This window comes from Condylostylus longicornis, unplaced genomic scaffold (genome assembly GCF_029603195.1).
Source record: "Condylostylus longicornis isolate FDR11 unplaced genomic scaffold, ASM2960319v2 ptg000135l, whole genome shotgun sequence".
Lineage (NCBI taxonomy): Eukaryota > Metazoa > Arthropoda > Insecta > Diptera > Dolichopodidae > Condylostylus > Condylostylus longicornis.
The window spans coordinates 710326-854504 of NW_026578103.1; the positions used below are offsets into that span (position 1 = coordinate 710326).

The 144179-nt window shown below is 29.3% G+C and overlaps 1 protein-coding gene across 2 annotated transcripts; it reads left to right on the forward strand.

Moving 5' to 3' along the window:
- The first annotated feature begins 6529 nt into the window (after nucleotides 1-6529).
- On the forward strand, nucleotides 6530-99336 carry LOC129615016 (inactive dipeptidyl peptidase 10). Of its 2 annotated transcripts, XM_055530056.1 has the most exons (13): nucleotides 6530-6894; nucleotides 7343-7616; nucleotides 80261-80528; nucleotides 80592-80886; nucleotides 80949-81078; nucleotides 81773-81961; nucleotides 82742-82774; nucleotides 97502-97629; nucleotides 97735-98121; nucleotides 98207-98392; nucleotides 98558-98715; nucleotides 98782-98987; nucleotides 99089-99336. In XM_055530056.1, the coding sequence occupies exons 1-13, from the start codon at nucleotides 6683-6685 to the stop codon at nucleotides 99221-99223; spliced, it is 2601 nt and encodes an 866-aa protein (XP_055386031.1). In that variant the 5' UTR covers nucleotides 6530-6682; the 3' UTR covers nucleotides 99224-99336. The 2 variants fall into 2 exon arrangements, with proteins under 2 accessions (XP_055386031.1, XP_055386032.1); XM_055530057.1 differs by lacking the exon at nucleotides 82742-82774.
- The last annotated feature ends 44843 nt before the right edge of the window (nucleotides 99337-144179 follow it).

Sequence of the window (144179 nt, forward strand, 5' to 3'; positions counted from 1 at the left end):
AAGAGCCAAATTTACATTTTCTTAGGATTGTTAACTATAAGCTTACAAATGCCCTAAAAATTAGAAAGAAGTATTTAACAGACATTTTTTTGATATTCTGTAACACTTTCACTCAACTAGACAATACACAATGCGGTCGGTTATGTGCTGACCACTTCAGATTTTTTTTTGTTGCAAAATTACTGAATGGAACGCATTTGTTTTAGAATGTGCGCTTTGAAATAGTTATCAATTATAATTTATAGTAAGTGGTCATTGTTCCCAGTTTTTTACTTGGTTAAAATTTTGTTAAAAAACGTTTTGAGCTATTTCCAAAATAATAACGCAAAAATAATTTACACGCTCGCTTAGTTTCACATAATGCGAATTTATCCCAGCATGGCTTGATTTTACAACTCGCTAAAAATCACAAGTTCTTAGACATTTTTCTGTGTGATATTAAGTGTGTTCCACTATATGTACATAAATAATATACAGTATTGTATTTTTTGTCAATATATAATTGATGTGTATTTTGATATCCTGTACTTCGTGAAGAGTATATTCACTTTGGTATGGAGTTTGTAGAAGGAGAACTTGATCACTTGAAGGAGTCGTTTCCGGTATGGACATATATATATATATCCTTGCTCAACGTAAGATTCTGCGTCGATTTAGACCCGTCCGTCTGTCCGGCCGATCGTACGATAATTCAAAAAAAAAATAATGCAATCGACACCAAACTTCCACAAGTTTTTTCTTTTGCACCAACGACGGCTGCTAATTGAACCAATTCGGACAACGGGTTCGGGTAGCTGGGATGCAACTCAAAGAAGTTTTTTTTAAATATTTCAAAAAGTAATAGAGATATTAATTTAACATTTTGCAAAGATGTGTTCAATTACATTTCACATATGTTCTGAAAGTTTTAATGGAATGGCTGCACTGGTTCGGGTAGCTGCCATACAACTTCGAAAGTTAATTTTAAATATTTGGAAAAATATTAAAGCTTGAAAAATATTAAAAGAAACTCGTCAGTCGTGTGTCCAATTTCAGGTCAGATGTATTTCTGAAGTTTTGGTAGAATTTCTTGACAGGTTCGTGCAACTGTCATACAACTCCGAAAGTTAATTTTAAATATTTGGAAAAATATTAAAGCTAGATTAATGAAACTCGGCAGTCATATGTCCAATTTCAGCAGATGTATTTCTGAAGTTTTGGCAGAATTGCTTGACAGGTTCAGGTAGCTGCCACACAACTCCAAAAGTTAATTTCAAATATTTGAAAAAATACTAAGACTAGATTCATGAAATTCGGCAGCAGTGTGCCGACTTACACGTCAGACATAATATCCGTGAAGTTTCCATTAAGCGGTTTGACAGGTTCAAGTAATTGCCATTCAGCAATCAAATTTATTTCTAAATATTTCAAAAATAAAGTTTAAATTCAGATTGTCAAAATGCAGGGTATTATTCAGTCGGTTTATACCGACTGAAACACTTTTACTTGTTAATTCATAAATTGTGTATTTTTTTGATACAACAATTAATTATTTAAATTTACAAAACAGCAAAAAATTTAAGCCTCATTTACAACAACTTTTTGACGATTTCTTTAAGAGGAGAACTGTAAATGCCTTTTTCTTTCAAGTTCGATTGCCCCTAAAAAATAATATTTTTATAAAATCGTAGCATCTATTACGGGCTTTTGTGCTTTCTTTACTTTAAGTCTTTTTATACCCGTACGAACGTGTGTTCGAAGGGTGTACTAAATTTGCCTTACCGTTTGTAACACTAAGAAATAATGGTCAGAGATATAGACTCAAGTGTATGTTTTTGATCAGCGTCGAATTCTGAGTCGATTTAACCTTGTATATCCTTCCGTCCAAGCGATAACTCAAAAACTAATTGATCTAAGTTCACCAAAATTTCACAAATGATTTATTGTAGTAAGTGCCAGAACCCTCTTTAAATTGGACATGATCGGGGTACTGGTTCGGGTAGCTGCCATACAACTTCAAAATTTATTCGGCTATATCTCAGAAACTGTAAAAATTATGTTAGTAATGTTACAAGTTAAAAGTTATATTAGTAGGACCAATGTGTTTGATAAAAATCGTTGAAATTGCTTGGCTCCTTCCGGTAGCTGCCATACTATAACTTCAAAAGTTATTAAGCTACATCTCAGAAACTATGAAAGCTGTGATGTGGAAATTTCACACAAACGAATTTTCGTTGAAATTGTTTGGCTCCTACTGGTAGCTTACAAACAACTTGAAAAGTTATTTGGCTTTATCTTAAAAACTGTATAAAAAAATTTTGAAAAATAAAACACGGTAAAATGGCAGGTATATTTATTAAAAGCTTTTGAGATCTAATGAGCACTTGTGATAGCTGCCATACAATTCTAAGAGTTATTTGGCTATATCTCAGAAACTATAAAAGTTATGGTATTGAAATTTCACACAAACGAATATATTAGTAGGGCCAATATGCCACAAAAAAGTCGTTGAAATTACTTGGCTCCTTCTGGTACCTGCCATACACCTTCAAAAATTATTTGGCTATATTTCAGAAACTATTAAAGGTATAGTATTGAAATTTCACACAAATTAATATATTAGTAGGGCCAATGTGTCACATAAAAATCGTTGAAATCTCTTGGCTCTTTCTGGTACCTGCAATACAACTTCAAAAGTTATTTGGCTATATCTCAGAAACTATTAAAGCTATGGTATTGAAATTTCACATAAGCGAATATATTAGCAGGACCAATGTGTTTGATTAATGTTGCTGAAATTGCTTGGCTCTTTCGGGTAGCAGCCATACAACTCCAAAAGTTATTTGGCATTATCTCAAGTTATTGAAACTATAATATAGAAATCTCGTGAAACAAGGGTATTATTAGGGCTGTCATGTGTGATAAAAATCATTGAAATTTCTTGGCTCGTTTGATATAGAAAATATTGAAAAAACAGTACTGAACTTTTGCATAACTTAATATGGTAATATGACAGCTTAAAGTCATAGTCTGTCCCATAGTCAGCTGTGGCATATTTCTTCGCACATATAAATTCGTACGGGTATCACAGAGCTGATACAGTTAACTTTATTTTTTCTCGTTTTTGTTATAAATGTATTTAGTCATTTTGAACAAAAAAAATTTCAACATCAGCATGAGATTAACAAATGAATAACACGATAGTATGAAATAATACTTTGCTTTGAAAACCATTCTTATATACCTACTTTCAATGAGTGATGATTTTCTTTGTTTATACTTAATTATTTTAGTTCAACGTAACTTCATAACGGAGTTTCCATGGCAAAAAATGAATTTGAACTTGAAAATTTGTAGGCGAACTAATAAATTTATAATTTATAAAGTTAAATATTTTAATATTATCATCTGTTAATTTTATCTGCCATGTAATTTTCGAGATGTAATATGGATTCATATTAGCTTTCATGATACACTAAATGTGCTACAATTTTTTTAGAACACAATTACAATTCAATATTCTTATATCTCTGTACTGTACTGCTTCTTTTAGTAAATAAATTTCTTTTCTCGTCCTATTATTGGTTTGCATCCTTGCTTTCTTTTAATATTATCGTTTCCTCAAGGCATAAATTTTACATTTTTCATTTAATTTTTTTTGTTCTAGGTTTTTACTTAATCATTTACAATTATATAAGTTTTAATATAAATGTGTATATCTGTATAGAATATTGATGTATATATTCATATATTTATAAATGTATATAATATTTAAGCGTACATAAAAACAAACTATCTTGGCATCTATGAGGGTTTCATAGAGAGATAATTTGTTTTTTTTTAAAGTACATTCATTTTTTTCAAGTTTAATTTCCGCGTTCAAAGTTATACCTAAACTATAGAATAGAAACTAAACTTGTAAATATATGCGTACTTTCCCTTTTATTTATGGAAACAGAAGCAAAATTAAGATAAAATTTCGATTCATATCACGTCCTTTGTTCTTTCTTTTGCTGTATAACAAATTGGTATTTAGAAGTACTGATCGAGATTCCAACCATCTGAAGAGATATTTTATTACCAAAGATTAAAATTTTATTTTTCCTCTTCCCGGCTTCCTCAATTTTTTTTAATATCTCTTCTTTTTTATGTTGGTTGACCCCCTTTCAACATTTTCCTCACACTCGTTGTTTCATCTAGGTTTTAATTTATTCTCTCCTTTATCCGGACTTGTATTTATTGTTTTACAAAAAAAAAAAATTCGTTATTGAGTAGATATTAGACATAAGCCTAATATATATGCAATAATTTAATTTTATCGGATAACAGAATGAATTTTATATTTTCTATTTTTAGAAAAATAGACAAAATAAAAAAACGAACTACATAAAATGGAATTCAATTTTACAAATTGTTTTCCTATTTTATGGCTATTGGAATTTTTTGTGTATACAAATTTTTTCCGACCGCATTGTGTATACAAAAGGTATGTTATGTGATGACAAAAAATTTTAAATTTCGAATTTTCGGTGGAACGCACTTCTCCCTAGTAGGAAGTGTAAATTAACTATTTTTAGCGCCCTGCCGGTCTGTCGGTCTATTTGTCTGTGTTTGCAAACACGAACTGATTTTCATGGAATTTTATATGTTAGTTTATTTTGGCTATGTCACGGATTGATCAAGTTTTTGGACTATCAGGCTTTGGGAACTGGATTTTTTGGGGTCAATTTTAGATTTTTGCCATATAAACAGAAATAATCAACGAATTTCCTTGAAATTTAATATTCAAATTTGGAGTGTAAAAACAATGAACATATAAATTTGTTGGAACATATAAAACATATAAATTGTTGTTTGGCCGAATTTAAATATTTTATCATATCTATGGAAATAATTGATGGAATTTCTTGAAATTTGATATTTGAATTCTGGTTCTTATCGAAACTAACTGGCGAGCATTTCTGGGAAATCGGGCATGAGCATTTTCACTTAACTAGACAATACATATTGCGGTCGGTTACGTGCTTTGGTTCTTCTTTTTGGTTTAAAGATCTTTTTTTGGTTTAAATTTGCTTTTACTTCTTGAAATATTCTGCTAATATATGACAGTATTAGATATAAATATTTATATAAGTACGTATATGTACACATACATATTAAAAGAATTGGCAAAATTTTTATACCCTGCACCTTCGCGAAGTGTATATTTGCTTTGGTATAGAGTTTGTAACCACTTGAACGATTCGTCTCCGGTAAAGACATATACATATTTTTCCTCAGCGTGAAATTCTGCATTGATTAAACCATGCCCGTTCGTCCTCAGACCGCATGATAACTCAAAAACAAATAATGTAATCGACACCAGACTTTTACAAGTTGTTTCTTTTCTGCCAAGGACGGATGCTATTGTAAATGGGTCCGTTTCGGCCCAATTAAATATTTTAAAATTAATAGGGATATTAATATTAAATTTGGCAAAGTTGTGTCAATTTACATATATTCTAAAAATTTTAATGGAATTGCTGTACTAGTTCGGTTAGTTGTCATATAAATCCAAAAGCTAATTTTAAAGATTTGGAAAAATAATAAAGGTAGATTAATGAAACTTGGCAGTGGTGTGCCCAATTTCAGGACAGATATATCCCTGAAGTTTTGTTGGGATAGTTTGACAGATTCGGACAGCTGCCATGGAACTCCAAAAGTTGATTTAAAATATTCAAAAAAATAAAAAAGGTAGATTCATGAAACTTGGCAGCCGTGTGTCCAATTTCAGATTAAATAAATTTTTAAGCTCAGATTGCCAAGGTGCAAGGTATAATTTGGTCGGTTTATACCGACTGTCGTTTTTACTTCTTATAATTGATTCTGACTGTAATTTAACAAACATTAAATTTATATGAGCTTTGAATTATATATAATGTTAAAAATAATGTTTTTCTTTTTTTCTACAGATTGTTTTCATCACTAAATGTTAGTCGCTATAATTATATTCAGCAAGCGTGGCGGGTTACAAACAGTTTAGTGGTGGTGGTGGCCTTTTACCATTAAGGGTTGGAGGTCACCAAATAAGGCCACCTCCTCAAATAAATTTGCAATATTACGTAGTAATTAAATATAAATCCACACATTTAACATATTCAGTTACAAATACAGTAATAATAAAACTAATTTCATCAATAGTAGAAAACATTGAATCGAAATTAACATCGAGATTTTTTAGAACTGCAACCAAAACGACACCTAAGAAATTAGGTATAATTCTAACGATTGAATTTATTAGTAATAAAAATCAAAATTTAATCCTTTCGCAACAACAAATAAGTCATTATAAATTTAATTCTAAACATAACTGTAATATTCAATTTATTTTACATAAATTGATAACAATTGAAAAAATATTGCGCGAATTTTTAAAAAAGCATTTCTATCATAAAAATTTATTAAAGAAAAGTGAAAATAAAAGAGAAGAAAAATTTAATATTTATAAATTAAATTATAATATATTTTACAAATATTTAATAACGGTACTTATTACAGTAATAATCAAAATTATATTAAATAATTATAGTATTTGTATAATTTGTCAGTTAAATAATTATATACGTTCTTGTTATTATATTAATAAAAGTAATAATATTCATAATTTAAAAAATTATAATAAGAGTGGTAAAAACTGTAGTAATTTAAGCGAAAATAAATTGAAATGCATGCAAATGTGACTTCGGATCGTGGTGGTGGTGGTGGCGGTGGTTCATGGCGTCTGCCACCTGATGAAACATTACAAGTGCAAGATCCAAAACAAAAGAAAGAAGATGATTTTCCAGATGAAGGGCATAATTGGAGTAGTATTGTATTATCGTTATTAGTTATTGGTGTCGTTATAGCTGGTATTGTTACTGCAATTTATATATTAGGGTAAGTTTTTTATGAATTACTGAAAATTTTCTTTTAATTATTTTCTTTTCTCTGCTTATAATATATATATGTAGTAGTAACATACTAATGTAGTTCTAGTAAAACAATTATTTGCAATAATTCTATTTGTTAACAGAAATCTTGTTTCCAGCTATTTTATGTAAAAATATAACACTGAAAAGGACATTTCCTTCGAATTATCTGAATTACTTGTTTCAGAAGGCAGCTTTAGACTTTCATATAGAGATTAAATATAAAGTTACCTTAGACTTATATGCATATTTCGTACAAAACCGCCTTTCATTCACAAATTTTTTCAATTTATTATGCCATTGATTTAGAGTTTTAAATATAGAAACTCCTTAAAAGTACTTTTATATTAAATATGTGTAGCGTAATGTGTAAAAATTAATTATTAATTCGATTAAAATTATTTTCAACATTTTAGTTACGTCGATGAACTATTATATTGGTCTGGCAGACGTATGATATTAGATGAATATTTACAAGGTGAAATAACACCAAAACGCTTAGAGCCAGCATGGGTTACAACAACAAAATATATATTTCAATCAGATGATGGTGGTTTAGCCGTATTGGACACTGCCAATATATCTGTTTCAAATCTAGTTACAAATCATACATTAAGGCAATTAAATGTTATGGGTTATCAAGTATCATATGATCTGAAATACGTTTTATTTAAACATAATGTTAAAAAGGTAAGGAAAAATTATACATCTATTGATATTATATAATACCATTTAATATATTATAATATATTTATAATATAATGACGTAATTTATTTCTTGTCAACAAAATGTTTGTATTAAAAATGACAATATTCTTACGTAGCATATAATATATACATTATATATACATATATATATATATATATATACAACCATCATCATCACAATAAATAACTTATTATTCGAATTATAAAGAAATAAAAAAACTGTTTAAGTAAATCAATGTTAAATTATTAAAATATATTTAAACATAAAAGCATATAAAATAGTTACTTAACCCAGTTAGTTCAAGGTTGTTTTATGGAGCACGTGTTACTGAAGCCGAAGTAAAAATTATTTTATTTTAGATGAAAATTTTCCGCAATTTTTATAATGAAAATTCATTCAAAATTTTTTCTCCATTTCATATTATCAGTTCTACCTAAATTCGTTGCGTGATTTCAAAGTCTGCAAAATAAAATAAAAAGCAAATCTTCAATCACGCACATCGCAGAAGGAAAAAAAAAAAACAAAATAAAAAGTTTTAACGCGACTTTTCCTTTGTTTCTCATTTTGTACATATTTATTGCTAGTTACAAAACTATGTAGAACGGAAACAAATACTATTCTGACGCTCGAAAAATTTTTCCTTTTTTTATAAGTTTTAATCATAATACTTATTATTTTTGCGCGCTCTATTGTATATTTTATTTCCGTTCATATACTTGTATGGCTAGTAATTTTTTATGTCTTTTTGCTAATATCTTCTAGCCACGAAACTTATTTAAATTTCTTTAAAAATATTTTGACGCCCTTTAATAATAAAGTTGGGTCAAACCAATGGTTTGAAATGTAGCCCTTTTCCGTTTAACAAGTGAAAATACAGCCTCTAAAAACAATCTAGCTATTTACTCCATTAATAAAATTACTTTCATTTATATACGAATATATTTCAAAAATTGCATAGCTTTGAGAAGAGCATTGTATGCATTCGTTGAACTAAAACAAAAAAAAATAAAGAGTCGTTAACATAACGCTCGAAAAATAATTATATTTTTTTAATAGCACGGAAATCACTGTAGCATGGTACAAACAACATTTCTTCTAACGAAATAAACTATTTATTAGAAATAAACTATTTATCTAAACCTGAGGTCTGGAAGAAAAACTATAAATTTTAGTGGATATTTTGTTTTTGTAAAATTCAAACATGATATGCGACTGTAGAAGAAGTCGGGCAATACTATTCTGTTTAAGCTAGCATCATTACTGAAAAATTGAATTTTTAGGGTTTTGGGAAACTATAACTAGCTGAGAGCAAAATATAGGTAAAAATTTTCTTTTATTGAAATAAAAGAAAACCACGTATAAGGATCTATTGTGCTCCACCACCCGAGTGCGGGGCATGCTCTAAAACACACGCTCGAGACCCACTCTCCTGATGAACTCAAGCAACTTGTGAGGACCAGAAGACCGTAACTCCGCCACCGTTAGAGCAAAGCCTCCCAGAACCTCCCCCCTCCTACGAGCAAGAGCATCACACTCCCCCAGGAGGTGCACTGAGGTCTCTCCATACTCCCCACAGAATCTGCAAGCATCCTCATTTTCCAGGCCCAGCCGGCTGAGGTGTCCCCTAAGCCTGCACTGACCCGTCAAAATGCCGGTGAGGACTCTCGCCTCGTTCTTGCCCATCCCTATAATTTTCTTAAATCGCTTCTGGTCATAATCTCCCAGGAGCTCTTTGGCTTGCCGCAGCTCCGCAAGACTTCTCCAGCGCTCCGACCGCCTTCTTTAATTCCCAACGAATAGTATTCTGATTCCTTCCTTAATTCCCAACGAATAGTATGTGGTCCGATCCCGCAGAAGTGCTCCGGCCCTAGAAGAGGTGCGCTTGCCCCCTTCTTCGCAAGCGCATCAGCGGCCCCATTTCCTTCCACGCCAACATGGCCTGGCACCCAACACAGTGTGCCCCGGTTGCATCTGCCTAGCTCATTGAACTTCTCAAGACAGCCCCATACTGCCGCGGATTCAGTATGGGGCCTTCAGATACTGAAAACGAGTTCAGCGTTCCGATCGCAGCCCGGCTATCCGACATAATCATTATTTCCTTTCCCCGGTACCCCCTTTCTAGGCTGAACCGCACGCACATTTCAATGGCGTGCAACTCAGCCCAAAACACACTCGGAAATGTTCCCATAGGCTCGGAGAATTTGGTCCTTGGCCCCCGCACCCGTCACAATACTGGTCTTTGACACATCTGCGTACCATCTAATAACGTGTGTTCCAACTGGGAGGTCCGAAAAGTCACGCTCCCAGTCCCTTCTGTTACTCAGCAACGAGGCAAAATTTTTCTCGAAGTTGTACCTCCTTACCATGTCGTCCCTAGGCATCGATAGGAGCGGAACCTCCCCGAGAAGACGACCCCGATCTTCAAGGATATAGAAGTTTTGTAAAGGAGTCCACGGACGGAGTGAGTGAAACTAATAAGCAATTTTTTCAAAATATTTTGGAAAAAAGTGCTAAAATGAGAACATATGTAAAAAAGGTTTATAATGAATTCTAATTAAGTATTAACAAAAACGAATTTAAAATTAGAAAAAAAATTGCCACTATTCCTTATATGAGTATATATGTACAAGCTATCTATTGCTTATTTTACTTTTAGATTTTAAAATCTACTTATGTGGGAACTCACCCCCAAAAACCAAAAGAATTAAATGTAAATTCAGTTCTGAGTGTATTTTGGACCATTCATTTTTAATCAACCATTTTAAACATATCTTCAATATAGCGTTTATCAAAATTAAAAATCTCAATTTATTTTTGACTTCAAGTAAGAAATTTTTTTTTAACAACATAAATTATCAAATGTTTTCTTCATTATAAAGGTCTATTTTAAACTTTAAAATCTACAAAATGATTCGTATGCTTTATATATAATTTTTTTATTTGTGTCGGTCGCTTGAATAAACTACGTTTCAGTCAAATTCTTTCCAGAACTCACGTTAGGTCCTAAAATCATTTTTGTTATTGATTTCATCTGTACACGAAAAACATATCGTTGTTACAATTATATTGATCACAACTACCCTCACAGTATGGAAATGGAATTTGAAGGAAGTTGTGACCAAAAGTTGCATTAATTCCAACAAATATCTCTGAATAAAAATTGAAGAACTTTTCAATCGCACTTGCTCCTCGGGAAATCGTACCTACTTTCCTCTTGAGCGCCTCAATTTAGTTTGAAAATGAAATGATCATAACTTTCAAGTGCATTATTTTTTTCCCTTATAAGACCATACATTTTTCCCTTATAAGAACACCCCATACAATTTTAAATTTAAATGAAAACCATTTACAAAAATATTACATACTTATATACATTACGTGCTTTATAGAAATAAAAGCAATTTCATGGTTTTATGATGAGTTTTTTTTTAAAGGGCTGCAAAATGGTGATAAGTAATTGTTAATTTGTATTAAGTTTAACATAATTTTCATTAAAACATATGCATTAATTCTTTTCTTTACTTCTTGTATTTAGTTAAAAATAAACTCCGCTTAGGCCACAAAAAAACTTCATTTATACTCGTATGTTACAACAATTTTGTGATTAAAAAATATGAATTTTGCAGTAGTAGAAATTGAAATTACAGATAAAGATTTTAATTAGCGAATATTATTAATAGTTGGTACTAAATTAAGTTGGTAATAGTAAGTTCTCTTTATATATATGAATTACAGCAAAGTAATGTAACGCCTTTACAGTAATTATGCTTTTTAGAATGTGCCACAATTTTAGCAATAAAATTTTACAGAAAAATTTAGTAAAATTAAATTAAAGGTTTGCAATATTTTGCATATACAAATTGATACTGATATGCTGCCTATAGCATTGCCAATATACCGCATAAAAGTACATTATTTTTATTTTAGTTATGTAAATAGCATTAAATGGTTGAACGCCACTTATGTTATCAGTGGAAAATACGATGAAATTTTGAATTCACATACGTACGAGAGATATTTATTACAATTTCACCAAATTATTACAAAAAGAAAAGAATAGTTATGGTTTAGTCATTACAAGAATTTAATTGATTTATACTATAAACCCTAGGTGGTAAGATATGATGAACATTCGTGCCAATTTTTTAAAAAAACAAGCAAAAACGTTTCAGTCGGTGTAAACCGACCGAATTATATCCTGCACGTTAACAATTTGAGTTTAAAATTTGTTTTTGAAATATCTAGAATTAGCTCACTTTGTTATAAACCAAGTATTTGAACCTCACAAACCACTCTGTAGAAACTGCATGGATATGTCTGATCTATAATTGGACACACAACTGCCAAGTTTCATGAATCTAACTCTATTACTTTCCCAAAACATTAAAATTTGCTTTTGGAGTTGTATGGCAGCTACCGGAATCTGTCAAGTCATTGCAACAAAACTTCAAGAATATATGTGAACAACAATTGGGCACATGACTGCAAAGTTTCATGAATCTAACTTTATTATTTTTCAGAATACTTAAAATTAGCTGTCGGAGTTGTAGGGCAGCCACCCGAACCTGTCAAGCCATTCCACCAAAATTTTGGGGATATATGTAACTTGTAATTGGATACAGGACTACCAAATTTAGTGAATGTGACTTTATTATTTTTCCAAACATTTAAAATTGTTTTCTGTAGTTGTATGGCAGCTACCTGAACCTGTCAAGTCATATCACCAAAACTTCGGAGATATGTGTGATCTATATTCATGAATCTGATTTTATTGTTTTTCAAAATATTTAGCATCAGCTTTTGGAGTTGCATGGTAGCTACCCGAACCCGTTGTCCAAATTGGCCCAATTACAATAGCAGCCGTCGTTCGCGCAAAAGGAGCAACTTGTAAAAGTTTGGTGCCGTTTGCTGTATTCGTTTTTGAGTTATAGTGCGATCGGGCGAACGGACGGACGGACGGACGGACATGTCTAAATCAACGCAGAATTTTACGCTGAGCAAGAATATATATATATATATATATATATATGTCCATACCGGAGACGATTGTTTCAAGTCCATACAAAAGTGAATATACTCTTCACGAAGTGAAGGGTATAAAAATTAAATTGACTAACATAAGTAGATAATAAAATATAAAAGTGAAATAGCCAATAGATATATGTAGGCAAACCTTTCTTCTAATTTTAAGTCAGTTTTATAAACGCTTAGCGTTTTAGCGAAAAATTCAATAAATATTCCCTTAAAGTGATTAAACGAAAACATTAAATTTTTCAGTAATCAAAAAATTGATCAAAAATCAATTTATCAACAACAAAATCGAGTTGAAAATTCGACTCATTTCGACAGTTTTCTAAAAAATTAGTATGAATTTATTTCTGGTATGTATTCATAAATATGTATTAAATTGTGTATTTCTAAATTTTGAAGGAATTTTAAAATATTGAGCTCTCTATTTAGGAACTATATTGTGTAATGTATGAATTAGTGTTTCCTAATTAAAAATCTTTTACAGGTAGAGAAAAAACTTGATTTGTGAATTATGTTAAGTACATTTTTTATGAATTTTTTGTGTATTTTAAATTTAATAAAGTTGGGTCAAACCAATGGTTTGTATTGTAGCACTTTTCCCTTCAACAAGTGAAAATACTGCTTAAAATACAGTCTTTGTATACTTACCACACTATTAAAATTATTTTCATTCATATACAAAATTATTTCTAGGATTGCATATATTTAGGATGATGCATATATGCAGTCTTTGAAATAAGGCAAAAATTAATATAAAGTGGGGTTAACATAATGCTCGATTTTAATGTTTTATTCTAAGAGATAAGAAAAATAATTATATTTTTTAATGTCATGGAATTTACCGTTAGCTTTTTGCGCTTATAGAAATTTGAAAAAGCTTGCGGTTTCGGAAATATAAGGTGTCAAAAATTCAAATTTTACAAATTTCAAGAGGCGATAACTTGAGAGGGGGTGGAGATGGAAAAAATTTTCTTCTAACGAAATTAACTATTTGTTAATGTCTAAAAGCCCCTTAAATTTCAAGCTTCTACGGCTGGAGTTTAGAAGGAAAACGAAATCGAAAATTTGAAAAAAAGGACTTTAGATAATTGTAAATTTGAACGGCCATTTTGTTTTTCTAAAGTTTAGCTATAGTATACCGCGCTAGGGGAAGCCATCCACTGCCTTTCTGCGTTTGAAAAATTTCAAAAATGCTTATGGTTTCATTGTAACAAATAGTTAAAAAAAGCCATTTTTAGGGTTTTGGGGGGGTATAACTTCTAGAGGGGTGGATAGGTAAAAATTCTGTTCTACGAATATAAGTTTCTAGTAAAGATCTATATACATGTAAAATTTCAGCTTTCTATCTTCAAAGGTGTAGAAGTTTTGCAAACATACACACGGACAGACTGACGGACGGACGGACGGAATGAAACTAAAAGCACTTTTTTCAAAATTTTTTTGGAAAAGTGCTAAAAATGAAGTAACAAACATATATTTGAAACGTGCTAATCTTGGCACGCGCGCCGTTGATTTACCGCCCAGGTAAAATTTATTAATATCTGATATATTAAATACTATTGCATAATTTAAATTTTTCTAAATTTGACGATAATAGTAATTTTTAAAAATTTGGAAAGGAATAGTAAATAAAGTAAGTATGCAGGTGATTAAACATCTTGTTACTTGTAAAGAACAAACGACAGATTTATAATAAACAAAAACATATTTATTAAAAATTTTAGAAGTATCGGAACAACCAAAAACTTCATTATTTTATAGCCATACAAAAATTGTCGATTTTTTTTATGACGCAAAAAATACGATTTACTTTAAAAAGGTGATGAAATCAAAAACAACTCTACAACCTAAAAATTCAAAAACCCATAGAAAGAACATAAGAAACAAAAACTCAAAAAATCGCAAAAGAATAGAAATAAAAATTCAAAAAAAAAAAAAAAAACAGAACACAAAATTAGGGCAAAGGCCAAGGACATGTTTTGTTGCCTAAACTCAATATTCTTATAAAATTTTCAATTTCCTTTTTGATCTCGAATATGTGAAAAACATACAGCAAAATATGATGTTGTATTTTATAATTTTCTGTACTTTCATTATACATTAACATAGCACTGATATTGCAAAAAGAAGGTGTTCTACCCATAAACATGGTAGGTTTTGTTGCTGATATTTTTTCTCTTTTTTTTTTTTTGTTTTACTGTTATATCAATTAAGTAATTTTTATATGAAACTTGTTATGTTTATTCTTAGTTAGTCTTCTTTTCCCTGTTGGATATTTTCCACAATTTTGTGGTTTTCCTTTTTTATTTTTTTCATACTTTATTGTATATCTCCTTGGGCAAACTTTATTTTTAGATATTTATACATTATATTTAAACCTGAGAGTATTTCTAAAAGAAAAAACAACTAAAATTAAATTTATTTGAGTTTTATTAATTTGAAATATTCCAAAATTTAAATAAACGAAAATATCATGAATCGAATTAAAATATCAAATTTTTTAATTATAAATATATGTATGAATAATAACTTTAAATTCCATATAATGTTTTTACTGACACTGTTCACAGAGCTACATCATAAAATAAAAATTAGAATTATTGTTCTAATTATGATTTTATGTCTTGCAGTTTATGTCTTATTTTTAAATTAATCGAAAAGTTATAATTTTTTATGGTATTACAAAAGGTATTAAACCTAAAAAAAAATCTTCTAAATTTTAATATCTGATAATTAAAATTTTCAAGTTGGAGATATTAATTGAAATTATATGAATAACAATTAAAAACAATAATATTGTGAGTTATCATTGACTGGCCTAAAAGGACTTGCCTACAATATATCGATTTATTTTGTACACTCTGAGCAGTTACACTCATACACATACGTATCAGCGCTATCTACACTGATGGTAATTTAATTAACCGAGTCATATATAATTGAACATGTTTATAAATATTAAATAAAATATAAAAGAAATTTATTTGAAAAGCTTAGCAAAATAAATTAAAATAATAAAAATTTATTAAACGAGACAAAATAGAGTTGACCAAGTCAACTCTGTGATACCTGTACGAAATTCTTATCTTATGCGCGAGTATATATGCCATAGCTGACTCTGGAACAGACTATGACTTTAAATTGTCGTATTACCATATTAAGTTATGCAAAATTTCAGTACTGTGTTTTCAATATTTTCTAGGGTATGGCCAAACGACTATTGAAGTTGTATGGTTGCTATCATAACGAGTAAAGAAGTTTCAACGACATTTATCAAACACATTGACTCTACTAATATATTCGTTTGTGTGATATTTCAGTACCACAGCTTTTATAGTTTCTGAGATATAGCCAAATAACTTTTGAAGTTGTATGGCAGGTACCCGAACTAGAACCACGATCATAACCAATTAAATAGGGTTCCGACATTTACGAAAATAAAATCATTTGTGAAAATTTGGAGAATTTAGCTCAATTAGGTTTTGAGATGTCGTTGGGACGGACAAACAAAGTTAAATCGGCCTAGAATTCGACGCTGATCAAAAACATATGCTTGAGTCTATATCTCAGACCATTATTTCTTAGAGTTACAAACGGTAAGGTAAATTTAGTATACCCTTCGAGCATACGTTCGTACTGGTATAAACAGAAGCTGCAAATATAATAAATTAGCCAATTTAATACTTCAAGCATATCTTCAAATTTAGTCACAATGTTTCGAAATATGTCCAGGGTTTATTTGAAACATAAATTTTGCTTCCTGTACTTTTAGGATTGAGTACTATTAGAATGTGAGAGCAAAGTGTGAGAGTTTAAAAATTTTTTACGATAAGAGATATTAACAAAATTCAAATGCAGTTCACACAGGGCTTTTAAAAAAACGACTTTACGCATATAAAAAATAACACATCGATGGAGTATTCTAAATCGATTTGCAAAGTTTGCTTCAATTTCTTATCGTCAACAAAAGCTTCATTGTTTTTTTAAGAAAACATTTTTATACAACAGCTTCCATATTTAAACCATTCCACATTATTGTACATTCAAATACATTAACTAATAATATACTTACATTTAAGTATCATTGTACAAATATTGGAAAATGGATACATGCTTTTGGTGATCTTGAAGACATTATTTAAAGTGTATATTATTATCTAACATCTTCATTATAAGAAAATTGCAACATTGGTATCTAGAATTGGTAAATTTGTCAATTCTAGAATAACTTTAATTTTAATTAAAGTTAAGTTTACTAAAATGGTATATCTGGCATATTAGCAGGTGTTAGTGTTTTATATACAGTAATGTAAAAAGAAAAATTTAATTAGCAATTGAATCCAATTAATTATTATAAATGTATGAAAACATGATGATGTGATGATAAAAAAATTTTTATTATAGCATACAATAGATACATTATACATATTATATAAAAACTCTATAAGCATGCATACATATTTCTTTAAAAAATTATTTTTAATATTATGCACCTATTATACACTTATCCATATGTAAATTACTTAGATTATTTGAAATTATTTATAAGCTTGTTAGAGGCGTATTACTTCTAGCTTGTTATAATATGTGTTCTAACATTTTTTTTTTCTTTATAAAATAAATTTGTATCTACAAAAGCATATCATCTAGAATAAATAATCACACTGTTCTTGAAAATTAAATTGTTGTCACAGCGCTAATAGATTATTTACAATTTCATCGGAATTTTGTAAGTTTCGTCGGCTATGTACCACAGTATAGACCCTCATTAGAGGGTAAAATTTTTGTATGGAGGGAAAATGCGCAGCTGAACAGGTAACTACAGACAGGTACAGGTACATCTGTATTATATTATACAAACCAAATCCGATGGTGCAACCATCGTGTATTTTCACTTATGTATATTCTTCATCTTCGAGAGAATAACATACAAATAGAAAACGAAAAAAACGTTATTCTGAATTCCCTCAACATTTTAGGTATGGTTAACGCATTATAAATTGTACACAAATTTGTTGCAGAACTTTTTATTTTTCATGTTAATTGTGTTTATTTTCTAAAAGTTTAATAAGTCTGTTACGCAACTGAAGCGATAATATACATTTTTGTATAATATTATTGTTTTGTTATAAATTTTCTGCAAATGAATAAAATCAACATTTAGCAAAGAAATATTCGTGCATGAATAATAATAGCGCATATGAAATAAGGTAATACTCAAACAAGTAAAAACGTTTCAGTCGATATAAGTTGGTTGAATTATATCTTGCACCTTTCATTACTATATAGCAATTACTCGAACCTGTGAAACCATTTTATTGAAACTTCACGGATATGCCTGACCTATAATTGGACATACGACTGCAAAGTTTCATGAATCTGACTTTATTATTTTTGCAAATATAAAAACTTTGCTTTTGGAGTTTTATGGCAGCCATCCGAACCGATGTCGCTATCCCATTGAAATTTTTAAAGCATATGTAGAATGTAATTGGCCACACCTTTACAAAATTTAATCTTAATACCTTGATTAGTTTCCAAAGTATTTAAAATAAACTCTTTGAGTTGTATGTCAGCTACCCGAACACGTTGTCCGAATAATTCCAATTACAATAGAGTTCGTCCTTGGTACAAAATAAACAACTTGTGAAAGTTTGGTGTCGATTGCATTATTCGTTTTTGAGTTATCGTGCGATCGGACGGATGGACGGACGGAAGAACGGACGGAGGAGCGGACGGACATGTCTAGATCAACGAAAAATTTTTCGCTGTGCAAGAATATATATATATATATCCATACCGCAGATGACTGCTTAAAGTAGATGCAAACTGAAAATAAAAAGAGTTTTTCATGTTAGCTTTACTCTTAAACTTAAGTAGCCACAAAAATTTTGCGTTAATTACATGCATTTTTATTATTTTATAATCATTAAATTTATATATATGTAAATGTGTACATATGTATATAATAATTAGGGCTCAATTTGTCTACAGCCGCGGATAGACACATCCGTCATAATGTAAATATAAAGTAAATAAAACAAAAAATACGCATATAAAGTGAAAAAATTACCCAATTTCCGTGAAATTTAATATTTACATTCGGAGTGTAAGGGTGAGTAATAGTTACATTCGGAGCGGAAATGCCAACGCTCGGAAACCGGACAAGGGGTAAATGATGGAATTTCTTAAAATTAAAAGTTTGAGTTCTGTTTGCTAGCGAAACTAACGAATTTTTCAGGGACCAAATGGTTAGCATAAAATGAGCCTCTGATATGAGCTAAATTTATATTTTTCTAGGTATGTTAACTAAAAGCGTACTAACCTCCTTAAAATTTGTGAAGAGTATTTAAAAGGCATTTTCGTAATCTCATGCAACATTTTAGCTAAACTAGACAATATCTTGCGGTCATGTTCATATTAGATTATTTTTTGATGTAAATCATCATAATGCTTGCAAAAATATTGTAGTTTATTAAGTTAGTTAATATGTTAAGTCTTTGTAGAACCTAATATGTATATTACATCTGTATGTTTAGCTTCATTTCAATAAAAATTTATTCTTGCAGAGCATTACTAAATTATTCATACTAAACAGGTGATTCATGCACATTACACTGATACCAGAGCCAACCGACAATGCATGGAGAGGTTAACTTTGTATTTTTGTTGTGAAATTTAAGTTCATGTTCATTTCAAATCATTACTTATTGATTCACTATAATGAGCACTGCGGGTATATGGATGTAATTTTTGTATTTTGCGAGCCAACGACAAGCCTCATATAAGTTTTAATTTTCTTTCCTTTATTAAATGAATTTCGTAATGTACACACATTCATATTTTAACACGTTGAGTTTCAATATATTATCAGTGAGTAAATCTAAAATGCCAAAAATAGTGAACATAAGAAAACCTATATATGCGTTGAATCGTTGCTAAACATACGAATAACTAACGCTAAATAAACATACTAGAATAACTAACTAAAAATACGAATAACCATAAGTAAACCAGAGATAAATTTGTTTTCTACGGAAAAAAAGGCTAAAATTTTATATATGTAACTCTTTTACTTACACATACCTTAGTTCCTTTAAATTGTAGGATTACCCCTGTGATAAAGGGACTTAAAATGAGTCACCACGGGATACTACGAACAGACACTACGAAGTCTTTTAGAATTGTTTTTAAAAATTTACTTTAAAAATATTTGAAATTTGTGCGATTCGTATTAGGGGCTTCTAGTAATAATATACTCTACTTTAAAATTTTTACAAGTTAAGATATAAACTCAACTAAAAATAATACATAGTAATGTTCTATATAAGCGTCAACTGCTTTCGGAAATCGAATTTTCTTGTTATCAGCGTCAGAAATCAGGTAAACTTGTTAGCGGAGTGCTTGTTTGAAAATTCTTCGATTTAATTAAACCATTTTTGTATTGAAATAAGGTTATTTCAGTTGGAATTAAATTTTTTCTTCATTTTAAAGCTTTTTTTGTTTCAAATAAAACTTTTTGTTTTTAAAATTAATCTAATCATAGGAAGTGCAAAGCCATATTTGAATATAATTAAAATTTGTGCTAATCGTAATTAACAATCATATAATAATATTAATGATAAATAATCAAATTATACCAATAAAGTTATTCAAATTATTCAAATATTAGTGTTGGAATACTTCTCGGGCAGTTATAAGAAATGAGTTCGAAGACCCGGCAGAAATTATTGTCGACAGGTACTTGTATTTATTATACCCTCACTTCTTGTGAACTCACTCCATACTAACTTTGGTATGGAGTTTGTAACTACTTGAAGGAGCTACCTGCGGTACGGACATATATATATATTCTTGCTCAGCGTAAAATTCTGCGTTGATTTAGACATGTCCGTCCGATCGCGCGATAACTCAAAAACGAATAATGCAATCGACGCTAAACTTTCACAAGTTGTTTCTTTTGTGCCAAGTACGAACCTTATTATAATTGGATCAATTCGGACAACGGGTTCGGGCAGCTGCCATAACTCAAAGAGTTTATTTTAAATATTTCAAAAACTAATAAAAGTATAAATATAAAATTTTGTATACATGTGACCAATGGATTCGACCAAAATTTTGTATACATGTGACCAACTTGACAGGTTCGGGTACCTGTCATACAACTCCAGAAGCTAATTTTAAATATTTGGAAAAATAATAAAGTCAGATTCATGAAACTTGGCAGTTGCGTATCCAGTTATGGATCAAATATATTTGTGAAGTTTTAGTGGAATAACTTGACAGGTTCGGGTACCTGCTATACAACTCCAAAAGCTTATTTTAAATATTTGAAATAAAGTTGGGTCAAACCAATGGTTTGTATTGTAGCACTTTTCCCTTCAACAAGTAAAAATTCTGCTTTTAAATACAGTCTATGTGTACCTACCACACTATTAAAACTATTTTCATTCATATTTAACTATTTCTAGGATTGCCTATATTTAGGATGACGCATACGAGTATATGCAGTCTTTGAAATAAATCAAAAATTAATATAAAAAGGGGTTAACATAATGCTCGATTTTAAGGGTTAATTGCGTGAGTTAAGAAAAATAATTATATTTTTTAATTTCATGGAATTTACCGTTAGCTTTTTGCGTTTATAGAAAAAGCTTGCGGTTTCGGAAATATAAGGTGTCAAAAATTCAAATTTTATAAAATTTCAAGAGGCGATAACTTGAGAGGGGGTGGAGATGGAAAAAAAATTTTCTTCTAACGAAATGAACTATTTGTTAATGTATAAAAGTCTCTAAAATTTCAAGCTTCTACAGGCTGGGGTCTAGAAGAAAAACGACATCAAAAATTTGGAAAAAAAGGACTTTAGATAACGGTAAATTTGAATGGCCATTTTGTTCTTTTTAAGTTTATCTACAGTATACCGCCCAAGGGGAAGCAAGCAACTGCCTTTCTGCGTTTGCAAAATTTCAAAAATACTTATGGTTTGATTGCAACAAATATTTAAAAAAGGCCATTTTTAGGGTTTTGGGGGGGTATAACTTCTAAACGGGGGGAGATAGGTAAAAATTTTGTTCTACGGAAATAAGTTTCTAGTGAAGGTCTATGTACGTATGAAATTTCAGCTTTCTATCTTCAAGGGTGTAGAAGTTTTGTAAACAAAAAAAGTGTCCACGGACGGACGGACGGACGGACGGACGGACGGACGGACGGACGGACGGACGGACAGAGTGAAACTAATAAGCACTTTTTTCAAAAATTTTTTTGGAAAAGTGCTAAAAACAATAAAGCAGATTCATGAAACTTGGCAGTTGTGTGTCCAGTTATAAGTCAGACATATCCGTGAAGTTTTTATAGATCCTATTTCACAGGTTCGAGCTATACAACAACGAAAGGTGCAGGGTATAATTCAATCGGTTTATACCGACTGAAACGTTTTTACTTCTTTTGTAACATTTTAGTTTCCCTTATAGTAATTTTAGAGGTTTTTTCCTGTCTTCTTTTAGGTATACAAAAACTTATCAAACATGATAATTATTACTTGAAGTATTTTTAGATGTTCAGCATCTTTTCGATAATAATATCCTTAAAATATTTATAAAATACTCTAATCTTGTGCATATTGAACAGTTAGTATATACGTATATAACACATATAATATCTTAAAACATCGTCTATTTTACGTATATTAAAAACATTACAAGTTATAATTGCATATTAATTAACTTACTGGTTGAGAGATATTTTAACTTACATTTTCAAGATGATGAAAATTTAGCTCCTCTACTAATTTGTAAGCACAAAAGCATGTTTGTTGCAATATTTATGTTAATATAATATTAAATTTCTTATAAACTGTAGACAATAAAAACTCCAATTATAACGGAAGCAGTTTTTTTTTGTTTTGAGTCACTTATACACACAATTCTTGTACATTTTGCAAGTTGATTCTTGTGTAGTGTCACATTTAAATAACCAAAACTAAGAGAACATAAAAACTTTTTTGGTATATAGTGTACATAAAAGTGCTCAAAAGGACTTTTCTGTTTCCCCGTAAATTTTCAAACCAATCAAAAAACTATAACAAATATACATAATAAATGCTTAAAAATAATTAAGTTGTGAATATCCGTTTGTTTGCATGTGATATGTAGCAGCATTGTTATTGTTCAGATATAAATTTGATACATAACAACATTTTATTATACGTGTTACTTTATATAATAATAAAAGCTTGTAATTTAACCGGAGTAAGCACAATGGTATAAAATCAAATGAAGACTTAAAATTATTTCGTGTACGAGATATAGTGCGAGAGTTTTATAAAATTCAGGTTCAGTAAAGAATAAACTGTGTTACCCATTTCTATTCACTAAAATATAAAAACTGATTAATATAAAAAATTAAAAGAAAATTTTGTGTACATTTAAAAAATTGCTTTGGACCTTTTTTCAAATCGATCCTGCGCATTATTCTCAAAATGATATTTAACCACTACGATAGTCACACGTCATATCGTTGATGTAAAAATCTTATCTTTGAGATAAGATTTTTCTTAATAGTGATGGTTTTACACTTGAGAACTTGAATTTTCTGTGGTGCATCAAAATATAAGAAGCTAAGAAGCTTGAGAGAAAACTTTTTTCCCTTTAATCGTACATATTTAAAATCTTTTGATTGTCGAGTTTTTTTATCTATTGAAGCCCGATTTATCGTTTTTGAGTGAAATTCGGATTTTTGATTAACAGGTGAAAAATTTACTATTCTTGGCTACTCTCTGTACGTTAGCTGTAATTCTTCCTCTTCAACAGGTGTATTCAGAATTTTTCTGGTCTGTGGCTATCTTTCCTTTAACTTCGTTAGATGCGACATCATCAAACTATATTGTAAATTAATGCTTTCCGGTTTTATTTATTTGTGCATATTGGTTAAAAAAATGTGACGTCAGAATATTCCTGGATGATATTTCGACTTTTCTAGCAGATACTCATAATTCAACTTTTTTAGTCACGAGATTGATATTTCATTTTAAAATAGCGTACATGATGACAACTACTATTTGTTGCTTCTTCCTGTTTCGGGATAAAGTCTCTCATTTTTGAACCAAACTCACGTAGGTTAAAAACTCGATCCGCCTTTTCTTAAGACTTTAAAGAAGAAGGCGCTATTAATTTAGGTTTGTCAAATCACTGTGTTGTTGTTTTAACTTTTACTGATCGTATTAGAACTGATTTTCACTATGATTACTTGAATTCTATATAGATAACCATTAAATTAATTTAGTTGAATTGAATGATTTTTATGTTGTTATTGAACCCAGTGCTATCTATTCTCCTTTTTGTAAGATTGTGAATAAAAAAAGGAGGTACATACTGTGTAACAACAATAATTTTCAAATTTCGACTTTTAAATTTAAACTTCAATGCGTATTATTATTAATGCTGATAAATATGTATATTCATTCTTTCTCAGTGTAAAATTCTGCCGTCATTTAGACATGTCCGATAAATCAAAAACGAAAAAGGCAAACGCCACTTAAATTTCCAAAATAGTTTTTACCGACCAGATACTTTTAAATTTTTAAAAAATTACTTGAGGCAACTCCGCGAAATGTGAAATCCCCACAAAGTCTTAGGTTTTAGTTTTAAATCTTAAAAATTTTAGTTTTGATGGTCGCCATACAACTCTAAAGTTATTTTAGAATATTACAAATATTAATAAATATGATTTCCTAAAATATGTCTAACTTTCGTTAAATTATATTCCTTGTAAACATTAAAATTTTTGATTATATACTCCAGCACATCTAAAACTTCTTAATTTGTTGTACATATTCATACCGACAAGTTCGGATAGCTCTAATACAGCTTCAAAAGCAGATTGTCATAATGTAGGGTATATTTCAAATCACTGAAAATGCTCCTTATTGTATTAAATACTATACAACAATACATTTCTATGTTTGAAGTATTTTTTTAAATCGAAAGTTTTCAGGGAATGAAAGAATCCAATAACATTAAATAATTTATTCCTTTAACTTTTTACTAAATTTCCATCATATTTTGATGTGTTCTGAAAAATTTATGAAATTTGTGACAATAAAAATTTTTATTTTTCTAATATTTTCAGTAGAAATTTCGCTTAAAATTAAGTGAAAAGGTTTTTGTTTTAGTTTCTGACTGTAGATTTTTTGTCAGTTGTTCTATTTTTTTTAATTATTCATTGATACATATAAAAAACCTACTCTTAATCATGTGATATTGGTTTTAATAAGTACTTTCGCAAAAGAATAACATCAATTAAATACTTAAAATTTTTTTTTTATTATTGAAATTTTGAAGATGGTATAGCGTATTTATTTATATCGTCTAGAAGAAAAGGAGAAAAAATAAAATAAAGAGTGAATGATTTCTTTAGTAAAATTATGTGGGATTCCAAGAACTTAAGCATTCTGTATAATGAAGTGAGATAACAACGATATATTATAAAATAGTTGAATCATTTGATATATACTCGTTCTATTTAGAAGAATGAGCTTCGAACTTGAAAATATTATTTCGTCGTAAAAGCAAATAAAAAAGAAAAAAATTTTGAGTCATTCCAAAAAACTAATATTGGAAAATTAAAAAGATAAAATCCTTAAAGTGAAAACAGGAACTAAAGCATAAAAAGAAAAAAAAACTAAAGTACTTTTTACTTGTCCTTCATCTAAGCACAATTCATATTTTTACAGACCATTTTGCTATATGGGCATTTTCCATAATTAAATTCTTTCTAGTTCCTAATATGAAGATCGTTCGATAATTTTCATAATTTTCAAATGTACATTCTGCAAAAATGACATGTTCAAAAATGAGAGTAGTGCTTAAAGTTATAAAGAAACTTTTAAGTTTTTTTATAACTACTGCAAAAATTTATAAATTAGAAGAAGAGCATCATAAAACAATGTTTGATATTATTTACCGATTATTTTACAAATCAAAAAGTAAAATACTCAGTTTCTCCAGATTCGTAAGAACAGATGCGTTTAAAACTTTTAAGATTTAAGTTGGAACTATTTGAGTTATCAAAAATCCCCTATATTATTTAAAAACTTAATTCTTAAATTTTAGAATTGATAATTTTACTAAAAATATGTTGTGAAAAATTATAATTATATTTTATTTTGTATTTAGTCTAACAAATTTTTATCTATTCATTGTATCAAAAACTTCCAAAGAAAAGTGTGTAATTTTAGTACTCATATAAAAATTTCAACACAAATTTAATATTATATGGTGGTTGTTATTAGTTATTTGGTTTGATGATTCGTTTTCATATTAAAATAAGAAACTTTTTATACTCTGCACTTCGTGAAGGGTATAAAAAGGTAATTAGCTTTGGTATGGAGTTTGTAACTACTTGAAGGAGCCGTCTCCGGTATGGACATATATATATATTCTTGCTCAGCGTCAAATTCTGCGTCGATTTAGACATGTCCGTTCGTCCGTCCGTCTGATCGCACCATAACTCGAAACCCTATTGCAATTGGACTAATTCGGACAACGGGTTCGGGTAGCTGCAATACAACTCAAAGAGTTGTATTGCAGAAAGCTAATTTCAAATATTTGGAAAAATAATAAAGTCAGATTCATGAAACTTGGCAGTCGTGTGTCCAATTATAGGTCAGACATATTTCTGAAGTTTTGGAGGAATTGCTTGACAGATTCGGGTACCTACCATACAACTCCAGAAGCTAATTTTAAATATTTGGAAAAATAATAAGGTCAGATTTATGAAACTTCTCAGTTATGTGTCGAGCTATTGGTCAGATATGTTTCTGAAGTTTTGGTGAAATCGCTTGACAGGTTCGAGTAGCTCCCATACATGTCTAAAAGCTTATTTTAAATATTTGGAAAAATAATAAGGTCAGATTTATGAAACTTGGCAGTCGTGTGTCCAATTATAGGGCAGACATATTTCTGAAGTTTTGGAGGAATTGCTTGACAGGTTCGGGTACCTGCCATACAACTCCAGAAGCTAATTTTAAATATTTGGAAAAATAATAAAGTCAGATTTATGAAACTTGTCAGTTATGTGTCGAGTTATTGGTCAGATATATTTCTGAAGTTTTGGTGGAATCGCTTGACAGGTTCGAGTAGCTCCCAGACAAGTCCAAAAGCTTATTTTAAATATTTGGAAAAATAATAAAGTCAGATTCATGAAACTTAGCAGTTGTGTGTCCAGTTATATGTCAGACATATCCATGCTATACAACAACGAAAGGTGCAGGGTATAATTCAATCTGTTTATACTGACTGAAAGGTTTTTACTTGTTTCTAATTTATTTCTACATGTTTACCCATAGTTTTTAATATTATGTTGTGTTAGAAAGCTTTAAAAAAATGAACATGCATGCTTATTTATGTACATATGTACTTAAAATTTTTGCGAATTTTTCCCAATTATTTTAGCAATATTTTTTGGAAATTTTTACATTGTGCACGCGTGTATCTCAGGTTCGTTTGAATTCGGCTTTGATGAAAGTTTATGTGCAAGTTTATTTCGACCATGGCATGGATTGATCAACTTTTGGGATATATCAAACCTCGGGAACTGCACTTTTTAGCGTACCTGTTTTACATTTTTGACCATTTTGGATAAAATATTCAACAGATTTATTTTAAATTTCGTTCATAAGCTTAGCTCGGCCGTCCGCGAAACCACCTAACTTTTGGAAGAAATCGGGGGTCAGCAATTGGGCGTTTACTATGGACCAAATAAACATTTTTGCATATATAAAGAGAAATAATCAACCCATTTCATTGAAACTCAATACTTAATTTCTCCGTATTAAACCAATGAACATATAAATTTTTTGGAAAGATGAGGGGTTGGAAACTAATCTGAGGGCCGATTTTACATTTTTTACCATGTCTATGGAACGGATTGAAGGAATTTCTTGAAATTTGATATTTGAGTTCTGGTTGTTACCGAAACTAACTGAGGAGCATTTCAGGGAATTCGGGTAGCACAAATCGAAGCTCTACTAAGAGGCAAATTTACGATTTTATAGGTGTGTTCACTATAAGCTTGCTAATGCTCAAAAAATTGGAAAGAATTATTTAACAGAAATTTTTATAATAACTACACTATTTAGACAATACACATTGCGGCCGGTTATGTGCTGATCACATCAGATTTTTTGTTTTTTGTTATGAAAATACAAAATAGATAATATTTTTGGGTTAATTTCTTTTAATTTGTTTTACTAAGTTTGTCACGTAATTTTTATACCCGTACTAAATTTCTCTTATCGTTTGTAACGCTAAGAAATAAGGGTCTTAGATATAGACTCAAGTGTATGTTTTTGATCAGCGTCGAATTCTGAGTTGATTTAGCTTTGTCTGTCCGTCTGTCCGTCCGTCCGTCCGTAATAGCGATAACTCAAAAACTAATTGAGCTAAGTTCACTAAATTTTTGCAAACGATTTATTGTAGTAAGTACCAGAACCCTATTTAAATTGGACATGATCGGGTTACCGGTTCGGGTAGCTCAAATAAAACAACAAAATTTATTTGGCTATATCTCAGAAACTATAAAAGCTGTGGTATTGAAATTTAACAAGGAACGAATATATTAGTAGGGCCAATGTGTCTCATAAAAGTCTTTGAAATTACTTGGCTGCTTCTGGTACCTGCCATACAACTTCAAAAGTTATTTGACTATATTTTAGAAAGAATTATCAAAGTTATGGTATTGAAATTTCACACAAGCGAATATATTAGTAAGGCTAGTGTGCTTGATAAAATTCGTTAAAATTTCTTGGTTCTTTCTGGTAGCTGTCATACAACTTCAATAGTAGTTTGGCACACACAGTATTTTGAAAAACGCATTACTGCAATTTTGCATAAATTAATATGATAATACGGTAACTTAAAGTCATAGTCTGTCCCATAGTCAGTTATGGCATATTTATTCGCACATAGCATAACAAATTCGTACGAGTATCTCAGAGTTGACAAGGTCAACTCTATTTTTTCTCGTTTTTAAATAAAAATTAAGTCGTGATATTAAATTTTTTCTTATAATTTACCTTATTTTTTTCAAATACATTTTTTCCAAATGAAATGTTAACCCAACTTATGAATATGTCTTTATTGGAACTTTACGAAAGTTTTTTTGAGTTCAATGTCTCAAATTGTGAATAATATATTATGTAATAATTCATAATAAAAATAATAATTTAAAAATAAAAATACGCAATCAAATAAAAAAATCCTTGAAATATTTTATATCTTTAATATAGAATTACAATTTTTATTTGATAATTGTGGGTGCCTTAAATATTATAAAACCTACATGATAATGTTTAATTCAACAGAAAAAAAAAACTCTCATTATAGTGGACTATATTATTTTTTAACTGAATGAACTTTTGCATGTATATTCGAATAAATTTTAATATATTGATAATAATAATCTTGTGCTTGATGGACATAATACTTAATGAAACAGTTAATAATCTACAGTATTTTGCTTGAAATTTTGGACTGTTAAATATAATTTCAGCTATAGGAGTTTAACTTGTTATTAAATTGATAATCATTAAATAAATACATAAATTCTTTAATTTTTTTTTGTTAATTTTGATGATTATTTTGTGAACGTTAATGTAGACATTCAATTTGTAGCCAGTTCAATCTTTGCGGTAGAATTTTTTTTGTTTGTTCTATTTATTTGTTATATTAATTTTTTCTGAATATTCACACTAAATATTCTTAATTCATTTATTTGCTTATTTATTTTTATTATTATTTTTCTCTTTCAAAACTATTATTGCAGCTGTAAAATATTGATTCACATTGACTAAATTCTTAGAAAAATGTGACAGTACAAATAAAATATCAAAATATCGAAAGAACATCATCCGATGTACTTAACAACAATAAAAATAAAATAGAGTTATCATGTGAGAATCCAGTACGTTTGGCTCAACTCAAAATCTATTTGAGCTATTGAAAAATATAGTCGAAGACTATCTAGTTAACATGCACGAAAAAATTCGAAAGCAATATTATTGAATATTGTCCACCGAATTATTAAAGGTTCATATTTTAAAAATATTTCAGAGACATTTAAAGAAAAAGCAACCTATCTAATACCACACATCGCGAAAACTGGGCCTTATTGAAGAGCTCTTTAGTCCTTAGTCTAACCTTTGAAATTTAAAGTGAAATTTTTTGTTTGAACACAGTTGTTAGTTGGGTCCGTATTATGGAAAAAGAATTTTTTTAAGTACTTAGTTTCATTTTGAATATTTCTTTTTTGAGTGATTTTTTAATGACGACATCATAAGAATCAGGAATTTTAAATGATATTGCTGCAGTTACTTTTTTGAAAATCATTGTTAAGAATCACTCAGAAAGACACTTCAAAAATTCCCTTAAAAAAAGTACTTCAAAAACTCACTCTAAAAATCACTCAAAAAAGTCACTCAAATCTTCCATACGAAGAGCTGTGTCTAAAGGTCCAGACTCCCGCTTTATGGGTTAAGCTGGTTTCATGTTAGAGCCATTCAAAAATGTTTTCAAAAGTGCGACCGACTACAAACTAATATACAGCAAATGGCTATTATTGTAATAGATAGCTCTCTTGTTAGATATTTACGCTGATTCTTCACTATCTAGGGCTCTTGGATGTTACATCTTTCGGGTCTTGTATATTGGTTTTGAGCCTTTAGACGAAGGCTTTACATGGGGCCCTTTGCCCCTTTTGGTCTTCCTACCCTACCAGCCGGTAAGTTTTTCCTCTGCCAGCTTGTCCTTCTTTTTTGCCGCAACAAGCTCAGTACTCCCTTTGGAGCTGTTTCAGCTTGCCCGACAGGCTTAGGTCCTTTCGGTTCCCTTAAAGAGATCGTCACCGTTTCACTAGGCGTTGGTCGTGTCACCTCATTCGACCCTGCCCTGATGCCAGCACACTGATACGGTTTTCTCCGTTTCACCTTAACGGTTATTCGGGAGAAATAAAAAAAAAAGGGAAATCCGCTTTCGGTAGATTAAGAGAATTTCCGAGAAAGCCTATGACATTTTTGAAAAAGTAGCGGAAGTTATTACTGTAGGAAAACCTGGGATACCATTGAATGAGGCAAAGTCATATAGATCGATTTTTCTACTACCAATGATATCAAAACTTTTTTGGGAAATTGCTGTTAACAAGGCTGAGGAAACCTATAACAGAAAATAAAAAATTGATTCCAAAAAATCAGTTTGTTTTTAAAACAAAGCATGCAACAATTGACCAAGTATACAATCTAACAAATATTACGGAAAAAACGTTAAAGGAATGGTAAATACATTCGACAATATTTCTGGACATGGTCCAGGTGTTCGATAAAGTTTAGCACGACGGTTTATTATTTAAACTTAAAAATTAATACCTTCGATATTCGCGGAGTTACTTGAATCATATTTATCTGACAGGCTTTTCCGAATCAAACCGGAATTCAAATACTCTGCGCTTAGGGAAATTACGGCTGGTGTATCTCAAGGCAGTATCCTGGCTTCTATACTATACATGCTTTATACAAGCGATTTACCAGATTTAGAGAGTACAACTGTGGCTATATTTGTCGACGATACAGCAATATTGGCAGTGGGATCAAGTCTTGAATGAAGTCAAGTAAATCTGCACAATGTGAATTTTAGAAACAAAAATTTAGTGAACCCACCACAATTTAATTTAAATGTTGCTAAAGTATCAATCCAAAACACAGGGAATAATCTAGGTATGACTGTGGATGTCAAACACAGATGGAAAAAATATGTAAACAAGAAAAGAATAGAATTAGAAAGCAAATATAGAGAAAACTATTGGCCTCTAGGTCGTGGGTTTGAATTGGCAATATACAATAAGGTGTTGATATATAACCTAATGATGAGGCCTACATGGACGTATAGTTTGCAATTATGGGGTCGTGCCAAGCAAACATATATGAAACCAATACAAACTTTCCAGAACAATCTCCTCCATAATATGATGGGTGCTCCTTGGTATGTGCGCATAGTAGTGATATTTATAGAGATCTGCATGTCTCCCAAGTAAGTGAGGAAATAAGAAACATATGCGGCGTTTGGAACATCATGTAAATGTCGAAACCCCTCGACTTAAAGGGGAGATTATTTTGGCCACTTTTAAAAAAAATATTCGAGACTTAGTCAGTTTTGATAGTTCTATCATCACATGTGTAGATTTAAATTGCAAACATTCCTTCTGTGCGAAACTATTTCTCGCAAATCTCAAATTTTTGCCTTTTCGTTTGCTAGAACTTATGTTCCTGTTAAGCAATTCCAGTCTTCAACGTTTGATATTATCATCATAAATAAATATTCTAGTCCTTCACAGCTAAAAGGGGTTAACCATTTCAGCTGAGATAACTTGCCGGTTTTATTCCAAATTTACTCTAAATTTGATAAATATTTATTAAATTTAGAGTAAATTTGGAATTTGTTTAAAAAATCCTTTTTAGATTTTGGAAAAGGAAATTGGGTAATCTTTATTGGGTAAAATTTATAAATAACGTAATCGCTTGAATCTGTCATTTATTAAGTCAAAGCTTAAAAATGGCACCCGTAACCATCTAAGCAACATCAACAATTTGGTGAATCACATACCTAATTTATTAATAATGTCAAGAAAAAAAGTATTCCCAGCAAACCTGTTACAAATACCATTCTGAGCAAATAGAATTTCCAGACGATACATTAAAATTGAAAACTTTCAGAAATCGACTTAGGGGAAGATATTTCCTGTATTTGGATGATAGAGACAAAACCAATATAAGAGCTTTAGGTAAAGAAATTAAAATCAGAATCCAGCAATTAATAAACAACAAATAGTCAGTTAACTTTAAATACTAATTCAAGAGACAAACATGAAATTAAATAGCACGGATGAAAATGGAAATTTAATCAGGCTTCTTACGAATCTGAATAAAGCCGATGATCTTTTATGCTTATGAATTAACTTTACACTTACATGATCAGGAAACTGAAAATCTAGTAAAAAAAGAAATATTTGCCTTAAATAATAAAATAAAGTTATTTACAAATGTTAAAGAATACACTAGGTATTACACAAAACGACAAAAAATTTACGAGTACAGTCAAGCTGTTCGTTTAAAAATTAAAAGGCTAGAATGCGACAAGGAAACTTTCGCAAGTTTCCAGAGTTTAGCGCCTTCTAGTTCATTTTCAAGCGTAACTCATGTTGTATATTGGGGTCAAGTTGTGCAAAATACAAGTGGCGTATCAGTCAATAATATCAATACCTTGTGTGACAAACACTTGTACGCTATACCTCAATTTTGCCTCCGACAAAAAATGTTTTATGTTTCTAGATTAAATTCTCAGAATAAAAGTAGTGCAATACCAAAATATATCATCGATTTTGCAAAAGTTCACACGTGTAACATAATTTGTAATAAGAAAAATAGTAGAGTTTCTTCATTTTAGATAACGGTGCTAAAAATTTTTATTTGAGGACGAAATCACTTCCTCATAATATTTATACCGTTATCAAAATATTTTTGCATCCTGGATTCAATAACAATGAATTTTTTGCGGAAAATTTTACTATTTTTTGGAAGGGTGGATTTAATTTCAGTAGCCCGGTTCCCTCTATTGGGGGTGTTATTACGTTGGATGTTAAGACCTACTTTGATGCACCTGAATTTCAATTTTTTAACTCTACTTTAAATGTTGTTTGCGTTAAGATTAGTTAGTTTACCAGGACTCTTCTCGTTCCCGCTTGATATTTATAGAAAATTTTGTGATTGTTTATATTTGGTTGTTGCAACTATGGGAGATAAAGATTAATTGATTGTTATTGTCGATTTTAACTTGCCTTATCTGAAATGGGTTCTTTCATATGATAAGTGTGTTTTTGTGTCTAATGTTGTGTGTGAATTTGTTGATGGGATGTCTTCTAACCCATTATGTCAAATAAGTGTGTTTTTGTGTCTAATGTTGTGTGTGAATTTGTTGATCGGATGTCTTCTAACCCATTATGTCAAATTTCGGGTGTTAAAAATTTTAATAATAGGCAATTAGATCTTATTTTTCCAACGAATCCTAGTAATATGCTGGTGAGTTTATCGGATATGGGTATTGTTAGCGTCGGTCAACATTATCCACCAGTCTTTCTTTCAAACGTTTATTATCCACCAGTCTCTTTACTGCTTTGAACAATTTTACAGACATGTGCATCATTTTCGTTAATTTAGTTAGAGTAAAAGATGCATCTAGTGCTCCGCCACGGTTCAATAGAAAGTATTACAGGTCAGAACATTACATTTAGTTTAACTCGGAACTTTACATTTTACATTCTCGGAACTTTATATTACATTCAAATTATCAGCGTGATCAAAGTAAGATATCCGTAACGCATTTGAATATTGCAAATTTCATATTAAGTTATAAGGCGTATGGCTACTAACATAGCCAAGTTTTTTCTTTCAGCGCCTGGATTTTCTTCGGATTTTAGTGCACTCGTACCACAAGCAAGCCTGCTTTGGGTATTTTTATAACCCAACTACTGAAAAATGCAAATGAATATGCCACCAAATCGTTTTAGGTTATATTATCTGAAACCGCCCTAAGAATGATGTGAGTACAGTACAAATTGCATCTGTGTTAAATTTTTCAACTTCTCGACGAACGGACGGACATAGCTCAATCGGTTTTAGATTTCCGATTCGTATACCTGTAACACATGATTGTTACAATTAATATTGTTACAAGAATTCATATATTATACAGGTATAAGATTTTCCATGAAATTAAATTCAAATTTATATGTAAATCAAATTATTTAAAAATAGAAAATTCTTTAAAAACGTTTATATACACACATGCGTAGTACGTATATATGTATATATTATTACTACTAAATTTATAAAGCATTACTGGCGTAATAGGATGTTATCCTTTTTTCTTTATATTTGGTTTAACCTTTACTATTATTAATTCCCCGTCAACATGTAATAAATATTGCCGTTATTGTATTTCGTCACTCAAGCGCACTTTTATGCCAGAGTAATATAACTTTTTTTATTTAAGCTTCATTTTATTACTACCGACCGTGATGTGTATACAATAGGTAGGTTATGTGATGGCAACAAATTTTGCATATTGAGTTATTATGACATTATCGGTCTGTTGGTCTGTCGGTCTGTGTGTGTACGCGTGTATCTCAAGTTCGGCTGAACCGATTTTGATGAAAGTTTATATGTAAGTTTATTTCGGCCGTGGCACATCAGGCCTCAGGAACTGCACTTTTCAGTGGGCCTGTTTTACATATTTGACCATTTTCAAGAAAATATTCAACCGATTTACTTGAAATCTTATGTATGAGCATTGCTCGACCGTCCGCGAAAATTCCTAACTTTTGAAAGAAATCAGGCATCAGCAACTGGACGTTTACTATGGGCCAAATATACATTTTTGCGTATATAAAGAGAAATAATCACTGATTTGCGGGCCTATTATACATTTTTCACCATATCTACGGAACGAATTGATGGAATTTCTTGAAATTTGATATTAGAGTTCTGGTTATTACCGAAACTAACTGGTGGGTATTTCAGGGAATTCAGGTAGCACAAAGCGAAACTCTACTAAGAGCCAAATTTACATTTTTCTAGGTATGTTAACTATAAGCGTACTAATGCCCTAAAAATTGGAAACAAGTATTGAAATTGGAAGAACAGACACTTTTATAATATTCTGTAACACTTTCATTTAACTAGACAATACACAATGCGGTCGGTTATGTGCTGAGCACATCAGATTTTTTTTATTTGTGAATCCCTTTAGTTTCTTACTAATTTCTTGCGATGGCGAAGCGTAATAAAACTACTATTGTCCGCTTGTCAGTTTTCAGATTACTTTGGTCCTATAATAGACTGCTAAACTTTTGGGCTAGGTCAGGCACTAGAAACTTCACATACTTGACCTGTACTGTGAGTTGATTTTAAGTTTTTAACTTTTTATAATCATTAGAAAATAATTATCAGATTTTCTTGAAATGTTCTATTAAATTTTTTTTCATATTTTTTGTTTGTTCTAAGAACCAAATTTGCATTATTTTATCGTGTTATATTAAATAAAAAGTACATTTTCACAATCTTTAAAGCTAATAAAAATACATTAATAAAGATTTCTTAATATTAATCAAAAAACACACATTCATTCGATTTTATTCAATTGGTATAAAAAATTAAGTTTTTATCACGTTTTACTATTTCGTAAGTACATTTTGTACATAAGTACATACCCAAAATATTATGAAAATGGAAAGCATAATGAAATTTTTATTCGTCTGAGACATAGACATAAGTGCATGTTTTTGATCAACGTCGAATTCAAGGTCAATTTAATCATCACTCAAATTAACTATAACTTAAAAACCAATTTAGCTAAGTCCACTAAATTTTCACAAAAGATTTATAACAATAAACGCAGAAAACTTATTTAAATTTGATGTGATCAAGGCAGTGGTCAGGGTTGCTGCCCTATAACTTCAAAAGTTTTTTGGTCATATCTTACAAACTACTTAAGGTACATTCGGCGCCAGATCTAAGTTTTTCTAGCGAAATTTAATTAACGTTACCAACTTGTACAAACATTGAGAACCGAAAAGCTGAAAGTTTAATTTTAGGCTTAAATGCTATGAATATTATTGCATTCAGCATGATAAAGTTACAAGAGAGTGCGCATTATTCCAAGTTTATTGTAAATCGCTCAATTCTTTGATATCGTCCGGATGATTTTGGAAAAAGCATAGGGCGCAAAATTAACAAGAATTGGGTCTGGGTACAATACTGAAATATTGTATTGTATACGACCACTATTTTCGGCAAAATCTGTTGAGATATCAAATTCGAAAGTGCTGAATTCTGTATTATTATATAAGATATGTAGGTATAGAAAGTATAAAGCGGTAAATATATTTCAACTACCAAAGACATGTTTTTTTTTTCAAAATTTAAGCTTTAACGTTTTTAATTAATATTTTTAATTTAATTTAAAATATTTAGGTAATATTACAAAATTGAAGGAACTGGTGCCAACCTACTTCCTACATGTATTTTACGTTTCTTCACGAGACCTTCATAATTATTATTTTTGACAAGTCGTATTAATTTTAACATTATATTTTGACGGTTTAAAAAATTCACTTAGTTTTTTTTTAATCAAGTTAGTTTAAAAGTAGCCTCGAAGCTTATTTTTATTTATTTAAATTTAACTGAGCTATCTTTTAGTTTTTTCTACGTGAAGGGACTTATGAATTTTTTTTTCTTACGTATTTGCTTTTGGTAATTTTTATTTTAAAGAAATGAAAAAGAAAAAAATTAGTTTTGTAGAAAATAAAACCTTTAATCGCGTGACAAACAATTTCCTCTTTAAAAGCAGAATTCCCCTTTTTCAATCTATAAAATTTACTTTTATACCATACTTAATTTTTCTTTTTTTTTCATTAACTTTTTAATATGTATGTAGTATCTACTTTTTAACACAACCGAAAACTGGAACGATTTAAAAGGTCTAGTTCAAAAAGCCTGTGGATAAAATTTGCACTAAAAGAGGATATTTTAAGGAATTTACATGAAATACAGTGACATAATAATAATATGAATTACATTTAAAAATTTTTCTTTTTTTTTCCACATTTGATCACATTATTCGGATATCTTGGTTTTAACAAAAAACAAAATCCTAAATAATCCTTTAAGTGTGGTAGTAAATACAAAAGTTATACTCCTTAAATATGTCTTTATAATCTTACACAAACTATAAGTTTATATAGACATATTTAATGTTAATTATTGTACTTAAATTATTATAATTAAATTGTTAATTTTTATGCAAATAGTAAGTTCAATCCAGAATAAAAGTACAATAATTATTATCTACACAGTATAATAGTATAAGTTGATTAATAAAGGGTGTCCAAAAATTCACGCAAAAAGTAATTTTGGTAGAAAACACAGGTTTATAATTAAAAATCGTATATTTTTTTATTTATATATGTAGTATACGGTATAGGGTTATGTATTGTACAGCATTTAGGGTAAATGGCCTTCACCACTTTGCTGACACATACGCACTCTTATGTTGAAATGTTCCATGATTGTTTTACATAAAAGTGGCTGAATTCCGTTGATAAAGCGCTCAATTTCTTCAAGTTCTGATTACCGTCTTGTTAAAACCACATGACATCTACATCCATTTTCTGAACTCAAATGCGACAATTTTGTGGATTAACAAAGCCATCGAGATGAAAATGACAATCGACCGCTGGAGAGGTTTTGTTCGAAAAACCTGCATAGACTTTCTGTTGTTCCATAATCCATTCAGTGGACTCTCTTTGTTGTGCGTGGGCAGTAGGCTTCAGTTCTAGAATCAATTCAACTTTGTAAGCATGAAGATGCAAATCTTTCGTGAGAATACGCTATAGAAATTTTCTCAAAATGTTCAATTCTTGACTACAGCATCGAATTGACGACTTGTTGAAGGTTGGCCAGACTGTTTTAGATCATTAGTTGATCCAGTCTCTCCAAATTACTTAATTTGTCTCTTTGCTGCAGTTGATGAAGTCAAATCGATATTCTGACCATATTTTGTTCAAAACTTGCGAACTTTTGCTGCCAAACCTTTACTATTTACAAAATATTGCTCGACAATAACAATCCGTTGTTCTTTTGTGTAGCGCTCCATTTTTAATAACCCTAAACTGTCAGCTGTTACGCTGCATTTTTTTTATTGGCAGCACTTTACCGCAAAATTCAAATCTTGCGTGAATTTTGGAACGCCCTTTACTAATTTACCGTGTAGATAAGTGTATACATAATAAGTAAAGCAAAGTAATTTACCGATTAGTAAAATACAGAAAATATCAAAAAATTCTATTATTATAAAGGGTTTAACATCATTTAATACAAAATTATATTTTTGTTTTTAACTTGAATAAAGTTGAGTCAAACCAATGGTTTGTATTGTAGCACTTTTCCCTTCAACAAGTGAAAATTCTGCTTTTAAATACAGTATTTTCAAGTAAAATACAATACATACCACACTAATAAAATTATTTTCATTCATATACGGAACTATTTCTAGGGCTGCAAATTATTAGGATGAACGATTTATGCAGTCTTTGAAATAAATCAAAAATTAATATAAAGTGGGGTTAACATAATGCTCGATTTCAAGGGTTAATTGTGTGAATTATGGAATTTACCGTTAGCTTTTTTTGTGTTTATAGAAATTTGAAAAAGCTTGCGACTTCGGAAATATAAGGTGTCAAAAATTTAAATTTTTGGGGTGGAGGTGGAAAAAAATTTACTTCTAACGAAATGAACTATTTGTTAATGTCTAAAAGCCCCGAAAATTTCAAGCTTCTGGGGTCTAGAAGAAAAATGAAATCAAAAATTTGAAAAAAAAAGACTTTAAATAACGGTAAATTTGAACGGCCATTTTGTTTTTCTAAAGTTTAACTATAGTATACCGCGCTAGGGAAAGCAAGCCACTGCCTTTCTACGTTTGCAAAATTTCAAAAATGCTTATGGTTTCATTGCAACAAGTAGTTAAAAAAGGCCATTTTTAGGGTTTTACGGTAGTATAACTTCTAGAGGGGGGGAGATAGGTAAAAATTTTGTTCTACGGAAATAAGTTTTTAGTAAAGATCTATGTACGTATAAAATTTCAGCTTTCTATCTTCAAGGGTGTAGAAGTTTTGTAAACAGACACAAGGACAGACGAACGGACGGACGGACGGATGGACGGACAAAGTGAAACTAATAAGCACTTTTTTTCAAAAATTTTTTGGAAAAGTGGTGAAAATGAGTAAATCGATTTTTTAAATGCAATTTCTTATTTTTACTACCCTCAACCTAGTCCAAAAATATAAATAAAATTATTTTCTTTATCATATACTAAAATCTTAATATCCAATTTCAAGCCATAAATATGTCCTTAGTATCGTATTAAAAATGCTAACAAAACACTAAAATATTACGTTTGAATTTCAATATATTAAACTTAGTATGTAGGCATGTTTTACAATATTTTGAGGAAGTACTTTTCCACAATTGGATATAAAGAAAACGAAAAATACACCAAAAATCGAAGTGTTCTTTAAAGGAATTGTTGTTATAAATAATATAAATAAAATAAAAACAATAAACTCAAGACTTTTAAATTTTCAACTTTTTCATGTGAATAATAATATGACATTTTATTTTTTTCCGTTTACAATATTATTCTTGCAATAGAATAATTAGTATTTCATTTCATTGGATTTCGCAATAAATACCATTTGTTTTCATATTGATATAATTTAACCATATAAACTGATAACCAAAATAATTTTAAGCCTGAATAATATTTCGTATTTTCTTTATATAATCTGTAGTATACTGAATACCAGGGAGCCTGCAAAAAAAATATGTAGCACTCCGAAATGAAATGCCAATGCTAATACCAATATTAAAAGTGCTGTAGCGGTTTCTTTACTTGAATAAGCTAATGTAGCTTTATTCAAAATCTTGCAAAAATATAGTACTGGCATTGGCATACATACATTGGCAATTTAGTCTTGGAGTTATTGGTTAAGAGTATTTACACCACCTTAAGTAGATTTGTAAACAATAATAATTTGTGGAAAACTGTACAAAAAATAAAGTTGGGTCAAACCAATGGTTTGTATTGTAGCACTTTTCCCTTCAACAAGTGAAAATTCTGCTTTTAAATACAGTCTATGTATACCTAGTGTGGTAGATATACATAGACTGTATTTAAAAGTAGAATTTTCACTTGTTGAAGGGAAAAGTGCTACAATACAAACCATTGGTTTGACCCAACTTTATTTAAAATTATTTTTAAATTAAAAATAACTTTTATCAAAAAATACATTTAAATTTCCATTTTTATATTTATAACTTGCATATTAAATTAAAACAAAACTAGTTTTCCTCACTTCAAACAATTTTTTATTATTTCTCAGAGTATCTTTCAATTGGTTCAAATAAAAAAAATCCCCGGGAGGAGCAAAACCTGTTTGACATGTTCAAATATTACTATTTAGTTTACTCTTTGAATAAAAAGTTTTATTTAATTTTATTATAAAATTATCTATTCTACATTTGTTTTTTTTTCGAAATTTACAATTGCCCAATTCGAAAGTACTTTATAAAATTACTAGTAAATAATATTATACATTTTCTATTAACTACTCTTTATATTTTGTGTTTCTATTTTAGAGATAATTTCCATGTTAAAGCAGTGCAATTGTAGCATATTTGGCATTAAATTTATAGGCAGTTTACTTTACGTCTTCTCTTACATATTTGCAGTAGAATAATCTTTTAAATATAAAGAATGCCCGTTTTGCTTTTCTTGCCAACTCATTTAATTGTAAAAATTATTCAGTTTATTATTGAAATAAATACCTTAGGTATTTATTATTCACATATATTTTACACAGGGATATATATAGTCTGCTTATATATACACATATTATCCGTTTGAGGGTCAATAATATCTGGATATATGGTTTTCGTCTTAAGTATCCAAATTTTATTTAATGCATGTTTACCAAAGTTTTAAGACATACATGGATGTGTGCCTTAAAACTCATCCTCAAAGTTTTGAGTTTTCTTAAAGTGAATAAAACTATCTATCAATTCGTTAATGGAAAATTTTGTATTTTTTCAAATTTTAAAATTTAATAAAAAAAAGCCTCTATACGAGTACTAAAGAGCGGTTTTATTTTCTTTGCAAAATTGAAACATTATGAAAATGAAAATTTTGAATAACGCAAAAACAAATTCGAAAGTTAAATTATTATTTTGTGTACACAACTCTACGCAAATGTACATAGAAGCATTACAAGATGATCTCATTATAATTTCACTACGATGATATTAAATGCAATTTTCTTAAGCAATTGATTTATATTTTAAAATCTTGTGAATTCATAATTTATTCTTCTTTACAAGAATTTCCAAAGCAAAAAAAATTTTTTAGCTTCCTGAAAAAAAAAGATTTAAAAATTTTATCTATTTTTCCTTTTTTTTACTTAAAAGGAGAAAAAAATAAGAACCCTTACAAAGCGAAAAAGAAAAATTTAAAGCTTTTACATTTTTCTTTTTTGTTATTTATAAAAAGATTGTCTTACTACGTAGGTTAAAAATTTTGATTTAAAAAAACAATTTTCCCTTTTTTTTTCATGCATATTTTTTTTTTTTCATTTTTAATTCGAATCTTTATAACTCGATGAAACTGTTAGAATAAAGTTTATAAAAACATATAACAAACATACAATTTACGCCCTTCCACCTTGGGATACATTTATTCCAAACTAAGAAACATACCTTTTACCAGACTAGATTTTTTTCTTTAACTTTCTAGCAAAATAATGGAAAACTTGGTGCGTGTGTGTGCTCATATGTGTCTGTATGTCTTGTCACATCTAAATTTATGCGTTCACGGCTTATAAACAATTAAGCTCTAGCAATTAACTCGTAGAAACAGATTTTTACTTATTTTCAAACTTTAATATAAAGAGAAACGCTTTGAAGAAAGTAAAGGGACAATTTAAGTATTTATAAGCCGTATGTCAATGTATAATAAATATTTTTGAAAAATATATAATGTTTTCTTAAAGATTTTCTTCAAATAATGTTTTCTTAAAGATTTTCTTTTGTTTAGGTCTTCATAATTTTAGAGTAAATCTATATTTCTCATCACTTAAAATAAATAATTTGTAAAATCTTGTACATATAAAAATTTCATATTTCTTCCTATTGCTACCAATACAAAAATCGATTTTCATTGATTTGAACAAAAAGTGTTAGGTGTGATACATTTTTTAACAAAAAATATGAAAAAGGTTTTAGAAAACTTGAAATTTAAATTTTTTAGGGGGTCTCACTTTGCAGATGTGGATCTCAAATAAACTGTCTTAAAAATATGTTATGTATTTCCTGTAATTATTTTGAATGTCAACAAAAATATTTTTGAAAGTTAACGCCACACCCTTAAAAAAAATCTTTTAGTGCTATTATTGTTAAAAGGTTTTGTTATTAAGCTTTTAGTGCTTGTAGTTAGCAAATACAACTTAATAAAACTTACAAAAAATGAACTTGGGTCAACGTAATGTAATGTAGCACTTTTCCTTTCAGCAAGAGTGTAAATACTACTTTTAGAAACAATATAATTTCTATGTTTTATTAAAAATACTTTCATTCATATACGAAACTATTTAAAGGGCTAAGTGCGTGATTTAAGAAAAATAATTATATATTTAATGAGATGGCATTTACCATTAGCTTCCTGAATTTGTAAAATTCTATATTTAGAGAATTTTTCTAATTTCAAGAGGTGCTAACTTGAGGGAAAAACCAGAGCTGAAATGAAATTAAACTTACCGTGCTAAGACAAATATTAAAGAATATTATAGATTAGGATTTACAACTGCGAATTGAAAAATCAAATTTAAAAAAACTCATCAACGAAAATAAAATAAAAATTTAGAAAATGAAGCAGCATAAAACGAGAAATTTATGTATATTTTAATGTAGAGAGATTTTTGGAGTAGAACATCTCCCTGAAAGAAATTCAATAGGAAGCGTGAAGGGGGCTAATATTTTCTTCTAATGAACTAATTTATTCATTAGTGCCTATACGCAGCTTAAATTTCAGACTTCTACAACCAGCGGTCTACAAGAAAAACGATATCAAAAATTAAAAAAACCCTAGATAACGGTAAATTTTAACCGCCATTTTGTTTTTTTCAAGCTCAAATATGGTATGCTGCGGTAGAAAAAGTTTTTTTTAGGGTTATTTTTAGGGTTTGAGAAGTTAAACCTTTTGGGGGGGGGGGGGGAGATAGGTAAAAATTTTCTGTTACGGAAATAAGTTTCTAAAAAAGACCTATGTATATATTAAATTTAAATTTCATCCCTGTATCTTCAAAAGTGTAGAAGCTTTGTAAACAGGTCCACGGTCGGATGGACAGAGTTTCACTATAATAAGCACAATTTTTAAAAATTTTTTGGGGAAGTGCTAAAAACATATTATATTTCTATAAAATAAAAATATGTAAAACCAATTTAATTGCTTTTAATTTAAAGAGAGTAAAATTTAGAGCGAAAAAAGCATTTTCTAATTTTTTGGTACAATGTATTTTCTAATATTTTGATATTATATTTTTTACAAAAATATTATACTTATTTGTGAAAAGTTCAATTATTACTGGTACAACCTCAATGTAGAGTGTTAATCAAATTTTTAATTCGTTTATAGGCCAGGTAATAACGCTTGTATATCAAATAAATGCCGATACATTCGGGGACGGATCAATTTTTATATGTTTTGTTTTTGGCCGATGCTCAATGAAATTTGAAACTTTCCGCAAACACAAAAAGCGGACTGCATACATTCAGCATGAACGATTTATGCAGTCTTTGAAATAAAGCAAAAATTAATTTAAAGAGGGGTTAATATAATGCTTGATTTGTGTGAGTTAAGAAAAATAATTATATATTTTTTAATGTCATGGAATTTACCGTTAGCTTTCTGTGTTTATAAAAATTTGAAAAAGCTTGCGGTTTCGGATATATAAGGCGTCAAAAATTCAAATTTTACAAATTTCAAGAGGTGAAAGCTTGAGAGGGGGAGGAGATGGAAAGGTATAGTATACCGCGCTAGGGAAAGCAAGCTGCTGCCTTTATGCGTTTGCAAAATTTCAAAAATGCTTATGATTTCACTGCAACAAATATTTAAAAAAGGCCATTTTTAGGGTTTTGGGGGGGGGGGGGGTATAACTTCTAGAGGGGGGGGAGGTAGGTAAAAATTTTGTTCTACGGAAATAAGTTTCTAGTAAAGATCTATGCACGTATAAAATTTCAGCTTTCTATCTTCTAAGGGTGTAGAAGTTTTGTAAACGCAAAAAATGCCCACGAACGGACGGACGGACAGAGTGAAACTAATAAGCACTTTTTTTCAAAAAATTTTTGGAAAAGTGCTAAAAACCAGAGCTGAAATGATATTAACTTTACCGAGCTAAGACAAAAATATTGGACAATATTAGATTAGAATCTGCAACTGCGATTTGAAAAATAAAATTTTAAAAAAACTCATCAACGGAAATGAAATAGAAATTGAGAAAATGAAGCAGCATAAAATGAGAAATTTATGTATATTTTAGTATATGGAGATTTCTGGGGTAGAAGATCTCCCTGAAAGTAATCCAGCAGCAAGTGTTTACAAAATTATGACAGAAATAGGTATGAAAAACGAAAAATTTGATTCAGATTACAGCTGAAAAACGAAGATATTAAAAGTTCACATCTGGTAAATAGTGCAAAAAATTTCAGAGGAGCCGCATAAAAAAATTGTTAAGTTTAGGCAAACTGGTACAATAAATACTATAGTTAAAGAAAACAAAAAAAAAACATTAAAAACTAGTAAAATTTTCTCGCAAAATACTAGAAACATAGATAGGATTTTCATTAAAAACCGACCAACTTTCTACTTTAATTTTCTGTAGAAAAAGGCTTGAGGCTTAAAAGGACAAAAAACGATAAGATTTTCTTGGGTGAAGGAAGGAAAGATTTTTATTAGAATAAGTGAAAACTGCAAAATAATTAGGCTTTTGTCTGAGGCGGATTTAAAAATCATAAATGATACACTGTAATGTAATACAATTTTACGTCCTACCTACACAAACACATGTAAATAATATAAATAATATAAAACTCAAGATACAAAATTTAAAGATACACAAGCACTAAAAATTATATATTTATAAATATACGCAGCTTAAAGAATAAATTACATGAAATAGCTTATCTGTTGGACTACTATTATACGATACATTAAATACTTACAGAAACGTGGGTTTTGGAAGAAAAATTAATCTTAAAGAATTGTACAGTCAAATTTTCGTGTCGTGAAAGCAGAAATGGCGGTGGTGTGTGTATACTACTACATAACTACATAACTTCGAAATCATAAAAATATTTTCCGACAATAACAATAGTGTAAGTCACATTAATATTAATACTAAGCACAAGAACTTGCATATCTCTGCTATGTATAGAGCGCCAGAGTAATTATACTAAAAAGTACAAATCCTCAAACCAGTGGCTTCCTTTTCTGCCATGATTCGTTAGCTAGTCCTGTCTTGATAAATACATACATATATTACAACTATTTGGCAAACTAATGTTGCAGATCATGGCGTACTTATCTTTGAACTAATTAGTGATAAAAATCTACACTTAAATATCTCTGTAAATAAATCTGAATGTCAATATATTTTTAATAAGGTGAATATCAGTAAATTAAAAAATCAGCGGATTAATTGTATATTTATTCTTCACTTCTTGCTTTACACGTCAGCAAGTAAAAAAAAATCTGATGTGGTCAGCACATAACCGACCGCATTGTGTATTGTCTAGTTAAATGAAAGTGTTACAGAATATTATAAAAATGTCTGTTAAATACTTCTTTCCAATTTTTAGGACATTAGTAAGCTTATAGTTAACATACTTAGAAAAATGTAAATTTGGCTCTTAGTAGAGTTTCGCTTTGTGCTACCCGAATTCCCTGAAATGCTCGCCAGTTAGTTTCGGTAACAACCAGAACTCAAATATCAAATTTCAAGAAATTCCATCAATTTGTTCTGTGGATATGGTGAAAAATGTAAAATCGGCCCGCAAATCAATTCTCGAGTCCTGATCTTTCCAAAAAAGTTATATGTTCATTGCTTCAATATGAGGAATTCATATATTAAATTTCAATGAAATGATTATTTCTTTTTATATACACAAAAGTGTATGTTTGGCCCGTAGTAAACGGCTAGTTGCCGATGCCTGATCTTTCCAAAAAATTTACATGTTCATTGTTTTAATACGGGGAATTCATATATTAAATTTCAATGAAATCGGTTGATTATTTCTCTTTATATACACAAAAATGTATATTTGGCCCGTAGTAAATGCCCAGTTGCTGATGCCTGATTTCTTCCAAAAGTTAGGAATATTTGCGTATGATCGAGCAAAGCTTATATATGAAATTTCAAGTAAATTGGTTGAATACTTTCTTCAAAATGAAGAAAAATGTAAAATCGGCCCCCAAATCCGTTTTCGAGCCCTGATCTTTCCAAAAAATTTATATGTTCATTGTTTTAATACGAGGAGTTCATATATTAAATTTCAATGAAATCGGTTGATTATTTCTCTTTATATACACAAAAATGTATATTTGGCCCGTAGTAAAGGTCTAGTTGCCAATGCCTGATTTCTTCCAAAACATACGAATTTTTGCGGACGGTCGAGCTGAGCTTATATATAAAATTTCAAGTAAATCGGTTGAATATTTTCTTCAAAATGTTCAAAAATGTAAAACAGGCCCGCTAAAAAGTGCAGTTCCCGAGGCCTGATATATACGAAAAGTTGATCGATCCGTGCCATGGTGGAAACAAACTTACATATAAAATTTCATCAAAATCGGTTCAGCCGAACTTGAGATACACGCGTGCACGCACAGGCCGACAGACGGACAGACCGACAGGTTGCTAAAAATAGTTTATTTACACTTCCCTACTATGGAGAAGTACGTTCCCACCGAAAACTCGATATGCAAAATTTGTTGCCATCACATAACCTATCTATTGTTTACACAATACGGTCGGTAATAATAAACAATAAATTGATCCTGAATGTACGGAATTATTTTAAAAGAAGAACCACTGGTACAAGTATTTAAGTAAAAATATATTATAAAAAAAATTGTAACTTTTGAATATATGTAAAAAATTGTAAATTTTTCTATTGTTGTAAGAAATTATAAATTTATTCTGAACTTGTTTGGTAAGAAAGAAAGTTAAGTACAAATTTTATTTTAAATGCCGTTATAGCTTTATTTGGTTAAGTATAGCAGAATTATAATGAGTAAGTTTTCTGTTGTAAAATGAGCTTAATTTTTAGTTCCGTTTACAACATAATCTACCAATTTTGAAAGTACTACACCGTTACATGAAAAATATTATAATTTTGTAAATGTTCTTGAGTCTACAGTACTTTGTCAATAGGTTCATTGCGTAAGGAGTAATATTAGAGAATTAAATAGAAAGCTGATCAAGAGATTCAAGGAAAATGTTTAATAAAATTTGAAACTTACATAGCACTGTAGAAACTAACATTTCGTATTTTAGTACTTTTATAAAAATTTTAGATATTTTTCATAAACAAATCAAAATACTTCGAAAACTAAACCAGGGATCGATTTAACATTTCTAATCACATCTAAGAAACTAATTGAACGTAAATAGAATGTAAATAGAACAACGTTCATTTCGATTCCGTTTTAATTCCACATTTATTTCTACGGTTAGTACAAAGACTTCAAAATATTGGACGCATTCTTATACCAATCGTTTTTTTTTGTGTTGTAGAGAAGAATCATTTGCAAATTCCTTGCTAAAGCATCGTTATTTAAATTGCTAAATAAAATTTAAAGTTTTTTTTCTGAGTTTATCTTAGCTGTCTTTCTATATCTTTTTTATCAGATAAGCCCTTTAAAATTAAGCATTGATTCACCATTTATTTAGTTTTCAATTTCATAATTATTATGAGTTAATTCTAATGTTGCACAATTGATACAATTATTCCCATTCACTTTTCTATAAACATAAAACTATCGAAGTTTTCTTAATTATCAAAAATTTTACGTTCAATCACAATCAATCACAAATTCGAAGGCATTTCAAAATATTAATTTATCCTGCATACCTTGCAAATAATTGCTAAATTTTCTGACTGCTAATAATTGCTTAATTGTTTTAGCTGTTTAAAAACTAGAAATAGCATAAACATTTGAAAGTTATGAACAAGTTATTTTATTAATTTGCTAAAGCCATGAAGTGACTTGGGAATTAATTAGATACTCTCAAAAGTGTTACCGATATTTGAAATCTGTCAATTAATACTACGTTGCATGATAACAATATATTATGTCAAATTTTAAATTTACAAGTAATGTATTTTGAAACAACATTTTACGACTACAATTACTACAATCCAAGCAAACATGGGATTTTGTTACAAAAAATTTTTTGTTTTGCAAATAAAAGGTTTTGGTACATTTAAAAACACTCAAATGTAAGGTTTTGATTCTACTACGACTTTTTAATCGATTTTTTTAGTGAAATAGCAACATGTTTATGATAGCAAAATGTGTATTTTCACAAGAAGAATAAAACCTTATCATTAGTTTAATTTTTCAAATTTTGCAAATATATGGGTTTTGATTCTACTATCATTATATCAGGCCTCAGGAACAGCACTTTTAGCGGGCCTATTTCACATTTTTGATCATTATGAACAAAATATTCAACAGATTATCTTGAAGTTTCATATATAAGCTTCGCTGGACCGTCCGCGAAACCTCCTAACTTTTGGAAGAAATTAGGCTTCAACAACTGGACGTTTATTACGGCCCATATACATTTTTGCGTATATAAAGAGCAATAATCGATTAATAACCGACTTCATTGAAATTTAATATTTAAGTTCTTCGTGTTAAAATAGTGAATATATAATGATATGGTAAAACATGTAAAATCGGCCCTCAAATCAGTTTCCGAGCCCTGATCTTTTCAAAAGGTTTAAATTAATTGTTTTAACACCTCGAATTTAAATATTAAATTTCAATAAAATCGGTTGATTATTTCTCTTTATATGCGCAAAAATGCATATTTGGCACATAGTAAACGTTCAGTTGCTGACGCCTGATTTCTTCCAAAAGTTAGGAGGTTTCGCGGACCGTCGAATGGAACATATAATGAATTAAATTTCAAGTTAATCTGTTGAAAATTTTCTTTAAAATGATCCAAAATGTAAAACAGGCCCACTAAAAGGTTAAGTTCCCGATGTCTGATATATCCCAAAAGTTGATCAATCCGTGTTATAGTTGAAGTAAACTTACATATAAAATTTCATCAAAATCGGTTCAGCCGAACTTGCGATATATGCGTGCACACGTAGGCAGAAAGATCGAAAGACCGACAGGTTGCTAAAAATAATTTATTCACACTTCCCTACTATGGAGAAGTACGTTTCCACGTAAGTTTGAAATTGAAATTCATTTGAAATTGTCTGTAGTTTTGAAATTGTGTTTCATTCCGAGATATTTTAAGTTTTCTTTTTTTCTTCAAAAACCATTTGTTTTTTTCCTAATAAATAATAAGATAAAACTTAAAATAAGAAAAGTTCTTAAAAGTAATTACCAAAAGATACATAATTAAACAAATAATTAGTTCCTTTCAGATCTAATATCTTTTGAATTGAGAATTTATTTTCGAACCTCGTTTTGAGTTATGTCGCATAAAATCGTAAATTACTTTTGGCAATAAGCACTTTAAGCAATCAATTACTGTATACGCATAAAATAAATCGCTACTAAAAGCCCATGCATGTATGTGTAATAAGTTAATATTAATACTAGTATTAACTTATAATGCGTACAGCATACGATTTTTATACAAAAACTCTCAGGTTCGAACCCTGAAAAATGAGGTTTGTCGCATTAATTTGTTTTGATTGATAATTTTAGTTTTTTCTTGTTCTTATTTAAAATGAAATTAAAAGAGCTTTACCCTTACCAATCAGTATCAGCGAGTTTCCCCCCTAAATATGTGTTTGAAAATACCCTATTTGTAAAAAGTTTAATGCAATAGAATAATATTTTCTTATTAAATTTTGTCCTAAAAATATATTGTCAAGAAATTTAATGTACACATATGTTTTCCTTACTAATACATTGTGCAGCAGATCGGGAAAAGAATACATAACTAAATGCGTACGTACACATTTATTATAAAACAATGTAGATTGTATTAACTTTAACTATTCTTGAGTATTTACTTCTTGTTATAACTCACACTTCCAAAACAAAATTTATATAGAATACTTAAGCTATCAAAAGTAAATAAAAATTACCCTTACATGATGTAGTACCATTTTGTAAAAGCGGCTACAAAGAATTTTGGGAGAGGTTGAAAGCGGGGGGTGGGTGGAATTAATGTTTTTTCTGGGACCCTAGAGGCAAAACCCTATCTAATGCCTTTTGTCCCATATCTCTAGCTCTTCTAAAAGTACCCGTGCTTTTGAAACCTCAGAAGTAGCTATATATATAATATAAAATAGGATAGTTTTTGAAGAGTTATACGAAATATGAATAAAATATAGAATTATAATTATTATAATGAATAAAATAAGAATTATAATTATAAATATATTGTCATATTTTTCTTTTTTTGGATAATTTTAAAAATAATTTAGCCCTCTTATTATACGATGATTCAAGCCCATTTGCCGATCTGATGGAGTAATAGTGTATATTACTACTAGTAACAATTTGTAGATTCATTTTTATTTGTTTCTCGCGTATGTTTCTTACTTATGCTACACAGCAAAGGTTTCGAAAATCGACAAGCTTATTACGTATCATATTCGTCGATGTTCTTTTATTAAGTTTAAATAGCTTAATAGCTTGTAGAAGACTGATGTCTTTTTAGAAAAATATTATCTCATATATCAATACCGTATATGACTGTACTGTGAAATAAAGAGTAGTATGTTAATATTATGGTATTCTTTCTAAATCTTTTTCCGATTCTTTTGAACACATTAATTATCGAGTTTTTCTTTTTAATTATCATGCATTTAGTTTTTTTTTATTGGCAGAACGTTTATGTATCACATAAACTTTTTTGTGATCTTTAACATAAATAATGACATCTTTAACATGTCATTATTTCTTATATTTTCCAATGTTGTGGCAATGTTTTGCAAAGTTATTGCAATGTCCTCAGCATATAAATAAGGTCTGCCATGTAAAGCCATATGTGCAAAACAGCTCACGTGAAGAGAACAGACTAACACCACCTTCCTGCATTACACCGAAAACCCATATTGAATGGTCCTAATCAGATTATTTTTCCTCATAAATTCAGTAAGCTGATTGCTCACAATCGTTTCTAATATTTTGCTTTTAATCGATGAAATAGATATGGGTTTGTAATTAGTAATGTCATTCTACCATCATTCGCCTTATATATCGCAATCACTTTATTTAGTTCTGTAATTTGTGGCTCAATGCTGTACTCTAGCGAAGAATTGATTAAAATTATTATTGGTTCGACTAGTTCCATTTTACATGCTTTTAAAAAATATGTGCTAATTACATGTGCATCCTCATTGTGTGTGGTTTTTAAATTCTCAGTTAATTTCAGAGTTTGGATTTTATTGATTTTTTCGAAGTAAAATTTCTTATCTGTTCCAATTTTCGGTATGTATATAGAATTAAACTGTTTGGCCATACTTTTACTGATGTTACTATAGAAATCATTTAACTTATTTATTTTTTGATTTTTTTCATTAACGGTTGTCAATTTTTTAAAAAAAGTCACTGCTGCTCTCTCTTTTTTTTCCGTCAGAAACTATTTCTTTGACAAGTTTTGCGAGAGTCAGCAGAACACTTGGCGAAGTTTCTTTAGTTATAATCTGATCTTTTCTTTTGTTTTACATTGGTTGGTTTATTCAACCAAAAATTATATTTAATTGTGTATATTTTTTTTGGATCAGTAGTTCTTTATTTTTATTAATTCAATACACTTCCGATCAATCTAAAATTTCATTACTTTGTTACAAGTTTTTTCATTTGTATTATTTGCGACATGCTTTTTAAGGGTATGTACTACATTCATAACGAGAACACAATTGAGGATGTGTTAATGCCATTTGTCATAAGTTATGCTTTTGTTTTTGACATTTGTTTTTTTCATTTTTGCATCTACAAATCCATTTATTTCATCATTTGCATTATCTGGTTGGCTGTATACTCCAGTTACATTAAAAATTTGTTTCTCTGTTTCAACTTTTAATTTTACAATACTAATGTGATTGTCGGAAAGTAGGTAGGTTATGTGACGGCAACAAATTTTGCATATCGAGCTTTCGGTGGGAAAGCACTTCTCCATGGTAGGGAAGTGTAAGTAAACTATTTTTAGCAACCTGTCGGTCTGTCTGTCTGTGTGTGCACGTGAGTATCTCAAGTTCGGCTGAACCGATTTTGATGAAATTTTATTGTAAGTTTATTTCGAATATGGCACGGATTGATTAACTTCTGGGATATGTCAGACCTCGGAAACTGTACTTTTTAGCGGACCTGTTTTACATTTTTGATGAAGAAGAAAATATTCAACAGATTTACTTGAAATTTCATATATAAGCTTCACTCGACCGTCTGAACAATGTGCGGAGCAAAAAATTCAGGTGAGCTTAAATTATTTATAAAATTTAGAAATAATGACAGCTTTGTATGCATAAAAATATACTTAAAGAAAAATTCCTACGATACTCGTATATTTGCAATTTATATATCACTTGAAAAAAACAAAGATTCAATTAATAAATTACTGGATGACCTATTAGTTAAATTAGATAACACAAACTCTACTTTCGTGGTTGATTTTAATTTTGATGTAATAAATGCTACATGCATTTATATTGAAGACTACCTCAGGAAACAGGTCCAATATGCAGCACTTGTACAGACAATGTCTTGATAAATACTGAATTTAATATTACTCATTTTATTACTGCTTCCACTGATCAACATGTATTATTTATTAAGGCAAATTATTTAATAGAACTAATCATAAAAATTGAAGTGCCAACTGTCAAAAAGTACGATTGATAGATACTTCTTCAGATATTGCCAATTTGAGAAAGTATAAAATATATATAAAAGGGGAATATTGCTTTTAAAAACAATCTATGTGTACCTACCGCACTATTAAAATTATTTTCATTCATACATGAAACCTATTAATAGTATATTTAGGACAAATGATTTATGCAGTCTTTGAAATAAACTAAAAATTAATATGAAGAGGGGTTATCACAATGCTCGATTTTAAGGGTTAATTTCGTGAGTAAAGAAAAATAATTATATTTTTAATGTCAAAGAATTTACCGTTAGTTTTCTGCGTTTAAAGAAATTTGGAAAAGCTCTCGGTTTCGTAAATATAAGGTGCCAAATGTTCAAATTTTACAAATTTCGAGAGGTGATTACTTGAGACGGGAAAAAAATTTTTTCTAAGGTAATGAACTATTTATTAGTGTCCAAAAGTTGTTAAAATTTCAGACTTTAGAACCTGGGAAAAACGACATAAAAAATTGGTAAAAAACAGATTTTAGATAACAGTAAATTTGAACGGCCATTTTGTTTTTTTAAACTTCAAATATATTATGCCGCGATAGAAGAAACAACCCACTGCTTTTCTGCGTTTACAAAATTTTAAAAATGCATATGGTTCTACTACTAATAGTTGAAAAATGGTATTTTTAGGGTTTGTGGGGGTATAAGTTTTAAAGGGGGGGAGATAGGTAAAAATTCTACGGAAAAATATTTTTGAATTTTTTTGTACTACGGCCTACGCAAATAAGTTTCTATTCATGAAAACTTGTTACCTTTCTGCTGAATACTCGATACCTTTTAACGTTTAACTCATATAGGAGAGATTCATTTTGGGCCGTCTGAATTATACAAAATTCAGTAATTCGCCAGTAACTTCTGGTAATAACCAGAGCCCAAATATTAAGTTTCAAGAAAATCCATCAATTCGTTCCGCAGATATAATAAAAAATGTAAAACTGTTTCCCAGATCAGTATCCGAGCCCTGATCTTTCCAAAAAACTTACAGATTCATTGTTTTAACAGCTCGAATTTAAATATTAAATTTCAATGAAAATGATTATTTCTCTTTATATGCTCAAAACTGTATATTTGGCCCGTAGTAAAAGTCCAGTTGCTGACACCTGATTTTTTCCAAAAGTTAGGAAGTTTCGCGGCCGGTCGAATGGAACTTATAATGAATTAAATTTCAAGTTAATCTGTTGAATACTTTCATCAAAATGATGAAAAATGTAAGCCCGATCCGCAAAAGTCCAGTTCCAGAGGCTTGATATATCCCAAAAGTTGATCAAACCTTGCCATAATCGAAATAAACTTACTTTATAAAATTTTATCGAAATCGGTTCAACCCAACTTGAGATATACGCGTGCACACACAGACAGACCTACAGACCGACACCTCTCTTAAAGTAGTTTATTTCCCTTCCATGGAAAAGTACGTTCCCACAAAAAACTCAATATGCAAAATTTGTTGCCATCACATAACATGCCTTATTGTATGCAATACGGTCGGTAAAAAATTTATACATAGAAATAATCAACAATGCGTCTGTAAATTTTGAATAAGTTGCATTTCTAATCTTCAATATTCTGATTTCAACTTTGCTAAAAGTTTTACTTTTTTAAGAGCATGAAAAAAATTATGTTAATTCTTCAATCGTTTGGTTTATAATGTTATTTTAGTGCTACATAATGGTAGTGCATATATATAAGAAGAAACTTTCCAAAAGAAAATATTAGGATTTCTCTATGCCAGGTTAATAAAGAATCTCAAGAAAACTCTGTTAAAGAATTTTAAGCTTTGATTTTTAAACGAAAAATTAATTTAGGATAATATAATATTATTCTTTCTAAAAATTAAATAATTTAAAAAATTTAGTAAAAATATATGACATATTTCTAAGTTTTTGTTTTTGTGGTGAATTGTGTATTCACAATAAAATTGTGAAATATAATATTGAGAAAACGTTTTTTTGTTAATTAAAGATTAGTACTTGGTGCCTTAGAAGGATGGATTGAAAGCCAAATTCATCAAAAATTATAATTTTTAACATTATTGTTTTATTGCTCCTCGAGTTGACCTTGTCAACTCTGTGATACGCATACGACTTTTTCATCCTATGGGCGAGTAAATATGCCATAGCTGATATGCCATATTACAATATTATTACATACGGTGTGATTCAGAAAGGTATACAACAATATATACCATTGGTTAGAGGGTTGAAAGTGGATATAACTTTTGCTCCGGACTAGGGGTGAAATCTCAAGAGTTTTCGAGATACAGGGATTCTAACGAATTTCACGAAATTTCTACTTATTCAAGCTTTTTTGATTATAACTTCCGTTCCGAAAAAGATAGGGACTTTAAATAAACAGAAGACAAAGTTTTTGAAAGGGCTAATACAGGGCTTGAAAGCAACATATTACTTGATTTTGTATTTTATGTACTTTCGGAATACCAAGCATTTGAATTTTGGAAAAAATTAGAAAAAATCTAATTTTTTCCTTCTCTTATTTTTTTATTTTTTTTCAAGCCAATAACTTTGTGCGAAATTTTTTGAAACTTCGAAATTTGGTTGTTTAGGCCACTTTCCCCGGCTTTAATTTAAGCCACTAAGTGTTGAAAAATTTTTTATGGTACATAAGACATAGTACAAAAACCTTTTCTATGTTAAGATTTTAAAGGCCCTAATAAAATTAAAAAACCGAAAAATGTCATTATGTTTGATTTTAGTTGATTTTAGAACACACCTTCGCATGGCGGCTTCCTTTCGTGCCACGCCAATGAAGCATTCCGTCACGAGCAGGCAGGCAAGTCTGGCCCCCACGGCGGAAGAAGGCAGACCACAGAAAGGCAGCGGCGGCACAAAGTCAGCCACAGATACCTTCCGCGCCAGCCCATCGGCAACCTCGTTTTCCGTATGGCGACTGTGGCCCGTCACCCAAATGAGCGTGACTCTGTTCTCCAATGCCAATTCCACAAGTGCAGCATGGCAGCCCTAGATCAGCTTGGTATAACCTAAGCCGAGTGAAGTGCCAACAAAGCTGTCCGAGAACACATAGATGGTACGGCTTTTATACCCTCTTTCTAAATTGACTCTCGGACAGATCTCTATTGCATGTATTTCGGCTTGGACCACCGTGCAATACGGGTCAAGGGTCACAATTATACGCGTGTCCGAGCGGACACCGTATACACCCGAACCCGACTCCGTTTTGGACCCGTCTGCCGTCAAACCCGACTCAAGTACCGGATCACTCCTTTCCCACGTCCATTGATCGAGAAACAGAACCCTGTACTTGCGGTCGAAGTTGTACCGAGGAAGCTCCTACACGTCCACAAGGGTGCCATAGCCCTCCGGATAACTGTATCTATATTTGTGTATTCCATCCAATGTTATCCTCAGATACCTCACCTCCCTAGAGTAACTAATACGTTCACCAAACACAATTGGGCTCGTTAATTTATCCCTGTTTCTGCGTCTGGTGTACAATCTACAATCTAGGTTCTACATAAACTTAACATGTTAACTAACATAATAAGTTAGAATATATTTTGAAAGCATCATGTTGATTTACATCACAAAATAATCAGATACGAACACATGACCGGAGTTTAGCTAAAATATTGCATGAGACTACGAAAATGCCTTTTAAATACTCCTCACAAATTTTAGGAAGGGTAGTACGCTTTTAGTTAACATACCTACCTAGAAAAATAAAAAATTTACCTCTTATCAGAGGCTCATTTTACACTAACCATTTGGTCGTTGAAAAATTCATCAGTTAGTTTCGGTAGCAAACAGATCTCAAAATTTTAATTTTAAGAAATCCATCAATTTCCTTCATAGATATGATAACAAACCCCCTTGTTCGGTTTTTGAACACTGACATTTCCAAAAAAATTATGAGTTCACGGTGTAAATACCCCGAACATAATCAGCGAGTATGAGTAAAACCAAAAATAAAAAAACTTTTTTGAGGGTTGCTTTATTTTATATGAGTTAATATGATTCAGGCACGAATTGTATATCTTTGCTGATTTTATTCATTTGCAGAAAATAATTAACAAAACAACAATGTTAAGAATAAATTATAATGTAACGAATGTTATTGCCTCTGCGTTGCGTAACAGACTTTTTAAACTTCTGAGAAAATAAACATAACACAAAAACAAAAAAGTTCTGCAACAAATCTGTATACAATTTATAATAATCCTAAAATGTTGGCTGAATTCAGAACTATTTCTTTTGTTTTTTTTTTCGGTTTCTTTTTCTATGTTGTTTCTCTGAATATAAAGAATATAAGCGAAAATACTTAATGGTTGCGCAGTCGGATTTGGCTTGTCAAATATAATTTAGATAAATAATAATATCATATATACGAATTTGTCGGAGTAGTTGTATAAGGAACATAACATAACAGTATGATAGATTCTGTACGAGGATTGAGTAATGAAAATTCTTGATCTACGAGTTACTTCGAATCTTCTAAACGGTGGGAAGTGAAGTAACGAGTAGTTAGTATTCGCACATCTCAATAAAGAATACTTGGTATAAAAAATATGTAAACAATCCTGATGAGCAATATTTTAAAGAAAAATATCACTTGTGGTTAATTAAATTCACTAACATACAAAGAAAAAACCTAGAGAGTATGAAACTAACAAATTTGAAGAATATTTAGAAAATCAAAGAAAAATTTGTAATGTTTTTAAAAAAATTATGATAATTCTTCAGTGTTTCCAATGAATGTGATACAATAAATAGATTTAATGACTTCTGTAGTAAAATAGTTTACAATATTTCAATGAAATTCCACAACTTAAATTAAACGTTGGATGGGCATACACGAATTTACTGTAAATCTCTCAAAAACGTGCTACATGTTCTTAAAATTTCGAGAAATAGGTCTAAAAGTACCTTATAAAAGCACTGGGTTAAAAAATTTTTAAAAAAATTGGTATCAGAATTCCTGCTGAAACCAATATTACAATATACTATAGTCTATTTCACAGCAAAATAACGTATAGTATTGTATTATGGCCTAATACGTGCGACAACAATATAAAAGAAATTCTAAAACATACAAAACAAAACCCTAAAAACTTATTTAGATACCATCACGTGAATCTCGGGGAACTAAATCCGTGAAGAATAAAAAATTCCAATGTTTGAGAATGTAGCAACATTGTGCCAGCTATTTGACATCCATAATATATCAAAATCGGGCATAAAACCAAAAACTTTTATTTAAACTGACATGGTTATACACTCATATTAAACCTGAGGAAGTAATAATAAGTTGTGATTTTCACGAGGTATTCATTTAAACTAACCTGCATAGCCAGTTATGAATTCTTCCATGCTACAGTATAGTAAATCAAATAAAAAAAATCAAATAGAAATATATGAAAGATTCGCAATTGCAACAACATGCAAGAAATTCTACTACCTGAAAATTACTAAAAGAACGGAGCAATAAATTAAACCAAAAAAAGAATAAACAAGTAAAAACGTTTCAGTCGGTATAAACCGATTGAATTATACCCTGCACCTTTCGTTATTGTGTAGCAATTACTCGAACCTGTGAAGTCATTCTATAGAAACTTCACAGATATGTCTGACCTATAATTGGACATCCGACTGCCAAGTTTCATGAATCTGACTTTAAAATTTTTCCAAATATTTAAAATTAGCTTTTGGAGGTGTATGGCAAGTACCTGAACCTGTCAAACAATTCCATCAAAACTTCACAAATATATCTGAACTATAATCGGACACACAACTGCCAAGTTTCATGGATCTGACTTTATTATTTTTCCAAATATTAAGAATAAGCTTTAAGACTTGCATGGGAGCTACTCGAACCTGTCAAGCAATCCCATTAAAACTTTAGAAATATGTCTGACCTATAATTGGACACACGACTGCCAAGTCTCATGAATCTGACTTTATTATTTTTCCAAATTTTTAAAATAAGCTTTTAGACTTGTATGGGAGCTACTCGAACCCGTCAAGCAATTCCACTAAAACTTCAGAAATATATCTGACCTATAACTCGACACAAAACTGCCAAGTTTCATGAATCTGACTTTATTATTTTTCCAAATATTTAAAATTAGCTTCTGGAGTTGTATGGCAGGTACCCGAACCTGTCAAGCAATTCCTCTAAAACTTCACAAATATATCTGATCTATAATCGGACATCCAACTGCCAAGTTTCATGAATCTGACTTTATTATTTTCCCAAATATTTAAAATTAGCTTCTGGAGTTGTATGGCAGGTACCCGAACCTGTAAAGCAATTCCTCTAAAACTTCAGAAGTATATTTGACCTATAATTGGACACATGACTGCCAAGTTTCATGAATCTGACTTTATTATTTTGCCGAATATAAAAAATTTGCTGTTGGAGTTGTATGGCAGCCACCCGAACCGGTGCAGCTATCCCATTATAATTTCTAGAGCATGTGTAGAATATAATTGGACACATGTATACAAAATTTTATATTTATAGCTTTTTTAATTTTTGAAATATTTAAAATAAACTCTTTGAGTTGTATGGCAGCTACCCGAACCCGTTGTCCGAATTAGTCCAATAACAATAGGGCTCGTCCTTGGCACAAAAGAAAAAACTTGTGAAAGTTTGGTGTCGATTGCATTATTCGTTTTTGAGTTATCGTGCGAGGACGGACGGACAGACGGACATGTCTAAATCGACGCAGAATTTTACGCTGAGCAAGAATATATATATATGTCCATACCGCAGATGACTCCTTCAAGTAGTTACAAACTCCATACCAAAGTTAATATACCCTTCACGAAGTGCGGGTATAAAAAACATTTAGTCTTAATTTAAGAATTTTTTTGCTATACGAGTATTAATATACATACATATGTCGTATTAATTCTTGTTATTTACGAAAAAAATGATATTGTTACGAATCTTTTAACATTTTGAATAACTCTTTCAAAAGTCTAAAATTTCTTTCAAAAAGTCTTACTCTTTCAAAATTATTTCTTTATAGTCTTTTAGAAATTAATTTAAATTGCGGTATTTTTAATTTTATTATTATATAACATTATGATACTATTTTGTTGCACTATACAGGGTGTTCGGGACTCAACGGTATTCCCAAAGCAGGGTGATAGTATGCATGCAGACGAGCAAAAAACACCTAGTGACATTTTTCTTTCTTGTGGCCCTTGTTCTTAAGTTATGGGGCCTCAAAGTTGGAACATGCAAAAACCGGCTTATTTTCCTATTTTTATTTATAACTTGAGAAATATGGCAGGTAAATTCAACTCTGTGTACTCATTTTAAAGCTAATGAAATTCTCATTCTAACGGTATACCAGCGGTTGGAAAGATTTCTTTGGTTTCAGAAATATTCAAGTGCAAAATCAAAGTTTGTTAAAATTTTTTTTTTAAATTTTCGTTTAACCGTCATTTACTCATAATTCCATGTTATCAACCTATCATTTTTTTTACAGGAAGAGGAGCCCTATATTCTGACCTTCATTTTGATTTAACATAATGGGGGAAAATTTTTGGCAACAAATTTTGGATGTCGAGTTTCCTGTGGAAACGCTCTTTTTCATAGTAGGGAAGCATAAATAAACTATTTTTAGAGAGGTGTTGGTCTGTCGGTTTGTCTATCTGTGTGTGCACGCGCGTATTTCAAGTTCGGGTGAACCGATTTTGATAAAATTTTAAATGTAAGTTTGTTTCGACTATGGTACGGATTGATCAACTTTGGCAATGTATCAAGCTTTGGAAACTGGACATTTTGACGAGCCTGTTTTACATTCAACAGATTTGTTTTAAATTTCATATATAAGCTTCATTCGGCCGTACGCGGAACCTCCTAACTTTTAGAAGAAATCAGGTTTCAGCAACAGAACGTTTACTACGGGCTAAATACACATTTTTGCGCATATAAAGAGAAATATAGTCAACCGATTTCACTGAAATTTAATATTTAAATTCAAGGTGCAAAAACAATGAATCTGTAAATTTTTTGTAAAGATCAGGGCTCGGAAACTGATCTGGGGCCGATTTTACATTTTTTATCATATCTACGAAACGGATTGAATTTTGCCAGTAACAGTTGGAGCTCAAATTTGATATTTGAACTTACGGAAAATCTACCAGATCAGAGTTAGGTAGAAAGCTACCAAAATGGCAACTCTGGTGATCTTAAGAAAAAGGAAGTGTGTACATTACTTGTTCTTAATAATATGGTTGCGGTTTTTTATGTTTAGTTTTTCCTTTTCTCCTGTGTATCGTTTTTTCTCTTATTTTGCTTTATAACCGAAATTAAATTATAGTGCAGATTTCAACAAAACCCAATAGCAACGTCTGACAAAAATGAAATGAAAAATGGAAAATCGTATAAATTTTTTATGTACCTAAATATATTTTACACTAGATTGGAAGTCTGATTATAATACATACGATATATGCAAACTAAATAAAATTAAAAAAAATCTGATGTGGTCAGCACATAACTGACCGCAATTTATATTGTTTAGATCAGTAAAAGTATTCCAGAGTATTATGAAAACGTGTTTTAAACACTTCTTTACAATTTTAAGGACACTAATAAGCTTTTAGTCAACATGTCTAGAAAAATGTGAATTTGGCACTTAATAGAGTTTTATTTTGTGCCGTCTGAATTATACGAAAAGTTCGTCAGTAATTTCTGGTAACAACCAGAGTTCAAATACTAAATTTCAAGAAATTTCATCAATTCCTTCTGTAAATATGATAAAAAATGTAAACTCGGCCCATAATTCGGTTACCGAGCCGTGAACATTCCAAAATATTTATAAGTTCATTGCTTTGACATCCCAAATTTAAATATTAAATTTCAAGAGCATTGGTTGATTATTTCTCTTTGTATGGGTAAAAATCTGAAATTAGCCCGGAAATAGGTCCAGTTCAGAAGGCCTGATATATTAAAAAACTTGACCAATCCGTGTTATAGCCAAAGGAAACTCACGTATAAAATTTCATGCATGTCAGTTCAACCGAACTAGAGATTTACGCGTCCACGCACAGCCAGACAGAACGGCAGACCGACAGGTTGCTAAAAATAGTTCATTTACATTTCCCTACCATGGAGAAGTGCGTTCCCACCGAAAATTCAATATGTAAAATTTGTTGCCATCACATAGCCTACCTTATTGTATACGAATGCGGTCGCGAATAAATTTGAAAAATAATTTGTTTATTTTTGAAGCTTTTAGCATAGCAAAGAAATTTCTTAATAACAATGAGAAAACATTCTTACTGTCGAAATAAAAGAATTTTTTTAGCTAACTTAATTAAGTATTATACAAAAAAAATGTATGAAAATACAAGATTACACTTTTCAAAAAATTAAAACACAATAATGCGACAATGTTATTGCAACGCTAAAGGCTTTTTCTCTAACTTTTCTCCTTTGCTTAGATCTTAAGGTAAAATTTTTAACGACTGCATTGCATACAATAAGGGAAGCCGTGTGATGGCAACAAATTTTGCATATCGAGTTTTCGGTGGGAAGGCATATCTCCATAGCAGGGAAGCGTAAGTAAACCATTTTTAGAGAGGTGTCAGTCTGTGTGTGTGTGCACACGTTCCTCTCAAGTTCGGCTGAACCGATTTGTGTGAATATAAAATATATATGAGTTTATTTTTACTATGTCACGGATTGATCAACTTTTGAGATATATCAGGCCTCTGGAACCGGACTTTTCGCGGGTCAATTTTAGATTATCGCCCATATAAAGAGAAATAATCAACAAATATATTTGAAATTTAATATTTAAATTTAGAGTATTAAAACAATGAACACATAAATTTTTTGGAACGATCAGAGCTTGGAAGCCAAACTGACGGTCGATTTTACATTTTTATCATATCTACATTTTATATATTACTAAATAGTAATGCTATATAATGCTTTATTCACTGATTAATGCTGTACAATTTTGTAAACCTCTTTGCTTTATTTGTTTTACTCTCTTTATTTCTCTTACAGTTGAATAATATTCTTGCATTATTACAACTAATTTTAATTATAGTCTTGTAGACAAAAATTCTTTATAATAATATAGCTTAAGATATGTACCTATGCGTAAATGTAAGCAATGTTTTTGGTATATAGTTTAGATGCATATAGTTAATAATGTGTTGGAAATTTTGTACTGTCTTATAATCTAATTGAAAGTAACATTGAAATAACGAAAATTATTTAACGTCATTAACGATGACAATGAAATTCTGGGCTAAATATAATTTTTTCAGTTTTCATTTTACTCTATTTGTTTTTTTTCAGATCCTTTCGCAAAAGTAACTGCAAACAAAAGGTGAATTTTCCTAATTAAATTCCTGTAATATAATAATTTTTCATTCTTACATATTACCTTAGTAAAACATTTATTTTAGAATAAAGAAAGACAAAAAGAATGATTTTATTTAAAGGGAAAATAGCAAATACATAATATAGCTACATCTGCATTTGTACATCTTGCGTACAATGTACATAGGTATGAACATTGGAAAATCTAGGATGAGTGATAAAGAAAAGGATTACATTTTTTTATTTTAAGTTCCACATTATTTATTTTGCTTAAGAGAAATTATAAATATTTTTTACTCGTAAAACTAAATTTGGGTAAATGAAAAAAAAATTAATAAAGTTGGTCAAACCAATGGTTTGTATTATAGCACTTTTCCCTTCAACAAATAAAAATACTGCTTTTTAAAACAACCTATATATGTATCCTCCTACCACACTATTAAAATTACTTTCATTCATACACGAAACTTTTTCTAGGATTGCATAAATTTAGGATGAACGATTTATGCAGTCTTTGAAATAAAGAAAAAATTAATTTAAAGAGGGCTTAACATAATGATCGATTTTAAGGGTTAATTTCATGAGTTAAGAAAAATAATTATATTTTTTAATGTCACGAAATTTATCGTTAGCTCTTTGCATTTATAGAAATTTGGAAAAGTTTGCGGTTTCGAAAATATAAGGTGTCAAAAATTAAAATTTTACAAATTTCAATAGGCAATAACTTGAGGGGGGTGGAGATGGGACAAAAATTGATAAAATAAACTATTTATGAATATCTAGGAGATGCTAAAATTTCAGACTCCTGTAACGTACAGTGTAGAAGGAAACGGTAAATTTGAACGGCTATTTTGTCTTTTTAAGGTTTAGCTATAGTATGCCGCGATAGGAAAAGCAAGCTTCTGCGTTTGTAAAACTTGAAAAGTGCTTATGGTTTCACTGCAGTAAATAGTTAAAATATTGCATTTTTTGGGTTTTGGGGGGTATAACTTCTAGAGGGGGAGAGATAGGTAAAAATCTTCTTCTATAGAAATAAGTTTCTAGTAAAGACCTATGTACGTATCAATTTTAGCTTTCTATCTTCAAGTGTGTAAACGGACGGATGGACGGTCGAACGGACCGACGGATGTACAGAGTGAATCTAATAAGCACTTTTTTTCAAAAATTTTTTGGGAAAGTACTAAAAATTCGATTATCTTTTCAGATCTTTTCTTTAAAGAAATTAAAAACTTTTGGCTACTTTAAAGAATATATCTTTTAAAGCTGAATGTGTAAATTTTATAATATGCCTAGTACAATATTTTTGTACAATTTTTACTCTTTATGAACTTAGTCGAGAAATTACTTTGTTAAATGGTGGCCGTTTTCCTTACAATTAATTCGACAATCTTAAAAAACAATATATCCATGTACAGCACACGTTCTCCATATTTCATTAAAGAAATATCGTAATATATTCTATTTTAGGAGTATTATTGTACATAATTTAAACAATTACATGTGGGGGAAACACGTCATTAAAACTTAAAAGACATATGTGAACGGAAAATTGAAATAAGTGTATTATGAACAAGTGAAAACTGAATGGAAATAAGGCAAAGTGTGTGAAAACGGGCTTCTGCAAGTCCCCAAATTAATAAAGTAATAAATAATTATTGTATAAAAACTATTAATAATATTATACATTTGGAAGTTGCGATAGAGAACAATTTAAGATTTTGTGAACACTGTGAGTAAATATGCAAGAAATTCTCAAAAAGAAAATAACCTCGTAATTCTCAAAAAGAAAAAACCTCGTAAATAAATCGAACAAACCAATCTGATCAATGTATGTACAAAACGGAGATATACTAATTGAATATCTTAACTATATTGTTCTTCCTTACTGCTTTTTGTGAATCAGACACATATAGTAAAATTGAAAATACTGATTTTTATTTTCAAACTTAAGGTTATTACTCGTATATATACATAGCTACTTCTGAGGTAGCTTCAGAAGGCAACGGGAAACCACTTAAGTAACTTTCCCAAGAAAATCTTTATGAACAATCAAGTAAATCAACGTGCTAAGAATCCCCGGAGGTAAAACAAAAAACAAATTAAACATTGGTACATGGAATGTTCAAAGTTTATATGAGGCACAAAAACTTGATAATACCATATTAGAAATGACAAGGTTAAACATCAATATTCTCGGTATAAGTGAAATGCGGTGGCCAGATGCCGGCGAGTTCAAAAAAGATGACGCAACGGTTTTCTATTCTTGCAATCAAAATAAGAATCACAGCAATCGGGTAGGCATAATTATCAGAGGCCATGCTGCGAAATGTGTCTCAATATTTATTCCGCATTCCGATAGAACAGTGCTGCTCAAGCTAAATGCAAAGCCTGTTAAGCTGCTCAAGCTAAATGCAAACAAGAATTAAATATCATATTAGTTGACTTCAATGCCAAAGTAGGTACCATTCAAGTAGAAGGAGTAGCCGGTCGTTTTGGTTTAGGAGACAGGAATGAAAGAGGTGATAGACCGGTAATCTTCAGTTCTGTCAAGAACATAAAATGAAGATTACCAAAATCTGGTTTAGATTACCGCCAAGAAGGTTATCTTGTGGAAATCACCACAAGACTACGATCTACATATTGTCAGAAACCAAATTGATTTCATACTAGTTAATAGAAGAATCAGTTCATTTGTTTCAAGGGTCAGTACTTATCCAGGTGCTGATGTGAGGACAGATCATAATCTCTTACTGGCCAATATCAAAATCAAGCTTGCAGTTGCTCAAAGAACCTCACATGGAACAAAACTCAATGTAGCTAAATTGAAAGATAGTTCAACAAAAAGCATAATTACTGCTGAAATAAATCAAAGGCTGAATAAAATCAGTTTGGAAACAAACAACATAAACGATATCTGGGCAGAAACGAAAGTAGTTCTAAATCAAGTTGCTAAAGCTAAATTGGGCAACCAACAGCACATCTCAAATAATAAATGGATGACTGAAGAAATAATAGAACTCATGAATGAAAGACGAAAATATAGAAATATAAATGGGTCAAACCAATGGTTTGTATTGTAGCACTTTTCCCTTCAACAAGTGAAAATACTGCTTTTAAATACAGTCTGTATATATCCACCACACTATTATAACTATTTTTATTCATAAACGAAACTATTTCTAGGATTGCATATATTTAGGATCATGCATATATGCAGTCTTTGAAATAAAGCGAAAATTAATATAAAATGGGGTTAACATAATGCTCGATTTTAAAGTTTAATTGTGTGAGTTAAGAAAAATAATTATATTTTTTAATGTCATGGAATTTACCGTTAGCTTTTGTGTTTATAGAAATTTGAAAAAGCTTGCGGTTTCGGAAATATAAGGTGTCAAAAATTCAAATTTTACAAATTTCAAGAGGCGATAACTTGAGAGGGGGTGGAGATGGAAAAAAATTTTCTTCCAAGGAATTGAACTATTTGTTAATATGAAAAAGCCCCTTAAATTTCAAGCTTCTACAGGCTGGGGTTTAGAAGAAAAACGAAACCAAAAATTTGGAAAAAAAGGACTTTAGATAACGGTAAATTTGAACAGCCATTTTGTTTTTCTAAAGTTTAACTATAGTACACCGCGCTAGGGAAAGCAAGCCACTGCCTTTCTGCGTTTGAAAAATTTCAAAAATGCTTATGGTTTCATTGCAACGAATAGTTAAAAAAGGCCATTTTTAGGGTTTTGGGGGGGAATAACTTCTAGGGGGGAAAGATAGGTAAAAATTTTGTTCTACGAAAATAAGTTTCTAGTAAAGATCTATGTACATATAAAATTTCAGCTTTCTATCTTCAAGGGTGTAGAAGTTTTGTAAACAAAAAAAGTGTCCACGGACGGACGGACGGACAGAGTGAAACTAATAAGCACTTTTTTCAAAATTTTTTTGGAAAAGTGCTAAAAAGACTTAATCTATTTTGGTAAATAAGGTAGACAGGGTCGTATTCGATATAGAAGAAAAGAAACGAGTCTGGGAAGAATACATAAAAGATCTTTTCTCAGATGGTAGTAGATCGACTTTCACTGAGTTAGCAACATCAAATCTAACAGGTCAATCAATCACGAAAAGCGGAATTGAACAAGCCATCAAATCAGCGAAAGAAAACAAAACAACAGGTCCTCATGAAATCCCAGCAGAAATAACAAAATTGATAAATGAAAAAAATTTACAAATATTAGTAAAATTATTCAATCAAATATACTCGTATGACACTGGAGAATACCATATAGAAAATAGTTACTTTAAGCTCAATCGTGTCTCCTAAAATTTAGAGAAACTAAGTATTAGAATAAGTAAAGGAGCTACATATATAAAATTTGTTTCATGAAGGAAGGGAAATTAAAACTTAGTAAGGTAAGCCGTTGGCTCGCAAAATATTAAAAATTACATCCATATACCCGCAGTGCTCATAATAGTCAACCAATAAGTAATAGTTTAAAATGAATATGAACTTTAATTTCAAATAAAAAATAAAAAGTTCAACTCTCTATGTTTTGTTGGTTTGGTCTAGCACCTGTACAAAATGCATAGATCACATGCTTCGTATGAATGTAGTAACGTTCTGCAAGAATAAATTCTTATGGAAATAAAGCTAAACATACAGATGTCATATACACATTAGGTTCTACATAAACTTAACATATTAATTAATATAATAATTATGTAATAATATTCTTTGCAAGTATTATATTGATTTACATAAAAAACGAGAAAAAATAGAGTTGACCTTGTCAACGCTGTGATACCCGTACGAATTTCTTATCTTATGTGCGAATAAATATGCCATAACTGACTATGACTTTTAAGTTGCCGTATTACCATATTAATTTATGCCAAATTTCAGTACTGTGTTTTCAATATTATCTAAGATATGGCCAAACTACTACTGAAGTTGTATGGGAGCTACCAGAAGGAGCCAAGAGATTTCAACTTTTATCAAACATATTGGCCCTACTAATATATTCGGTTGTGTGAAATTTCAATACCGTAGCTTTTATAGTTTCTGAGATATAGTCAAATAACTTTTGAATTTGTATTGCAGGTACCAAAAGACACATTAGCCCTACTAATATATTAGTTTGTGTGAAATTTCAACACCACAGTTTTTATAGTTTCTGAGAAATAGCCAAATAAATTTTGTAGTTGTATGGCAGCTACCCGAACCGGTACCCCGATCATATCCAATTTAAATAGAGTTCTGGCACTTACTACAATAAATCATTTGTGAAAATTGGTTATCGTTGGTTATGACGGACGGACGGACAGACAAAGCAAAATCAACTCAGAATTCGACGCTTATCAAAAACATACACTTGAGTCTATATCTAAGACCGTTATTTCTTAGTGTTACAAACGGTAAGGCAAATTTAGTATACCCTTCGAACATACGTTCGTACGGGTCATGATATATGCTCAATGCATAGACGAAAAACAAAACACAAAAACAAAACGAAGAAGAATAACATGCAGAAAAAAAGAAAATGAAAAAAAAATGTATTCTAAATAATTCTGTACATTATTATATCGTATTTGAATCGTGTAAAATGTATACCGATTTTTTGCACAACTTTTTATGCCCTGCACCTTTGTGAAGGGTAGATTTACTTTGGTATGGAGTTTGTAACCATTTGAAGGAGTAGTCTCCGGTGTGGACATATATATATATATTCTTGCTCAGCGTAAAATTGTGCGTTGTTTTAGCGATACCCGCTTGTCCGCCTGATCGCATGATAATTGAAAAACAAATAATGCAATCGACACCAAACTTTCGCAAGTTGTTTCTTTTGTGAAAACGACGGCTGTTGTTGTAATTGGATGAATTCGGACAACGGGTTGGGGTTGCTGGCATACAACTCAAAGAGTTTTTTTAAATATTTCAAAAACTAATAAAGATATTAATATCAAAGTTTGCAAAGATGAGTCCAATACATAGGTTCCCATAATTTTAATGGAATTTTAATGGAATCGGGTAGCTATTTTTAAATATTTGGAAAAGTAATAAAGTCAGATTCATAAAACTTGGCAGTCGTGTGTCCAATTATAGGTCACATATATCCCGGAAGTTTGGTTGGAATGGCTTAAGGTTCGAGTGGTTGCCATATAACCCCAAGAGCTAATTTTAAATATTTGGGAAGATAATAAAGTTCTATTCATGAAACTTGGCAATCGTGTGTCCGATAATATTCCTGAAGTTTTGATGTAATCGCTTGACAGGATTGGGTAGCTGCCGCACAACTCCAAAAGCTAATTTAAAATATTGGGAGAAATAATAAAATAAGGTTCATGAATCTTGGCAGTTGTGTGTCCAATTATAGGTCAGACATATCCGTGCAGTTTTTATAGAGTGGTTTGTCAGGTTCGAATACTTGGTATACAACAATGAAAGATAAATATTTAATATTTATATAAGTAAAATAATATTTCAAAAACAAATATTAAACTCAGATTGCCAAGGTGCAGAGTATAATTCGGTCGGTTTATACTGGCTGAACCATTTTTATATGTTCATTTTTGTTTTATTTTCATATTAATTAAATTGAATAAGCCTGAGCAACATGAGCGATTGCATTTGAATAACAGAGTATAATTTATTCTTAATGTTGTTATTGATTGTTATAATGTATAGTTTCTGCAAATATAAATAAATCAACAAAGATATTAGTGCATTAATCATGAAATAAACACTTACAGAACAAAGTGAATTATGTCTTTTTTCATTTTTTTTTTAATTATGAACACCCAAAATTGTTCTGCGTTAATTACATGAACTTGTATTAATATTATATTAGAAAAGGAAAAACAAATATTTATGTATATATGTATTATGATTCAGATGTTTATACTTAAATCTGAATAGTGTATTAATTAACATTCAATTCGTTTGTAAAATAGGTGAACATTTTTAAAACATTATTCTAATATGAACATTTTTAAAACATCAATTTTTTTTAAAGTTAAATACATAGCTACAAAGATATATTTAATTTGTTTAGAAAAGGAAAAACATGAAATTTTAAAGCGTTTTTAATTATTCAGTTTCTTTAAATTTAAAAATTTCATCTGCGATACAAGCACTTGTAAGTTTTTTTTGAATTGCTAACTTTTTAAGATGTTGCAATATATGCACAATGTATTGTTTTTTAAATTACTAAATTTTTTTAAGTATGCATGTCTAGTAGTTTTAAAAACTAATTAAATAATAAGAAAAAAGATTACTTAAAACAATTTGTTTTTCGAACCCATTGTTCGAAAGACAAATTGTTGTATGCGATATTAATGTATAAATGCTCTTTAAATATTCCTCTCAATTGCTTTTAGTTAACATACCTAGAAAAATATAATTTTGGCTCTTATCAGAGGCTGACTTTATACTAATCAAATTTCCTTAGAAGGTTGTCAGTTAGTTTTGGTAGCAAAGCGACCTCAAATTTTTAATTTCAAGAAATCGCATTAATTAGCTCCATATATATGATAAAAAATCATTATTCGGCCCTTGGTTCAGTTTCCGAGCCCTGACATTCGCAAAAATTTATAAGTTCATGGAGTAAACACGCCGAATGTAAACATTAATCGATCACCTCGGCTGTAAACGAATGTATACTTATTTACATGATAATAATATTTATATATTAATTTTTATTATAACATCGTCGGTGCTATAGAAGAGTCACGCAACTGTTTTTTTTGTGTTTTGAGAAAACCACATTTGAAAATATGCACACTAATGACAATATGTAGATACTTGTAAAATTTACAACGTTATTTTGCCGAAAATACTAACGTTAGAGTTACGTGGGTGTCTTACAAAAATAGTTTAGAAAGTTCTGAATTTTTCTGTATATATAACTCAAAACTCTCAAAAAAGCAGTTTCGTGACTCTTCCATATAACGACGATGATATTTTTTTTTTTTTTTCCTTCTTCACTCCTAGGAGGAGTATAATGCTAATGCATGATATCTATCATGCCCTAGTTTCTATAGTCATAGAGAGTTAGCTAGGTAGGTGACTAGCCTACCGTAGTTTTTTTTTTTTTATTTATATTAAATATTTCAGTTTATTAATATTTACTGTTTATTCTTCTTAGTCTTTTAGTATCGGATATTATGTGTATTTGAAAATTACTTGTATAATATTTATTAGTATTGCATATTAACTCATATAATATTGAATATAATTTTTATAGTGACCTGACCGGGGTTTGAACCCGAGACCCTTCGTTTAAAGGGCCGGTGCTATAACCACTGCACCAATGGTCAGATATGACAAACGACGATGACATAAATGCATTCAATTAAAGAAAATTTTTTTTGGCTACCTAAGTTTATGAGTAAAACCAAAAATAAAAAAAAAACTTTTTTAAGCATTACTTTATTTCATATGCGTTATTATGAATCATTCTTTGCTGATTTTATTCATTTTGCAGAAAATATATAACAAAACAACAATGTTAAGAATAAATTATACAAAAACGTATGTTATCGCCTCTGCGCTGCGTAACAGGCTGAAACTTATGAAAAAATAAACATAACACGAAAAATAAAAAAGTTCTACAACAAATCTGTGTACAATATATTATTATGAATTTATTATATGAATTCAAAATAATTTTTTTTCGTTTTCTTTTTTTATGTTATTATATCCGAAAATGAAGAATATAAGCGAAAATACACGATGGTTGCGCCATCGGATTTGGCTTGTATAATAATATAATACAGATTAATTAATTTTTGTTAAATCCTAAATTAAATTTAAATAAAATATTTTTCAAATATCGAATGAAATTCTTAATGTCAATAATTTTTTGTTAATTTTTAATAAATTAATGTCAAACGCAAAGTAATTTTTTTTCATCTCATTAAATGTACAGCGTCCCAATAAACACAACCCGATAACTGCCCCAAAATTAAAGGAAAAACTAAAATCTAAATTAAAAGTGCTGTGTTACATGATTCTTTATTAATATAAAACAATATTTAGAGTTAAGTTAAATATCTTGAATTTAAGAAATATTTTTTTCATAATATTTCAAAAATATTTTAAGATTTCATTTATTAGCAAGGATAATAATCAATGTGACGCATTATATGTGGGTACATCATAGATTTAAAAAATATTGGCAAAAGTATTTAGTGTATAAAAATGCATGCTTGAATTTTATTGCACTAAATACTTTTATAAATAATTAAAAGTATTTTCACAACACAAAACAAATTATAATTCTAATAGTCAACACACTAAATAACAATAATCAAAAGTTATGGTAATGTTAATGTCTTTATATCTATCACGTCCAATACTCAATTTTTTTTGCGAAATATTACGAATTTTTGGCTTCGTTCCTTTTTTTTTTTTAAATGCTACTGATCGTGTCATATTTCTTATTATTTTTTTCTTTTTTTTTTTACGTAAAAAGAGTTTAATATTTTAAAAAATCTCAGGATATTATACACATTTTTTAAAAAGCTTCCCATTTAAATTCTATTGCACGAAAAAGAAAGAAAGGTAGGAGGAAAGAAAAAATGAAAAAAAAATTCATATTTCAGTATAGTTTCAAATGTTAATGAGGAAGGATGTATGATATATTAAGCACATTTTGTATTTCCCAATAAGGTAAGTTGAGTAGTGTCGGCTAACAAAAATTTTAGTAAAAGTAATATAGGTTGACACATTTCAACAATTTGAATTATCTCATTTCGGTTATTTATACGTTACTTATAAAATTGTTTCAAATAATTTCAGTTAGTTTTTAAGTTATTAAAAATAAATATGTATGTACCTACTTCCAAGCAATTTTTTTTGTACATATATAACTATTTTAAAACTAGTTCAAACGTGTTATATTTACTGCTTGCAAATTTTATTTGTGCTTTTCTTTCATATTTTGTTAACAAGTAAACAAGAGTAATCTATTTATAAAATGGCTTTGCCCGTGTATATATAGAATATCTTAATACTATATGCAAACGGCCAAAAATTTGCATAAGTACCTGTCAATTTACAATCGGAATTTTTAAGTCATTTGCTGAGATATTATTTATTCCAAGAATAAAAAAATATTCAAATCCGATCATAATAATAAATGATTGTCTTATCCAAAACATTTTAAATACTTTTTTTTAATTGATATGCTAATATTTTAAAATTTTTCTAAAATAAAAAGTTAGGTAAAATTTTGAAAGCATATAAAATTTGTATTGGTAAAACCATATTTAATTGTATTTTAGATATTATTTTCTAATTCCCTCTTAAAATTATTTCTTTACTATTTATTCATGTCAATAATTATCCTTTCAGTAATTATATTTTCAACTTGACACTAAAATTTTTTCCCATATCTTGAGTTAACTTCCCCTATGAGAAAAAAAAGCTGTTCACTTAAAAATAATGAAATGCTTTCAGTACCAAATAAAATGTTGAAGGCGAAAGTTGTGCTTGTAGTTATTCCGCTTTTTTGCATGCATTTTAAGAATTTGAAAACAATTGTGAATGGAAATATTATTATATCTAATTGATTTTTAAAATATATTTTCGGAATTTTACCTGCCTTATAATAAATATTAATTTATTTTGTTATTTCTTCTCAAGAAATAGCCATTCCGATTTATAAAAAACCCATATGAGGTAAGGTCGTGCTTTCAAGTTTCTCTCTCAGCATTGGGACTTGTTAGATATAAAGACATCAGTTATAGTTATTTATTCAAAACACACTCTTAAACTTCTTTTGTTTTAAACTTTTTTCAGAGGCAATTTAAATAATTGAAGCTTTACTGTAACATACTGAAATGTGATGCGAAAAATACTCAAGGCCGATATTTTAAGAAACTAAACATTTTTTTTTGTGTTATTGAAAATTTATTAAAGAGATGGTCAATAAACTTAACAACAAAACTTTTAAACTTCCTTATTTGATAGATTAAAAAATTAGGACCTGTTGTTTACTACTTCGCCATTGAAGATAAACTTTTAATGATATATTGTTTTGCTTTCAAAATTTTTCTTGAACAATAAAATTTTAAAACTATTATAGAAATGAACCTGTAACTTAAAAAAAAAAACACAAACAAAACAAAAATTAAAAAAAAGGATTATATAAAAGTTTGTTAACTTTTTCAAATAACCTCATTAAAACTATTATTCAGAACATTAAATTTCTATATGAAATAATATACAGTTAACAAAAACTAAAACTATAAACTATAACTAAAAAATATGCATCATAAAAAGTGGAAAATGAAAAACACCCAAAAAAAAACTTACAACCCAATTTATCCACATTTTAATATTGTGAAATTCCTTCAAAGACTTTTTTTTAGAAGCGGAATGAAACATCATGTTTATGGTCTTAGAAAAAACAGATCACATTTTATATATTATTTTTCCATTAATTTTAATAGCAAAGATTAGCATGAAATTCCAAAAAAAAGGTGTTTCATTTTTTGCTATAGATTTCCTATATTCTTAAGTTTTTTTGAATGTTTTAGAAAAAAAAAGTTATTAAAAGTTTTTTTTTTATTTTTTAAAACTTGTTGAATATTTTTTCCACATTTAAACTCTCTCTAAAAAATATGGCTTGATATACGTATTTCTGAAAGACTTTTACAGACCGATTATTATTAATTTTAAGGTTCATAAAGTAAGGATTTCAAACTCATTTATCATGAAAACAAAATTTATAATGAAAAGCGTTATGTTTGTTTTAATGTAAAATACATAATATATTAAGGTAATTTAGTTAAAAACATTTTATTTTATTTTTATTTATTTATTTATTTATTTATTTATTTATTTATTTATATGAAAAATATACAATACTTTTTTAATACAAATAATCATGTAAGTAGCTAATTAATTAATAGGAATCAGTTAATAATAGTAACTTTTGAACTAAAATTGTTTATTTAATCGATAAAGATTTTACTTCTGGCAGAATAAACAAACTGAAAATTGTACAAATTTTATTTTGGAAAAAATTTACAAAACCAATTAATTTTTAATTTTATGTAAAAAACTTATACTAAGAAACACAGACAAAAAAATCTGACGTGGTCAGCACATAACCGACCGCATTGTATATTGTCTAATTAAGTGAAAGGCTTACAGAATATTATAAAAATGTCTGGACATTAGTAAGCTTATAATTAACATACCTAGAAATATGTAAATTTGGCTCTTAGTAGAGTTTTGCTTTGTGCTACCCGAATTCCCAGAAATGCTCGCCAGTTAACCAAAACTCAAATATTAAATTTCAAGAAATTCCATCAATTCGTTCCGTAGATATGGTAAACAATGTAAAAAAGGCCCGCAAATCAGTTTTCAAGCTCTAATCTTTCCCAAAAGTTTACATGTTCATTGTTTTAATACGAGGAATTCAAATATTAAATTTCAATGAAATCGGTTGATTATTTCTCTTTATATACATAAAAATGTATGTTTGGCCCGTAGTAAACGTCCAGTTGCTGATACCTGATCTTTCCAAAAAATTTACATGTTCATTGTTTTAATCCGAGGAATCCAAGTATTAAATTTCAATGAAATCGGTCAATTATATTCCTTTATATACGTAAAAATGTATATTTGGCCCGTAGTAAACGTCCAGTTGCTGAGGCCTGATTTCTTCCAAAAGTTAGGAATTTTTGCGGACGGTCGAGAAAAGCTTATATATGAAATTTCAAGTAATTCGGTTGAATACTTTCTTCAAAATGTTCAAAAATGTAAAACAGGCCCGCTAAAAAGTGCAGTTCCCGAGGCCTGATATATACCAAAAGTTGATCAATCCGTGCCATGGTGGAAATAAACTTACATATAAAACTTCATCAAAATCACATTGTGTAAACAATAGGTAGGTTATGTGATGGCAACAAATTTTGCATATCGAGTTTTCGATGGGAACGTACTTCTCCATAGTAGGGAAGTGTAAATAAACTATTTTTAGCAACCTGCCGGTCTGTCGGTTTGTCGGTCTGTGTGTGTACGCGTGTATCTCAAGTTCGGCTGAACCAATTTTGATGAAATTTTATATGTAAGTTTATTTCCACCATGGCACGGATTGATCAACTTTTGGTATATATCAGGCCTCGGAACTGGACTTTTAAGCGGGCCTGTTTTATATTTTTGAACGTTTTGAAGAAAGTATTCAACCAATTTACTTGAAATTTCATATATAAGCTTCATTCGACCGTCCGCGAAATCTTGTAACATTTGGAAGAAATCAGATGTCAGCAACTGGATATTTACTACAGGCCAAATATACACTTTTGAATATATTATAACGAAAAATAATTAAGTAATTTCATTGAAATTTAATATTTAAATTCTAAGTATGAAAACAATGAATCTATAAATGTTTTGGAAAGATCAGGGCACGGAAACCGATCTCGGGGCCAATTTTACATTTTTACCGACCGTATTGTGTAAACAATAGATAGGTTATGTGATGGCAACAAATTTTGCATATCGAGTTTTCGATGGGAACGTACTTCTCCATAGTAGGGAAGTGTAAATAAACTATTTTTAGCAACCTGCCGGTCTGTCGGTTTGTCGGTCTGTGTGTGTACGCGTGTATCTCAAGTTCGGCTGAACCAATTTTGATGAAATTTTATATGTAAGTTTATTTCCACCATGGCACGGATTGATCAACTTTTGGTATATATCAGGCCCCGGGAACTGCACTTTTTAGGCCTGTTTTACATTCTTGAACATTATGAACAGCATATTCAATCGATTTACTTGAAAATTCATATATAAGTTTTGCTCTACCGGCGACGAAACCTCCTAACTTTTGGAAGAAATCAGGCGTCAGCAACTGGACGTTTACTACGGGCCAAATATACATTTTTGTGTATATAAAGAGAAATAATCAACCGATTTCATTGAAATTTAATATATGAATTCCTCGTATGAAAACTATGAACATACGAGTATAAACATTTTTTGGAAAGATCAGGGCTCGAAAACTGATTTGCGGGCCGATTTTACATTTTTCACCATATCTACGGAACGAATTGATGGAATTTCTTGAAATTTGATATTTGAGTTCTGGTTGTTTCTGAAACTAATTCACGAAGATTTCAGGGAATTCGGGTAACACAAAGCGAAACTCTACTAAGAAGCAAATTTACATTTTTCTAGGTATGTTAACTATAAGCTTACTAATGCCCTAAAATTGGAAAGAAGTATTTAACAGGGTATTTTATAATATTCTGTAACACTTTCACTTAGCTAGACAATGCACAATGCGGTCGGTTATGTGCTGACCACATCAGATTTTTTAAATAGGAATTTCTGTTTACAACGTCATAATTAGTACATCAGCTTTTTTAATTTTATTTGTAGTATTTATATTAAATTTTAATTTGGGATCCAAAAAAATACCCAGGTATTTGATACTGGAGCCCCAGTCGACTGGATAGTTAAAAACAAATATTTTTAAAATGAAAGATCTATAATCAGCCTATAATCTATATCTATTTATGAGAAATTAAGTTTAACGTGTTAGCATGTAGATCAGTAAAATGGCAAGAACTAAAACGGTCTCTATATTGCTTTATTTTATGTTATCGTTTGAATCCCCGATTTTTACCGACCGCATTGTGTAAACAATAGTTGCAAATCGTTAGTTTTCGTTTCCTTGTCATTTCACCATCCTCAAAATATTCCATATTTATTACAAAATAAATGGTTATAAGAGTTGTGTAGGCATGAAAGAAATTAAATATTGTAAACAAACGAGTGTATCAAAAATAGCGAAATAAAATAAAATTAAATTAAATAAGGTAAAAACTTTTTATTAAATAAGGTAAAAACAATTTATTTTCTATATTTTGTATTTAATCTCAAAAATAAATGTTGTTAGGTAAAAACATTCGAATGTATGAAAGCAATAGATATGAATTTAAAATTTCATATACAGGGTGTCCGAGACTCAATAGTATTTCCGATGCAGGTGATAGAATGAATCCAGACGAACAAAAAATACCTAGGGACATTTTTATTTTTCTTGAACTCGAGTTACGGGGCCTCAAAGTTGGAGTATTCGAAAATCGTTAATTTTCATATTTGTGATTATAACTCGATTATATATCCAACTTTGTATACTCATTTTAAAGCTAATAAAATTCTCCTTCTAACGATATACCAGAGATTGCAAAGACTTTAAGTTTGAGAAATATTCACGTGCAAAATCAAACTTTTTTTACTAAATTTTCGTTTAACCGTCATTTACTCACAATTCCACATTATTAACCTTATCAGTCTAACCTTCATTTTGATATAACATAATGTGGAAAAAATTTTAGAAATAATATGTCTATCAAGCGAAAAACTGAGGTCAAAACCTTAAAATATTAACTAAAACAAAGTATTTTTCAAACAAATTTTTTTTAATCTTTATTACGCAGTATTATACATTATAAACATGTCTTTCAAAATAAAAGACATTATTTTGTATTACCTTTATTTCTCTACAAAATATTTCATAAAGTTTCAGCAATATCGTGTCTACGAGGGAAATTTAACACCAAATTTAAAATAAACCAGCTTTTTCGTAATAAATTAATTATAATCCAAGTAATATTCACCCTTCAACTTTTTGTGTATTTTGTTATTACTCCAAAATTGTAACTACATATAATGATCTTCAGGTATAGCTTATATGGAAAACTTTAATTTTTGTAGAATAATTTGCGAACTGAAAGTAATTATTAATTTTTCGTTAAAAATACTACAAAGGTAACTAGGAGCATAAATTATAGTTCTTTTATATTTGCGTTTGTCGAGTTCTAAGTCTGTCTATTAATCCAATCGTATTATACGAGTATACGTATAAATTAAAATAAAATAAAGCTAAAATTTCTACATTTTAACATTTGGTTTATTACACAACCGCAAATGCTATAATTTTAAAAGTATATATTGAATTTAGTAAAAATTTTTGTCTAAAATTTAACACTAGCTATTTTATTAACAAGTTCAATGTTTTAGAAAAATTAATTTTGACATAGAATTAAAAAAATATATGTATGTATATGATAGAATTAATACGTTCAAATCTATGGGGTTATGTTTTATGAAGAGTGAATGTTCAAAAAAATTTTAGAGAAAAAACTATTTCTTTATTCCTATATATTATAGATGTGTTGATTTCTGGATAAATTTATCGAGTACCTGCCATAAAACTCGGAACACAACATTGAATGCGGTTGCATAAGTTCTTACGATATAATAGTAGCAATAGACTAAATTTAGTAAAAAAAGCACATAGCTTTTAAAAAATACTCGTACGAGTGAATCATAATAATACGATGAAGGTTCTTTTTTCTCGTTTTCTTAAAAATTTATAATACCTATTTTAAATGCAATATGTATTAATTTATTTTATTTTTCTTTTTTACAGATTTATCGAAAATCATTTAGTGCACTTTATACAATTTACGATGTAGAAAATGATCATCATATGCCAGTTCGATTGAAAAACTCACCAAAAGTACAAAGATCAAGATTACAATACGCAACTTGGATAGGAAATTCAACTTCATTATTAATTGTAGCCGATAATGACATTTATTTGAGACAATCGCCTTCCAACGAGGAAGATATTCGAATAACAGATACAGGATATGATAATATTATTTATAATGGTATTACTGATTGGTTGTACCAAGGTAAACTAACACAACGAAAATGCTATTTAAAAAAAATTACTCTTAAGCAAAAAAATTTTACAGAAGAAATTTTTGAAAAATCTGATGCAGTATGGCCATCACCGGACGGTACACAATTTATGTATGCGTCGTTTAATGATTCTAAAGTTGGTACAATGACATTTCCATGGCTAGCATCTGGGGCAATTATTACTGCAAGCGGTATGAATTCTGGTAGTTCTTTTCCAGAAACACGTAACGTCAGATATCCAACACCGGGCACTACTAATCCCGAAGTAACAATATATATTGTAAATATAACGGACGTCGATCAAATAACTAAAACAATAATAAAACCCCCATCAGCTTTAGATGGACAGTAAGTATTATATTTAATTAATTTTTTTCAAATCATTTTTTTTTTAATTTTTAATACCATAGTGAATTTTACATAACATCGGCTGGTTGGGTCACAGAAATCAGTAATCAAATTTCTGTTGTATATTTAAGTAGATCACAAAATTTTAGTATAATTTCCACATGTTTTGCACCGCAATGGAATTGTTTCGAGGTAAGAATCAAGTAATTTTTATTATTTGACAAATTAATCATTTTATGTTATCTGCATTAAAAATGCTTTAAACATATGTGTAGCATTTGTACGGATCGCAATAAAAACTATAAATAAAGAAGCTTTGTCCCACACATTTTCATTTTTTTTGTTTTATTAAACCCAGGCATTGATGTTCTGAAAAGTAAAAAAATTCTGAAAAAATACTTATAGTAAGCGCATAAAAAATCCCACCCTATATTTTTTAAGAAGACGAATAGGCAGCTTTTCTTTTGCACAAAAATTTGGATCTTATTCAAAGTGTTTCCTTAAAGTATGTTGATTTAAAAACTTCGGCAATAATTTATTGTCTAAAATATGGTGAAAAGTATAAAATCATTTATAGAAAAACTTAGCGTTTGAGTCTGATCCAAGAAGAAAGTATACTTTTTTATCTTAAATATTATTTGGCTTAAAAACATTTAAAATAATAAAAAACAGTTCAAAAGAAACTTTCATAATGGAATTAATCCTGAAAAATCCAAAAATTGCTATTGAGGTTTTTTAAGTTAACCACTAGAGATACAAAATTTCAACTTGACAAAAATGATCCTCTAAAATTTTATTAACAATAAAAATTATGAAATAAAATTAAAGCGATATAAAATTATATAAATAAAATAAACATAACGTAATTGGTTTTAATTTTGATTAGACGCATTCCGAACGTGCACCCGAAGATGAATGGTTAGACATAGTACCGCATCCAGTTTTTTCACCAGATGGGGATAGTTTTTTAACACTAGCTAGTATACAAGAAACTGGTACAGAACATTTTACTCATATCAAACATGTTACAATAACACAACAGAGAATATCTGTGATTTCTCATGGTCGATACGAGGTAAATACAAGAAAATTATATAAAAATAAGAAAAAAAGGGAAGAAAAAGTGTTTTTCTTTTAAACCAATTTGAGAATTTTTTTGTCATAAGAACATTAGGTAAACTTTTCTTAAAATAATTTTGTATGAATTTGTTAATTCTTTTTTAATTACAATTTTCAAATGCTTTTTATTTAAAACGTTTGTTGTATTGTTTCATTTTTTGTGGTACACTTTATTAAGGATCTTTAAATTTAAAAAAAAATAAATACAATACAATTTCTGTAATCAAAAGTTTAAAAAGTAGCTGCATAACGCAAAGTACAAAATTTACATTATTTATAAGTCAAAAAAAGCATTTTAATTTTGTTTTTCTCTTAACTTTAAATTTTCGTTTTTAAATTTTAATTTTATTTTAAATTTTAATTTTAATCTTATTTTTATTTCATGTATATGTACTTATACCAACATTTTATTTTAAAAAAACTAAACTAAAATTCAATATTTAAAAATATTATACTTTAACAAAAACAATGAATATGTCAATTTAATGTCAAAATAAAAACAAAACTGTCAAATAACTGTTATCAACAATGCTATCATTAAAACATTAAATGTAATTTTAATTGCAAAATAATTATTTAATATATAATTTAAAACTTTCAATTATTTAACTTCGAATAAAATAAAATTGACAATTTACATTTGCTGTAATAAATGAATAAAAACACAATACAAATTAATAACACAAAATTACTCGTTGAATAAAAACGTCCTTTAATTGTATGTGTAAATGTATAGCAAGTCGCTGTTATTACGCATGGCCGAAACCAGGTGAGAACTTTTTAAGTAATAATATTAAAAAAACTTTGTATAGCTAATGAAATTATTTTAACTAATTTAAACTAAAATAATTGAAGAGTAAATTTCAAAAGACGAAAATTTTAAGAAAAAGCTTGGAAGCTTCTGTAATTAGCACAAGTAACTTTTAAAAATTATTATTGATAAATAAATAAGTAAAAAAGAACTAATATTTATATTTAAATTCTTGTTTGATCATTTCATTTTGTATATTATTGTATAAGTATACGTTAATAGTGTAAACGATTACGTGCTACGGACATTATGTATGTAACCTATATGCTAAATTTTTAAAAATTGGAATAAGAAAAATTAAAAAAAAAAAAAACAAATAAAAAAAATAATATTCTTGATTTGAAAACTTATTGCGTGGCCCTTAAAAAATGAAATGCTTCAAGCTGTGCAAAAATTTTTCAAATTAAAATACATTTTTAAAAATATACTTTTCATATATTAGCTTAGTACATTAGTAGTCTACTTGCAAAAATGACATTTCGAGTAAATTTTAATGTTAATTTTAATTTTTAAAGAAATTTTTAAAAAGCAAAAACGAGCGTAGATCAAAATAGATTGAATAGAGGAGTAAACTAAGTATTTTGAAAATATAGAACAATTCTTTAGGCCTTTACAGTTCTATTGAACACAATAACTCATTTTTGTAAAAATATTGGATAGACCACTAATGTGCTGAGCGCCATATGTACTCGGCTTTATATCAATAGAAAGTTAACTGTTTGAACTAAAAAATGTGGCATGCGCCAATATTTAAATTTTTTTAAATAAAAATTGAGATTTGGATTCAATTCGAGTGAAAAGAATATTATCTGAGCGTGATGGAGCTTCAAGGAACATTTTAATTGCTAAATGTTTTAGCGATTGAAAACAAAATTTTTCAAGTTATGCAAACAAGTCTTAGTTACAAAAACGATAAAAATTTAAAAAGCTTCCTATGAATTTCAAAAATTAGAAATAGTTGTTGATCCGAATAAAATCACTTTATAGAAAGGGGAGCGGTGATAATGAAAGCCTTTGAAACGAATCGAAAAGTATAAAACTATAAACCTATCTACAAATGTGTAATTTACATTTCATTAATATATTTGATTTAAAGTGTGACATTTATCTTAACTATTTATATTGTTTTAAATAAACATATGGTTAAAGCTATGAGTTCAAGCAGTTAATATAAGTATGACAGTATCACTGTAAATATAAATAGTCATCAATAGAATTAAAATTGAAATTAAACTATTAATGTGTAAAGTAAAAAATAATGTAACTGTGGTGTAAAAAATAAGCACTTACTAAACAATTAAATTTGGCAGTCGAAAAAAAATTACAAACAAAATTATAGCTCATAAATTTATTATGCTTTGTTTTGTATTAAATAATAATTACGAGTATAAATGTACATATTATTGAAATTTGTAATACCTAATACTAAAACATAATTTTTTATTATTTTGTTTTTTCATTTTACCTTTAATTTATTTATTTTAATTTTTTTACGAATTGAATCATCTTCATATTTATCACGTACATATATACTTTTTACTAAGGACACGAATTGAGTTTAATTCTTTCGGTGAATTTTTGTTTATTGAATTTTTTTGTATATTTTAGAGAAATTATATAGAAATCATGCATAAGGTCAGATCCTCTTGTAAAAATTCAAAAATGTTATACTTCTTATGTCTGGCTTTCGATTTTGTTAGCAGTTTTGTACATATGTTTACGTATATGATATGTAATCAATACATATTTGTAATCAAAAATTTAATATTATAAAATTATAAATATGGGAAATTAAAATGATTTTTTTGCCATGATTATAAGTCAAAAAATTGCTTGCATTAGAATTTTATTGATAAAAGTTGATATTGTACTTCGAAAAAAGCAACGCCAACTAAAAATAATTAAAATTTAATAAATTTTTATACATATTTTTTAACCCTATAATATCTTATTTCTTTTTTTTTCATATGTATAAATTTTGAAATTTAAGAATTGCTAAGCAAAAAATAAATATGCTAATGTGCATTAATTCAAACTAAAGTTTTATTATATTCAAATAAAACTATAATTTTGCATTTCATTAGTTTTAATTTAATAATAACTGTACAATAAATATTTTTCGGACTTCCTTCCAAAAAAAGAATTTTCAGTCTCATTAGGGTTTAAATTTAGATAAGGAAAAATGACAATACAACAAGTAAAAACGTTTCAGTCGGTATGAACCGATTGAATTATACCCTGCACCTTTCATTGTTGTATAGCAATTACTCAAACCTGTGAAACTATTCTATAGAAACTTCACGGATATGTCTGATCTATAACTGAACACACAACTACCAAGTTTCGTGAATCTGACTTTATTATTTTTCCAAATATTTAAAATTAGCTTTTGGAGTTGTACGGCAGGTACCTGAACCTGCCAAGCAATTCCACTAAAACTTCGCTAATATATCTGATCTATAATTGGACACACAACTGCCAAGTTTCATGAATCTAACTTTATTACTTTTCCAAATATTTAAAATAAGCTTTTGGACTTGTATGGGAGCCACTCGAACCTGTCAAGCAATTCCTCCAAAACTTCAGAAATATCTTTGACCTATAATTGGACACACAACTGCCAAGTTTCATGAATCTGTCTTTATTACTTTTCCAAATATTTAAAATAAGCTTTTGGATTTGTATGGGAGCCACTCGAACCTGTCAAGCAATTCCACCAAAACTTCAGAAATATTTTTGACCTATAATTGGACACACAACTGCCAAGTTTCATGAGTCTGTCTTTATTACTTTTCCAAATATTTAAAATAAGCTTTTGGACTTGTATGGGAGCCACTCGAACCTGTCAAACAATTCCACCAAAACTTCAGAAATATCTTTGACCTATAATTGGACACACAACTGCCAAGTTTCATTAATCTGACTTTATTATTCTTCCAAATATTTAAAATAAGCTTTTAGACTTGTATGGGAGCTACTCGAACCTGTCAAGCAATTCCATCAAAACTTCAGAAATATATTTGACCTATAATTGGACACACGACTGCCAAGTTTCATGAATCTGACTTTATTATTTTGCCGAATATTTAAAATTAGCTTCTGGAGTTGTATGGCAGGTACCTGAACCTGTCAAGCAATTCCATCAAAACTTCAGAAATATATTTGACCTATAATTGGACACACGACTGCCAAGTTTCATGAATCTGACTTTATTATTTTGCCGAATATAAAAAATTTGCTTTTGGAGTTGTATGGCAGCCACCCGAACCGGTGCAGCTATCTCATTAAAATTTTTAGAGCATATGTAGAATATAATTGGACACATGTATACAAAATTTTATATTTGTACCTTTATTAGTTTTTGAAATAATTAAAATAAACTCTTTGAGTTGTATGGCAGCTACCCGAACCCGTTGTCCGAATTGGTCCAATAACAATAGGGTTCGTCCTTGGCACAAAAGAAGCAACTTGTGAAAGTTTGGTGTCGATTGCATTATTCGTTTTTGAGTTATCGTGCGATCGGACGGACGGACGGACGGACGGACGGACGGACGGACGGACGGACGGACGGACGGACGGACGGACGGACGGACATGTCTAAATCAACGCAGAATTTTACGCTGAGCAAGAATATATATATATGTCCATACCCCAGATGACTCCTTCAAGTAGTTACAAACTCCATACCAAAGTTAATATACCCTTCACGAAGTGCAGGGTATAAAAATGGCCGTACTAGACTTATAAAGGAATTCTTTTAAGAACAAAATTCTATAAGAGTTGACATTTTATAAAAAATATTTTATGAGAATTAAAATTTTTTATGGCTTGCTGAAGGTAGCTCTACTAGTAGCAGAATTTTTAACACTACAAGTGCTAACTCTTTATTGTAAGAACCTTACGAGAGTTGCATAAAAACAAAAAAAAGAAAAAAAAATTATGAGAGTATTCGAGAATGGTATGAGAGTTTTATGAGATTTTTGGTCGACTTTTTAGGGTATTACTCTTTGAAATTGTTACTTGGGTTGTATTGCAGCTACACGAACCCGTTGTCCGAATTCGTCCAATTACAAGAGGGTTCGTTCTTGGCAGAAAAGAAACAACTTGTGAAACTTTGGTGTGGATTGTATTATTCGTGTTTGAGTTATCGTGCGTTCGGATGTACGGGCGGACGGACGTGGCTAAATCAACTCAGAATTCTACGCTGAGCAAGAATATATGTACATGTCCATACTGCAGATGACTCCTTCAAGTTGTTACAAACTCCATACCAAAGTTAATATATGGTGAAAAATGGTGGTTCTCGAATTGAGCATAGCCTGATTTTTCTTTTTTTTTTCTTCTATTTTCATTCAATTAAGCTAAAATTTGTTTCTTGTTTCGTCGCCCCTATGGGCATTACTTATACTTATGTATACATAGTTTGGCTATATTTTAATATAAAATATAATAAAAAACTAAAATTAAAATACGTATATTCAAAATTAATGTATTGAGTAATAATCTAATAATATTGAGTAATACCTGCTGTCAACAAAAACGACCGCAATTCACTTTTAAGTCTACCTATTTTTTCAATGTTTTTCAGACTTTCTGGCAAATTATTAAAAAGTTTAAACCCTGTAATAGAATTTTTTTAAAGTGTTAATATTGTTCCCCTGGATTGAACTCTAATGTTATTTCTATATCTTATATAGAATCTATGAGAATATCTCTCGATAAAGGTGGTGTTTGAGTAAACGGTTTATCTAAAAATTTGTATATAAACAATATTTGCTGATATTGTTTGTATATATGTAACGTATTAATATTGTCTACAGTAGAGTACTCTACAGTAGAGGTAAGTTTAGAGTATTCTTTGTTATTTGTTTTTATATTTATACATAATATTGCTGAACACATTTAATTTTTTATCCAACATCGAAATATGCGGCATCCAATTTAAGTTTGTATCAAGAATAAGACTCAGAAATTTTATTTCTTCAACCTCTTCTAACTTTATTTTCCACCCGGATTTGAGTTGTATTCTACTTGTTTTAAAGTTAACTAATTTTGTTTTTTTTAGTATTCATCGACAGTTTATTAAATATTCCAAAAGAATAACAAGGTCGTGTTCAATATTTGACTTTGCTTTATAAGCATAATTTCTAATGTCGAATGGGCTACAGTCGTCGGCGAACAAGAATATTTTTCCAGTAAGGGGCAGATATTGAATGTCATTTATAAAAAAAAAGTTGGGTCAAACCAATGGTTTGTATTGTAGCACTTTTCCCCTCAACAAGTGAAAATTCTGCTTTTAAATACAGTCTATGTATACCTACCACACTATTAAAATTATTTTCATTTATATACGAAACTAGTTTTAGGATTCCATATATTTCGGATGAACGATTTATGCAGTCTTTGAAATAAAGCAAAAATTAATTTAAAGAGGGGTTAGTATAATGCTCGATTTTAAGGGTTTATTTTGTGTGTTAAGAAAAATAATAATATTTTTTAATTTCATGGAATTTACCGTTAGCTTTTTGCGTTTACAGAAATTTGAAAAACTTACGGTTTTGGAAATATAAGGTGTCAAAAATTGAAATTTTACAAATTTCAAGAGGGGATGGAGATGGAAAAAATGTTCTTCTAATGAAATAAGCTGTGTCTAAAATTTATTAATATCTAAAAGCTGCTAAAATTTCAGGCTCCTACAACCTGTGGTCTAGAAGAAAAACGTCATCAAAAATTTAGAAAAAACGGATTTTAGATAACGGTAAATTTGAACGGTCATTTTGTCTTTTTAACGTTTAACTATAGTACGTCGCGAATGGAGAAGCAAGCCATTGCCTTTTTTCGTTTGTAAATTTGAAAAATGCTTATGATTTCACTGCAACAAATAGTTAAAAAATGGCATTTTTAGGGTTTTTTGCAGGTGTAAATTCTAGAGGGGGGGAAGATAAGTAAAGATTTTGTTCTACGAAAATAAGTTTCTAGCAAAGATCTATTTATATATTAAATTTCAGCTTTCTATCTTCAAGGGTGTAGTAGTTTTGTAAACATGTCCGCGGGACGGATGGACAGAGTGAAACTAATAAACACTTTTTTACAACAATTTTTTGGAAAACTGCTAATGAGGAAAAGGAAGGGCCCGAATTTGAATCTTTAAATTGAACAAACTGTTTCATCCCCTTTAAGTAGCTTTTCATCAACATTAATGCTTTTTTTTTTTTTTTACCTAGGCGAAGGGTGAAAAATCTCGAAAGACGCTGCCAGACGAAAACCAGTAGTGTGGAACTTTAATCCGCTAAAAAACACCCTCCTCAAAATAAACTATAAAACTAGTCGGAAACGGCTAGTCGATAATGCGTTTATCCAATCATATCAACATCAATGTTGACATGATTGGATAAACGCATTTTACGATTGCCTGCTTGCTTTTTAATTTCGTCTGTGACACTTAGGATCGTGAGATCCCTGTGTATATCGGCATTACGGACATACCAAGGGGCGTTTACAATGTCCCGTAAAATTCTATTTTGAAATCTTTGTATAGATTGGATATGAGTCTGCGCAGCGCAGCCCCATAATTGAATACCGTAAGCCTAGACAGGCTTAAATATTTGATTATATATCAAAGCCTTGTTATATATTGTCAATTTAGAACGCCTCCCCAAAAGCCATTCAAACTTTCTGTATTCCTCCACTAGTTGAGATCTCTTTTTCTTTATGTGCTCCTTCCATCTGAGCTTTGCGTCCACCGCCATTCCCAAATACTTCTCTGTGTTTGCGGACGGAATCAAGACGCCATTTATCGGAACTGAAAATGAATTGTTAATTTTCCTATTAGTTAAATTTACGTGTACTGATTTCACCTCGTTAAGTTTCATATTCCACTTTCTAGTCCATTTTGAGATCTCATCACTGGCCCTTTGTAATTTTTGTGTAGATTCATTTTCATTTCGTCCTATTGCGATAACTGCTGTATCATCAGCAAATGTAGCTGTTGTCGCTCCTTCCGATTCAGGAATATCACACGTGTATAGCAACTATAATATCGGGCCCAATATACTCCTCTGTAGTACCCCCGACCTGATATCCCTAAGCGAAGAGTACTCTTCCTCCTGTTTAACTCGAAATACCCTATTAGTTAGATAAGATTCGAGCAGGTCAACATACTGCCTTGGTAGTAATCGCCTAAGTTTTTTCATTAATCCACAATGCCAAACCTTATCGAAGGCCTGGGCTACGTCGAAAAATATGATAGAACATTTTTTTTTTTTAACATGTTTATTTTAACATGTTTTTTCTTCCAGTGAAGTGGTTCCGGCGAAAACCAAATTGATGATTCGGGATTAACGTTTTACTTTTAATTATAGGCTGAAGTTTTCTCAATAAAAGTTTCTCTAGCAGTTTTGAAATATCGGCAGTCGCGCAGTCTATAGGTTTGCCAGGTTTGTGCAGCATGATTATCTCAGCAACTTTTTAAATTTCAAGCACGTAATTAAACCTTATATACGCATTTATTAGGCGCGTAAGCATCGTTATACCCCTTTTCTGTAATTAACCCCTCTGGGGTCTTCTATAACATCTCTTTCCTTGACAATTGGAATAGTCACGCTATCCCCAACAAAAGCAGATTCCTCATTTTCATACACGCCCTGGCCGTCATGCGGGCAAAATATATTGGCCAAATGATCCGCAAACGCATTTGCCTTGTCCTTGTCAGTTTTTGAACACGTTCCATCTTTGTTTTAATTAGGAGCGAGATGTTTGATAGGTTGTTTCATTTTCTTTGTTGCTACAGTGAGTAATTGGTTTTCTCACACGCCGTCAAATTTTGAACATAATTGGCAACCGAATCCTCTTTGTATTTTCTAATACAGCGTCTTAGTTGCTGCGATTCACGATTATATCTGGTTTTATCAGTAGGATCACGCGTTTCCCGCCTACTTCGTCCTACTTTTACTAGTATATGTGGGAGATAGTTAATGCCTGCCCTTCTAGTAGATCTATTTGTTGTTCAATCTCTAAGCGAAATCTCGACCAATCTGTAGTTCCATTTGTCAGCGCAGGTTTCGCTCTTTTCATAATTATATTTTCCTTAAGTTCAAGAATAACCACCGAATGATCGGAGTTAAGATCATAGTTATCATGTACCTCGATGAAATTTTTCGCAATCCGTTTTGTTATGAAGAAATCTATTAAATGTGGATACTTATTAACATCGGTTGGCCAATACGGTGGCTTCGTAGTAGAGTGAAAAAGGTACCCCGTGCCGCCAATTGCTGTCCTAAGTTCTCTTCCTCTAGTTGAAGTATGCCTTGAACCCCAATCAGTGTGCTTGGCGTTAAAGTGACCCCCCAATATAAATCTATCGCCTAGGTCTGTCAGAACGTTTTGAAACATTTCTGCCGTAATTTCAAATCTTTGGTGACAATATAATGCAGCCACTCCAAATTTTTGCTTAGTCGAAGTGATATGAACCGCCGTCATTTGCATTCCCTCGGTTTGCATCTGGTGCAAATCCCAATGCACTATATTTTCTTTTATTATTATCGCCGTTCCGCCCATCGCTATATTTCCAGGGTGGTTCGAGTTGTAAATTCTATAACCTAGAAACCGAATCCTGCTTCTTAAGGTCATATGTGTTTCAGTTACGAGGCACACGTTTATATTCTGTGTATGTAGAAAAACTTCAAGCATGTCCTTTTTATTTGCAATACCATTGCATTTCCATGTTGCTATTTTAAAATTACCTCGTGCCATCATTTACCAGGCCTTTTGGTGCTCGATTTTTTCCCTTCGCTCTCTAAAAATGTTCTGCATCATATTTTGCATTTTATACAAAACATTAACGTCACTGGCCCTTTCTTTATTGCTCGTGCCACCGTCATCAGTTTTCGTTTGGAGAGCGTTCCTGTATGTTACATCTTTTGAGACTATTCTCGAGGCGAATCGCCTCGGTAGCCGTTCAGAATTTTTCTTCAAGTTGTTGTTACTGTTCTTATTTCTACGTTTTTTGTAGTTCCTTAACTACAAAGCATCCCCTATAGTTTGCTGGGTGGGCCTTCAAGCAATTGGAACACTTTGCTGCAGTACTTTTTGGCTTACTACAATCTGATGTTAAGTGCGTGCCAGCACATTTAACACAATTCGGTTCTCTCGGCAAAATTTTTGTGTATGCCCATACCTTTGACACCTTTTACAATTTCCAAGTGCCTCTATCCTAACTTTCATCCTGTTTATGTGATCGATTTCTTAAATTTTTTTCATCTCCTCGTCATTTACACAGAATGTTAACATAAACAGCGGTAGAGGCACCATAATATTCTTCCAATTTTCTTTTATTTTTTTAATTTTATTGGTTACATCCAAGATCATGTAACCCCTAGAGCTTAAGTCCTCTTTTATATCTTCCGGTTTACAACTGGGGTGAAGATTTCTTACCATGACTTTTATTGGTCTGGCCTTCATAGGTATGCCATTCTAGTCCAGATCCATTCATGGCCCTGGTAAGATTCCTGTAGTCCATTTCGAAATTTACAATAAGCTTAAATTGATTGTTATTCAACATTTTAACCTTAAAATTGATGCCCTTATTTTTTAATGTTGACTCTATTTAATTATAGTCAACCACATTACTTATGACTACTGCAGGCGGCCTAGAGTTTTTCGTGACATCGCCTCGACTTTTTGAATTTGGAACATCCGCTTTCTCAGCGTAGATCGTCACCTGAATCACTTCCGGAGATGATTCGGCTTTTCTTTTTTTAGTGGACCTATTTTGCTTTAGGATCCAATCTGTTTCTCTTCCGAGCTCTTCCTCATCTGTTGAGTAGGCGTCCAAGATTGACTTCACCTGCTTTGCTTTTGGTGCAGCCGCTTTTTTTTTATGACTACTATCATTAGACTTATTGTTTGTAATTTGCACATGTTTCTGTTTCCTTAGCTTCTCATTCTCAGCCCTCAGTTGAAGAACCTCGTTTTTCAAAGCCACACAGAGCTATTCTAGTTGGCTAATCCTTTTGTGGCCCCGGCGGCCTAGTGGTCAAAACACTCGCTTGTAAACCGAAACAAACCGGGGGGGTGTGGGTTCAAATCCCATACACGCCGCAATATAATAAAAAGGGAAGATTTGGCTGAATAAGCTAAATCCTTCAGCTCCCACAGCGGTGAAATATAGCTAAAAATAATTGAATATTAGTATAACATTAATACAAAATATTACCTTAATATATCCAAATAATTAAGTACATAACCCCACGAAATAAAGTAATAATAAAAGTATAACTCCAAATATATAATATTACATATAACATATGACGACTGACAGTGAAAACGTCACGGCTGACAGTACGTCACAACCCAATAAACCATGAGCTGGAAACACAATGAAACCATGGAACACAGTGACGGCATCATGCTGCAAGGACGGAAAGTAAAGGGAATTTACAATGCAGATAGCTACGGTAGGCTAATGACCTTGCCTAGTGAATTTCAACCGATTAACGAAACAGAAACAGATCGACCTCATATGCATTAGTCACAAATGGAGGCGATCTCTCCTAGATGTAAGAACATGGAGGGGCGCTGATGTGGGGTCCGACCATATGCTTCTCACAGCAGATATCCGCCTAAAACCTGCAACCATTAGAAGTAATAACACTCAGAGAAAAAGGAAAATCAACACTCAAAAGCTCAAAAATGAGAATACAAAAGCAGAATTTGTATCAAAAATTGACGAGAAAATGAGAAACCAGACAATTGCGAGTGAAGAAGATATGCAAAGTATATTCAGACAAGTAGGAGAAGAGGTCTTAGGCGTTACCAGAAAAGAAAGAAAAGAATGGATCTCAGAAACGACATGGAGAAAAATTGAAGAAAGAAGAGATTTAAGAATAAAGCTCTTGGCGTCAAATAGTATGGAGCTCAGGATCCAATATAAAGAGAAAGCCAAAGAAGTAAAGAAAGCAGCAAGGAAAGATAAGAGAAGCTATTACAACAAGATCGCCATAGAAGCACAAAAATCAGTGGAATTAAATAATATGCGCGCGCTCTATAACAACATACGAACGCTGTCAAATAAGTCCAAGAATCATAACCAACCAATCAAAAACAGAGAGGGCCAGTCTTTATCGTCTACAAAAGAACAACTACTGAGATAGCAGGAGCACTTCGAGGAAATAAACAATAACCTCGAACAACAAATTCAAGAACAACATCAAGAAATCAATAATAGTAGTCGCAACACGAGAATAGACCTGAACCCGCCAAGTAAAAGGAATATAATAGATGCCTTAAATAGACTCAAAAATAACAAAGCTGAAGGTCACTGAACTACTGAAAGCCAACCCAAATAAAACAGCCGAAATAATGCAGCCACTAATAAATAAGATCTGGAGTACAGAAGAAATAGCATGCAGTTGGAAGAAAGGCATCATAGTAAAATTACCAAAAAAGGGGGACCTAACAGAATGCAAAAACTGGAGAGGTATAACAATACTGAATGCGGCTGTCAAAGTACTCGCGCTCATAATACACGCCAGAATTGAAAATAAAATAGAATCAAGCTTAAGAGAGGAGCAGGCGTGTTTCAGAAGAGGCCGTGGTTGTATCAACCAGTCTAACACGCTGCGAATCATAGCTCAACAATCAGTCGAATGGGGTTCGCCACTGTACATCACTTTCGTAGACTTTGAAAGGGCCTTCGATACAATCAACAGAGAAGCAATTTGGCACTCCTTAGCAAGTAAAGGCATACCACGAAAATTAATCAACATAATAAGAGCGCTATATGAAGATGCAGAGCTAAGAGTGCTTCACCAGGGCCAGCTAAGCAATACGATAAAACTGAGAGCCGGAGTCAAGCAGGGATGCACCCTATCCCCACTCCTGTTCAACGTAGTCCTGGACGAGGTTATAAGAAGAGCAACAGTTACTGCCAGAGGTATAATGTGGACACTCATAAGAGTGTATTCTATACTCGAAAGCATATTCTAGACTCGAAAGCCTAGAATATGCAGATGACATAGCCCTACTTGCCCACACGCACCATGATATGCAAGAAAAGATAACAGAACTAGATCAAAGTGCCTCAAGAGTCGGTCTCCGAATAAACACACACAAAACAAAAAGCATGAGAATTAACGCCAGAAGCAATGCCCCCCTGGAAGTAAGAAACACAGAAATAGAGGAAGTTTCGGAATTCTGCTACCTTGGTAGTATAATTACTACAAATGGAGGTGATGAAAGGGACATGGAGAATCGAATTACACTTGCAAGAACGGCATTTGGAAGACTATGGCCTGTCTGGAAACAACGCCACTTAGCTAGGGGCACAAAAATCAGAATATTCAACTCATGCGTAAAATCCGTGCTCCTATATGAAAGTCAGACATGGTTAATAAAGAAAAACTGGACAAACAGATCTTCATAAATAAGTGTCTTAGATCAATCTGCAGAATATTCTGGCCGAGAAAAATCAAGAACTCGGACCTTTGGGAACTGACGGGGCAAGAGCCCATAGATCGCCAAATCAAGAGGAGAAAATGGAAATGGATTGGTCACACGCTGAGAAGAGCAGAAAATAATATTCAGCGAAGGGCTTTAGAGTGGAGCCCTCAGGGCAAGCGAAAACTGGGCAGACCAAAAGAAACATGGCGAAGGTCAATAAATAAAAAAATCGAGGAGAAAAACAAATCATGGCCTGAAATAAAACTTCTAGCCCGCAACAGGGTCAGATGGAGGAGCTTTGTAGATGCCCTATGCTCCCAAAGGGAGTAGAAAAGAAAAAAAAAAAAAATCTTTTTATGTTGATATTGAAATAAGAAATTATTAGCGTGAAAATAATTTAAAATTTTTTTATACACAATTTTCTCAATTATTTTTGCAAAAATCCGAGGAACAGAAATTGGTCTATAATTTTCTAAATTGTGCTTATCACCACTCTACAGTATTGGCGATACTTTTTTACTTTTAATGAATTAGGATATATACAATCCCCAACAGTACCAGAATATAGCATTGCTAGAATTTTTAAGAAGTGACTACCGCAATCTTTTATAGTTTTTATGCTATTAGTTCAATATCAACAAAATAGTTATTAAATTTCTCCGGAATTAAAATAATAAATTTTGTTTGTGACCTCTTTGCCGTACCTGATATATGTATTATTTAAGAAATACTTTTTGGATATTGCTACACATATATGATTATATACAAAAGATTAACATCAGATCATAATATAACCATACAAAAAGAACTAAGATCATATAACAACACAAAAGAATAGTGTTAAAAAACAATTTTATCAATATGATTATCTGTGCTTGTGTACAATTGAATAATTAAGACGTTTTTTTTTTATAATTTTTAAAAAGGAAGAAATTTATTTTTAACTTGCCTTTTTTTCATCCTGGATTTTACGTATTTTCATGTACATACTTAAGCATTGTACGACAAAATAATATAAAATTAACAACACTCCATATATATAAACCTTTTTAGCACTTTTCCAAAAAATTTTTTGAAAAAAGTGCTTATTAGTTTCACTCTGTCCGTCCGTCCGTCAGTCCGTCCGTCCGTCTGTCCGTGTGTCTGTTTACAAAACTTCTACACCTTTGAAGATAGAAAGCTGAAATTTAATACGTACATACATCTTCACTAGAAACTTATTTCCGTAGAACAAAATTTTTACCTATCTCCCCCCCTCTAGAAGTTATACCCCCCCAAAACCCTAAAAATGGCCTTTTTTAAATATTTGTTGCAATGAAACGATAAGCATTTTTGAAATTTTACAAACGCAGAAAGGCAGTGGCTTGCTTCCCTTTGCGCAGTATACTATAGTTCAACTTAAGAAAAACAAAATGGCCGCTCAAATTTACCGATATTTAAAGTCCTTTTTTTCCAAATTTTTGATGTCGTTTTTCTTCTAGACCCCAGACTGTAGAAGCTTGAAATTTTAGGAGCTTTTAGATATTAATAAATAGTTCATTTTGTTAGAAGAAAATTTTTTTCCATCTCCACCCCCTCTCAAGTTATCACCTCTTGAAATTCGTAAAATTTGAATTTTTGACACCTTATATTTCCGAAACCGCAAGCTTTTCCAAATTTTTATAAACGCAAAAAGCTAACGGTAAATTCCGTGAAATTAAAAAATATAATTATTTTCCTTAACTCACACAATTAACCCTTAAAATCGAGCATTATGTTAACCCCTTTTTATATTAATTTTTGCTTTATTTCAAAGACTGCATATATGCGTCATCCTAAATATATGCAATCCTAGAAATAGTTTTATATATGAATGAAAATAATTTTAATAGTGTGATAGCTATACATAGACTGTATTTAAAAGCAGAATTTTCACTTGTTGAAGGGAAAAGTGCTACAATACAAACCATTGGTTTGACCCAACTTTATTTATAACTTATATGATTTCTATAATGTTAAAGTTTCAACAAATTCGACATTTTTCGTAATCTAAAGAAATGCACAATGCACCATATACAAATACATATAGCTTGTTATATTAATTTTGGATTTTTTGAAAATTTTATTAAATTTTTTTGAAAAAACAAAAATACTTTATTTTTAAATTAAGTCTTTTATTCTATTAACTTTATTAATACCTAGCTAAAAATTTTATTTGCTTTTTATATTGTTTTTTTTCTTTGATTTAAATGATGGTTAATTTTACAGGTCCAAAAAATTCTAAGTTGGGATACAAAAAATCATCTTGTTTATTATTTGGCAACTGTTGATAAAAAACCGGGGCAACGGCATCTCTATGTTGTTAAGGACCCAACGGCTGGAGAAGAAAGCCGAAAGTAAGCACAACTATGAAGAGCATGCAAATTTACTTAAATATAACTATAATTATAAAAAATAAAAAAAGAATAAATAAAGAAAAATTAATATTTGAAATTTTTTAGAAGCGAGCCTCAGTGTATTACCTGTGATCTTGGTGATGTATTATGGAGTAGTCGTTATTATTACATAAATTGTTCCCATTTTGATGCCTTTTTACGTCCAACGTCTTCCATATCCACTGAATTTGGTGTTGATTATTATGTTTTAGAATGTCAAGGACCTGGCTTACCAGTGTCATGTGTCCATTCTGCTCATAATCATACGCTTAAGAAATTATTATATGATACACGACCGCAATTTTCAATGAAATTACGTGAATTAGCACTACCAACACACAGATCTTTTGAAATTGCATTATCACATGGAAGTAGGGCACATGTACAATTACTTTTGCCGCCAAGTTGGCGTGAGGAACTTCGAGATGCGGCATTTCCAGTGCTCGTGGAAGTGTAAGTGTACTCAAACTATTTTTAACCTCTAATACTCATATTTTGATAAGTTTAATTAAATAATGTATACATTTTTGTTATGCAGGAATGGGCGTCCAGGATCTGAACAAATATCAGAAAAACTAATTGTAGATTGGGGAACCTACATGTCCTCGCGTAACGATGTAATTTATATTCGATTAGACGTTAGGGGCTCGAAAGGCCAGAGCAAAAAAGCCCTTTATAGGCATATAGGTGGAGTAGAGGTTCAAGATCAAATAGCCGCTGTACAGTAAGTTTCAAATGTTTTTTTTCCCCAAAATAGTACAACAATTATAACTAATTATATATATTCAAAATTATGTAAAACCAATTAAAAATAAATACATGTAAACTCCCTTGAGCGTGTATTATTAAATTAAATACATAAATTTACTTTCCCAATATTTTTTTACAGGTATCTATTAGATACTTTAAGTTTTCTAGATGAAACTCGTGTTGCTTTATGGGGTTGGGGCTATGGCGGTTATGTGACAACAATGGTACTAGGTTCACAACAAAACGTATTTAAATGTGGAATTTCTATTTCACCTATAGCAGACTGGTTGTTTTACAGTAATTACGTTATATTAAAAAAATCAAGAGAACTTGAATTCCCAGCATGCAAATTTTTAATTTCAGATTCTGCATTTACAGAACGTGTTTTAGGTCTTCCAGCTGAAAATTACAAAGGTTATGTTGAAGCGGATGCAACACAACGTGCTCGTCATATTAAATCTCATTCTTACTTCTTAATGCACGGTTTAGCAGATTCCTCAGCGCCTTATGTTCATGGCATACAAATAGCTAGGTCATTATACGAAAGCGGTGTTTTATTTCGATATCAAGTAAGTATTTTTACTAATATTATGTATCTACATGGATATTCATATACATTTTAAATTTCTATTCCATATTTCATTACAATATATAAATATCTGTATTTTAGGCATACGCTGATGAAGGTCATGATTTAACAAATGTGTTAGAACATGTTTATCGCTCGATGGAAGATTATCTAGCAGATTGTTTAAGTCTCGATACAGAAGAAAGTAAACCTGATGCAGCCGATATACATGAATAAAACCCTACATTTTATTGAAATTAGCGATGATTTATTATTAATTAAAAATAAAAAAAAATAGCTCAAAATATATTAATTAATTAATATTTTAATTTAATAAAAATTATATTGAAGATCTTTAGTTTCATTTCAAAAATATTATTATATATAAACTAGAATATTATATTTTTTTAACAAAAAGTAGATAACAAAAAAAAAAACAATTAAATAAAGAAAAAAGAAGTTAGTAAGCTATAAATAAGTATTAGAAAATTTTTGAAAAATGTTAACAACAAAGTGCTTTAATTAAAAACATATTTATTAATAATTATACAGTTATGTGTTTACAAATAATAAAATTAACAATTAAATTGATAATTACTAAAGAAAAAAAACAATTTCATTAAAATGTTATTAATTGAAAAAAAATAATTATTTTATCAATTATTAATAAATGAACATTAATTAAAGAACGTTTACTCTAAATAAAGCTCATTCAATCTCAACATACGAACATGCATTCTGATTTTAATTTCATTAATTTCATATTATTTGTATATGTATATAATTTTTTTGTAAATAAATTGTAAAATAAGTTTATTTATTTACTTAGGCCATAAATAATTTTAAAGGTATTAATAAAAAAAAATATTTCGATTATATACTTAACTTTAAACAGAAAAGAACTACTATAAGTCGCAAAAACGTTTTAATTAGGTAATAATAGCAATAGATCTAACTAGTTTGTAAGAGTAAAATTGATAATTAAAAAAGTTTAAAATTATGTTAAAATACATCGCAAGTTCATATGTATATTTATAATTTATTATAATAACATTGCATACTAATTTCTACATTTAAAGTAGTCGACAGCGTTAGAATAAATTTGAGAAAATTAAGTACATATAATATATAAAAACGGTATACATTTAATTAATAATTTCGTGCTTCCTATATATGTATATGCATATATAATCTCTTTAGAAACATATTTGTATATACTGGACATTTTTGCTTCCTGAATTCGATTTTAATTTTATTAATGTTATTTGTTTAATACAATAGGTCTTTAACAAAATTTTTTTAATTTACATAAGTTTATCAACGTTTTTTGTAGCTCAAGAAACAAACGAATTCACATAAAATTAATATATAAATCAATATGTATAATACAAATAAAGTCAATAATTTTGGGTAAACTTTTGCATGTTGACTTAAAGGTATTTGTCGAATCACGATGTCACACAAGTTTTTAGTATAACGCATTTTGTTTAGTCATATGAAGGCATAATATATTATATAATACTATCCTATAATACTATTGATTATAATATTATCAAAGCATCTGTACTTTGAAACTCTTTTAAAATGGTTTATAAGAATATAGCTAATATTTGGAATTTATGTGATAAAAGCAGTTTGAAAGTAGACAGAAAAGAAAATCTGTTAATTTTTTAATTTATTAGAATACAGAACAAATATTTTAGAGAAAATATTTCGCATTTAAATTATAAAAAACTTAAAAATTACGTTAATTGTTAATTAAATTATATGAAAATAAATGTAATTTAGTTTGCATAATTAAATTTTACGTTTTTTGCAATTTATACAAATTGTTTAAGGAAATGTTTTCTCACTTTGCACCTACTTATAGAAATTTGACAGAGCTGTATGAACTAAGATTTGAAAAATTCTTCGTTTCTTCTGTAACTCAAGCATCACTTAGTTTCATTACATTAGTTTTAAATTGCTTAAAATTTTGTTGCAATAAATTATTTTCCAAAAATATAAAACATAAACTATAAAATATATACATACACACAATTCATTTTAAAATAGGTATTGTCAAAAAATTTGTTTTATTATTAAATATTTATTGATTACTTATAACTTTAAAATAAAATGTTTTATTCTCATTGATTTTGAAATTAAAGTTTATTAAATAATATAAGTGTTTAGTAATAGAAATAATAGAAACAAATGTATGTCAATTATGTTAAAATTAAATTCGATATACGTTGTTTATAGAATTTCGTTATTTAAATTGTTTTTTGATTATAATATTTCAATTAAATATATATACATAAATCTTATTTTTAACAATGTATAGAGGCTCAAGTTTTCAACTTTAAATTAGGAACTGCCTAATTTCAATCTTATAACGCAATTATACAAAAAACATTAAGAAGGATATAAAAACCTGTAAAATATTATGAAAATAAAAAGTTCGAAATACGTGTGGAATAAATATCTTATGTTAGAATCTTTTTAAGATTAAAATATATACAAAGTGGAATGAAGGAATATAGTAATAATGTAAATATTAATATATCTCGTATATTATGTATATGTAAGTATATAAGTATAAGCACTAATGATTTAATGATAACTAATTCAAAGTACCTTTAATATTAAAAATGAAAAGTTTCAAATAATTATCACAAAATATACATAAGAAATAAAATTATTTAAAATTCCATTCAATTATATAATGTACTAACAATTAGTACTAATAATATTATAAAAAGTTTTAAATTATTATGTTAAAAATTTAAAATATTAGGTACCTTAAAAGTTAAACAACAATTATAACACAATTTAACAAAAGGATATTAACATCATAAATATTACAGCACATAGAAAACCATTATGAAAAATGGAATTAAATTTATACTAATTATTTGAAATATTTAATTAAATAAAGAAAATTAAAGAAAAAGCAGGTTGTGAATAAACGCAATTAGATTTTAAGTATGTATAATAGGTAGAAAAATAGAAATAGAAATGTTTTAAAAATTTCATAGAATATGGTAAAATAACATGAGTAACTATGTAAATAACGAAAATATTATAAAATTGACAAAATTTATAATCTACATCATTATTAATCGATGAACTTTAAAATCATTATTCAACTATATGATGAATGAATAGTATTAAAGTGTAATTTTGATTATTGAAATAAGTTTATATATATAAGCACAAGATTGTTTTATATGATATTTTTATTCCTCATTTGAAAGTTTTTTGATATTTTTTCAATTTTTTAGCATTCAAGTTCAAATTCCATTAAGCAAAAAATATTTTAAATTAAACAAAAACTCAACGATTTCTAAAGATATCACAAAATGCTTAATATATTTTTTCATACTTTTAATATATCAAACCAAATATTTTATTTGATAAATAAACCATTGAAATTTAAAATGTAAATTAAGATTTTCCTGGAATCAAAATTGTTTTAACAATAAAACTAAAATATTTAGGAAATATCATTGATATATACATATATATTTTTTTAAATTCGAAAATGCAATTTTTACTGACATTTGTACCGACCGAATTGTGTATATAATAGGTAGGTTATGTGATGGCACGCGTGTATTTCAAGTTCGACTGAACCGATTTTAATGAAATTTTATATGTAAGTTTATGCCATAGTCGAACGCACGAACTACTCAACTTTTGAGATATATCAAACCTCGGGAACTGTATTTCTTAGCGGACCTGTTTTACGTTCTTGATCATTTTAAAGAAAATAGTCAACAGATTTACTTGAAATTTCATATATAAACTTCATTCGACCGTCCGCGAAACCTCCTAACTTTTGCCAAATATACATTTTTGCGTATATAAAGAGAGATAATCAACAGATTTCATTGAAATTTAATATGTGAATTCCTCATATTAAAGCAATGCACATATAAATTTTTTGGAAAGATCAGGGCTCGGAAACTGATCTGAGGGCCGATTTTACATTTTTACCATATCTACGGAACGAATTGATGGAATTTGATATTTGAGTTCTGGTTGTTACTGAAATTAACTGGCGAGCATTTCAGGGAATTCGGGTTTCACAAACGAAACTCTACTAAGAGCCAAATTTACAATTTTCTAAATTGTATATTAACTATAAGCTTACTAATGCCCTAAAATTGGAAAGAAGTATTTAACAGGGTATTTTATAATATTCTGTAACACTTTCAATTAAATAGACAATACACATTGCGGTTGGTCAGCACGACCACATCAGATTTCTTTAATTTTTTTGCATAGCTTTCAGAAAAATAAAGTTAAAATAAACTTAAAATCATAGAAATTATATTTTGATTCTGTCTTAATTGAAAGTTAAAAAACTCAATTAATAAAATGAATTTTGTTTAAAAAGTCCTATTTTTTATTTTGAAATTAATTTGAAATAATAGTTAAGAATAAAAAAAACATTATAGCTAATAAGAACAATATATATATTAAAATTGAAATATTTTTAATAAATTTTTGGCTTCAAACCCCAACAATAATTTAAATTGCTTGTAAATATATTTATTAAGATATTTTATCATTTATTTCAAGAGAAGTTATAATTTAGACACATAAATACATAAATACAAAATACTTTTATGTGTATTAATTAAATGGTATCAGTTAATTTATGTAAAAATCTTAATTTGTGCATTCTTTTGTTATCTTAATTCGATTCTATGTTATATAACATGTATTGAGTGTTATATTTGATTCACTCAACTTTTGTACTTTATTGTAGATTATTCATTGCACTGATAAAACCCAAATTTTAAACGAATGCTTTTTTATATGTGTATTTTAAATGTATCAAGTTTTCTACAGGGTGGTTCATATAAGGTGTTAAAAATATCAGGGATTGTTTTTTAACAATTTCCACAAAAAATCGTATAGGCGGTTATTGCACATATACATTTTTCGCATGTTTTTACACATTTAGTAGATTTTACTAGCAAAACTATGATCCCATTGTAACAAAAATAACAGCACGAGAGATTTCGAGTTTATAAAAAAAAAATTCAAAAAAAAAAAATAAGAATTCTGACTTTGATTTGTAAAGCCTGTAAAGCAATCTCTTAATAGCTACTCCGTGTGTCGTGGTTCCGAGAAAATAATCATTTATTTATATACAGGAAACATTTGTTATCCGTTTCTTCAACAAGCTGCAGTTCGAAAACGAGCAACCATTTATAACACTCTAATCGAGGAGTTAACCATACGACACTCATTTTTTAATTATTTTTGTTACTTTTAGTCATAAAATTATTTAATATTTCGTTTGACGTTCTATACTTTGGTGAAATAATCAAAATTGAAGTAAATAATTGATATTACAACACTTAACGTGTATCCACACATACGAGTAAGTATGAGAAACCATTTTTATTTTAATATTTATATTGGACGGGATAAAATTACTTTTGTAATCTATACTAAAATAACATTATCGCAACAGTACACCTTTTTGAACTTAATTTTTTTTTTATAATCGTATAAAAGTTATATAAAAATTTAACAATTTTGCAATGAAGATTATTTCGGTTTAAAATACAATCATTTTTCATTTTAAAATATAATTTTACAATGAAAAATATTTTACAATCACATTGTTCCACCTTTCTTCATCTAAATAAATTATAATCGCAGCTCACTCAACTGCAAATATTAAAAATTGTATAAGAGTCAATACCAATCATTTTCGAGAATTTATATCATACTGAATAAGGTTTCAGGGATTTCATACAACGTCTCATCGATCACCAATCAACCGATCTTAATAATTATTTAAACTCAAAGTAAAATAAAATATTTAGCAAAGCTATTAGAAAATCCTAAAATACTATATGAAAAATTTCGATTATTACCACATTAAAATCGAATTTCTAAAGAGAAATGTTTGATAATTACTCACATCATCAAAATCAAATATATATTTAGAATGTTCGACTTTTAAATTCCATTTCTTTTTTCGCCGTTTCTAATTAATATAAAAATTAGTAAATACAACATTATAAAATCCGAAATTTTAAATTTTATTTGTGTAATTTTTTTAAAGAAAATAAGGACGTCATATTATGCCAATATTAACATTTATTCAAAAAGCGTATACAAATATAATATGACTTCGTCCGGGTACACGATTACAGTTCTTTTAATTACAATTTTTGTCGTTACCTCAAATTAAGATAACAAAATTTTTCTAATGATTGCCATTCATGTCAATATTATATACATAAATACAAGTTGTCGTTTTACGCATTTAACGAACTAATTTTAATCGTTTCATTCACTTAAAAATCTTTTCGTGAAACACTTATAATACAATATGTATTTACATTTATAAAAAAAATATACCATACAACCAATTCCAAGAACCCTGAAATTGGTACTCAACGAAAATTGATTGTCAAAACTACCCATAAAAAGCATTATACATTTCAAAAATATGAGATTTTGAGAAGAATTTCATACATTATTAATGAATTTATATAAATGTATAACAATACAAAATGATAAGTCAAATATCTTACAAAGGATAACACAAATTACAGAAATTTATTATAGAATTTAATTACTAAAATTTATTATAGATACAGAAAATCTATAATAAATTTAGAAATATGATCAAAAATTTTTATAAAATCTGCATGAAATACGCACTTTTTCGAAGATAATAATATCATATGCTATTTTAGCCCCATTATTATTAATGTTAAAATTTAATTATGTATGCATGTATGTATGTAGCTAATCAATTATAAAGACCGATATTTATATTTAAATAGAAATTTATTTATTTACACCTATGATAATACCGAAAACTGAATTGAAATTTGTAAAATATTGTAAAAATAAATTAAACATGGGATAAGATCACCATGTTATATTTTAACTTTAACATTAATTATAATATTCTAGTTCAATAATAGAAAATAGAATTAAAGATAAGCAAAAAAGAAAAAATATATTATATATAACAACGTCAATTCCCATTATCATATCTAATTCATAATTTTTTCATCTAAAATATAGAAAACTAATTAAATTAAACCTAATATCTTTGTGAAATATTTTGATGTGGTACTAACTATATAAGAAAATTACACTGAAAACTAAACACGAAAACATGTAAAGCTATTTTAATTTCAAAATACATTTAGAAAAAAACTGAAAAAAGAAATTGGAAACAAACATGTTTAATTATACATATACAACGCATACATGAATCTTTAGAAACAAAATATTGTGTTATGAATTAAAATTATATTTAAATTAAATGAAATTTGCCATAAGAATGGGGCTTATTCTGAATATCGAATCAAAAAGTGACAAAGATATTAATCTTAAGAGTTGCAAAAGCTTCATAATAGTCATAAATCATTTGTATATGAACTTATTTACGTTTACAATAAAATTATCACACTTTTTGCGATAACTTTTGCTATCACCTAGTGATTCCATCTGTACTCAGAATAAGGTCAAATGTTTAATTTTTGAATAGTTGTATTTTTTGCTTCCTCCTTACAGTTTTTCTAACTTATTTAATTTTGACAAAAGTCAATTTAGTAGATCTTATTCTTGGAAACGAATCACTAAGTGATAGTGATAAGTTCAAGCATAACATAAAATTCGGTTCCAACTTTGATTAATTAACGCAAAATACAAGAAAAAAAATAAAAAATCTTCCCAAATTAATTGTTGTCTCATTGAAAACTGCCATTAAGTGTTAAAAGAAAACGAAAAATCTTACCAAAAGGCAAACACAACATTTCGAAATTAGTTTAAAAAAAAACAAAATAAAATTTAAAACAAGAAAAGTCAAAAACAAAAAAAATATAGGTATATAAGAATATTTTAGGTAATAAATAAGGAATGAAAATTGTAACACCAACTAAAATAACTGTAGTTTTTAATTAAATTAAGCGTGAATAGTAATTAGGTAAAATTATTAAACAAATTATGAATAGAGTATTTATTTTAATTATGTATATAAATAATTAAATATTTATATAAAAATATTGACATAATTATATAAAAATGAATATAAGATTATTTATAACCTAATTTAAAATAAGTCTAATAATTTTATTATTCTTAAATATAATGAAACAATAGAAAACTATAATGTAATTAAAGAACAAAATTTTAGTTTAAAAAGAACAAAACCGAAATTATAATTAGAAAATTCAATGCACCGACAATTATACAAAATTTTCTTAACAATAATATTATTATCTATACACTCAAATACATATTATTATTATAACAGAACTTTCTTATAGTGAACATTCGTAGCAACAGAAGGTTTAAATAAAGTACAGATTTTAATTTTTTAAGAAAATATGCAACATCATTAAGACTAAAAAGTCCATAAAAAAAGTCAATAAAAATTTCCTTTATATGCAATTTTTCAAAATATTTTGCCAGAATATTCAACTAGTTTATTAAAAGAGGTTTCAAAGATAAAAGTTAAATCGCAAAAAAGCAGTCTAATTGCATTATCATAAGTATAATTTAATAGACTTTTAATAATATCCAATGTTTACATAAAAAGTAACAAAATCATCAAAATACCGAACGTCCCTTAAAAAATAGCTACATTCGCATAAAGGATATAAAAATAATGAAATCAGACCCCTATTGAAAAAACAATTTTTTACTTTTTGCAAATAAATTCTTTGTAATTTAAAGTTACACTACTTAATTATACTGGAGATCAATGCCATTGTTTATTTTTCTGATCGTATATACAAGTTCGATTCATAATACATGACATTTTGATAACTAATCAATCGATTATCTTTCCTACATATTATATAAATTCGGTTACGTTCTGTTCACAATTTATAAATTAGACTTGTACGTATGTATAATATTTACACACTCACAATATACATAATGTGGATGAGAAAAAAGATTTCGTTGAAAGACTAAAGTAAAACAAACTTTTTTAGTACTTTTATCTAATTGTAGTTATCGTAAATCGTAAAAGAATGTAAAGGATGTCACGAAATTTTTGTTTTTATTTTCATTTTTAAAAGAAGAATGTTCCCGCATATGCAAAGAAATCAACTATATTTAAATAAAATAGTTTTTTTTTCAAATAAAGGAAATTAATAAAACAAAAACTTATTCAGTACTAATTCCTATAACGAACAGAAATGAAAATCAATAAAAAAAACTTTGAATTAATTAATTGATTTCCGTTACAAGTTTACGTTTTTATGGTTTTAAAATAATAACATATACATTCATATAATAAAATATTTATACATACTTATATGCAAAGTTAAGTAAAAGTGTTTAAAAGTGTGAATTAAAAATAAAAGAAATAAAGAAAAACTGACAAATTTTTGAATCATTGCAATTTGCAACTTAGCTATAAATAGTTGAATTCCTTACAAAAATTTATTTGTTCCTATAAATTTACGTAGACACGTAATACATATGTGTATGCATATATGTATGATAAGTAAATACTATATTCATAACGAAGAGACATAATTTGTGAAATATAGTGTTTTTCTAATCATAAACTAAATTTCATTTGAGCGCTTAAACGCATAATATAATGCAGGCTTCGTAAAATTCTAAAATTTTATTTAATCAATGTTATTGATATTATATATATACAATATAAGAATTCACGTAAATTTGTATGTTTATATATCAACAAAATTATATAAAATACTAAATTTTATATTAAAATAGATACCTAGTTTAAGAAAAAATTACTTTTAAGAATGATATATGCGAGTATATTTTTTCGATTTTTCAACATAATATTTAATTTAAAAAATATTCCAAAAACGCATGCATATGTATTAAGAATTTTTTCTAGAGTTTTTTACAAGAGACATTTTAATGCACTGTTTTTTATAATTTTATATTTAATTAAAAATGCTCTAGTATTTACCGATTCTTTAATACAATTACCATGAGCATTTTTATTTAGCGAACGGTTCTTTTTGGCAGTAACTCTTTATTTCGATTTGAAGACCGTCTATATTTAAAAAAACCCTGCAGCTCACAGCACAGTAAGTTGTAAACTACATATAGCTTCTAAACAGATAAACACTATATATATTTAGCAATAGTAATGGTGACTTATTTAATAATTTATTTAGAAATGTAGCAAAGTTATTTAGGATTTTATAAATAATTATCATTTATATATGTGTAGTAAAATGAAAAATAAAAAACTTTTAAATAAAAGCATTGCCATAATTTGAACTATTCTATATTTCAAAAATTTTATGTTAATTTTAAATTAAAATAATTCAAATTTGTATGCCTAACGTACATTTAATATTACAGACTTTTGAATTAAATTTTAGACAAAAATTTAAGTAATTTATTTAAAATTCAATTCAAATTTATCTAAAATGTGCTTTGGAATAATAAATGTGTTTTAAAAATTCTCCAAATAAAAAGAAACAATGCTTACAAAACAATACAATGCTTACAATACAAAAATATTGGAAAAATTAATTGATATGGTCCTGCTAAATTTAATTTAAACTTTAAATTTTTCTTTAAAAGTACACACAATATAACTAAATAAACTTTACTCCTAAGTATCAGATTTTTTCAAAAATTTCACTTATAAATTTAAAAATAAAAACAGCAGAAAACAAAGCAACAACAATAGTAAAAACTTAAAAATATTTTTATTTTGGTTCTAAAATGATGATAATCACCGAACTTTCGATTAGTTAAATATACTACTCGTATAAGTACTGTACCGCTCCGTCCACCTGAATTTAAATAATATTATGCAACAAAAAAATCGTATAAAAAAAATTATTTTATAATAAATTTGCACAAAATAGTAATTAAATGTAAAATTTTTAATACAATATTTTTAATATGTATGAATATATGTACTAAAACATCAAACTGCTGAATTAAAACTTTCACTTTAATATTCTATTAGTCATCTCTGATCAAATTAACTTCTTCAATGGTTATTTCTTTGAATAAAATTTTAAAAAAACAAAAAATATGCAATGATTCAATTTTATGTAACAAACAAACATACATAAAAAAATAAAAAATTAAGAAAATCTGAGTTATCCTTATAATAATTTTAGTAATATAGTAAATTTTATTCTGTATTTCTGGATAGAAATATTATAGAAAAACTAAATTAAAAATAATTACAAAAATTATACTTTTTGTCTGTAGTTTAAATATTATATACATTATTAATTTGAATGAAATAAACATAATATACATGATCGTATATTTCAAAATTTATTATTGAATTGATGAAAATTTTATTTCACAATATAAATTTTTACAATATAAATTGTATAAAGATAAAACTTAAATTAAAATATAAAATAAAAAATTTGTGTTTCTAACTTAAGTAGTAGATATTTTAAAATATTAATAAGATCGTGAAAATTGTAAGCGGAATTTTTAGTTTTTTCTTTTGTTCATAGATATTAAATGTAAGATAATAAATTTTCGTTCTCAAATTTTAATTCCTCACAAAAACAAAAATACAAACCCTATTACAAAATTATTAATATGAAAAATTGAAAAAAAGAAAAAAAAAATACAAACTAAAAGAAAACATGTGAATCTTAAAAGTTAGCGTTGTTATACGAGTATTAAATAAACTATAAAAGAAAGAGAAAAAAAAAAGATAAAAAATTTTAGTGAATGCAAATTATTTATATTTATTTAAAATTTAAAAATAATTAATATTTCAATCATATAAAACTAAATAAATAAAGACAAAATATTTAAGGAAAGGCTAAATCGAAAATTGTAAAAAGAATTATATCAGAAAAGAAGAAGAAAAAACATTAAAAAATTACAAAATATTTAAAATTTAAATATACATAAGTTAAAAATTTATTAACGAAATACTAAAACCGTAGTTTTTATTTACTTTTCGTAAAAGACAGGGCTTCGAATCTTATATATTCTGTTTTGTGTTGTATAAGATACGTCGAGTTTTCGGCGAAAATACATTTTTCCGCGATGGAGAAACTTAAACAAAATATTTTTTTGGAGAGTCAGTCTATGCGGTCGTACATTTCTGGACGTGAATTTGAGGAAAATTTTATCTTAGCCAGTGATGCATTTATTATAAAACGAGAATAGGTGGGAAATAATAAAATTTTTAATTGTATTAAAATTGCCATTGTAAAATTTCCGCACTGTGATTTCAATAGTTTTCACGATTTAATGACTTTAGAAATTGTGCGGCAAATGCCACCACCAGTAAAGAATTTTTAAATAATTTTATAAATTCCTAGTTATTTCAGGCAAAAATTCAATTTATTTTCAAACTTTTGAAGCCTATATTAGCAGTGATTAGTAGAACTCATGATATCTCAGCGGCTTTTACTGTACGAAAGAAAAATATGGACTTTGGAAAAATTAAAAAAAAAGTTCTTTACATTAAGATAAAATAGATGCAATCATTTTATATCTGTTGACCTTCAAAAATTCTGAAACAATCTTATAAAAAATCTTATAAGAAATTCATTAGAAATTTTTCAAAAATTAAATTTTTGTTCTTAGGTTTTGAAGTTTTTCTTGTTTGAACACATTTTATGGTTACAGAGATAAAATAAAAAATCATTTGTGCTTCAAAATTTTAAATATTTTATTCAAACTAATGTGAAACTGACTTACATTGATACACCAACAAAATATGTTATATAATATGATCCGAGCCATTAATTTCCGCAAAAGTTAGGTAAACTTGGCTGAACATTTGCATAACAGAATAGTGACACTATTTTGAACGGTTGTTACAAATTTTTCATCCCTTTGAAGAAAAAATTTTTCAAAAAAACACTTACAACGCTTTACTTTTCTCAATAGGTCCTAAACCATAAGAGGTAGGATTACAGCTATCTCTCAATTAATGATATCAAATTAAAGCTCAGTTAAACAGATCGCTAGATATGCTAAAATAAGAGAAAGCTGCAATGTCACCTAAGAAATTAACCCTTTTTAAAAAAGAAAGGTAAGAATTTCAAATTTTTCGAATACTCATGAAAGTTCGTATTTTAAGGTTTCCAAATCTTGTAATTCAGAACATGTTGAGCTGTGAACATCGTATCCTTACAAATATTTTATATACTCATGGGGATCAGTACAATGCTATATGACAGTGCATTTTGCTACGAGACACCTTGAATAATTTCAAATAATTGCCGCTATTTTTACTTTTTATTAATTTTGAGTACTTTATTTCTCAAGCGAGAGTTACACTGACGCATAATACTCAACTATACCTGTTAAAAATGTTTAAAACAATGTTAAACGACTTTTAAGAAGTGATAAAAAAAGTACTTCAATCATATATTAAGTGTGATCAATAAACTCAAGAAGAATGGCGAATCGTAAATGAAACTGATGTTCTTAAAATTATTCCAAAGAAAAAGATGTTGAGTCCTCAATTTTTGCATTTAAGAGTACAAAATTTAATTATGAAATGAATTTATAGCGGACATTCTCGTTATTATTCCATTTTGTAAGACGAGACTTTCAAATATTTGTAATAACTGGTATTTTATAAGTAGAAAAACAAAAATTTGTTTCAGGTTTACAAACATTTAACATAAGTAAAATTATGTACTTCTTAAATACAAAAATTTTGTATGACACGGATCATTATAGCACTCAAAAATTTTTTGAAAAATTTATATGAAAATTTGATCCATACGCCAACGGCTTTGGACATATCCAAACCGAGCCACACGCAAAAAAAAGAAAAAAACCAAAATATTGTCATTTGACTTAGGACCCATGTAAAAATCGAAGCTAATCGGGCTTATAAGAATAACTCAAAAATCGGTTAGAAAATCACAAATATCTGATGTGAGTTAAAACGAGTTGTAAAAACAATAAGGCAAACATCCCGTTAGAAAATCCCAAATATTCGGTGTTAGTTAATGCAAGAAGATGCACAAAAATACAATTAGTTTATTAGTGTAATTGCATCTAACAAACTAAGGTATTAGTTTATACATTAGTTTATTACGTTAACAAATAAAGAAAAATATTGTTGAGAACTGAATAAAATTTAAAACTGTTAGAATAAAATTTTAAATAGTTTTGATCGGTTTAAATTACTTCCAAGAACTTTTTTTAAAATTCTTAATTTTTTATTATATCCTATCTATGTTAAATTTGTAATTAAAAATTGACCTGTTATTTTAAGATATTTTTCCTTATTGGTTGGGAATTCATGTGGATAGTGCGGTTGTTTACATTCTACATTCCACAAAAAAATTTCGTTTGTAACCAGACTTAGCGAAAATATTTCTTGAAAAACTGGTTCAAAACTTGGAATAATTAAAAATAGGAAATTTTACATTCCGCAGCTGGTTTTACACTGAGCTAAAATAATGATAGCGGTATTTTTTTTAACAAGTAGTATGAAATTTTATTTTTATCGTTGAAAAATTAAAGTTTTGTCGACGATAATTTTTCACTACATATAAGATTATGGTCGTAATGGTCGTAATAAAAAAACCGTAATTGGAATTAATTTCAGTTTTGTTGTTGAAAGATTTTGTTGTTGACGTATGTATGTTCGAAGAATGTTATAAATTTGCTGCATTAATTGTAATGCTAAAAAAATGCTCTGTAATATGTAATTAGTATATATTTTTGATCAGCTTCGAGTTCTGAGTCGATTTAATCATGACTGTTAAATATCGGTCCGTCCTTCTGTCCGTACGTTCGTTCGTCCTAAAAATAACTCAGAAAATAATTGAGCTAAGTTTTCCAAATTTTCACAATTAATGATTTATTATTGTAAATGCCAAAACATTATTTAAATCGAATATGATCGAGATACTAGTTCGGGCAGCTGCCATACAACTTCAAAATTTATTTGGAAAATATAGAACATAAAATACATCTCAGAAAATACAGAAATCAGAAATCTTGTGCAACACTTTCACTACACTGGATAATATATCTTGCGATTAGTGATATCCTGACCACATATAAATTAGAATTTGTAACTTATAAAACACATTTTATTCAATTTTTTAAAATACATACATAATTTTTCAATTTCGCTGCCTTGGAGAATGTTAAACAGTTGCATAATATTTTATAAATAATATATCCTAGAATACAGCAGCAAAAAATTTTCTACTTGTATGTGCATTAAAATCCTTTCTATTTCAATTAAAATAATTTTTAGTTTTAAAATTAAACAACGAACCTCAAAGGCTCAATGACAAATTTCACAACCTTCTTAGATAGAGTGATCTATCACAAAACCAAGTAAATGGAGAGAACTTGGCTATTGTTCTTTAACTAGAAATACAAATTTTGTGAAATACTCCTGTCTCAACAGCCGATGATGTCTGTGCAAATACTAGAAGAAGAACCAGTCCAAAAAACCATTTAAAAATATCGGAGTTATAAGAAAAATTGGAAAGATTAAATATATACGTAGTAGATACATTATTACTTTTTGCTATATATTTATTTGTCTTGATCTCATATGAATTGATATTGAATTTGGTTTTATGCGGGACATTACTTTATGTTTTAAGTTCTCTTACGAAAACATATTCCAATTATATTGTTTTCAAGAATTCATTTGCAAGTCCTAGCACTTTTCTGGTTAAAGTTTAATACATTGTTAGAGAATGAATAAACATAGAGTATACTTATTAAGTATATGTGCTTCTTTTTAGCTTCCAAAAATAATTTCGAATAATCGAATAATTTAACAATTTGCGTTTATGCTTTCAACACTTCACTTCAAAGCTCTTAACTTTATATTAACATTTACTTTCTTTCTGTGTCTTCATAAAATTTCTCTCGTGTCTATTTTTTCATTTCACATAGATTTTATAAATTTTTCTCAGCTATTCTTATTCGTTTGTATTCAATTATGCGAAGGTAATTTAAAAAAAATCGTAATAATATCCTTAAAATTACTATTAAAATAATGACATGTCTGATGTTACAATCTGAATAACTTCAATTTTTCATGAGGGTGTTTAGTTTTGTGCCCAGAAGCACTCAAAACAATTGTTATCAGGAATGAACACTCTTTGCTATCTGTTTTTAGAATTACAGTCATCAGTTCAATAAAACAGAAAACAAACGGTTCAAATATATTCTTTAATAAAAATTTTAAGATTAAACCGTTTTCCATGGGGAATTAAATATTTTAAGGTTGATGTGCTATATGGACAGTAAGTAAATAGATATAATATGAATAGAATTTTATTATAAAATAAAATCCTTTTCTTTTTGCCAGATTATATTCTTACATTATTTAATGACTCCACGTTTAAAGGTGTTAGAAAAGGTATTGTCATCAATTTTGTTATCATCTCAATTAATCTGTTTCGGTGATTATAAAAATTGCTTTAAGAATATTTTATTTCATTATTCATCGTTCTTTAACAGTTAATACAAAGTTTGCCAAAGAATCAATTGTAATTATATAAGTACATACATAGAAAGAAAATATTGTATATTTAAAATATCCATTCATGTAAAACTTGATTTTATTTAAAGGCCTTAAGATAAAAGATACCTTAGAGATAAAAAGAGAGCCTCAAAAGTGAGATTTATTATATTTTGATCTTTAAATGTGAAATTATTTAGAATTAATCTATAGAAATCTTAGCGAAAAGTTTTTTTAATCTAAAGAAAATACTTATGTTTTGTAACAACAAGTAAAAACCCTCAACAAATCTGATCTCACTTTTTGAGTTTAATTATTTTCACATACCTACATAAGTAAATTCTTCTAAGTTACTCGCGCAGAAATACAAGACTTTAAAACTTGAGATCTAGTTGCTAATGAGGACGAGTGACACACCGAACAACGGTTCTTTTTATTTTAACTTTTTTGTTGCGCTCATTAAAATCTTTTTTTGCAAATTTAAGAATTGCTCAACTTAACTATTGCAATAGAAGATATTTTTTAACACGAGCCGATTTTGTATTTTTGATAATTTTCCAGAAAATATTATTACATTATTTTATTTTTCCAGAATTAACTTGGAATTTTATATAATATAAGCTGCGCCTGGGCACATTTCATATTATAAATAAAATTAAATCACATTCCTGTGAACTATTAGAATATATTTAATGATATTTTTTAATTATTGAATGATGACAAATTATTAATGAAAAGCATAATAAAGTAAAAATCATTTTCTCTCTTAAATACAATGTGGTTAATTATTATCCCTATATTTGTAGTTATCCATAATTTTCTCAAGCTTTTGAATTTAATTAGTTGTACTTTGTAATTATGATACCTAAAGTTTTTCTGATTAATGGTTATTGCACCGATCTTCAAACCGAAGAACCGAATAGCACTCAGATTTTGATCAGGTTCCTATAGAAATTATATTTTCGTATAGCATAACTTATTAACATTAATATTATTACAATACTATGCAATAATTCAATATTACAATATTAAAGCAAAAATACATCAACTTAAAAATGCATCAACAACAAATCTTTAATATATTATATAAAAACAAAACAACGACAAGCTAATCATCCATCTCGTTAACCCAATAACCAAAGAAACTGAATTACAAAGTATTTGTTATAAGGCTTTGCAACAGCCCTATAATCTTTTAGTAAAACAAGAGTAAAAAATAAATTGAAAACAACTAGGAATGACCTTGCTTCACCTGCACTTATAATGCAACAGCAACAGTTTACAGCTACAGCATGTGTTACATTTACAGTTACTATTACAGTTACATCATGTGTGTTATGCACATAACATATAGGGCTTACTAAATGACATATTTGACAATTTAAATATCAATCAGCAGAAAGAGGGTGGTTTCTGAAACACTCAAAACAATTCAAGTTGCTTTCTGTAAATTCTAAAAAATAATTAAAAAATTTTAACCTTTCAATTTTTAAAAAAAAATTATTTCATTAAAATAAGAACTCATAGAATATTAATACAAAAATTTGCTAATAAATGAACGAAATTAATTATCTCCCAATCTATTACGAGTAGTTACCAGAAATCAATCCGATTTTAGAAGAAATATTCCAAAGCGGCAATTTTAATTACCTGCTTTTCATACCCTGCATCTTCATGAAGAATATATTCACTTTGGTATGGAGTTTGTAACCACTTGAGGCAGTCGTCTTCGGTATCCGTCCGATCGAATGATAACTCAAAAACGAATTACGTATTATGTACATATTATACATAATTTCTTTGTTATCACAGTTATAATTCTATTTGGTATAAGAAAATTTTACATAAATTCTTTAGTCTATTTGTCAATTTCTTACTGATAATAAAGATAGTTGAAAACTAAACATGTCATGGAAAAGGTTTTTCAACACTAATAAGTAATACATGTATGTATGCATATCTTATAATTGACAATATCATTTTTTGTACCAGAATTATTAAAAAGCAGTAATTTTTAATAAAAGAAGGTTTCTTTTTGCATAGGAACAATATTCATATAATACATAATTTTATAAGAGGGACACAATAAAGGAATCAGAACGACGTTCAATGAAAATTATTATTTCCTGCTTAATTCAAAAAAAAAAGATAAGGGATAAAGGAAAAATATTATAATAATAAAATGAAATGAAATATTATTTGATGAAAGATGATGAAGTCCGAAATCTTTTATTCTTAATTTTTTTTTTTCACTTCTTATTAAAAAATGTTCGTTTACTCAACTTATATGTGCATACATACATACATTTGTGTATATTTATTCATAAATATGAATATCCTTGCGAAGTGTAAGTTTAATATCCTTCATTTTCTATTTTTCTTTTTGTTTTGGGGTATCTGTTTTTTTTTTCACATAAAGTAAAAATAAATAGCTTTAGGAAATAGGAACTCAGAAGCGGAAATTTGATTTTCAGATATTGTTATTCCTTCTATATGGTTTATATGCGTGTATGTGTGAAACATTTTACTTAGTACTGAAAACATAAGTAAACAAAATTGGTTATGGTTTCATTAACTTCTTTTACTTGTACCTTTCAACTAAAAGCAAAACGTCCGTGAATTGACTTTATCACCTTTTAGACAATCGACATTATACGCACAAGAATTAAAACATAAGCTTTAAACACTAGATTAAGGCATTAAAATTTTGAAATTCAAAAGTGCACTTGTAATGTTTTAACCTTTACGAATTCTACTTTCACTGAAACTATTTTATTTGTGTGGCACGAATTTAAAAAGAAAGCAGTAAGGATATAATGCACATACATATATTCAATTTAAAGCACAATCTCACAAACGGCGGAAAAACTTATCTGTTTAACTCTGATGTCCCGTTCGAACATGCGTCTTTTAAAAAGAAAATTCTGCACAATTTAATAAAAACCAGAATGATATATACAATTAATGCAATTAATGTGGGAGACTTACTTCTTTATTTAAAAAGAATGCCATCTTTTGCAAGTACGCATATAGCTTGAAAATTACAAACAATTTTAAACTCCGCAAATTATAAAATGTATAGACTCCCACTTTTTTTAACTTGCACAATACAGAGTTATGTTTATAGTGGTGCAAACTTCTTTATAAAATGATAATACCGCTTTTTTATATTAGAAATAAGAATTATAATATTACAAAATTGATTCAAGATTTTGAACGTGATGAAATCCTTTTATTTATTTACTTAATTTTTTTCATTTTTTATACTCTGCACTTCGTGAAGGGTATATTCACTTTGGTATGGAATTTGTAACCACTTAAAGGAGTGGCCTTCGGTATGGACATATATATATATATATTCCTGCTTGATTTAGACATGTTCGTCGCACCATAACTCAAAAACGACAGGTTCGGGTAGCTGCCATAAAAATGAGAGATAATTCCAGATATTTCAAAAACAAATTTTAAACTCAGATTGCTAAGGTGCAGGGTATAATTCGGTCGGTTAATACCGACTGAAATGTTTTCACTTGTTTATACTTAAAGAGTGCTTACATTTTGTCAGTTTATTTACTTTTGTCTGTTTATTAAAATCAATTTTATATTAAATTTTTTTGGGAACCAAATTGAAGACTAAAAAACTGAAAATCTAAAAATATTTCCTCAGTATTATATTATACATACTGAATATGTATTCATATATATTAATATAAAGTTTATGTATTATTTTAAATGTGTAAAGTGGTAGAATGTTCATATAAATAACTTTTCCATTTAATCGGGAAAATTTGGTATTATATTCCGAACAATAAACCAATAAAATTGTTCTATGCCAACCTTTATTAAAAATTGAAAAATGCAGATATGAAGAGATACGTTTTTATAGCAAAAATATGCACCTATTATAATAGTAAATGCAAGTAAGAAAATACGGATAAATGTGTTTGATTACGCTTGGTTGATTGGTTTGTGAACGTAGTCAATGCAGCGGGTCTACCGAACCTCAATAAGATTAAATGTGCCGTTTTGCTACCACTACTCCGTGATCCCAAGACCGTCATTGAGCATACGACTTTTTGACCCATTTGAAAACAAAGGAGAAATAAAATTCATTCGAAAAAATGTAGCTTTTCGACAATGTATTCAATTGTGACACACGTAACCTTTCTGTAGAGTATGCAATTCCATAGGAAGTGTAATTTAGTTTCACTCTGTTCTTGTGTAGAGCCGTTAAAAAACCTTCTACACCCATGAAGAAAGAAAGCTATGAAATTATACGTACATAGATCTTTACTATTGAAACTTATTTCCGTAAAAGAAAATTTTTACCTATCTCCCCCTATATTAGAGTTATAGCCAGCAAAAACTTAAAAATTCCATTTTTTAACTATTTATTGCAGTCATATTTTAACTATTAATTGAAAAATAAGCATTTTCAAATTTTGCGAACGCGAAAAAATATTGGCTGGCTTCTTGTACAGCAGTATACCATATTTGAAGTTTACAAGAACCAAATGGCCGTTAAAAGTTACCATTATCTAAAATCCGTTTTTTTTCAATTTTTTAATATCGTTTTCTTTTAGACCTTCAAAAAGTATATTTACTTATCTCAGCTCACGCAAATGACTCATAAATTTGAGCATTATGTTAACGTCTCGTTAAAAATTTTTTGTTTTATTTCGAAGATTGCATGCATAGCTTATCCTAAATGTATGCAATCAACATATGAAATTTTCGAAATATATTCGTATATTCGGGATGACAATACGATGACACGCGTGTCATTTCAAAGGTCCACCTGGGAAGTTTTTAACTCTTTATACATTTGTCACTTCATTTTTTAGTACAATTTTTTAGGAGATTTTTTAGTGATAACCATATTTATTCTCTCTGACTTCATTTCTCAGTATTAGTTTCAATTAAATAATTATATAAGTGAAAAATAGTTTAACTCGTTTTTGAATTTCAATCAAATCTTCAGACCTAGTGTGAGTATTAATGAAATGATTTAGCCAGCACGTGTCTTGTCAATCCTTTTGTGTAATAAATACACATGTACTTTATACCCATAAATTAAATTAAAATTAAAGGTTGAAGACGGATTTCACGATCAAAATCATCATTACCATGAACTTCATTTTACCAGTATTCGATCCGAAAAGAATTACGATTTCCCTGAAAAGTTTGCCAACCTTCAAAAAAATAACGCGAAAATATTTCTTAAGAGCATTACGTTTTTCTTATCAATAACGAAACGGCATACGTTAATTCAAAAATTCTATTATCCCTGTTTCTATAATCAACTTATGAATAGATAATTCAAAAATCTTACTATTATTTTATAACATTTGAAAGCCTAGAGTTTTTAATTATAAGAAAGTTGTTGTATAAAAAAAAGTGATTATTCGCAATCACTTTAATTATTTATAAATTGTGGGGCGCATATTTTAACAATATATTTTTTATACCCTGCACTTCGTGAAGGATATATTAACTTTGGTATGGAGTTTGTAACTACTTGAAGGAGTCATTAGCGGGATGGACACATACATATATATATTTTTCCTCAGCGTAAAATTCTGAGTTGATTTCGACATGTGAGTCCATCCGATTGCACGATAACTCAACGAATAATGCAATCGACACCAAATTTTCACAAGTTATTTTTTTTTTGCCAAGGACGAACCCTATTGTTATTGGACTAACTCTATTGTTATTGCCATACAATTCAAAGAGTTTATTTTAAACATTTCAAAAACTAATAAAGATTTAAAAAACTAATAACTATAAAATTTTGTATACATGTGTCCAATTATATTCTACACATCCTCTAAAAATTTTAATGTGATAGCTGCACCGGTTCGTGTGACTGCCATACAACTCCAAAAGTAAATTTTTTATATTCGGCAAAATAATAAAGTCAGATTAATAAAACTTGGCAGTCATGTGTCCAATTATAGGTCAGATATACTTCTGAAGTTTTAGTGGAATTGCTTGACAGGTTCGGGTACCTGCCATACAACTCCAGAAGCTAATTTTAAATATTTGGAAAAATAATAAAGTCAGATTCATGAAACTTGGCAGTTGTGTGTCCAATTATAGGTCAGACATATCCGTGAAGTTTCTATATGGTTTGAGTAATGAATGGTTTCACAGGTTTGAGTAATTGCTATCCAACAACGAAAGGTGCAGGGTATAATGCAATTGGTTTATACCGACTGGAACGTTTTTACTTGTTTAGTTTTTAAAGGATTTTAATTAAAAGTTTCTTAAATATGATATGTTATACATTGATTATAAGTTTTAATTAGTAACGTTCTATGATTTGACTAAATATATATATAGAATTCTTTAGAAATGCATATTTATGTACAATTAAATATTAAATGATTGAATTACAAATCAGTAATATTGCACAAATTGAACAGAAAATCAATTATATGATTGTTAGTTATAATTAAAATTTCAATACTAAGGTCTAAATAAATGAAGTAAACAAGTAATAACAGTTTTGGCTTCGAATAATTACAGAAAATATTAAACTCAATATTGTAAAATGAAACTTCCAAATGAAAAAATTAACTTTGTAAGTTCTTTATTTTTTTTCATTTTCGCGTTTACAGTTTATTAAATTATTTATTAAATTATTTTACCCTCTTTTCTGTTATGTTGCAAACGAGAAATACATATTTTAAGTAATAATACCTTGTTCATCAGATAATAAAAATATTACAAGAGTATTTTAAGAATTTCAAATAATTTTTCATCCCTATTAACCGGATTGAATTATTAAACTTTGTATGTAGAAACGTACATATACGCAAAATAAATTCATGTATGATTGTATGAGTGATTACTTAGTTGTTTAAATATTTTTACCCATGTTCCCAAGCGTTTTCAAATATTAGTTGATATACAGTTTTTTAAATTGATAAAATTTTTTAAAGCTATTTTTATGAGAATATCTCATATAAAAAGCAGCTTTGAAACACTTTTTACTGAGAATATTTTGCTTGTAAGCTTTAAATGAAATCCTTTATAAGCAAACAAAACATTGAGTATGTGAATTTTGAAGGATATTAAAAAAAATTCATAATTAATAATTAAAAAATTTATAATGAAAAATTTTGTAAATAATATTTGAATAAATTGTGTCGCATACGATTTCAATTTATACTATACGAGCATGTATGGGAGATTTGATTAAAAAATAATAAACTTTTATAATGTACTGTAATGTACATAAAAATATCTAACGACAATATCTTAGAGGATAAAATGATTTCAATACAAAAATTACCGGTCTTCTCTGCAAAGTGCAAAGTGATGAATAACTCAAATAAAAAAGTTACGACATATCGTTATTTACCTTATTCATTTAGATATACACATTCTCAATATCTGAAGTTATTTAGAAAAAAAATTTTTTTGTGAGAGTTAAATCAAATGTTATGGAGACAATAATCATATCACCTTCCAGATGATTTAACAAACAACAGATTTGTATCTAAGAGAAAATATTTATTATATTGTATTAAAACATATGAGTGTGTACATCTGTGTGAACGCAGTGTGTACATAATATCATAAAATATCAGTTAAGAGGAAAAAATGTAGGAAAATTGTCTATTTTAAGATTGAAGTGTGTTTGTATGAACATACATACATATGTATATATTAATATACTTAAATACTCATTAAAAGGTATTATATGAGACTTAAAATGGGGTAAGTTACAAAGTTTTTTTTTACTTTTGCCTCAATATTAGAATTGTTTGAAAAATTATTAAAAATTGTTAAGAAAAAATAAGCGATTATACAACAAAAAATAAAAACAAGTAAAAACGTTTCAGTCGGTATGAACCGATTGAATTATACCCTGCATCTTTCATTGTTGTATAGCAATTACTCAAACCTGTGAAACCATTCTATAGAAACTTCACGGATATGTCTGATCTATAACTGAACACACAACTACCAAGTTTCGTGAATCTGACTTTATTATTTTTCCAAATATTTAAAATTAGCTTTTGGAGTTGTATGGCAGGTACCCGAACCTGCCAAGCAATTCTACTAAAACTTCGCTAATATATCTGATCTATAATTGGACACACAACTGCCAAATTTCATGAATCTAACTTTATTACTTTTCCAAATATTTAAAATAAGCTTTTGGACTTGTATGGGAGCCACTCGAACCTGTCAAGCAATTCCACCAAAACTTCAGAAATATCTTTGACCTATAATTGGATACACAACTGCCAAGTTTCATGAATCTGTCTTTATTACTTTTCCAAATATTTAAAATAAGCTTTTGGATTTGTATGGGAGCCACTCGAACCTGTCAAGCAATTCCACCAAAACTTCAGAAATATTTTTGACCTATAATTGGACACACAACTGCCAAGTTTCATTAATCTGTCTTTATTACTTTTCCAAATATTTAAAATAAGCTTTTGGACTTGTATGGGAGCCACTCGAACCTGTCAAACAATTCCACCAAAACTTCAGAAATATCTTTGACCTATAATTGGACACACAACTGCCAAGTTTCATTAATCTGACTTTATTATTCTTCCAAATATTTAAAATAAGCTTTTAGACTTGTATGGGAGCTACTCGAACCTGTCAAGCAATTCCATCAAAACTTCAGAAATATATTTGACCTATAATTGGACACAAGACTGCCAAGTTTCATGAATCTGACTTTATTATTTTGCCGAATATTTAAAATTAGCTTCTGGAGTTGTATGGCAGGTACCCGAACCTATCAAGCAATTCCATCAAAACTTCAGAAATATATTTGACCTATAATTGGACACACGACTGCCAAGTTTCATGAATCTGACTTTATTATTTTGCCGAATATAAAAAATTTGCTTTTGGAGTTGTATGGCAGCCACCCGAACCGGTGCAGCTATCTCATTAAAATTTTTAGAGCATATGTAGAATATAATTGGACACATGTATACAAAATTTTATATTTGTACCTTTATTAGTTTTTGAAATAATTAAAATAAACTCTTTGAGTTGTATGGCAGCTACCCGAACCCGTTGTCCGAATTGGTCCAATAACAATAGGGTTCGTCCTTGGCACAAAAGAAGCAACTTGTGAAAGTTTGGTGTCGATTGCATTATTCGTTTTTGAGTTATCGTGCGATCGGACGGACGGACGGACGGACGGACGGACGGACGGACGGACATGTCTAAATCAACGCAGAATTTTACGCTGAGCAAGAATATATATATATGTCCATACCCCAGATGACTCCTTCAAGTAGTTACAAACTCCATACCAAAGTTAATATACCCTTCACGAAGTGCAGGGTATAAAAAGGACTTTATTTTGGTGGGTTTCCAAGAAGAACGACTCTTCCTACACTCTTAATGAAACTTTAAATATGAATATGTATGTATATATGTACAAAAAAATTAAAACCTGCCTAAGTTGAAATTTATATCCTTAAAAGATTTTTTTTCTTTTTCTGTAACTTTTAAGTTCTGTATCCAGAAATAGAGCTCATTTCACTCTCATTTTTTCCTTCTCCTGACAACGATGAAATTTGATTTTTTTTCTTTTGCCTTTTTATATCACTTCTCGTCAATAGAATTTTTTTGTGTTTATTATAAATAGAATGCTCGTATATAAAAAATTATATGCGGTCTTTTTACGTCGCAAAGTATTATCAATAAGATTTGGTCTCATGCTACATTATTCATGTACATTAATGGTAATGTACAAATGTACTGTTGCATCGATATCAGACTATAAAGAATTTCATAAAGGGGATTCCACTCTATGATTTTTAACAAAAATATGGACACATCATTTAACTTGAAAAATGTCTTCATCAGCATTTATGAATAAGTTTGCCTCATAGAACACATTATCTCTGGATAACTAGAAGTCTGCGAGATATTTTTCTCTCCCATGTTTAATTTTGTCATGGTTTTCCATTGACTTCTTTTTTTTTGTCATTTTTCAAACGTATGTACATATACATTTGTATATGCAATGTCATAAGTATATAAAATGGAAAATCGAGATAAAAAAATTTAAGTCGTTTTGTTTTATTTTTTTTTCTTCAAAATGAACATTAATATTTTTTCCGCTTACTAAAAAAAATTGCAAAAATATATAAGATATAATATTGATTGTTAACTATGAGGTAAGATAAAAAAAGAAGCCTAGAAACTCTTAATTCTTTATTCAAATATCTCTATATGTAATTACAACTATTCAAAAGGTATAATAAAAATATTATTTATTGGATACAAATCACCACATTCAAAGGTTTCCTTCAAAGCTTGCAACCCTTCTTACGTATGAATTTAATTCAAAATACGCAAACATATATAAACTTCCGTTAATAAGAATGGTAAATAAACTTATTTGTAGATTTTTTATACCTTATAACAAAATATTTCTAAAAGTATATTAACTAGGAGGGAAAAAAACTTTATTTGTTGCCCAGTAAACAAAAAAATATTTTATAAACTTGCGTTAAATTAACTTACTTTCAAGGTTTCTGCTTGTCCTTTTTGATTTGTGATTAAAGAAAAGTAAAACAAAACAAAATTGGGAAATTAATTTTTTTTTATAAATTAATTTTTATGTTTTCAAAGAAAAATTTTTAAGAAATTTTGTACAAAACTGAAAATTTTTCCCAATTCTTTTACATTTAAGTTGTCAATTTATACAACGGAGACTTAACTTAAAACGTTGACAGATTCCAATAAAAGTTCAACTTATTACCTCAAAAATATAAGTATTATATGCAACTGAAATTTGAATATTTGTAGTATGCTTATACATATAAAATAAAGTTGTTTTTAATTCAACCGTTTTTTTTGTACAATTGCAAATCCTAGAAATATATATGTAAACCATGCACACCTACACGAAAGAACAACGGGTTAAAATTATTGAAACTTATTATGAAAATGGTCGATCTTTAAAAATAACATATCGCAAAATTCGTGATATTTTTGGTGTATATAATCGTCCGAATCAGTCGACAATTCAAAGGTTGGTGAAAAAATTTCAAGAAACTGGTTCTGTCGATGATAGAAAAAGAACTGGCAGATTAAAAACCGGTCGTTCTGTTGAGAATATTGCTGCGGTAGCACAAAGTGTTTCTGAACAAGCTTCAACATCGATATCTCGACGCTCTCAAAAATTAGGCAAATGATTGAAGATTTTTTTTGGCCGGAGCTTGAAGGAATCGAGATAGACCATCTATATTTTCAACAGGAGCCACAAGTCACACAACACAGGAAAACATTGCATTATTGCGATCTAAGTTTCCCAATCGATTAATTTCAAGTAATAGTGACATAAACTGGCCACCTAGATCATGCGATCTAACTCCATTAGACTACTTTTTGTGGGGTTTTTTGAAAAGTTAAGTCTATGTGAACAAGCCATCAACAATTACAGATCTGAAACACAACATACGGAATGAGATTGCTGCACTCCATGTGATGATGTGTGAGCGAGTCCTTGAAAATTTTGATTTTCGAATGACAGTCTGTAGATGTGCTCGTGGTGGACATTTAAATGATGTAATTTTCCACATATAATTGTAATGAGCTATATATTTAATAAAAATAATGAAAAAGTCTAAATTCTAAATTTTTGGATGTTTTATTTTTAAACAACATCTAGGCGTGACTTTTGAAAGACCCTATATTTATACCCTGCACTTCGTGAAGGGTATATTAACTTTGGTATGGAGTTTGTAACTACTTGAAGGAGTCATCTGCGGTATGGACATATATATATATTCTTGCTCAGCGTAAAATTCTGAGTCGATTTAGACATGTCCGTCTGTCCGTCCGTCCGTCCGTCCGTCCGTCCGTCCGATCGCACGATAACTCAAAAACGAATAATGCAATCGACACCAAACTTTCACAAGTTTTTTCTTTTGTGCCAAGGACGAGCCCTATTGTTATTGGACTAATTCGGACAACGGGTTCGGGTAGCTGCCATACAACTCAAAGAGTTTATTTTAAATATTTCAAAAACTAATAAAGGTATAAATATAAAATTTTGTATACATGTGTCCAATTATATTCTGCACATGCTCTAAAAATTATAATGGGATAGCTGCACCGGTTCGGGTGGCTGCCATACAACTCCTACAGCAAATTTTTTATATTCGGCAAAATAATAAAGTCAGATTCATGAAACTTGGCAATCATGTGTCCAATTATGGCTCAAATATATTTTTGAAGTTTTGGTGGAATTGCTCGACAGGTTCGAGTAGCTCCCATACAAGTCTAAAAGCTTATTTTAAATATTTGGAAAAATAATAAAGTCAAATTCATGAGACTTGGCAGTCATGTGTCCAATTATAGGTCCGACATATTTCTAAAGTTTTGGTGCGATTGCTTGACAGGTTCGAGTAGCTCCCATGCAAGTCTAAAAGCTTATTCTTAATATTTGGATAAATAATAAAGTCAGATTCATGAAACTTGGCAGTTGTGTGTCCGATTATAGATCAGATATATTTGTGAAGTTTTGATGGAATTGCTTGACAGGTTCAGGTACTTGCCATACAACTCCAAAAGCTTATTTTACATATTTGGAAAAATAATAAAGTCAGATTCATGAAACTTGGCAGTTGTATGTTGAATAATAGGTCACATATATTTCTGAAGTTTTGGTGGAATTGCTTAACAGGTTCGAGTAGATCCCATACAAGTCTAAAAGCTTATTCTTAATATTTGGAAAAATAATAAAGTCAGATTCATGAAACTTGGCAGTTGTGTGTCCGATTATAGATCAGATATATTTGTGAAGTTTTGGTTGAATTGCTTGGCAGGTTCAGGTACTTACCATACAACTCCAAAATCTAATTTTAAATATTTGGACAAATTATAAGGTCAGATTCATGAAACTTGGCAGTCGGATGTCCAATTATAGGTCAGACATGTCCGTGAAGTTTCTATAGAATGATTTTAGAGGTTCAAGTAATTGCTACACAATAACGAAAGGTGCAGGGTATAATTCAATCGGTTTATACCGACTGAAACGTTTTTACTTGTTTGTATTCCATTTTTTACAAATTTTATATTACCGTAATAAAATTACCTTTTTTTTTAAGTAAGTTGTCGAGTAAGGTTGATATATTATGCTCCGTGATGAGGGCCTGCTGTGTTTGAGTATTTTTCCAGTTGACGCAAAAATTATTAATTAATAATTTAAAAATCAAAAATATACAAAAGCTTAATGAAAATTTTTAGAAAAAGTTTTACGGTACAGTGACTTTCTGATTTGTAGACTGAATCGTATAACGCTATTGGGACTCGGCTTGCGAAATAAAAAATAAACAAAGCTTGTAAAATCAATTCGGATCTGAAAATATTTTTTAATTGGACTAAAACTGTCAAACTAGCTTTAAATGAAAACAAACAAAATATATGTATAGTATTTAATAACAAAAACGAATTAAACTAAATGGAACCAGACTGGAAGAAGTTTAGAGGTATCAACATTTATGCACGCTTATTTACGAGAAACTCTTATGGATTCATCATGTCGACCGCATTCAATCAAAAATCTTGGCGCTGTTGGATATTATCAGGCAATTTGAATCAAAATTATGCCACAGAACCGCAAAAATCATTCTCCATGATTATATCTTAAGTCACATAATATATAATATCATAAACTGGACAAGCTGCTCAATACGACTGGTTACACAATACCGAGGATCGTTTCAAGAAAAAGCCGAGTATATACATTTAAAATCACCCGAATTTATTTGAATTATGATAAAGCAGTGATATACTTTTTCAACATTGTCACAACTGTTAAACTACATTACTAAACACAAAATTGGCTATACGTATGTGCATATGCATATTTGACACATAAACGCCAATAGGCAAACACCAAAAACAATTGTGGTTTTTTCATTCTACCTCCAACTCAGCTGAATTAAATGACTTCTACTAGTAATAATTAAAATAATTTCTAGTATACAAAATTTATTAATATTGTATAAAATTGCAAATTGATAAATCAGTAAATAAAATAAATTTTTCTATTAAATAAATATAATAAAATTTTGAAAAGTTTTACGAAACACAAAACAAACTCTACTGTTTTGGTTTAACACAATATCAGAACATTTTAATAAAATAACTAGTCATTGTGTGCGTGGATTGCAAACCTTGCGAGTATTATGTCTATAGTTTTGAAATTGTGTTACATTCTGTGTGTGAGATATTTTAAGTTTACTTTATTTCTTCAAAAACATATTGATGTTTTTTTCCTAATAAGTAATAATATAAAACTTAAAATAAGAAAAGTTCTTAAAATTAATGACGAAAAAGTACATAATTAAACAAATAATTAGTTCCTTTGAGATCTAATATCTTTTGAGTAATTTTTTTTAGAACCTCGCTTTGAGTTATGTCGCATAAAATATTAAACTACCTTTAATAGTAAGCACTTTAAGCGATGTTGCTATTTAAAATGACATTAAAGCTTTGCGCTTAAAAATCAATACCAGCTAGTTTCCGTCCTAAATATTTTTTTGAAAATACGCTATTTGTAAAAGTTTAACGCATTATAACAATTTAAAAGAATGACATTTTCTTATAAAATTTTGTCCTAAAAATATATTGTCAAGAAATTTAATATACACTTATGTTTTGCCTACAAATACATTTTGAAGCAGATCGCGAAAGGAATACATAACAAAATGCGTACCTAAATACATACTTATTATAAAACAATGTAGATTGCATTAACTTTCACAAGATTGTATTAACTTTTCTTGAGTGTTTACTTCTTGTTATAACTTACACTTCCAAAACACGATTTCTATAGAATACTTATGCTACCGTACGAATTTGTTATCCTATGTGCCAATAAATATCCATAATTGACTTTGGGACAGACTATGGCTTTAAATTGCCGTATTACCATATTAATTTATGTAAAAATTTCGGCAGTGCTTTTCAAAATTCTGTGTGTACCAAACTTTTGTTTGTACAGTTTTAAAATTGTTTAAAACTTCTACACCTTTGAAGATAGAAAGGTAAAATTTTATGTGTACATAGATCTTTACTAAAAAGCTATTTCCCTAGAAAAAAAATTTACCTCTCCTCCCCTTTAAAAGTTATACCACCAAAAACCTTTAAAATGGCCTTTTTTAACTATTTGTTGCAATTGTTATCTAAAATCCGTTTTTTCCAAATTTTTGATGCCGTTTTTCTTCTAGACCCCAGGTTGTAGGAACCTGAAGTTTTATCAACTTTTAAATACTAATAAATAGTTTATTTCATTAGAAGAAAATTTTTTTCTATTTCCATCCCCTCTCAACTTATCGCCTCTTGAAATTTATAAAATTTGAATTTTTGGCACCTTATATTTACGAAACTGCAAGCTTTTCCAAATTTCTATCAACGCAGAAAACTAACGGTAAATTCCATGACATTAAAAAATATAATTATTTTTTTTTAACTCGCACAATTAACCATTAAAATCGAGCATTATGTTAAGCCCTCTTTAAATTAATTTTTGCTTTATTTCAAAGACTGCATAAATCGTTCATCCTAAATACATATATGGAATCGTTGGAATAGTTTTGTATATGAATGAAAATATTTTTAATAGTATCGTAGGTATACAACGATTGTTTGTCAAAGCATTATTTTCACTTCTTGAAGGGAAAAGTGCTGCAATACAAGCCATTGGTTTGACCCAACTTTATTTATAAAGCTTCCTAAGGAGTTTTTTCTAAGCTTCCTATATACATTCAATAATATTCAAAACTGTGGTTTGGCATATAGAAATAAATTTTAAACGCATAATTATTTAATCATGGGGGTAAACATATAGAAATAATGCGTTAATATTCAGATTTCACAAACATCTAATGTCTTTGATAAAAACTGACATTTATTTAATCTTATTTCGATTTTTCGAATATTATTTATTTCTCGGTTTGTGTTTCTTATAATATAAAGTAATTCTTACAATTATTTATTTCCTGGTTTGTGTTTCTAATAATATAAAGTATTGTTATACAAAATTTTTTTCAAAAAATCTTAAAATAGGGCTATTTCGGAGCTAAAACGTTCTAATGTCAAATTTTTCTGGGATCCTAGAGGCAAAAACCCTATCTAATGCCTTTTGTCCCATGTCTCTAGCCCTTCTAGAAGTACCCGTACTTTCTGCCACCTGAGAAGTAGCTATATACGAGTATATATAATAAAAGTATTCGTACTCAATTTTATAAAAAAAGTGATGCTTCATAACTTTCTTAGAATTAGTTTCCGGAAGTTCGAACCTAAAAAACATATTGCATTACGAAAGTTTTTGCAATTGTACTGGCAGCAATATCGGACACAGGTGAAGCTTCAGGCCATCGCAAGAAATGATCAACTATGGTTAAAATGTATAACTTTCGACTTAGATAAAATTTTTCGAGATCCAACGTCGATATTTTCGAAAAAGGTGTTAAGCTGACATGTCACGTCTGTTTCGAGTTTTGGTCGGTTTTAGAACAAATACTTTAAACCAACGGTTTATGATCGATGATGAAACGAAGCGATGGTAATAGTTAACCATGGCAACGAATCTCTGAGTCAGTCGGACCGATTTCGGAATAGAAAAGGTCTTGATTGCCTCGATCTTCTCGCCCGACGGTAGAACTTCTTGCGTCGTTATGCGGTGGCTCAAAAAATTAAGTTCGGCAACACCACAGACACATTTCGAAGCGTTTGTAGTGACCCCGTATTGCATAAGTCTCTCAAGTAAAACGCGTAAATGGATTTTGTGCGTTTTCGAGGCGATGAGATGAGGTAGTCATCAATATAGGCAAACACAAAGTCCAAGCAAACCTCATCCATAAGACGCTGGAAAGTATGCACATCGTTACGCAAACCGAAAGGTATCCGCCGAAACTCAAAAAGACCGAAAGGGGTCGTTACAGCAGTTTTTTGATATCGGACTCTGCCACCGGAATCAAGTGATACGCTCTCACAAGGTCGATCTTCGAAAAAATATTAGCACCCTTGAGATGCATGTTGAAGTTCTGGATGTATGGAATGGAATACATATCAGTAATTGTAACCTCATTTAAGAGACGATAATCGCTACAAGGACTCCAATCTGAGCAATTCTTCTTACGAACCATATGTAAGGAAAACGAAACCGACGAAGAAGAGAAGCGACAAATTCTCATTACGATTATAAGTTCAAATTCTTTTCGAGCCGCCTGGGTCTGGAAGCGGGTACCTCGTGGCTATGTGAAGAACCATGTCAGGTCTGGTTTCTCTGAAATAGTCTGGAGGTTGAGAAAGTTCGGCAAAAATTCGACAAAATGCTGGCGAATTCGTTTCGCATCAGGCAAAGTTTTGGAGTTGGAGTTTCCGGAGCAATCGTGGGGTTACTTATAGATATATTAATAAGTGGATCGATTAGTTTTTTATTCTTAAGGTCCACGATCATTCTGTATCTTTTTAGATAGTCAACGCCGATAATTGCGATATCGATATCGACCCTTGGACGAAACTTCGGCGCAGTCGTAAGTCTGGTTTTAAAATTTTTTTCCCGATATTTTGATGAGTGAACCGTTAGCAGCAGACAGTGAGGTAGTGGGATCAGGTTTGCTACAAGTATTTTTAGTGCATAGTAAAACAGATAAAATTGCTAGTAAGATTTGCACCGCCCGCCGCAACATTGGGTGCAAGCGCTAGTTTAGGTGACCGATCTGGGATCTGTTAGAACACCGACATTTTGTTGCCTCGTTACCGAATTTCCTGTGGTATCAGCAATTAAAGGGTTTAGTTGATCAAAGAGCTACGTCGTCTCGAACGAGGTCTACTGTATCGTGTTCCATAATCTCTCCTTCCATTAATGTCTAATTTTTCTATCGTGGATTCTAATCCCGACAATCTATTGCCACTAGGTCAGGATTTGGTAAAGACGAACTACTAGCGGTGGAACAGAAACTGAAAATAATTGCAGCTATGTTGGGTATCAAAAGTTTTTTCCACAACATCGCTGAAAGGTTTGTCCCCAACCGCAGCCAAAGCGGTATTAATGAACTGGGGCAATTTACGAAGCAACAAATTTCCAATGGTCACGTCGTGTCTTATTGACCTGAGTAGCTCCTCAAAAGAGATCTATCACCATTGAATGTCATTTAATTAAAGCCAATTTAATCCGTATCCGGCGGTTTCATTAGAATGTCGATAATAGAATCACAGGATTCAGGAGGTAAAAGCGCAAACCGTCAAACAAAACTGTGTATTTGCATTCGATATCCAATATGCTGTGAACTGGGCTTCGGCCTGAATGAAGTAGGTCGAAGAATTCGCTGGCCAAAAAGAGGTAACTGAACACGTACTGAATCAATTTGTGGTTCGAAAAATGGGTCCTGAACAAGGGGAATCTTTGAGGTGAGGCTACGATCCGGACTACCCATGACTTCGGACATATTTTGAAACCCAAAATGTAATAATGTTATGCTAATCTCAATGTTATATTTGAAAAAAAATTTATAGTTCGAAGGACACAAAAATAATATTTTTTTTCTGCAAAAAAAAATTTAATTTTTCTACAAGTAGTTCTCTAGAAAAAAAATTCAATTTTTACCAATACTAATTTGTATCAAAAAAATTTTTTTAAAATAAGTTGTGAATTACAATATTATGTATGTATATTATAATAGCAGGTAAGTATAAAATTTTGATGATGTTAAAAGTTGAATAGTTAATGCTTGAATCGAAAAATGATGGTTGAAATATGATTGCTTGATGATTGAATGATGATTTTATGCAATTGCCGAATCCAAGTGGCCGAATTATTTTAGTTTTTACTGCTGATTTTTCATGATTGTATGTGAAGATGCTAACTCTATGAAAAATTGTTGGTTAAAAAGATGAATTGTGTTTCTTTTAATGTACCTGTAAATTTAATAAAATGTGTGTGAGTTCGAATGTGTAGTTTTATAAATTGCACATGATTTTATATTTTAGTTTTGTAATACAATTAAATATTTTATCAATAGTCTTTTGACTATTTTTAAGAATTCACTAAGAATATTTTTTTAAATAAATCAATTTTTTAAAACTTTTAATGTTTTTTACTTAATGTTTCTTACTTTAATATTATTATATATTTTTTTAATTATGATTTAGCTTATTTAATTATTATAATTATTTTATTAAATTAAAGCTCTTAGTTTTTATTAATTGCAGTTATAATTTAAATTCTATATATCTTTTGTTTTCTTCACTTTACAACTTATTTTCTTGTTTTAATGCTTCTAAGTTTGGACTCATAATAAATAAATAATAATGAGAACATTATATTTTAATTTTAAATTAACAGTAAAATTTTTAAAGCGAATTTAATTCTAGTGTTAGCGGTTTTTAGGATTTAAAATACTTGTTTATACATACATACATACATGCATACATACAAAATCCTTATAATACCTATTTTTAAAATGGGGGATAAAAAGATCCCGGAAAACTATAGAGGGATAACTCTTCTAAGTACCGTAATGAACCTCTTTATAAAAATTCTGCTGGACCTCTTATCAGAAAAAATTACTATAGCAAAGGACAAAAAAGTAGACCCACGATAGATACAATTTTTGTGGTGAGACAAATAGTAGATAAATCAATAGAGTTCGAGAAGCCTGTATTTATATGTTTCGTGGATTTAACTAGGGCGTTCGACCGCGTTAAACTTAATGATGTAATAGAAATATTGAGTAAAAATAAGAAACACTTAAAATATTCAAGACTAAGAAGATTGGTACGATCCAAGAGACGTGCCTGGAATGAATACGTCTCTAGAATGAAAAACGACCACATTGTAAAAATTGCAAGAGATGGTAAGCTAAGCCACACCAGACCGCCACGCAAATCAGCGAAAAGATGGACCGAGTGCTTAACATCAACTTTGCAAGAGGTGAACTAATTGAAAAAAACAGGTTAGGGACCTATAGGGAAGAAGAAGAAGAAAAAGATTTATGACAATTTTTGGTAGAGAACCTACTTTCTGACAAAAATCAATTTTCGTACAACCTTATTTTTATACCCTGCACTTCGTGAAGGGTATATTAACTTTGGTATGGAGTTTGTAACTACTTGAAGGAGTCATCTGCGGTATGGACATATATATATATTCTTGCTCAGCGTAAAATTCTGCGTTGATTAAGACATGTCCGTCCGTCCGTCCGATCGCACGATAACTCAAAAATGAATAATGCAATCGACACCAAACTTTCACAAGTTGCTTCTTTTGTGCCAAGGACGGACAACGGGTTCGGGTAGCTGCCATACAACTCAAAGAGTTTATTTTAATTATTTCAAAAACTAATAAAGGTACAAATATAAAATTTTGATACATGTGTCCAATTATATTCTACATATGCTCTAAAAATTTTAATGAGATAGCTGCACCGGTTCGGGTGGCTGCCATACAACTCCAAAAGCAAATTTTTGATTTTCGGCAAAATAATAAAGTCAGATTCATGAAACTTGGCAGTCGTGTGTCCAATTATAGGTCAAAGATATATCTGAAGTTTTGGTGGAATTGCTTGACAGGTTCGAGTGGCTCCCATACAAGTCCAAAAGCTTATTTTAAATATCCGGAAAAATAGTAAAGTCAGATTCATGAAACTTGGCAATTGTGTGTCCAATTATAGGTCAAAGATATTTCTGAAGTTTTGGTGGAATTGCTTGACAGGTTCGAGTAGCTCCCATACAAGTCCAAAAGCTTACTTTAAATATTTGAAAAAAATAAAAAAGTTAGATTCATGAAACTTGGCAGTTGTGTGTCCAAATATAGATCAGATATACCTGCGAAGTTTTAGTGGAATTGCTTGGCAGGTTCGGGTACTTGCCATACAACTCCAAAAGCTAATTTTAAATATTTGGAAAAATAATAAAGTCAAATTCATGAAACTTAGCAGTTGTGTGTCCAATTATAGATCAGATATATTTGCGAAGTTTTAGTGGAATTGCTTGACAGGTTCGGATACCTGCCATACAACTCCAAAAGCTAATTTTAAATATTTGGAAAAATAATAAAGACAGATTCTTGAAACTAGGCAGTTGTGTGTCCAATTATAGATAAAAGATATTTCTGAAGTTTTGGTGGAATTGCTTGACAGGTTCGAGTGGCTCCCATACAAGTCCAAAAGCTTATTTTAAATATTTGGAAAAAAAATAAAGTCAAATTCATGAAACTTACCAGTTGTGTGTCCAATTATAGGTCAGATATATTAGTGAAGTTATAGTGGAATTGCTTGGCAGGTTCGGGTACCTGCCATACAACTCCAAAAGCTAATTTTAAATATTTGGAAAAATAATAAAGTCAGATTCATGAAACTTGGTAGTTGTGTGTTCAGTTATAGGTCAGACATATTCGTGAAGTTTCTATAGAATGAGTTCACAGGTTTCAGGGTATAATTGCTATACAACAATGAAAGGTGCAGGGTATAATTCAATCGGTTCATACCGACTGAAACGTTTTTACTTGTTATAAATCGATTTGTAAAAGGCGACTCGATTTGATTAAAATTAAATTCCATAATCGGGCGCTAAGTTAACCCTAAACTGAATATCAGAAAAGATGATAAACGCCGATCAAAAAAGATCCTTAGTTGGTTTTGCATTGTGATTCAACTCATAAATCAAAACAAGTGTAAATTTAATCAAAAGAGTTGATATTTAGAATATTGTTCAAAAGAGAATAGCAGGGCTTTCCCAAAGCTGAAGAAGATTATATTTGTGCTGCAAGTAGTGCCTTTAGTGAATCAAGTTCGGCTGTTTTTAGGACTGTATTAACCGATGATATCGTTTATTGTGACATTCAAAAGTAAAGGCGATTTAATCAACGTGATAAACGATTTCACTCGAATTTTGCTGAGAGAACCATTCTCAACACTCAGAAAAAGAAAATACGTTTTCTTATCATATACGTTTTCACCCAAAGTGAGTAATCATGAGATATAAGGTAAGTAATGCATGGTTAAAAATTACACTTTCTAGTATTTGAAAATAAAAGAGAATATCGTTTTTATATTATTTACAATCTAAAAATCTTCGAAAATATTTTAAAAATTTTTTGAGGGAAATGGGAATTTAAATTAAATTTCCAATTCTTCAGAACGCGTTTAACGCTAATTTAAATTTAATTTTATTAAAAATATCTTCAAAAGATAAACTTTTTTGCATTAATTATATTTAAAAAAATTATTTTGAATCAATTCAAAGCATGTGGGCGCGTATTGGAAAACTTTTCTACATTCATCAAAGCAACAAAACAAATATACGCACAAGAATCGTTTCGTAATTATAATAGAGCAGTAAACCATTTTGTATTTAATATGGATAATAGTTGCATATATGTATGTATAAATGTTATGCATATCAAAATATTTTTGCATTTTCAAAAAATGAATTTTGTAAATTAGCGAAGACTACGTCTTTATAGCATACTCACATGTTTCTCAAATAGGGTCTCGTGGCATTTTTGGAAGTCGTTCAATAAGATGCCGTCGGTCAAAATATTGGCACATTTTATTTTTCTGCCTAATGTCTTAATTTCAAATATAATATATTAAAAGCGGCCGTTTCAAAATCAACTTCATTAAGATGCTGATTATTACATTAATTACATTTAATTGTAATTTTTTGCGCTGAGCATCATTACGATATTCAATACATATTTTTTGATTCAAAACTTTGTTTTTTCAAAATATATTTCAATAATATAGTTTGAAAAAATAAAGTTTTGTCAAACCAACGGTTTGTAATGTAGCACTTTCTTCTTCAAGTAGTGGAAATACTGCTTTTAGAAACAAACTGTATACTACGTTATTAAAATTAGTTTCATTTGTATACGAATGTTTCAAGGATTTTCAAGAAGGTAAAAAGAGAAGTAAACTAAGTATTTTGAAAATATATAGAACAATTTTTTAGGCCATTGCAGCTCTTTGAACATAATAACTCATTTTTGCAAAAATGATGGATAAGCCGCTAATGTGCTGAGCGTCTCATTTATCATAAGTTGACTTACCAGCGAGGATTTTAAAAATTTACGTTCTTTAAATTTATTGTACGTAGATTTTTTTATTGTAATTTATAAATTTTTATACCCATACGAACGTATGTTCGAAGGATATACTAAATTACCTTACGGTTTGTAACGCTAAGAAATAATGGTCTGAGATATAGACTAAGGTGTATGTTTTTGATCTGCGCCAAATTCTGAGACGATTTAGCTGTCCGTCCGTCCGTCCATCCCAACGATAACTCAAAAACTAATTGAGTTAAGTTCACCAAATTTTCACAAGTGATTTATTGTAGTAAGTGCCAGAGCCCTATTCAAATTAAACATGATCGGGGTACCGGTTCGTGTAGTTGCCGTACAACTTCAAAATTTATTTGGTTATATCTCAGAAACTATGAAAGCTGTGGCATTGAAATTTCACAGAAACGAATATATTAGTAGGGCCAATGTGTCTCATAAAAATCGTTGAAATTAAATGGCTTTTTCTAGTACCTGCCATACAACTTCAAAAGTTATTTGGCTATATCTCAGAAACTATAAAAGCTATGTTATTGAAATTTCACACAAGCGAATATATGAGTAGAGCCAATGTGTCTCATAAAATTCGTTAAAATTTCTTGGCTCTTTCTGGTAGCTGCCGTACAACTTCAATAGTAGTTTGGCACACACAGTATTTTGAAAAACACAGTACTGAAATTTTGCATAAATTAATATGGTAATACGGCAACTTAAAGTCATAGTCTATCCCATAGTCAGTTATGGCATATTTATTCGCACATAGGATAACAAGTTCGTACGGGTACGAGTATCACAGAGTTGACAAAGTCAACTCTATTTTTTTTCGTTTTTTTTTTTAATTTTCAAAAAAATATATGTACTTTTGTGAAACTTTGACAGAAAATGTGTGTGATCATTCTATTTTCAAATAATCAATTATTCTTATATGTTGTAAATCGGCTTAGTATATTTTACAATGGGATGTGGTATAACTATGTATACCAAATGTATTAAGTCATTAAATATGATAATTTTAACAATAAGTTTCTGGAAAACTAAAACAAATGAATGAATAAATGTTTTATTAAATGAGTGAATTGACAAGTTTCAAAAATATTTTTAGATTTTACATTATCGTACATGTTAGCGAAGCATGTATCACCTTTGATAAGGAGTTTGTAATGTAACCACCTGAAAAGCGTCAGTAGCGAACATCCTTGAAACCAGACTTTTCATTTAAAATATATTAAATGTTCTCCTGTCTGTGATACAGATAATGCGTATCATATCATCACTAAATCGTGCTCTATATATTATTAAACTTAAAAAAATTTGAAAATTTCGCAAACGCAGGAAAAAGCAATTATCTTAGCAGCTTGTATAAAAATTGGTAAATAATTAATTTCATTAGAAATTTTGTTTTTTACTTTATATACGCTTTCCAAGTTATAAGTCTTTCAAAAATGATCAAAATTTCAATTTTCGGTGCAGTATTTCTTGAAAACAATGACATGTTCTTACGGTGTTAAAAGAATAGTGTAGAATTGATTCGATAGATCTGAATTTATTTTTTTTATTGTATGGAGAGCACAGATTATCATTTAAAATATCATGTCTAGTAATTTAAAAAAACGATTCTAGAGTATACTTAAAAATATACGCCAACAAAGCATTGTAGTATTGAGCAATAAAATGTCCTTTTATAAAACTCTAAAACAACAAAATTTAAAATTATAATTAGTATGCAACAAATAATTTATGAACAATCACTTTAGCTCCAAACGCTGGAGTAACATTTTCATTTTGAATTCCAATTCAAGAACGATTCCATGGGAAATAATTAGCTTAATATTGTGTATCTTACATGCTGTTTAAAATTATTTTTTAATTTCTTACGCAACTGTTCATTTTTTCCATTAAAAAGAATGGAATATAAAAGAAACAAATAAAATTAAAAAAAAATAAACAAATTGAATTCCTGAATTAGCAGAATTATTTTCAAAACTATCAGTAATAATATTTCGAAAATATTGTCTTATTGCCAGTTTGTTATGTACATACAATCATATACGTATAATGTATATATACATTTTAGTATATTCTTATCGCAATAAGAGCAGAACAGTTATACGGTAACTAATACTGCTAGTTATATTCGTCGCAATCTAAACGAAATTTTTGCTAAATCTTGAAAGCCTGATAAAAATATAAGAAAAATAACAATATCCTTTCTTCAAATAAACAAAATAAAAAAGAAAGAAATAGTAAAATGTTTTCCTCTAAGTACAAACATTCGTATATATTTGTACACAAGAAAATAAACTTTGCATTTTGGATTTCGAGAAGTAATAAAAAGAAAAAAAACAAAAATAAATAAATAAACAAAGAAATATAATAAGAAACAATTCGATTGAGTGCTGAAGTAAGGATAAATCAATGTAAAAATAAAATAAAGTAGGGTAAAATAAACCAATGGTTTGTATTGTAGCACCTTTCCCTTCAGCAAATGAAAATACTTCTTTTAAAAACAATCTATGTATACCTGCCACACTACTAAAATTATTTTCATTCATATACGAAACTATTTCTACGATTGCATATATTTCGGATGAACGATTTATACAGTCTTTGAAATAAAGCAAAAATAAATTTAAAGAGGAGTTAACATGATGCTCGATTTTAAGGATTAATTGTGCGAGTTTAGAAAAATACTTATATTTTTTTAATGATATGGAATTTGCCGTTACATTTCCGCTTTTATAGAAATTTGAAAAAGCTTGCGGTTTCGGAAATATTCAAATTTTACAATTTTATTATACCCAACTTTATTGTTGTTCAGGTATAGTACGTCGCGATAGAAGAGTAACCCACTGCTTTTTTTTAACATTTTTTCACCCATTTTTAGGTAAAAATTTTCTTCTACGAAAACTAGTTTCTAGTAAAGATCTACGTACATATAAAATTTCAGCTTTCTATCTTCAAGGGTGTAGAAGTTTTGTAAACAGACGCACGCACAGACGGACGGACGGACAGAGTGAAAGTAATAAGCGCTTTTTTTCAAAATTTTTTTGCAAAAGTGCTAAAAACAAATTTAAGGATACATCATAAAAGATTTTTCATTTGATATATTTCATTTTCAATAATATTGAAAATATGCTCTCCCCTTTAGTCTACTAATGTGCATAAATCTGTAGGCATGTTTATTGTATATCTATATGTGCATAAAAAATAAACATTCACATATAGATTTATACAATATTACATTATATTATTTCCTTTTTACTTGTTTCGATTCATTTCAAATCGTTATTCAAGTAGAAAAGTTTACTTATAGAAATCAAACAAGTAGATATCAGTGCATTGGTATAATGTTGGTATAACATTGTAAGCAAGAGAAATAAATTTTAAACCACAATATTACGCGATCAATATACCATAAAAATATCTCCTGGGATTTTCTCAATACCAGAAAGCCCCAAACATTTTTCCGACCGCATTGCTTCAATAATCGAGTTTATGTGATGGCACCAAATTTCGCATATCGAATTTTCGGTAGAAACACACTTCTCTGTGATAGACAAGCGTAAACTAATTATTTTTAGCAAAGGTTTGGACCCACTTTAGATTTTTCCATATAAAAAAAAATAACCAATTTCATAGATATTTTATTTGTAAATTAAGGGTGTTAAAATAATTAACCTACAAATTTTTGGAGAATATTAGGATTCGGAAATCGAACTAGGAGCCGATTTGACTTTGTTCACATTTTTAGATCTAGAGGCCGATATTCGACTTTTTTATATAAAGTATAAAAAAGTACTCAATCTTATTCCCATTATGTCAATTATATTCCCACATTTACTTCTTCTACCGTTTTAAATAAAGTTGAAAAAAAATATGCTTATTAATTTAAATCTGCTCGATCCTGAGAATATTTGCAAATCTTTAAAAATATAAAATAGAAAGCTGATATTTGCACAAAGGGATTTCTAAATAGCCTTTCGTTTAGAACCCTTTTGTGTTCTTCTATCTAAATTTTCCATTAAAAAATATTTTTAACTTTTTAAACATGTACAAGCGTATTGTAAATTGACCACTCTCCTTGACATTAAGAACTAGTTGCTTTTGATCATCGAATTCGGAGCCGATTTTACTATGCTTATCCCGCCGTCTGTCTTTCACATCGGGAACTCACAAATACTTTAAGTTAAACTAACTAAATTTTCTCTAATTACTTAAGTTTGTCACGGCATGAATTCAGTGTATTTGTACTATAAAAAATAACTTATTTGAGAAATATACATGCGGATTCAATAATTGCACAAAAATGTAGTACTTGCTTATAAGTTGCGCTTGTGTAGATTTGTTCTTTCTTGTAAGACTTATAACAAAGACTGACTATTTATTGTATGTGTATTAGGAAAACTACGTGATTACTGCAATTAGTAATATATTCAATACACAATTTTTCAATTGTCACGTAGTGTTTTGCTTAAAATTTTTATGAAAATTTTCATATTCAAATTGTTTTAAAAAAAAATATTTTATCAAACCAAAACTTCCTATAAACAAAAAAAAATAAGAATTACAGGATGTTTAAAAAGAATATGACAAAATATTAAATGCTCTTTCTTCATCAGTTGTTTTTTAAAAAGATCATCAATAAGATTGGAAATCATTTAATTTGCCGAATATCAGAACAATTAAAGCCAAAATCAATTCAAAAATTTTATTACAAGTTTTAGAAATCAATTTTTCAATGCGTTATAAAATCATATGGTATAAGAGTGTAGTTCAGTAGTTTATGTTTAAACTAATCTTATACAAGAAACTCAGTTGTTGTCTATAAAAATTGTCAAAAATTTTTCCGACACATTTAAATTTTCAACCCCATAATAAACGTAAGCAAATAATTAGTAAACTCTGAAATTTAATGAAGTAAAAAGAAATTTTTTTGTATAATTTTTTATAAAATTTTTTTTTTGAAAATAATAATCATGTTTTTATTTTCAATAATATTTCATTAATTTTCTAAGAAACACAATTTTTTAAAGATAGGCACATACATTTAGACTATTTATTAAAGTAATTTTGGTTTCTAACGCTAAGAAGAAAAAACTTTTCAAATTTTTGCCTTGAAACTTTTGTTTTTTTTTTAATTTTTCTCTTTCTGATTGACACAAATGAAGAGTAATTACATTCGCTTATGTGTAAGTATAAATCTGTCGTTATCAAGGAAAAATTAACAGAAAAAAAATTGAAGGGAAAACAAAAATTTGAGGGGTTTCAATTTTTTTTGCTTTTTTTACTTTTTATTCTTTTCCTAATGTTTAGCACTTCAATTTTAAAGGAAATACAATTAGAGGGCTAAGAACAAAGTTATAAACTAGATAAAATATCAAAAAGACAGTTTTCATCTCGTTCCCGCTGTTCCTTGTCCTTCCCCCCTCTGTATCTTTTCTTATTCACAAAATTTAATAAGTACATAATATGATTTTCAATTTTCAGTATATTTAGAAGATTAAGAAGGGTGTTCTTTCATCGTTCTCTAATTACTTTTTTTTATCAGAATACGACAAACAAAAAGGATTAATAATGGGTTTTTATTCATCAGTAATCTACATTAGTTTGACTATGTAGAGTAAACGCATTGTAAAGCTTACTAAATTTTCATTGAATTACAGAAAAAGTTTACGGTAAATTCCTGT

What these genes read in the sequence shown, in the direction of transcription:
- LOC129615016 (XM_055530056.1), top strand. Translation starts at nt 6,683, where the DNA reads ATGCATGCAAATGTGACTTCGGATCGTGGTGGTGGTGGTGGCGGTGGT. An exon ending in CGCAATGGAATTGTTTCGAG is followed by an intron (nt 81,079 to 81,772) that starts GTAAGAATCAAG and finishes AATTTTGATTAG; the next exon opens with ACGCATTCCGAACGTGCACC. An exon ending in TTTCCAGTGCTCGTGGAAGT is followed by an intron (nt 98,122 to 98,206) that starts GTAAGTGTACTC and finishes TTTGTTATGCAG; the next exon opens with GAATGGGCGTCCAGGATCTG.